Source organism: Filicampus tigris, chromosome 17 (assembly GCF_054856515.1).
Source record: "Filicampus tigris isolate MCC_2025a chromosome 17, RoL_Ftig_1.0, whole genome shotgun sequence".
NCBI classification, from domain to species: Eukaryota; Metazoa; Chordata; class Actinopteri; order Syngnathiformes; family Syngnathidae; genus Filicampus; species Filicampus tigris.
The window spans coordinates 3,947,964-4,069,859 of record NC_141233.1 but is presented as its reverse complement, the minus strand read 5'-3'; the positions used below and the strand labels follow the sequence as shown (position 1 = coordinate 4,069,859).

General features: G+C 40.0%; 8 protein-coding genes across 23 annotated transcripts in view; 2 read left to right on the top strand and 6 right to left on the bottom strand.

The window, feature by feature from the left end:
* Window positions 1-21,262: 21,262 nt before the first annotated feature.
* Window positions 21,263-37,917, bottom strand: wnt11 (wingless-type MMTV integration site family, member 11). Of its 2 annotated transcripts, XM_086013241.1 has the most exons (6): window positions 37,580-37,917; window positions 35,472-35,657; window positions 29,611-29,855; window positions 27,732-28,009; window positions 27,343-27,635; window positions 21,264-22,431 (listed from the first exon to the last, which is right to left on the bottom strand). In XM_086013241.1, exons 2-6 carry the CDS (start codon window positions 35,552-35,554, stop codon window positions 22,257-22,259), a joined length of 1,074 nt encoding a protein of 357 aa, XP_085869367.1. In that variant the 5' UTR covers window positions 35,555-35,657; window positions 37,580-37,917; the 3' UTR covers window positions 21,264-22,256. The 2 variants fall into 2 exon arrangements, with proteins under 2 accessions (XP_085869369.1, XP_085869367.1); XM_086013243.1 differs by lacking the exons at window positions 35,472-35,657; window positions 37,580-37,917 and adding an exon at window positions 34,560-34,733 and having other exon boundaries at window positions 21,263-22,431.
* An 8,129-nt stretch (window positions 37,918-46,046) lies between these two features.
* LOC147132941 (uncharacterized) lies at window positions 46,047-68,780 on the bottom strand. Its single transcript, XM_086057361.1, has 11 exons — window positions 68,374-68,780; window positions 65,381-65,501; window positions 64,440-64,535; window positions 64,320-64,353; window positions 61,921-63,719; window positions 61,788-61,818; window positions 54,638-56,406; window positions 54,007-54,052; window positions 52,055-53,859; window positions 50,667-50,703; window positions 46,047-48,226 (listed from the first exon to the last, which is right to left on the bottom strand). The coding sequence occupies exons 1-11, from the start codon at window positions 68,466-68,468 to the stop codon at window positions 46,680-46,682; spliced, it is 7,380 nt and encodes a 2,459-aa protein (XP_085913487.1). The 5' UTR covers window positions 68,469-68,780; the 3' UTR covers window positions 46,047-46,679.
* Window positions 68,781-70,671: 1,891 nt separating this feature from the next.
* Window positions 70,672-75,394, bottom strand: thap12a (THAP domain containing 12a). The gene is made up of 5 exons (XM_086057362.1): window positions 74,972-75,394; window positions 73,846-73,960; window positions 73,164-73,262; window positions 72,947-72,977; window positions 70,672-72,873 (listed from the first exon to the last, which is right to left on the bottom strand). The coding sequence occupies exons 1-5, from the start codon at window positions 75,055-75,057 to the stop codon at window positions 71,063-71,065; spliced, it is 2,142 nt and encodes a 713-aa protein (XP_085913488.1). The 5' UTR covers window positions 75,058-75,394; the 3' UTR covers window positions 70,672-71,062.
* Window positions 75,395-81,646: 6,252 nt separating this feature from the next.
* On the top strand, window positions 81,647-86,698 carry LOC147132939 (uncharacterized). Its single transcript, XM_086057364.1, has 7 exons — window positions 81,647-81,784; window positions 82,656-82,736; window positions 83,790-84,595; window positions 84,674-84,989; window positions 85,066-85,126; window positions 85,803-86,043; window positions 86,166-86,698. Exons 2-7 carry the CDS (start codon window positions 82,692-82,694, stop codon window positions 86,428-86,430), a joined length of 1,734 nt encoding a protein of 577 aa, XP_085913490.1. The 5' UTR covers window positions 81,647-81,784; window positions 82,656-82,691; the 3' UTR covers window positions 86,431-86,698.
* A 1,332-nt stretch (window positions 86,699-88,030) lies between these two features.
* stt3a (STT3 oligosaccharyltransferase complex catalytic subunit A) lies at window positions 88,031-96,472 on the bottom strand. 2 transcript variants are annotated; one of them, XM_086012986.1, is made up of 18 exons: window positions 96,405-96,472; window positions 95,644-95,764; window positions 95,509-95,569; window positions 95,278-95,399; window positions 95,037-95,182; window positions 94,697-94,787; window positions 94,497-94,603; window positions 93,626-93,790; window positions 93,248-93,428; window positions 92,999-93,154; window positions 92,396-92,487; window positions 92,156-92,311; window positions 91,078-91,266; window positions 90,805-90,921; window positions 90,633-90,735; window positions 89,662-89,850; window positions 89,374-89,489; window positions 88,031-88,413 (listed from the first exon to the last, which is right to left on the bottom strand). In XM_086012986.1, the coding sequence occupies exons 2-18, from the start codon at window positions 95,729-95,731 to the stop codon at window positions 88,375-88,377; spliced, it is 2,118 nt and encodes a 705-aa protein (XP_085869112.1). In that variant the 5' UTR covers window positions 95,732-95,764; window positions 96,405-96,472; the 3' UTR covers window positions 88,031-88,374. The 2 variants fall into 2 exon arrangements, with proteins under 2 accessions (XP_085869112.1, XP_085869113.1); XM_086012987.1 differs by lacking the exon at window positions 96,405-96,472 and adding an exon at window positions 95,881-96,368.
* Window positions 96,473-98,158: 1,686 nt separating this feature from the next.
* ei24 (EI24 autophagy associated transmembrane protein) lies at window positions 98,159-107,544 on the bottom strand. The gene is made up of 11 exons (XM_086012332.1): window positions 107,414-107,544; window positions 105,800-105,936; window positions 104,323-104,468; window positions 103,073-103,133; window positions 102,850-102,916; window positions 102,649-102,773; window positions 101,624-101,743; window positions 99,671-99,782; window positions 99,481-99,592; window positions 99,019-99,093; window positions 98,159-98,931 (listed from the first exon to the last, which is right to left on the bottom strand). Exons 2-11 carry the CDS (start codon window positions 105,839-105,841, stop codon window positions 98,769-98,771), a joined length of 1,023 nt encoding a protein of 340 aa, XP_085868458.1. The 5' UTR covers window positions 105,842-105,936; window positions 107,414-107,544; the 3' UTR covers window positions 98,159-98,768.
* Window positions 106,456-116,288, top strand: LOC147132936 (beta-galactosidase-1-like protein 2). Of its 5 annotated transcripts, XM_086012331.1 has the most exons (19): window positions 107,773-107,936; window positions 108,273-108,458; window positions 108,530-108,598; window positions 108,974-109,069; window positions 109,349-109,457; window positions 109,537-109,629; window positions 110,066-110,147; window positions 110,227-110,291; window positions 110,375-110,459; window positions 111,616-111,753; window positions 111,908-111,988; window positions 112,058-112,167; window positions 112,254-112,400; window positions 113,387-113,458; window positions 115,080-115,158; window positions 115,236-115,323; window positions 115,396-115,507; window positions 115,611-115,727; window positions 115,854-116,288. In XM_086012331.1, exons 1-19 carry the CDS (start codon window positions 107,779-107,781, stop codon window positions 115,938-115,940), a joined length of 1,974 nt encoding a protein of 657 aa, XP_085868457.1. In that variant the 5' UTR covers window positions 107,773-107,778; the 3' UTR covers window positions 115,941-116,288. The 5 variants fall into 5 exon arrangements, 3 of the variants coding, with proteins under 3 accessions (XP_085868455.1, XP_085868457.1, XP_085868456.1); XR_015081831.1 differs by lacking the exons at window positions 107,773-107,936; window positions 115,236-115,323 and adding an exon at window positions 106,456-106,657 and having other exon boundaries at window positions 115,854-115,886; XM_086012329.1 differs by lacking the exon at window positions 107,773-107,936 and adding an exon at window positions 106,457-106,657 and having other exon boundaries at window positions 115,236-115,507.
* A 559-nt stretch (window positions 116,289-116,847) lies between these two features.
* The window catches only part of b3gat1b (beta-1,3-glucuronyltransferase 1 (glucuronosyltransferase P) b), a 10,883-nt gene continuing 5,834 nt past the window's right edge, over window positions 116,848-121,896 (bottom strand). For 2 of the 10 annotated variants that reach the window (XR_015081837.1, XR_015081839.1), the window contains 3 exons: window positions 121,716-121,821; window positions 121,503-121,576; window positions 116,848-119,710 (listed from right to left, as the gene is read on the bottom strand). Coding sequence is in view for 3 of the 10 variants with exons in the window: in XM_086012336.1 (XP_085868462.1) it covers window positions 121,735-121,821 (87 nt within the window). In the remaining 7 variants the exon portion in view is untranslated. Of the gene's footprint in view, window positions 121,822-121,896 lie in introns of all 10 variants that reach the window. The other 8 variants (XR_015081835.1, XR_015081838.1, XR_015081833.1 and 5 more) reach the window with 5 other exon arrangements.

Genomic DNA, 121,896 nt, shown 5'->3' with positions numbered 1-121,896 from the left:
GACAGATGCTTACATTTTCAGTGCATCTTTGTTTTGTGAATGACGGCTTGCTGGCACGTTGCGCAGACTCTGATTAGAGGAAGTTATACAAATCACTGCTGACTGTCAGTTCTGGGTGTCCTGGCTTGCAAAAGCCAACAATTGTCTCAATAATATGTCAAACAATAGGTGAAAGCACAGGAAAGTTGAACAGATGGAAGCTCAACATATAGCATCTCATATCTGTCTCAGACTAAATAAACAAATTACTTTAAATACTCGTACGAGTTCATATTTGCACCGCTGCCACTCAAAATGACAGAAATGAAACTTTTTTTTTTTTAATACTGGAGTTGCAGTGACTTATATATAGTTATAGTTGTAGCTATAAACAGTCAGGTGAACTTAAAAGCTTTTCTTCTTGTAATTTATTATAAAGATATCATTGCAGCTGTTACCAGAAAACTAAAACAGATTGCCAACTCTGGAACCAAAGGATTTCTCTCAGGCGTCATCAACAGAGCAAAAGCGTTTACACACTGGATATACAGTAGGCCTCTACAGTAAGTCACTGTCACCAGGTCTCAGGGCGCCTCTGAAGCCATAGATCAGCGGTTGACATGACAAAGGAACAAATGACTTCCAGACATTCAGAGTATTCGTTCCAAAGTACACAGACCATCTGTAAGTTAATTTCCCATTTGTGGGCTATGAAAACATCTAACAACACAACTAGAATGGCACCTACACCTTATGTGTATTACAAAGTGGGTACCATGTGCCACACAAGGCAAATTTATTTCACTCTTTTGACTGTGGAGCAAGAAGACTCCAAACAGAGAGTGGAAATTATTATTATTATTATTAAGAGTTAATCCACCGGTTTTTATCCATCTCTGGGGGCAGCCATTTTGTCACTTCTGTCAACTAAAAATGACATCACAACTCTTCAGGGCTCAGATAACGACCAATCATGGCTGATCAGTTTTCTGAAGCTGAGACGTGATTGTTCGTTACCTGAGCCCTGAACATATGTGATGTCATTTTCAGTCGCCAGAGGTGACAAAATGGTCGCCCCCTGAGATGGCTAAAAACGGATGGATTTCTCATATTCCAAAAACGCACTATTACAGTTATTAATTATCAGAATGCCGTGTTTCAAATAGAGGGCCTGCATACAACATATTCTTGGAAAAAATATGTTTGGGTTGACTTCCGCTTTAATATTCAATATGTAACAGGCTTTGCTCTGATTGGATAGCTGCTCGCTAGCATTATTTATGATTTTGTCAGCCTTTTTTTCCAGTTCAGATAGGCAAAAATCTTTAATCCTTTGCGGCAAAGATGCCTAACTGTGTTTTTTGTGTTATTATCAAGTACAATTGTTGTTGTTAGTCAAATCATTCTGTGACTGCGAGGTATACAATAGAAATGGTCAGACAGGTACTATTTCAAGACTCAGCGACAGGATTCGATTCTAAATCAAAAATATCAGACGTTGAGCACCCATATGATCATCCAGGTGGAGGCGTTGGCCGTCCACCTGAAAATCGAATTCAACACAATCCTACAGGCCTTGTTACAAATGTTCAATAAATTAAAAGTCAGAGCATTTGAAACTTTAAATCAGACTTCTGTGGGCCAAAATATAATACATATTATAATACAAATGATTAGTCTATCACCAAAACGACCAAAGTTTGGCGGAAATAGGTTACAATATGTAGTCTGTGCGCACATTGACATTGGGGAACCTGTGACATGCATGTTTGACTCGTGTGAGCGTTACGTGACGTGCTGAAGTGTGATAGAATTTCCATTCCCCAGAATAGTGTGAAGTTTGGCCTAAGATTGACATTTTGAAATGTGACCCATACTGTGGGCGTAGCTGACATAATATTTGAAGATTTTGTTGCTAACTGTTTGGAGACCAGCACAACACACACTCAACAAAAACACACTAGTGGAAGAGGCCAACCTCCTGGTTCATCCTGAGCTCCACAGTTTTCGACATTATAGGAGACGGGCCTTCACCATAATCCCTCCGCTATGGAAAGGGAGAGAAAAGGACTGCTCAGGGAGCTTCTGTAAAGACAAGAAACTCCCCGCAGGGACAAGACTTCAATAAAACCTCTTTGTTCCCCCGTGAGTGCTACAGCTCAGGTCCCCATCAATGACTAGCTTTGGTTTTTCCAAATATCCCGTGGACACTTGCTCCACAAGCTCTTTGGTGGAGCTGTATAGACTGGCTTCAGAATGCATTCTCAGTCAAAATGTATTCTACGGAGGAATGCTCACTTGAAATAATCATCTTTCCTTCATTCTTTTCATGAACTTATATTTGTTGATTCCATTCCAATAAAACTTGGATTCAAACTCATCACATCTGTATTGAAATCTCAGTGCATGTTATTTTAAAGTTGTTGTTATCCTTTCGGCTTTTCCCCTCAGGGGTCGCCACAGCGAACCAAGTGCACGCACGATTCGCAATTGACATTTATTTTAAAAGACTGTCAGGAATTCAAGGGACTTTTAGCAATGACCTATTTGATGTTAAATTGACATTTGAATTAAACTGGTATAAAAATCGAGTATCAGAGTCATATTTTTTATTTATCTTTCAAGTAAAAATTTCCAACCAAATCAGCATTGATGGGGTTTGACCTCTTGCTGTGTTGTGTGCTAGGTGTGCTGTGAAGTTGACTTAATATTCATATTAAAAAAAATGCACTGCCAACATGGCAGGTTAAACATTGATACATAATGTACATTTTATAAATTGCTTTTCCTGGCACGTAGGCTCGAGCCAATCCTGGCTGACACTGGGTCGAGAGGCGGGGTACACACTGACAAGTCAAACACTGAAATGTATTTAATATTTGAGCTGCAAAGGCGTTCATTGATTATTGATGGATTTGACTATGAATATTACTACACTTACTTAAAAGCGCGCTTTGTTGAAAATGAACAAGTCATACTAAAAGTGTTGTGAACTGTTCAAATTTGGGATCGAGTTCTATTGTAACTTGCCGGTCACACAGAGTAAATGATACTTGTCAGCTAAAATATTGCTATAAAACAAGTCTGTACTGTGAATTCTGACTCTGTAAATTCCCGTCAAACAACACTGCTGCTGGTTTCATTTGGCCCACGTGGTAAAAATCATAAATTCTTTGCAGGTAGAAAGATTCAAACACTAAGGTAGTGTGTAATTAAAAATGACTTATTTTATTATCAATGTGAGTTTGAAGATGACTTTTTTTCATTCCTGAGGGATAAACATGATAGTGTTTATGCAAGACTATAAGTGGTCTGGGCTTGAACATGAACACGTTTCCAATCAGCACTTTTGTCTTTTGGAAGCACTTGTAAATCCTAGGAGGATTTTTATGTGCCGGCATGAATTATATCACTATTTGTTCTACTGTTAAATGTTGCGTGATTCTCTGTAATAAAACATCCGTGGTCAGTCAGGTAAATTAACCATGACAAGAGACTAAAGAATATGCTCATCGATATCATTTTCATGGAAATGACTTTTGTTAATGATTCTTCACATGACTGCGTTTACTTCTATTGGATACTTCAGCATAAGAGGCTGGCCAGGCCGACAAGAGAACAATGGAGCAGGTAAATATTTGATCCGTCTTTGGTCTCTGCTGTGTCTAGTTGTCAATATGAGTTGAGGCTGAGATGCACAAAATGGACTTGCGATGCTTAAACAGCTTGTGTGACTCACAGGAAGATTTGAATGGATCTATAAATGTTTACAATTCCTCTGTTAGAGGCATAGCAGCTTCTAGCCCGGTTTTAGGTTTGCTGAGGCTCTACTAAATTGAATCCCAGAACCCCTTAAATAAAGATGATATTATTCCATTTTTATGTATGTCATTTTAAAAGAAGGTAGAAAAGTGTACTAATCGTACAGTACTTGGATGAAATGTAATATTTTCACGACAAAACTACAGCACCCCATTTGCCTGAAAAATTGTTTGTTTCCCGATCAATTAAATATTTTGCAAGTTTTAACGTTAATTTACAGAACCGAAAGAGATTAACAACATTCATGTTTTTTGGGGTTTTTTTTTTGCAGATTTGTTATTATTTACCTTTTTGATGATTTAGGTGCAAAATTGTGATGGTCCAAAACACTGAACACACATTCTACCTAAGAATTCTCCTTTGACTATTATTCCAAAAAGGAAAAAAAATGTATACCATTTACATAATTAACACATACATACAAATATGTGTCCAAGAGGCGGGTACTCTCTCACAATTTTAACAATCCATCCATTATTGAAATTATTTAAATGCTTAAAAGCTCCAGCAATAAATATGTCTGAAGGTTTAACATGTTATTTACCTGAGATAATTATAAAAACACAATGTATTTTTTGTATTATTATTAAATGTATTATTTTTTTTCACAAACGTTTGTTACCAAAAGCCAGGAATGACCTCAATTCGGATAACCTCGTAACCCATTTCTTGGTAGCTTTAACTCATCAGTATGGTTAGTTTTTTGCCCAAAATGGATGAAAATCTTGCCCCAACATTCTGGGATCAAATCCTCAACCCAGTGCGCTCGGTATAAATAACCCAGCACTGGCTTGATCCTTTCGGACGCTGGGTTAGCTGCTTCACCTAATTTGGGTTACCCAGCAGTTAAAGAGCGTTCAGAGGAAGAACAATCCAATCCTAACCTGGAACCCGAAGTCTCTTTCTTCAACCCCCTACAAGGTTATTTTCATAATATAAGCCACCTAACTCAAATCAAATCATAATGAAGTGATTATCAGGTGGTATATGGGCAATTAAATTATAGCGTTTGGTACCACTGACAGTCTGCTTGCAGGCAGGAGTGCAACCACGAGGATTAGAGTCACTGTCATTAAGAGAAAGGGTAGAGGGGCGCACAGGAAATGCTTGCTGCCCCACGCGGGCAAGTCGGAGGCTTGTGCTGCACAAGCCGGGAATCGTCAGAAACAAGGAAAACGCAAGGTCAATAGAGCAGAGCGGAGAAAAGCCGAGGTCAAGCACAAAGAGGCGCCAACATATGGAGATACGTAAGAAAAACAAGAAAACACCATCATAAAAACTCATATCGCACTATATCAGTCCAAGTTGTTTTTATGATTGAACATATCAGGACTTTGATTTGTGAAGTAACGTTGTGCTCCTGGCTGGAGGGAATCAGCCAGAGGAGGCTGGAGCAAAGGTGCTCATAAATCATCTGGCCTGGCCGTGGCTGCTCTGACACATTGCTCAGGCATGTGGACAAGGAGGAAGTCCACTAGTTTGATTCTCTGGTATTTTACTCCTTGTAAGACCGAGCCGCTTTCTGCCTCATTGGGCTCCTTGAGCGGCAGCAGCGGCTCGGGAGGTGGTAATTGATTTTGGCAGGGGAGATTTTGCATACAGTTTGAGTAACATGGAAACGGAGCCCAGCTTCATGCTTGATATGGCCATTAAAAGGATCAGTGCCATTTCAATAGCAGAGAATGGAGAGATGGTCTCCAGGTCTGTTTTTGGCTGCATCTTTCATGTGATTTCATTTCTCATCTAAACAAAGCCAGGCCTGACAGGACACACAAGAGAGTTGAATATTATCTGTGGAGGAAAAACAGGTAGATTTCACAACCACTGTCGAGAAAGTCTTTGTGAAACTTAGCATTAATGAGCTATATTTGATTTGACATTATGCGGTGAACCCCCGCTACTGTCGCTGATTGCACTCCTGCTATGTCGCAGATATTGAAGTGATCCTTTTTTCCTTTTTGTGTACAGAACAGACAAGCCTGAATTTAGACTTGCACGCCTTCAGTGCAGTATCACATTATGGAAGTAGATGCAGCATATTTAGGAAAGAAGCTCAGAAGGTCCACTTCAGAGCTGCAGCCATTGATCCCACAGAGCAGAGAGAATGCCTGTGAATAATATTGTACTGTATGGTTTGGTCAAACCTTTTTATGTTTAAATATTACAATATAATGTTGCATTTTCATTTGCTGAATGGGGATGCTGCCATGTGTGATAAAGTAGCAATTTAAAGTGCTAATATCTAGCCTGGCTATGGCTTTGAATATTTTATGTTAGCGCTACGCAAGGGTAGTTTTGTACATATATGGTTTGGTTGAATATTTTTGTGGTTAATTATGCAATCTTTCATTCTATTTTGTTTTGTGTGTCAGTTTTGCAGTTATCTGCAACTGGGGATGACAATTGAACATCTTGAAGAAGCACTCTTTGAAGGACTAGACACACGCAAGCAGACTCACAGATGAAAGGCACATGCGTGCACACAAACTCTACGGTATGTAATACACTATGAGCCTGTTTTATTCATTTTATGCTTACACGCAGTTATTTTGTATTCAAATAGATTTGCAACGTGTTAAAAAGTAGGTCATTTTCAATTCTTATGTGTTTTTATTCAGTGTTTCGACATTGCAGATTTTCACCTATGTGCAAAATATTCCGTACATAAATGGGGATTCTCGAATTGATTTCAATGTGGAATGCTGTCAACTTTCTATCCGTCCATCCATTCATTATTTTCCACCACGTTCCATATCAAAGCCAGAGTCAATTCACTTTGACAAAAGGGTACACTATGGACACTATAAAATCGATCAACATCATAAATTGACTGTTGAGGATGTTTGCAACATTCTTAACGGCCATACAAGTGAGTACAGAAAAAGTCAGCCCATGGTTAAAATAATGATTAAAATCCTGCATAAACATGTTTTTAACATGAATGACAAGCGATGAGGGGGGATTGAGTTGAGTTGCAGATATATATTATAAGTACCGGTATTTCATTTTTTTTAAATTAACTGTCACAATTTTGAAGTCGGATTCATGTATCTTCTACCATCAGAGGCATCAATTCATTTGTAGTTGAGGCCTACATGCTTGCAAACCTCAGCAACTTCTCAGGCACATTAAACAGTTTAGCCAAAATTATTAAACAGAACAGATCAGATTACTTCTACCTCCATTATTTCATTAAGGGGCAAATTCCAAATCTATGTTTTTGGTCAAACTGCATTGCAAAAAACATTGAGTTAAATTTTGGTGGTACCATTGTATTTTTTGACATGACAAACCTGGATCTTGATAGGAATTCAGTGCCTCCCAAAAATGTACCTAAATATTCTCCTCTATGAAATCTCTGATTATCTGTCCCTTTCACCCTATTTTGTGTCAGTTACAAACAGACGTTCAACATGGATGGAAACAGGTAACAGAAAGTGCTTGTAACACAGACATTAAATAGTTCGTCTGGTCCAGGGCCAACAATGATTAAAGCAAAATGGCAAGCAGGGTCGCTCATGTGGGAACCATCTCGTGTGCCCCGTTCGTAGAGGGTCAAAGCTTCTCCCCTGAGTCAGGGACACAGGCAAAATGCTAACTTGCACTATACAACCCCAAACGACTGTCACAAGAGAAACTGTGACGTGATTCTTGCATCTCTGGTGTGTATGTGTTGTGTAGTCCAAACAAAATTGTTGTATATATAACAAATAAAAGCCTGTCATTTTACAAGGTGTGATAATTGCATTCTGAAATGGCAACAGATGACAAATTTAGTCAACTTTCACAGCTTTGTACCGAGAGTGACGAAGTGGAGTACTGAGTCCGAGCACGCATGGATAGAGAGCAGGATTTCAAAGTATTCTAATGCATTTCTAATGGTCTCCATCCCTCCATTCATCCACGCATCTGTTAAAGCTGCTTGAGTGGCGTGTGTGCGCTAACCTTGACCGCAGAAGGCCAATTGACAGAGTGTGCACAAGAGTGGCCGCGAGAAGCAAACACACTCAATTCTATAAGAATTTCCATTCTTTGAAACGCGCCTCATGCAAACACACCACCCAAAAGGACGCGGATTCCAAATCTGGCAAAACCTCCAGGTTACAGTAGATGGAAAGGAATATCTGGGAAATACAGCAAGGATGACAGATTCGGGATTCGCGCCACAGTCCTCATCAAAGAGACTTCAGAAAGCAAAAGCGAAATGTAGATGGACACACAGCTGCACCTAGTTGAGAAACTGAGTTGATTTAATCTGAGTTAAACTTGATCTAATTTAAAGCAAATCTGGCCCTTGTGTGATTGAAGTGCAGCACAACCTGAGAGAATGAAACTGATAAGGATAACGGACATTCTGGAAGCCTTAGGGCAAAATTCCCCTCTCCTGTTTTCCATAATGTTAAAATGTTAAGTTAGCAAACACTCTAAACCCATCGGTCTGAAGTTTGTTCAAAATATCTATAAATTGTATAAAATTTGTATGAATGGATAGAGTGAGGACAGTAATATTCTGATAGTAATTCTGGAAATAATGTTCTGATCAGTATTTTTTAATTCATTAAGGTACAAGGATTTGTGGCACAAGAAGGTTACTGCCGTACTTACTGTTTTTCATTTGATGGTTTTATATTTAAATTCACACATTTTTTTCTGTATCTTTTTATGACTCCATTGCTGTGTTAGTGGTTACGTTTCCATGGACAGAATGTGTTCAATCCGATCAGAGTTCGGATAAAAATTATGATCAGGTGCACTGTTTTTATGGACACTGAAAATATTGATCCGATTAGGACTTGTGTGTAGTTCATGCATCACACTTTTAATTACTTTGACGTGCGCAGATTGAGCAAATATAATACGGAATGGATTTGATCGGGCCATAATTGTCTGAATGTGGTGTGTACGTGTAGCATTTTTATTACGATAAGGCTTTCAATCCGAAATGTGCCCATGTAAACGTACCCATTGTTGGTTTGTGGTAGACCTGTGAGGGACAACTAGCGACCACACTCTGAGTGACCCCTTGATTAACTAGGACTACCAGGATTCTGAAACTATTAGAACTACAAGAGCGGTCATTTTGACAGATTGCCTAATCTCAAACTGTTGGACACAAATAAAAGAGCAACTTGTACTATATTTGTATAAAGTGTCTCACAAGTCATTCGCCACAAAAAACGACAGAGAGAAGTTTTTAGAACCGCAATGTAGTTACCAAATAAGATAGTGATTAGCTTCGCTTCAAGTTCTTCAGCTGTTTCTCATCTTATGGTCTTTGAGTCCGTTTTTACGTGATAGTGATCTCATGAAACAACAGTCACTGCCCAAGTACTGTTCTAATTGAAATCACGAATAAACCAAGAACACACGGAATACCCGTATGTTGTTTTTATCAGATAGCTTAAACCAAGGGTGCATCAGAAGGATACTTGTGAAGGCTTGGCTATGAAAAAATTCCAAGATGGGTGCTGGCAAGTGCTGCTCTCACCGAAATACGGCAGAGTCAGGAGGGAAGTTAACGATACACAGCCGTTCCAATTTACAAGAAGACTCACATTCTTAGGAAGAATGATCACGCGTATGTTCTTAGGAAGACCGTACTAGACGAAGAACCTTCTTCTTCTCCTCATTCACAGGCAGTCTGGAAGCCCATTGGTAGCATGCTGCCTCAAATCTGTGTAAGTCTCACAAAAAGACATCTGGGATAACTCGCGATTGTCGATGAAGATATGTGTGTGGTGTATTTTTTTGGACACTTGACGATATTTTGCTCGTCACGTTTGGGCTCTCTCACATTTTAAGAATTGGTTAAGATGTCAGAAATCAACTTGCTGTATCTCTCCTATGACTGTTCACAATTTGAATCTGTAACTTTAACGACCGGTAACTAACTTTATGACCTTGGAACTTATTCTGTTTCCTTTTTTTTTCTCTGTGGGAAAATGTGTTTCCAAGTGAGACGCTCTGACTGGCCATGGTCAAATGCCTCTGGCCCAGTGTCCAGCTCATAGCCAGTGATTGCTCAGCAGCAAGTAATTGTGCCACTCTGGCATGAAAGGACATCAGGAAATCCCCCCAACAAAACGCCCGTCACACTGGAATGTTGGCATTTCACTGGTACAGTACTTCGATCGCTCGGAGTAGTCAAGCTCGGGTGCCATGCGATGTGCCGAAGAATGCTAGATGGCGATGTGAAGTGAAGGGAAGAGAAGGCGTGGCAAGTCCATGATGTTATGACGTGGCAATGGGCCGCCAAGGTTACAGCACGCTTGCGGAGGGGACGAGGGGGTCAGCAGTCAGTGCGCTTGTGCTAATCCTCAGTTGGCAGGCCGAAGAGAAGTGCGAGGGCCTCCACGCTCAGGAGGCCGTCCATCACTGTAAAGTGCTCTGTGTCCTTGCTGTCAAATGCACTTAGGAAGTGAGGGGTGTTGCACATTTGCACGGCCATGCTTAAGTATGTGATAAGAGGCTTATAATGCAGAAGTCATGTTTCTTTCCAAGTTTCATCTAACAGAAGTGCAGTCATTTTGTACAAAATACATCATTCTTGGTGGAATACATGATTTTTACGGTTTAAACATGACGCAAGGAACACTTCACATAAATTCCTCATATAGGCCTGATAAGTTCTAGAATGGGTTTGTCATGAAAAGCTGTCGTCACAGATGTTATGCCTTAAACCAGGTATCTGCCACTGCAATCTATGTATGCTAATGGGCGCTGACAGCTCTGAATTGCGCTGCGCGAGGATCGAGACGCGAAATCTTGAGGGGATCCATTTGTGCTGGAATGCACAGCGATCAAACCTTCGAGGCACAGACTTTGGTTTCACCACAGAGGAAGGAGAAATGGAAGGAAAAGGCCCAGCAAGAGGAAATAGCAGGTCACACAACTTCATCTTCATTTACCAACGTCTGACACTCTGATCGGAGCAAGGGAGTGCAAACTGTAATTGTAAACGTAAGTCATGGCAAAAAATTTCCAGTGCACTGGACTCATTTGTCAGAGACTTGAGATTGTGTTCACATGTGAATGTTGTTTTATAGTCTTCAAAGATTTAAAAGGCCTCATGAGATATTAATAATACGTGCAAAAAAGGACATTAAATGTCTTGTTCCAAGCCAATTTGGTGGTTAAGGGGACTTTAACTCTTTATTTTATAGGACACTCGTTGAAATACTACATGGAAATTTTGTCTTACGTCTAGAAACAAATTACAGTGGGAGAGTAGAGTACTACATTACAACATCATTTTGTGACTTTATCTTTAATTCTAATAATATGTTCGTACAAACCACTGACATCATACTACACTTTAGTTCTATAGCTTTCATCATTATGATTGCTGATACTAACTGTTCAAAAAGTTGTCATATATTTGAAAAAAAAAAAAAAACTTTCTTTTGAGAAATCAGTGAATGTTAAAATTCCTATGTGAACCCAAACACAACTGCACACCAACACGTACAGTATAATTACAGGGGAAATTAGTATGATTATGAGGGAAATACAAGGCCAATTTTACATCAGCGCTACTGGGGGGCCACATAGAGGTGTGTGTATATATATATATATATATATATATATATATATATATATATATATATATATATATATATATACATATATATACATATATATACATACATGTGTTTTCCATGAAAAACGGGGGTCCCCCCAAAAAATTTTAAAAATCTTCGAACGGTTTGGATGTTCACTTAATCCGACCCCAATTTTTTTTTTTTTTTTAATTTAAATAAATTGAGGACCCGCTCACAGTATGAGCATAGGCCACATTCAGTTGCCTATCCCTGGTATAATAATAATTATGTAACATCATAAAATATTTGTTAAAGCGATTCTGGTTGATAATTGAAGGGTGGACTAACAAGGTGGCTTCGGTATGAGATTCTTTCTAAGAAACACATTCCAATACAAACACAAAACACATTTAACTGCTCATACCGATGATGGTGTTGAGTTGCTAAACTATTTCATTTTCTGTGAAACTTGTACTAAAGTGTGAACTTGACAAGATCCTCAACAGTAGACATTTTTATTGCCCAAGACAGAATGTTATACCACATACAGCATTTTGCTCCAAGCCAATGCAAATTCTCTTGCTGGTTGCAGGTTTCTTTTGTGGGTTAATACTTGGCTCACTCACACATACTGATGAATGCAAACGCACACACGGCTTCACAATACGAACCTGCCTAGCAAGACTGCTGCTGTCACTCTGCTGGGCCCCTCCACAAAATCACACAAGGCTCTGAAAGGACAAATGTTTGTTTCCCTCTGCAGAATTAATGAGGGCATCAGCTAGTTGCCGCCTCCCGCCCGAGCAACAGAATGTACCCCGCACTTTCTCTGCCTGGGCTTGAAAGTGAGGAGTAAATATTAGCAGTGGAGTATTTATAAAGAGCTGGAAATGTGCAACCCACACTGGGGCAATGAAAGGGGCAGCAGGGGTAATGAGGAGAAATGAGGAGAGAAAGGCTCCACAGGCAGAACAACTGCAATTTGTGTGCTAATTGCTTTAATGCGTCACACCTACTTGCTCCTTGTAATGGTCCTCTTGTTCTACACCTTCAAGTAAAGGTTGTTGTCACACAAATGGTGTCCATTACACATTCAGACACTCCATGGAAAATATCCATGCGCAAGACTATGCGCCACTTTTCCACCTATTGCAGAGCGTTAGACTTCTTCTGACATTTGATTAAATGGTCGAGAATTCCGACTGTGTTTCTCCAGATGCGGCATCCCTAGTTGGGCGTTTGTAGTTTGGGTAAATTTCCGCATTCTGCTTTTTCTCCATATAAAGATGACATTTCTTTTGTGTGCTGCCAGCAAATTCGATACAGTTTGACCACACTGAAATGGAGTTCCCTGAGTACAGTGGTTTGTGTGATGGAGTCTCTTAAATGTGTTCACTGTGGGGTTTATCATGTTTCAAGCAGCCCACGCAAGGAGTCGAAGAATGTTGAATTGCTGTTATCGGTGACAGAATAGATGAGCAAGATAAAAGCCAGAAGAAGAAGCAAATAATTTGTGGATCGGGTGATAATGACCATTTGCGGTGAGCTAGTCATTTTGTTCATTGTATCACTGTTTGTGTGATAATATATAAATAGTAATATTGTTTGGTTACGTATTGATGCGCCACTGGTGTGAAACCGGGTTGAATGTACCGCACGCGCTGTTCTATATTATAAAAGTCTGTTGCCCGGTTGGGATTAAGCATATAAAGTGTGTCCTCATGTGAAAATAGAACGAACTTAAACATGATGGCAGCGGTTGTGGACTCGGTCTGAAGTGTAGGTGCGTAGAAGTTTTCTCCCGGCGAAGAGTGCCGTTATCCACGTGTGAATATAGAACAAACTTAAACAGTTTGAGGCTCAACTTAATAATTAGAAAAGCAAAAGAAAGCAAGGCAAATGCATCTTAAAATGATCAATCCATAATTATTCAACAGTTTGGTTTCAAATGTTTTTCCTGATTATTAAGATGATATTATTAACTATATGATCAGACACTATCATAAGAGAATAGAATAACTACCGGTTCATCCTTTATATCTTTATCGATATATCCATTCATTTCAACATCGCTTATCCTCATTTGGTAGCCGTTCAAAATCACATGTGGCACATGAATATCATTCCCTGTTTAATTTTCAGTAGCTGTTTAAAAAAATGGTGTCCGTGCCACATACCGTAGATTTTGTTTGGATGTTATCAAAACAGAAGAAAAGGTTACTCATATACAGTATTGCCATTGCGCATGTCACCACTCAGATGATTCACAAATCCGTTTCCCCCTGCAAACAGTGCTAATCGCGTCTAATGACTTTGGGGTCTGCCCTTCCCATTTAGACCACTGCCAAATAAATTGTATTACCTCACTCAGGCTGAGAAATATGGAAACCATTAAACGGGATGGTGGGGGGAAGTATCAGTGCCTCTGGCTACCATTCAAAATCACTCTTATAACGTAGAGTCGACACAATTATAAAAAAAATAAAATTAGAAAGAAGTGGCTATATATTCACAGGCACATTTGTTTACACACGTCCTTTTTGGGGGTGAGGAATGACTCTGTTGTTGTGAGTTGTTACGAGAAAAATGATTCCGAACTTCATTTGGACAACTTCAGAGAACTTTTAATTAGATTGGGGGATTTGGGCTGTTAAAGACAACCCTCTATATGTCTGCAGCTGCGGCTGTGGAAGGAAGTGGAGAAACTATTTTAGCACTTGAGCATGAGCTTGTCAGCATGTTCCAGTGCTCAACCTGAATTGTCGGGGTTATCCAAATACTGAAACAAGGCTGAATAGCGATCACATGCGCACTAAAAGAAACAAGAGGAAATCAAATGAATCTCACATTCAACCTTGTGAGCAAATTGACAATGGGAACCAATTTTTTTATTAGCGATAAACAAGATCCAACATCTGTTCTTAATGGATCGATGTAGGTTACAGCAGCTTTTCAACAATAGCACATTTGTTGTCAAAAAATGGAATGCAAAAGGCTTGGTTGTCCACAAATCAAGCATAACCGTTAATTAAGACAGAGCACACCAAAGCTTGTGTTTCCCAATTTCGGTCCCATGAAGCTCGTAAAATGAATCCACTGGTTCTCAGATACATAAAAACTTCAATAAATGTAATTGCAACAAACATCTGTAACTCATAATACGATTGTAAATCTGAAGAAAACATGCAAAACCATGTAAAAATGTTATTACCGGTAACTGTTTTTCAAATGGGATATGAATTATATTAAATCTTTTGTAACATGACTTTTCTCAATAGTTTTCCTTTTTCTGCCACCATATTTTCTATGGGCTATTTTCAATCCATTCTTTTGTATGTGACAAATTCGGCAGCATATACAGGTAAGTCTACAGCCCAACCGATCAATGCTGGCAGATTTAATCAGCGGATATCAGAAATTATAAAATCTTGTGATTTTTAACAGTTTTTTTTACACATCAGAATATACAGTAACAACATAAGAGACAAAGATAATGACATTCAAATGACATTTTCCCACTCCCCCTCAAAAACAACAACAACAAAAAACCTGCTGATTTTTGTCCATTTTCTCTCTGTTGTAAAGTGAAACAAATACTAACGGACAAAGTAATGTCCAGCCATCCATTATCTATACCGCTTATCCTCACAAGGGTCGTTCGCGGGCGTGCTGGAGCCTATCCCAGCTGTCTTCGGGCAATAGGACAGAGTAATGTAAAACAGCCAATTGTTCTGCCTGTAATTCATATCTAAGTGTTGTTACAAGTGTTGTAAGGGACAAAACAAAACAGTTTTTATTCATTACATATTTTATTATTTTTATTAATCCATACCATATTTTTTTTTAATTAATTTGAACATTTTCCTGCCAAATATTGGAAAGGGCATCAGCCTAAAAAAAATTTTTTAAATCATATTGGTCGGGCTCTGGTTAAAACAAAAATCATTGACACCATATCCAGAGATGGAAAATTCAGGTCCAGAAAGTAGAAACCCTGCCACAGTTTGACTTGAGCCACAGGTGCTTCTAATCAAATGACCTCGTTTACCTGCTGGTTGAGTAGAAGCACCTGTGGCTAATGCCAGACTGTGGCAGGGTTTTTACTTTCTGGACCTGGATAGCTTAGTTTTGAGTTTTCTTCTGGCTTGAAATCACATTGAAAAGTGACAAATTACTTCTTATGCACATTTCATTATTTATATTTGACATTTTGGAAATTATTCAAAATGCGTTTTAAGGAAACTAAATAATATCTAGTGACACAATGTCAATAAGCCTTCCATAAAACTGTGTCATGATCACCATTCAACAGGTTAAAAACCGCTTGATGTCAAAATGTGTCCGGGTTATGAATGATTTTGGACTAAAATGAAGCTACTAACAGTTACAGTAAAGGAAAAACATTTTCACGCAGGGTGGTGAAAGGCAAAGGCAATCGCCCTGATGCCTTAAGTGATGTGCGGTCGCTGTTGGGGTGCAAGCTGCTCCATTTATCAAATCATGAGGCTCGATCGCAATGCAGCTCAGAGCATTTTTCACCATCTCACTGTCAGGCCCGTGAGAGTGGTGAAAATCCTCTGGGATATATTAGCACCAGATATGCTAGCTTTAGCAGCACACAAGTCCACTAACATATACTTACTTTAAATCCAGCGCCTTCCAAATACGTTCCTTAAGTTCTTTGGTTGCTTCCTTATCTCTTTGAATTACACGCTGATGTTGACATAGTTGAACTCAGCCAGACATTGCCTATGCCGTTACTCTCTGACTTTATCCTCTTTCAGTGTGTTAGCTGTTATTCTCGCTGGCTTTGTTAGCTCGTCCACTAAGGGAGCAAACCGTTGGCTTCCCCCCCACCATCCCCCTACTCCAGAAAAGATTTACTGTGATTACCCAGACCAGTGTTTACTTTTCCCAGCGTACTTAACTCTCTATTTCTTTTATTCAAATTAATTCAAGTCCACTCATTCTCTTCCTTGGCAATTTTCATCTTGATGATCCTTCATTGCGACCGTGTAAATAGATCACTGAATCTGGGAGAAGTAAAACGAAGTTTTGTCTGGAAAATGACTTATTTTTATTCAAAACATGTCATGTGATGTTGGTTTCCTTTAAGATAAAGTGTTTCTTCTTCAATAGATCGTGGACATCAAAAAACAATAAATGACTTCAGGTCAGTTTCACATAACAGGGTAAAGATACAGCATGGAAACTTGGATTGGATGAATTAGCTCATTTGTCTATATAAGGCAAATGTTTTAAGATGTCCACCATGCTGACATTAGGCTATAAATATTTTTCAATGTTATACAAAATACACAATCCAAGATGTAACACAAAACAACTAACAACACAAACAGTGCTAGCTAGCCCAGCATTTTAAAATTTTTGTTGCAGCAAAATGGTTAATAGCAGCAAAACTGTTGTCATTATATACCTTTGTTAAAAAGATCTGCAATGTTTTGAAATTAAATTACTCATCCTTTGATGATGCGGGTCTTAGGTGGAGAGAACACAAAAGTGGGAATATCAGAATGTTTTCAACATTTTCAACATAACATTTTAAACTGTTATATCCTGTAAGTCATGTGATAAATGTGCAGAGTGAGGATTTTATATCATGAGATGTTATCACAAGTTGATGTTATCATAAGAATTATAACAAAATAGCCAGAAAAACATGTCCATAAATGACAAAAATGTATCCACAAGCTGAAAATATTTTTCATGTACAAAGTACATAAGTTTAAAAGATCAGCATAAGAGCTGCAAGCACACCAAGTTAGTTAGTTTGCTGCAGATGACAAATGACGATAGACACGATAGTAGAAGAACGACACAATATAATCTTTTCTATCATCGTCCCAATATATATCGTCATATCGCCCAGCTCTATAGCTAGGTAATAAAGTAAAACATCAATGATTTTTCAAGATTTGAACCAAATCAAATCATTTTTAGTTTATGTGGACAAATGCATTTGAGATCTAATATTTATGATAAAATATCAAAAGGTAAATAATCTTGTGACACAAAATTCTTCAATTTCAATTTCAGCATTTTACCTGGTATAAACCAACTGACAAACTGAGTGAGTTTGGGAAAGCTGCATTAGAGTATAGTGTAGCTATTATTGAAAGAAATGTTGCTGTCTACAAATAGCAGAATAATTCTAATACCTTACATTCTTTCAACGGTAAGTGACCCAATTAGTTTCTATGTGCACTGTAAACTCCTGGAAGTGTCACATATTCTGTTCATTGGCCCACTGTTGGTTTGTTTAATGTTAGCTTTTTAGGAACGTGCATGCTTTGCATCATTTACTATCTCCCAGCAACACTCTTAAGAACACACACACACACACACATACCCACACACGCACACACACTCACAACTAAAACAAAAACAAAAAAGGCCTTCAACAGGACATACTGCCAGGGTCCTATTTAAAGGCTTGAGGGTGAGGGTGGGGGTGGGGGTCTACAAAAGTCCATTTACAGTACGGGTCAGTACATCTGAATGCCTTTACTACTCCAGCCAAATTCTTTGTCTCCCTCATTCAGAGCAAATTATCTCGAGCGCTCCCAGCACAAAGGCAATTGGTATTATATTGTCCAGGCTGACATTAACCCCTGATATTTTCACTGCTGTCCATTAACATACTTTTTACCTTCTCTATAACCAGGCAATTCCCACAGAACAAGAGGTCACACCGACTATGAAGAGATACTTAGGGACTGTCAAACAATGACATGTCGAAAGAAAATAAGTACAGCGGTGATTAATCCCAGTCCTTTTTACATTTTTACTTTGTTTTGTCTTCATTCTGGACAAAAATGCGCTTTACAACCCAGATGAGGGTTGGTCCATGCAGCTGTATTTTACCTGATCCCGGACTAAATGGCAGCCCATTCATGTCTCAGTGACTCAGACAGCTGCTCTTCCGCTCAGCTCCAGCGTTGTGTTGACAGACACAAAAATGAAGGAATGTGGACCAAATTAATGTTAACAACCAGGATTGTTATGTTTGCACAAGGAGTCCTCAACATGAAATATTGTGTGGACTGCGTTGGAGTGAGCTAGGGTTAGTCTGAGGTGAAATGAATAGTTGCACGGCTTAATGATAACAATGGTTGCTCAGAGGGTCACCTGACCAGGTTCTCTATAAAAACAGTTCCGCCCTAATCTTGATGGTGTGATGAAATGCACCGTGTGTCATATTTATCTTTTGGACCTGGTAGTGATAAATTGTGTTAGAATTTATTTGAATAGTGGCACAGGCAGAGATTTGGGCATCATCACAATTTTCTCCTGTTTGCCTTTGATGGTATCCATCTGTGGTGGCTTCACAAAATAATGCTTGCGGAGTTACAGTGAAATTTGGGTTGAATTTCTATGTGTGACAGCAGTGCTTAACTTTAAATCTCATGACAAGACTTTGTTTGGTTCAAGTTCTTACAGTATATTGGACTGTGCCTTAAAGTGGAAGTCAACCCGTGAAAAATCTTTACAATAATATGGTCTATGCGCCTTCACTAGTCTAACCACGGCATTCTGATTAATATTTGTGTAATATGAGTTATTAAGCAGCAAAATCCACACATTTTTAGCCATCTCGGCTGTGGCCATTTTGTCATTTCCGTCGAGTGAAAATGACATCATAGTTGCTCAGGGCTCAGGTAACGACCAATCATGGCTCACCTGTTTTCTGAAGCTGAACCGTGATTGGTTGAACAACTGTGATGTCATTTCCAGTCCACGGCAAGTGACAAAATGGCCGCCCCCTGATTTGATTAAAAACGGGTGGCTTTTGCTTATTGACTCATATTCCACAAACGCAATTGTAATCAGAATGCCGTTAATGTTTAGAAAATTTGGGGGTTGCCTTCCTCTTTCAAAGCTTTTGCACAGACAAACAGTGCGTAAACCTATTATCTCCATCTGTCACACAGAGGAATGCCAGTGACTCAAGAGATCTTAGTGCTGTTGACAGACAGGCCTGTGTGCAGACTCCTCAGACCCTCACTCACCTGCACACAATCAGATCCACCCCAACCCCCAAACTGGAATACCACAGTACACTGCGGCCTGTTTCTACTTTTGGAACACTGGTATCCATCCATCCATTTTCTATAGCACTTGTCTTCATTAGCATCTCGGGCGAGCTGGAGCCTATCTCAGCTGACCTTTGTCAAAAGACAGGATACAGCCTGGAATGACTGCCAGCTAATTTTAGGGCACATATAGACAAACAACCATGCACACTCAGATTCACAACGCACACACAGGGAGAACATGCAAATTCCACACAATAAAGCCAAAACGGAGATTTCAACCGTGAAGCTCAGAACTTGTTCATGTCGCACCCTTCCAGAAAGCCAATCGGTAAAATACAGGGGGCTCTTACTTTACAATCAAGTTGTGTGTCTTTTTTACACAAGTCGGAATGTGTTGCGGTCTATCACTAACCTTAAAGGGGAGTCAAACCAAACATTTTCTTTATATCAGTATGTTCTATGCAGGGCCACTAGCCGAAACATGGCATTCTGATTAATATTGCGTTTGTGGAATATGAGCCGTAAAATCCATCTGTTTTTGTCCATTTCAAGGGGCGGCCATTTTGTCACTACTATCGATTTAAGATGACATCACAGATGCTCGGGGTTCAGATAACGACCAATCATGGTTCAGCTTCAGAAAACAAGTGAGCCGTGATTGGTTGCTGCCTAAGCAACTGTGATGTCCTTTTCAGTGGACAGAAAGTGACAAAATGGCCGCCCCTTGAGATGGCTAAAACAGGTGGATTTTGCTGCTTAACTCATATTCCACAAACACAATATTAATCTGAATGCCATGTTGGATTAGTGAAGGCGCATAAAACATATTATTGCAAAGATTTTTGGGGGGTTGACTTCCCCGTTAAATCATAATGATGGTCAATATCCGTATGAAAACACTTATACACCTTAAATATAAAACAAATGAAAAAGAGTCAGTACAGCAATAATGACCTTAAGCGTGCGTTGTTGTGCCGATATGTAATCGTTGAGTTATGCTGGTAACAAAGAAATGAAACAAAACGTCTGTTCTCACATCAGTCTTTGGAGGATGTCTTAGTATTTGAAGTTGTTTTTGAGGTTTTGTGTGTTCGACATGCCGTGGTCAAGAAGTGTTCAACTCCAGTGGGTGACTGACGTGCACTGTTGAGGACGCAACATGTGGCCTCACAGTATGGAGCACCATCTTTCACGGTTATTTATGTCAGTGTAATATCATGAGAACCACTTCAAGTAACACAAGGCTGGTCAGAGGGTAACTTGTGCTGCACACAAAAACCACACCATCTTGCCTCTGACAAGCCAACCCACTGCTTTTGTTTCTCAGATTAATCATATTTCTTTTGGACTTGACATGTGGATGTTGTGGGTCTGCTTTTCAAAACGAGACCCTATGTTTGTGATGAAAAACACTGCGTGTTCCCTGCGGAAGTTTTTTTTTTTTTTTTTCAAGGTCGAATTTCCAAGTAAACATTTCTATTACAGTACTCTTCCATTGGAGGGATTCATCATAATAATTTTAAGCACATTTTTCGCAGCAAATTGCTTTGAAAACCGTATACTGTAGTTTGATTCTAAACTAAATAATAAATATACATAGTCGTTTTTTTTAACTGAAAATGTCAGGTCACCAAACTTTGCTTTTACGTTGCATTTTTGCTGGACTTATATATCTTGCATCACTTCTTGCATCAGCTGTACCCTGTTTAAAAGTCATGACTTTAAAACACTGACCAGTTGCTTTTATTCATTCATGTTTATTTACTCTTTTCAAGTTATTTATACAGTATGAGCTATTAATTTCTGTCATGTGAGATCTGGAGTTGGATTTTATTCTTCTCATGTTTATATGTACAGAATGACACACATTATTCTTCGCTTCTAATCAACATGTTCAATTGCCTTAACTACTACGATAATTATTCATTATTATTATTATTCAAATTCAGGATGCAGAAGACCAGAAAAAATATGAACGGTCAAGTCCTCAACACGTTTACTTCTTTGCGTAAGTGTCCTTCTACTGACCCTGACACGTTTATCCAGACAGACATTTTTGTAAATACCACTGTGAGTGTAAATTACACTTCATTGCAATTCATCGCTAAATGGAGCAAAAAAGGACAGAATCGTTAGTTGATAATATGAAATTCATGGCAAAAGTCATTTCATAATTTTATAAATACTTATCTTTATTTCGGTATACAAAATAAGAGTATGTACATCCACACAAAAGTGGTTTACAATATCCACGAGTTCATAATGCTCTTAAAAATAGAATATATTTTTAACTGACTGTATGTCGAAATGTAAAGGATGATGAATCTGCAAGCCTTTTATCCTTTTTCTTTCTAGTCCACAGGGATAAAGTCATGTCGAAGATACACACAGGACAACGTGCGGGTCCAATGTCCAAAATGATCCGTGTTTGAAAAAGTACTTTACGTTCCCTTTGTTTGCTTTTCCTCTCGTGTCCATTGATACAGAAGGAAAAAGTATCAACTGTAGCTAAAAAAAAAAAAAGTCCCACAAGTCCACAGATCTCATCCGTCTCCTCCAGCTTTAAAATCCAACTTTATTACTTTTTATTAGAGCTATAATAAAATAGACTTTCCTCATCCACATTGGGGGAATTCATGGTCATTAACAATAAAAAAGAATTACCCAGGAGGACGGCGGTCTTCACATAAACTGTCGTCACTTTCCACGTCCGGTAGAAACCCAACCGACAGTTTGGAAAATGGATACTAAAGTGATAATGACACTTCATGGTGAAATACACATGCTAAAGCTGAAGACAAAAGTTTGCCTTCTGGGTATTGTAGTGCTTTGGTTCATCTGTGGCTTGCTGACGGACTCATTTGCAGACGTATCGCTCCACAATCCGCTCACACTTCTTGCAGGTGACATAGCAGCACCAGTGATACTTGCAGTGGCAGCGTTCCACGAGCTTCTCCGTGTACGGGTTGTAGCCGCGGCCGCAGCACATCAAGTCACAGCTGTCACTGCCAGCTGAGGTTTTGTTGCACTGCCTGTAATTAGCATAAATAAAGTTAGAAGATTGAGTGAGCAACCTTGTTTGAAAGACAACCTGTTTCCAGTTTGGTTTCCCGCAAGCGGACAATTAAGGTAATGGCTTCATTCTAAACATTTCATCCGGCCGCCTGTACAAACTCAGAGCCTGTGAAGAGCCCACAATGGCCCTTTAAATATTCTTGACCGAGCGATGCGCCCTCATTTTTCTCCCATTTTCCTTTGTCGCATGTTCTTGGACGCCGGATGCCTCGAATGCTTTCGGGAGCCACTGGACTTTTGAATAGGCAGTGAATAGCCCCGCCATAAATCACACTGAATACACAGGCCTGCCCCTTCTCTTAAGTTTGCCCTTTCCACATTATGGCTCCATTTTTATGACGGCAAAGTGTTAATGAGCAGCATGACGAGAGGGGCGCTTAAGTAAATGGTGGCAGCAGGAGTGTAGAAGGAGAGTGAAAGGTAGGTTTATTACATTGTTGGGAGCTGGGAGATAAGAACACCCACACGTTCTTTGTTTATTTTTGAACCAAGGTCTCATTATAACACATCTGAACTGAAGGTGGATCATTACAACAGGACTGTGAGATCTACAGTGTGAGAACGTTTCTGAACATCAGTGGTTTTTTTTGTTTTTTTTTTACTCAACTCAGGCTTCAATTCTAATCACTGACCAAGATTTATGACACAGTAGTTAGCGGAAACTAGCAAAAACACTAAAATTGAAATTGTAAAAAAGAACATTTTCGTTAACGAAATAAAATAAAAATGAAAATGCTTTTTAAAAAACGCAAACTCAGTGAAACTATTTTTTTTTCGTTAACAAAACTAAGAATACCTAACTACAATTATAGCGAAAATGTGACGTAATCTAACAGCAGCCAAGAAAAAAAGCAGCCCAAAGTGCGACACTAAATAATAGTACCACACATTACAAATCTATCTATCTATCTATCTATCTATCTATCTATCTATCTATCTATCTATCTGTCTATCTATCTGTCTATCTATCTATACATCCATTGATCCATCCCTCCTCGCATCTAACTTTAGAAACAGTATTAGACACTGCACCCATTGTACTTCAGTCTGTTGACTGTTATATAGTAACCGTATTTGTTTTGTGGATGGTTGTTTTTATAATGTTTTTAAATTTATATTTTTGTTTAGTTTTTACGACATAGCATGTTCCATGAATTTTAAAAAATCTTAACACACAAGAAATCCACAAAATAAAAAAAAATAAAACTAACACTAAAACTAATCAAAGCTCAACTAAAATAAGGCATTTTTGAAAAAAAAAATGCAAATGAACAAACCCTCTCTGAAAACGAATTAAAAGTAATACATTTAAAAAACAAAGCTCAAAACAAAATAACTCACCATAAAGAAAATTCCCAACCTATTATAACCCTGTCACTGATGCGTACCATAATAAATTCACCCTCCTATTTCCCACCATCAAAACACAAACGACGTAAAGAGTTTCTATTGCTTAGAGGTCTTGTGAATGTCAGGGCTAACAATGTAGACAGTAGGTCAATTCAAGTGCCAAGACTGATAAAGCCTCTGCTTCAAGTGGCCACCAGTGAGTGACAAATCAGTGGTGATACACCACAAGGCAAAATATTCAAAGTTTCCCTTTACCGATGCCCTGAGTGTTTCCTCTCATGGCCCGCGAACCCGAGTGCCTCGTGATTTGGCGAAAGCATTAATGTTACATACTCATGTGGCTGCTAAGATATCAAGCAGCAGAAATTGCATCCAGTGAGTGTCCTTGACATGAAACATGGCTGCTGTTTATCTGTAAAGGGGCTGAAAGATGTCTGAGGACGTTCATATGATGTATGACGTTCAGGATTTTAAACATCATTCACTGTGCTATGACTGGATAGCGACCTGTCTAGAGTGTACCCCACCTGTTACCCCAAAGCCATCTGGGATACACTAATCTCAACTATGACCCTTATGAAGACAAGCGGCAGAAAATGAATGGATAGATGATGTGCTGTGTCGATGCCCGCGTGAAGTATTGGCCCCAACAGAGCAGAATGCTATTTTAACCTACTGGACTTTATGTAACAAGTTGATAGAATGTTTTTGATTGACTTGCAACAAAGTCAGCTATGAATAAAAATGTTATTTTACTGAAAATGTTGTGTCCTCATGAATTATGGGGAGCAATGTCCATCTTGGTTTTGTACTTATATGACAATGAATTATGCTAAAAATGTTTTAGTTAAATAGGAAATCAACCTCAAAATGTTCTTTTCAAGAATATGTTCTATGCTGCCCCACTAGTCTAAACACAGCATTCTGATTAATATTGCGTTTGTGGAATAAGAGGTAATCCACCTGTTTTTTCCGTTTTCTGTCGACTGAAAATGACATCACAGTTGCTCAGGGCTCAAGTAACGACCAATCACCGCTCGCCTGTTTTCTGAGGTTGAGTCCTGATTGGTCTTTACCTGAGCCCTCAGTATATATGATGTCATTTTCAGTCGATAGAAAGAGGCAAAATGGCTGCCGCCTGATATGGATAAAAGCGGGTGGATTTTACTGATTGATTTGACTGATTGTCTTTATACTACTTGTGAAGAAAATTTCGGGGTTGAGTTTCTCTTTAAAATATCAGATCTGTAGGTTTTATAATGGCAAAGGTTTGATCCTGTGGAATACTTTAATATTATTTCCATTCCTTGTTTTAGGGGGCATTCATTTGAAATTTAAACATGAAACCTGTAACAGCCTCTAATGAATTGTCTAACTTCCCAGCATCCATTGTATTAGTTATGCGAGTGCTGAGTCAAGCGTTCAAATATTTTTGGTGAATACTGAGAGCCAACAATATAACAATTCAATTACAGTCTTTAAATGTTTAAAACAAAGTAAACAGGACAGAGTTGGACACATTGGCAATGGTGTCCCAGGGTTACAGTCTTTCATTTATTTCCTCTGTATTTTGTCTTATGGACAACATTTCTCAGCATTCACAAGCAATTTAAAGTAGGATGGTTGAGTAGGATGAAACATAATCTGTGGAAACAGCTTTTTATAGTTGTGGAAAAACTCCTGCAAGTGCACTTGTTATTCTCAAAATGTGCGTCCGGTGTCACGCAATTCAAAACAGATAAATAGAGTCTGTGATAAGGCATGTCCTTCTCCAAACTACGTTTCAGAAAAACTGTGAAATTCAATCAGTCTCAAAGATAATGTTGCATATTTTCCCTATGATACTGCTTAGCCAGATCTCAGCATGAGTAAGACCCTCAGACAAAACGACTCCTTGCTCTCTGCTAAATTCTCACACACCACGAGTGCCACACACAGTCCTGAGTTGGAGTGAGCAAAACGGTGTCGGCTAACCTTTATCTAGGGGAAACCTTTAAACGCTTCCAAATCGGTGCGCGCCCCTTCACTTGAAAACTGCTTGAGTTCTCCCGGGCCCAAGAATAAGAGCATTAGTCAGTGTTTCAGATAAAAGCACAAGCACCCCAGTCACAGTGGCCTTCTTCAGCAACACATGCTCAGACAAGCCACAGACAGAGTACTCAGGTTGTTATCACCCAGCCCGCTAACTAAACTGTGCCACCGGGCAGGACATCACTTTCCTAAAGTCAACATCCTGGATGAGTTGACAGTCAGGATTGGTCATTTCCTATTTGCTGCTGTGTGGGTTTGCCATTGTTCTATTCTACTGCATTAAAGAGCCGCGTTAAGCCACGTTTTCACACAGCGGCACAGTTCCGTTCACACACACTATTTAACTCACTTTTTGACCACTGTTTCAGTTCAGTTTGAGATGGTGCAGAATGATTGGTTAACCCTGTGCTTGCCTTTCCCCTTCGTGTTGGCAAGATAAAGCTACGTAAATAGCACGATATCATAGCTGCCAGACAGCATCTAATTCGCAAATATAATGAGAATCATTCAAGAAGCGGGGCATTGCTGTACGCAATCATTATCCGTAAATCTAAATCTTGTAAATTCCTGTAAATTGCTAGTACAATTGCTACCCCAACAAATATTCACAAAAAAGTTAGTTTGGAATTTTGTGGCCGTTTGCAATGTAAGCTCTAACAAATGCATAATGGACAACATTCACCTTTTCAATGGGGTGGCCAGAGTGACAAAACGACTTACTACAGGGTGGCCGTAAGATGAGACACAAATACACGTACACTTGTGCGCATGCACACACACGCACACACACACACACACAAAGTCATCCTTTATCACACAATACAGTCAGGGTTTCATGAAATAAACAGCACGCATACACAGAATCTTGCCCAGCACACTCGTAACACAAGTAGCAACAAATCCAAGTAAAAAGCAACATTTTGCTAACCTAGATAAAAACGCTGATAAATATTCAATATCCCTTTTCCAGGAAAAACTGGGAGGGGGTTAATAAATTAATTAAAATTGGAAAAAAATCTGCAACTATGTTATTTTGCGGGTGCCAAACCGCAAGTATGCCAGGGTCCAATGTATCTCATATTCTACTTTTACTACTACTATTACTACAGCTATCATTTGTTGCCAGGCAGGGTCAAAGTAAAAAATGTCTGCCTAGGGGCCTTCATAATTTGTTCTGCAGGCACACTAAAACAAAATAAATGTCAATGAAACTGTGGCTTCAACTAAACAAATTTGGAGTTGGTGTCACCAGGGGCATCTAGCGGGCATACGGCAATGTCAGCCTATTCAGACCCGTTGATTAGATAGTCAGAAAGCGTCCCAACCAAAGCTAATTAGTCACTCCAAAATGGCTGAAGAGGAGAAGAAATAGATTTGTGGCAGATTTACTGTCAAGGCCATTTTCAACACACATGGATCTTGTTTCAAAATCAGATTTTCCTTCTATAGCAGCAAACTCAGTTCAGTATTGTGAAAAGCATTCTCACCTGTCCTGCGTGCCAATTGAACCCTGTTTGTCATTCTTGGTACAGAAGTCTGGGGAACTCTGCAGGTAGACCAGCTCATTCTCCCTCACGGGCCTGATGTCAATGTCTTTGGGCACCAATTGCTTGCGCGTCCCCATGGGTCTGTGAACCACCTTCGTAGCCGACAAGTACTTAGTCTTCAGGTCCATGGCGATCTCTCTCAGGTCCTGAAGGCCTCTCCAGCAGGTCCTTATGGAGCAGGAGCCGGATACGCCATGACATTTGCACTTCATCACAACTCCCTCCCTTAATACCTGTCAACAGAGGACATGCGATTAAAAATGAAAAGACAACTAACCAAGAGATGAAAAACGGACTCATTTTCTTCGTCGTGACTACATCTTGCTTACCTGTCTCCCGACTTCACTGTTGTGCAGGTGCATTAGTTTGTTGGCATGAGAGCCTGCACGTTTCATCTTCATGGGAGCATCTGCAAACTTGGAACCCATGATCAACCCGTAGTGCAGGTTGTCAGCGCAGCCCCCCCAGCGATAACCCGGCTCTGGGATCTCGGCCGGCATGGGACCGCACGAGCACAGACGCAAATCTCCGGAGGTGCACGCCCTTGCAATGGTGTGGCTAATGGTGGCGGCAGAAAGGGCATAGACAAACGCAGACTCCCTGGTTCCTGGGGAATGAGATCACAAACAACACTTAACAGGCTGAAAATAAAATGACCAGTAGCAGACTTTGCTCTTTAACTGTAGACATAGACTCTTCTGCTCAATTAGTCAATGTGATCAATAATTAGTGCTGTCAAACAATTAAAAAATTTAAACTAATTAATCGCACAATGTTTCATAATTAATCGCGATTAATTGTATTTTTTTAGTACAATTTTTTACGGAGCTTGGAACCGTTATTTACTTGAGTAAAATCTTGGAATTAATGTGGAAAAAAATAAAAGTATATTTCCATTCAAAGACTGTTCTAATAGCTTTCTTTGATCCTTGATTACGATTCTTTTCCTGTAAAATACAACAGTTGAACGATACACCGAAGACATACAAACTAATATGTTATTTGAATTTGGCAGTACAAAATGTGCTAATTATTTCGGATTTCTCCAATGAGCCGTCAAGCAACTTTTTTAAAGTAAAACTACGTAAAGGTCCGCCTTTGCGACAGTGACTCTCCTCTAAGTTTGGCTGCACCGTGAGCAGAGGTCAGCTGCTACAGGAAGTAAATGAAACTGAGTTAACTGAGTTGATTTTTTTTTAGTGCGTTATCAAATTTAAATTAATCTCCATAGTTAATGCTTTAATTTTGACAGCCCTAGTTGATACCGTATTTTCCGGACTATACATTGCTCCGGAGTACAAGTCGCACCAGCCATAAAATGCATAATACAGAAGTAAAAAACATATATAAGTCGCACTGCAGTATAAGTCGTATGCAGCCTTAGAACACCCTCCTATGGTTGTTTGGTGTAATGTTTGCTGACCTTGAAAAGGAAGTAAAGGGATACGATATAATGTGTTAATTTCACACATAAATCGCTCCAGAGTATAAATACCACCCCCCCCCCCCCCCCCCCACCCGGCCAAACTATGAAAAATAAATACATTTGACTAAACCACATCTTAATTACAGACCTTCACTGCATAGTAACCATTTCAGGTTCAAATATTCCCCAAAATAAAACATAGACTAGGCAAAATATGTACTTAAACTAAATAATCAAGGAATGACAAAAACATAAGTTCAACAAACATTAATCATTATTTTAAAATCCTGCGACATTTTTGAACCAGCAAACTCATTGTTAAACGTTACAGTTTAGGACAAAGTTTGCCCGGGGGCCACATCGGGCCCACCCACAGTCTCTGACCGGCCCTGACAGTGACCATGAAGTCAAAGTGAAATGTAAAATATGTGGTGCTTTTATTTTGAAAGTTCTGCTTTTTATGTGCACGTCTGGATGCTAATATAAGTGAGCTAGCGAACAAGAGCTACGACTTGTGTCTTAGCAACACTTTTGCTATATATACTTTTTCGACCCCTCTAGCAACTATTTTTCCAAAAAAGAGACAATCAAAACTGACAACAGTGGTCCTAATGCTAGCAAAATTCTACAATATATATATATATATATATATATATATATATATATATAGATACATAATATAATACCACAGCGAGTCACATGATTTGTTTGTCAAAGTTTTTACGCCACACAACCCACCCATTTTTTTCATCCAGTAAATATTGTAAATGTATTGGCTATACCTCGGTCAAGGTCTGGACGATACTTGGAGGAATCGATGGAAATTTCGATGGAGGAGCAGTTCCAGCGCATGTCAGCAAAGGTCTTTTGACAGGTTTTCTTGACTTCACGGGCTGCTTGGATGATGGTTTGCATGAGTTCCATGTTGCTGCGACACAGCTGAGCTTGGGAGGACACCAGGCCAGGCAACAGCTTACAGTGTTGGGTCTGGTTGATGTGTAAGGTCTTGGGCGTGTGTGATATTGCTCTGCCGAGGGAAGAAAGGCAAAATAGAGATCATACACAGAAGTCACTACAAGTCGTAATTGTAGTAGTGATGGTTGCCTAGGTGTTTGTGTGTGGGGTTTTTTCACGCTTGTGAATAGATGAATAGTTCTTGTCATATCTAGTGTAAATGTAAAAATTGAAAAAAGTATTTCTTGATTAAGATGTCAAATTATAGTTATTTAGCTCAAATACAAGCACTGCATTATTAATTGTACTTATCACTATTGAATGAATAATCATATAGACAAATCAAAATGATTTACTCTTTTTTTACTCGTTTGTAATCACTTGTTTTATGTCATTTAGCTACTTAAGCGGAGGAATAAAAGCTACATAACGTTATGTGGGAAGTGTTCCATGTAGGGAAATTTGAATATAGAGTTGAATTAAAATGGAAAATGTCCGTTTCAGGGGATACTTTTAAGGTGACATCCATCACCGGAATAGAACCATTTTATCACTGAGAAAATCCCTGAAGAAAATTAGTAGCAGATCCATAGAACACATTTGACACATTCTTGGCTCTTAAGCTTTTTTTCTTACAGTGCAGAACTGGCTATGAGTTATTCCCCAAAATATTTTTGCAAAATAATTCAATCTCCAGCCCAGCTAGATCCTATCCAGCATATGCTCCTCACCATTACTATTTTTCACCATGGGAGGTTTTGTCTTCTTTGGCCTCGGTCCAGTGTTGATGGTCTATTTCAATGCTATTAAAAGAACATATTGGACTATATTAAACCATATTTAGGTTTAATGTGTTTACAGAGAAACCTCAGGCAGGGGAGGCTACCTCACGTCTATGCTTGTAAGAAACATGCAGTGGTGCAGGCAACGGTGCCTGTTTCACATTAGTGTCTGTGGGGGCACTGGGCTATACCCAGTGATAAGCTGTGACAGCACGGCGCTCATGGTCACTCACAGGTGTTTATAATCAAATCTTCTTTGGCATCATATCATCAGACTCGACGCTTGGATTTAGCATGGCGCACGTGCTTAAATCCTATTTTGATATGTAGTGATGGCTATTTTTGTCTTTAGCGTGACCGCAACAAACCTGTCAAGGCAAATGGCCCCCCACCCCCCCCCCCCATGAGACTTGATCCAGCTCAAGGTTTTATTCCGTCAGCGAAATTCTTCATGTGGTCAGTAAGATGCTTCACATGATAAGTGCCTTGATAAAACGTTTGTTGTAAATTTGTACAATGCACCATAATAGAAATTTGCTTCTGTGTTGCTTTGAGTTCTACTTGTGATTATTACCTATGTTGAGGTTTGAATGATCTAAATCTATATGAATGGCTTTATATTAGCCAACAGGTTAACCAAAAACCAAAATGGGAATTACAGATGGCATAATCAGTTAAAAGTCTCAGTCAGCGGGCCCTGATCTGAGCATGGGATCAGCTGGAGAAGATCAGCTCCATAGGCAGGGCCAGCCAGGGAGGAGACCAGCCCACATTATGTTTAGATTTTGAAGACAGTATAAACGTGAGGGCTGCATGTTAGACCGAGCCCCTTTTCTGCCCTCGCCCCGTCTTCGGTGAGAGCATTTGCGAGGATGGAAAAGCTGCCTAGATCTGATTATTGTATGATTCCTGACCTTCACAGATGGAAAAGAAAACTGACGAGAAAATTCAATCGATTTGTGTGAGTCTTTATTTACATTGGATACCTTCTTGAAAGATAAAACGAACACGCATTGAGTAAGTAGTTGTTTTGTAAATTGCTAATTGGACATATGGACTCGAGACCTACTAATCATTCCAACAGGTTCACAGTTTGTTTCCTCTCATGTTTGTTTGTGCAAATTATGTGTGGAAAGAATTTTTTTTTAAATGTTAAATTCTCGATAGAGTTACGCTCAATTGACTGATTACCGTAAATAAAACTGATTGGAATCCACCTCTCGGATTAGTTTTTAAAATTATTATTACTCTTTTAAATAGAAATCCACTCAGTAGTCTACTGATCTGACATTTATAAAGGGCCCAAAAAAATCTTAATTTGGATCAACATCAACATTTCAAAAATGAATTAAGTGAAAATGCCACGTATAAAATAAAGACATATTTCTTGGATCTTTTATGGGATCCTCCTTGTCTCGTGCACCACTAACGTTTGTCAGAAATCACATGTGAGGGGTAGTCATAGCATAATCTGGCCAATTAAATCTGAAACTAAATGAACATGACCTCTGTCAAAAGTATGCCCGTAGAGTTAGGGTACAGTTAAATGACAACAACCCATTTTGAATTCTGTTCACACAACCTGCAAAAAAGATGTTGTTGTATGAAGGAAATTCCATAGACTTGTACTACGTACGCATGCTAGTCCCGTAGCTGGCCACGGCGCAAGAAACATCGCCCACATGCACACAACTGCTTGTCATTCAAGAAACCATCTCTTGAATACCCTCTGTCAGTGTACCTGTGCGGTGTGGACAAACGCCACACAAAGTTTTATTTATGTACAGTATATTGTTTTCAGCATTTTGACAAACAGTAACACTGTCGTCCATCCATCCATCTATTGTGTTGTGGTTATCCTGTTCAAGGGTCACGGCAAAAAGCTTGAGTCTTTCCAGCTGACCTTGCGCAAAAGGCAGATTTCACCCTGGCTGGTTTGCCTGTCATTCACACATGCGCCGAAAACGCTTTTGTAATGTGAAGAAATTGTTAAAGTGACACCATTTGTGAGAGTACATTCGACTGAATAATTCAAGATAGTTTTTATGTTGACTGTAACATGATGAAAGTCGAGTCGAAGGTGATAAAACGATGATGTCATTGTTGTTTTGTCGCAGTACCCAGAGCCGCCCCTCGCTACACGCAGAACATGCACTGTGTGTAGAGCCCCATCCTCTGTGGGGGCCCGATTTAGTGCCAGGTGATACATTATGACATGCGACATCTGACCAATGCGAGGGAATGTTTCGACATATACTTTACATGTCCTCCAAAATGTCGTCAGCCTCCCTGGCCACAAAACTGTTTCAGGCCATGAAAGATGCCCGTTGCCCCCCCGCTATCCTTTGCATGTCATGCTCCGATATGTGCTTGACAGTTCGCCCCAAAATTATGTATTTAATTTCTCTGTAGCACTGTTTCACTTGGGATTGTATTGTATTTGAGGGTATATTTTTTTTCACTTTTGTAATGGATGGATTTCCACATGCTTGTAGCATAGTTACAGCCCTATGGCATACCGGTAAAAGTGTTACCGTAATTAAACGACACAAGTGTGGTAATGTTGATGCTTATAATATAAGGTTCTTGTTATCACACAGTTGCTGCACGCACATTATTGGACAGAATATTGTGTTGACAAATATGGAATTTCACTTTGCACCACTTCCCTCGTACATCGCCACCATTCTTGTGGTCCTGCTGGTTTGAATACTTTAACAACAACGATGATTAAATAGCCAAATCTAGCGACAGCCAAAGATAGATATAGCCAAAGATACCAAGGCTAATCACCATTGTGGGTATTTTCATCCACAACCCGCTTTTTTTCATTCTCCTGGACTTCTGCACCTATATGAAGACTGTGTCGCCTTGTTGGCCGGACATTTTGCTGCTTAACAGAGCGTTTTAGTCTGGTGACAGCAGCGCACAGGCAAATTGAAAGTCCTCTGTAATTGGGAAATTGGAAGACAAATTGCCAAACAGATGATTAGTGAATAGTCAAGCTCTAAATGGCATTGTGAAGTAGTTAAATTGACATTTCGACAAATTGGCCATAGGGCTCTACAGTGGGGGGATGGGACCGGCGGGCCGGCGAATAGCGAAAGCCCACAAATAATTAATGCCCATTCAATTAAATATATATATATATATTTCATAACGCACTAAAAAATTAACTCATTTAACTCAGTGTTAGAGAGGTTCTGATTTGGAGGAGGCTGATTTGATATTAACATGTTCTTTACATTTGTGTTATTTGTATATTATAGTTGCGTCATTGTGCCTAACTCTCGCGAGAAGTGCAATACGGGCCGGGAGACGTATACTTCTTTGTTGCCGTTCAGTTATTAGTCTGTATCACGCATTGTTTGAGGACGTGTTGTTGATGTCGTAGTGTTGGTGTATTTTACATTGAAAAGGAATAAATTAAACTGAAAACTGAAACCACATCCCTCCTTGTGTTCTGGCTGACACCCGGGAGCGAAAAGAGCACATTACGTTCGAGCCACGTCGCCTATTACAGTCAATAAGAAGCTATCAAACACTCAGTTTTATTTACTTCCTGTAGCAGCTGACCTCTGCTCACTGTGCAGCCAAACTCAGAGGAGAGTCACTGTCACAAAGACGGACTTTTACGTAGTTTTGCTTTAAACAGTTGCTTGACGGCTCATTGGAGAAATCAAAAATAATGTGCACACTTTGCACAGCCAAATTCAAATACCATATTAGTTGTACGTCTTTGGTGTATCGTTCAACTGTTGTATTTTACAGGAAAATAATCATATTTAAGGATTAAAGGAAGCTTTTTCCACATGAATTCCAAGATTTTACTCAAGTAAATAACGGTTCCAAGCTTCGCAAAAAATTGTAGTTGAAAAATACGCTTTCGTCGTTTTTATGAATGACGTCCGATGACGTCCAGCACAAATATCCGCAGAGCTCGCATATCTATCTGCCTGCACTTTGAACAAATTCACCAAAATCGCTTTACCTACCTTGCGCCAAAGGTTAGTCATTGTCTGAGGAGGCATAATTTGGATCTGCTTTTAGCTACCGATTTATCACATGTACCGGGCGGATGTCAACGGATTACACCCTTGCTATGACGGAATGCTCATCAAAGCGCATTGCGGTCTGCCAGATTCCCAAAGCGAGTCAGAACAAAATCAGGACACGCCCTAATTTTGCATGCACCGTCTCCGAAAACAAAGCCTACAGTTTAACTGACCCTTATTTGTTACCGAACAAATCTCGAGCTTTTTCGCCTACGCCATCTATGTGGACAGAGATTTGATGATCAGTTTAAAGAGCTGCCATGAAAAAGGGGCTGCGAGGCGGGGGCCCGTTCATCGCTGCTTTCGGCTCTAATTCTTGGTCATATTGTTGACTTTTACTGCACTGTATGCAGCGAAAACTACAGATTTACATTCAGTTCTCTGTTCTCATCACACACGCAGCCTCACAAGAATATGCAAAACAAGACCACAAATCTTCAGACTTCTCTTCCTTACCATCTCCATCTTTGCTTTGCTAAAGTTATAACTGTTATTATTACACACCGCGGTAAATTTAATCGGATAGCTTAGAAGTTAACCTCGCTGTCTCTGTTTACTGAAGCCGCATCAAAGTTATTAAAGAGGTTTCCGTTCATAGCCAGAGGAACTGCCCGTTAATCTTCTATCCTTTCATGCCATACACGTGGACTGATCACACAAGCTTTCCCCTCATGAGGAGCAACTTCAAGAATGTCGGGGCCCACTTCAAAGCTGCCACAGGGGCTTCACTCCATAAAACATCACAACATGCATAAAAGCGTCACACGCCGTTGTGTAATTTCATGACGTCACGTGAACTGATGGACTGAAGAATCGGCGTAAATTGGGGAAATTGGGGAAATGGATACTTACAGCCATTTGATGCCAGAGCAGACCTGAGACAGCAGCAGAGCAGCAAGCACAGCGAGAGGCAGGATGTGAGAGCACCTCCTCATGGTTGGACAGTGGTTCGCCAAGCACAAAAATACTAAAGGGTTGGTTTGAGCTTCTTGACCTCACAGCTCCACCGTCCACCGCCAAGGCCTTTTCGAGTAAACCCTGTTGTCAGAACAACACAGTATATCAGTGCCGTTAGCATCAATTTCGTTCAGGTTGAATGTCCCGAAGCATTTTAGAGCGGCGATTTTTAAATTATGGAACAGGAAGCCTCTCGTCAGACAATGCAAGAAATCCAATTTCCTTGCCGACCACAATTTCTCTCTTGACCACATTTATACAAAAAATGTAGGATCTAATTAAAAACATAATCTGATGGAAATAACCTCCAATAAATTAAAACCTATGACGCAAAGAAACCTAATGAGTATAACTTGAGACGTGGACTAGACATTTAACCAACTCGTTTTCTGGAGCTTGTTTTTGTCATGTTTTCTGATCTCATCTCGCATGGGAACTAAAATGTACCGCATGCGTTTAGGTTTTTATTTATTTATTTATTTATTTTTATTGAGTTGGGAGTTACAAATTGGATAAAATTTCATATAGTCAACTATTCATATGTAATGCACTAAATGTTGGGGGAAAAAAACAAAGGCAATTATTAAATGCCTTAAATCTCAAATGGAGTGAATGCATTTCCATTCAGATGTTAATTTTGGGGAAACCCAGTATGTAACAAGGCATGTTTGGTTTTTGTTTCTTGTTGAGTCCCTGAAGGGGATATCCAACTTTGCATTGTTTCATTGGATACAACACGAACAAGCGCATGTTTGCTCTCAGGGAGAGGTGTTGAAGTGACCTTCTTAAGGGCACCTTGGCAGTGCTCTGAAGCTGACACTGCCCCAGCAACCAATCCCAATTTTATACTCGGTTCAAAGTGGGTAATCTACTCCTGTACTTTACGAGGTGGGTGTTTATCCACATGGTGGTTGTCAACCTACCACTTTACAGTCACTGAGCCAGGTTCATACATTGAGCTACTGCTGCACAAATATACATAGTAAAGCAGTCTAACTATTGTTTGTAGAGTCGTAATATAACTTTAAAAAAAAAGATTGTTGAATGTTTTTCTTTGTTAGTATTCCATGAATGAATATGTTATAATCCAAAGGGAGTCGGTGCGCCAGTCTCCTCCTTTATTTGCTCACATCTTCTCAGTCTGCGTTTCATCTTGGTGTTACTGCCACTTCGCTAAACATGTAAAAACATTTAAACCGTAGTGGGAGCAGCCCACGTGAGCTCAGTAATCCGCAGCCCGTGGACAGCAGCAGCATCTGATAGCACAGTGAGTTGCCGATAAGCGATCTTTTTGAAGTGCGCTTAAGTGAGCGCATTATAACGCACAGGTAGGAGATTATATGGCCTTAATGCTGATCGGCAGGAACGCATACGAAATTGCGGTCAAATCGTTCATACGATTATTGAGACAAGTTAATGCCTGCGCGACTATTAAGCGTTAAAACCACAATAGAAATACATAAATACGTACATTTGTATATGTAGCGTTGTATTATAGATACTGCAGGTTAGAAATGCATGTTTTGGGGTGAGACCGTATGTAAAGTAGATTAACAGGGTTCATTCAAATTCAATCAGATCGCATCTCCATTTTCGCCAACAGGATGTTCTCGATGACTGCAATCAACAACTTGGTGTCCCATTCCAAATGAAGCGATCAATTGTAAAGTATTCAAATTTGAGTTAGCAAACGATATTTTTTTAATGCAGATTCCCAATTTTTGAAAGTTGAACGTTTTTACTTGAGCAAGACGTTGCGCTTTGATATTTCAATAAGCTTTTTATATTAAAAACCTATATATTAAATAAATTGGCCAATGTTGAACACATACAATTAAGCATTGTGGTAAAAATACTGGTTTAAAAATACTGCCTTAAAAATAATATTACTCTTTCAGTTTGTTACAAGTTTTACCCACATTTCGAATTTAACATCAAGTTCTTTGGTCACACAACATTATCCGGCAATATTCTCACATCTTATCAATTAGTTTACAACTCACCCTTTTTGCCGCGGCAATCCGCTTTGCACGTTAAATCAAAAATATTGTAAGAAATCACAAGCCAGCAGGTCCGAATATCCTAGGAGAGAAATGAAAGGCGTCTGTCTCACTTCTTTCTTTCTTTCTTTTTTCTTAGCCAGATGCGTCCAAAAAATCCAACATGGGAAGTAAGAATAACTCCGGACAGGTACGCATGGTGTGTGTTCCAGAGCGTTGAGCGCGTGTGCGTACAAGAGTGTGTGTGTGTGTGTGTGTGTGTGGGAGAGAGAGAGAGGGAGAGAGAGAGAGAGAGAGAGAGAGAGAGGCGGTCAGAGAGCGCAACCAAAGTTTGGGCTGGATCAGAGCAAGTGAGCCTGAGAAGGCACACTCGGCTCTAAAGTACCCCAGCCCACTTTGATGTGGCTGGTGATGTCACACCTATATTAGCATAACAAAGCGCGCCGCCGCGACCTGACAGGAGCGCGCCCATGTGCTTGCAGTAAACAATTCAATACTATTACATTCTTACGGAGGCTGAAGTATTCACACCCTGCACTTAAGCAGAAGTACGGATACTTGAGTTGAAATATGTCAATAAAAGTGGAAGCAAAAAGTAAACATATTTTACTGTGAATTATACGCAATCCTGTAGCACACTTGTTTCGATATTTCAATACCTAACAAAAAAATCCCATTAATCCTTTCCAGCCCCCAATAAACATCACCACCAATAAAAATAGCTCTGTATTGCAAAATATAAATATAATAAATAAAAACATATCTGCTCATATATATATATATATATATATATATATATATATATATATATATATATATATATATATATATATATAATTGCAAAAATGTAATATGTTCATATTACATAATATCGTCGCTGTCCTGTGAAAAACATTTTTTTCAGTTTTTTTAAGTTTTACGCTAAAGGTGTTTCCGCGTTACAGATATACATATTTTTCACAGGACAGTGACGATATTTTTGTTCATGGTTATCCAACTGCCAGAATCTGATTCAGAGAGTAACAACTTGTAAGTCAAAGATTCTACTTTATGCATTTTTTTTAGAGTTAACTGACTAACTTTTTCTAACACCAGAAGTTTGTGGATTTTAGGATTTAGCTATCAATTTACTCAATCAATTTACAAAGACATCAACATTAGTTGGCTTCACCTCTCTCTACTTACTTTAAGTTGTGTTGTCATCTGCGGGCATTGAAAAAAGCATGCTTGCTCATGCTTTGTGTATTATTTATAAAACATTTTTTATTCTGGTCTCCTACGTGAATGTTTTTAGATGGTGCAAGTATACTGTGGTATCTTGTGGCTGTTGAGTGTAGAGTGAGGACAGATTATACATTTTTCAAAATACTCCACTATACTCCAAGTGTCAATACTGTATATTGTTTTGCTTGCATTTTCCCCCTTCAGTAATACACAAATGTCACATACAGTGTACGGCAATAACCACAAAGAAACCAAAAATAATGCACATTTAAAGCTGTAATGTGTATGTTGAAGTAATAATTCAAATTGAATATCCTGGTACGGAATGCAACAATTACTATTAATTCCCCAAATCTCGCCAAAACAAATTTTATGTATTTGCATGGATGCAATTTACTGGCCACAATATGCTTTAAAGGACCGTCAATTAAATCCATCTAATGTTGCATTGTTTTTCCTTCATCAATGTGAACCACACTCAAGTTTGGGATACGTTGCAGAGCCAGCTGTGGGAACCCAATGTCTGCGTTTCCTGAGAATATTCTGCACCTCAAGTGCTTCGGCAGAGGCAGAAGTGAGCTGTTGTCCAGACCTTGACCTTCCAGCTGCTAGAGCTAACATGCTTGGCCTCAGGTTGTGCTGCATATCAGGTGTTGCTGGGCTTTTCTTTTGTAGCCGACGCACTTACAGACCTCAGGAATGCAGCAACAATCCTGCTTCCATCAAAAACATTACAATGAGGTTTTTTTTTTTTTTTTACCTATGACAACCTATTATATTCAGCCCTGATCAGAATAAGTACTATCACGCAGTGCGTTAAATGACAGGGCAAATCAAAACTCAGCAGTATATTTATTGTAAAGGTATTGTGTAGGTGTACCTAATGTTGTGGCCACTGAGTGTATGTTTCATATTGTGGTTCCACTCAGATGTGTTTTAGATCGCAGTCAACTGTGAATGGGCACAGATTGTTACATGTGTGGGTGTTGCGGAGCTTCCAGCAGGACCGGGCCCGCTTTCAGAAAGACTTTTTACACTCAGCCTCTTCATTCCTGAACTGAGGTCAACACCCAAAGCCTTTGATTTTTTCTTTCTCCACACCTCTCACCTTCTGAATAACACAGGGGATGACACTTTCGGGGAGACATAGGGTAAGCGTCACGTTAAGAGTTCATGATTGTGAAACCACTCGTCATTTCAGAACTTAATCAGAGCAGAGGGAGTGTTTGTCATAGAGACGGTTGTCAAGCAAAGGTGATATATTTAAATAAATAATACGCAATTGTTTCAACTAGATGATGTGTTTTGACCATAAAATATGTCATTTGATAAATAAAGGATTTTCTATGACTACAGCAAATCAGCAGTATTCCGAAAGAAGATACAGCTAATAGCAAGAACAAAAAGATAATGCTAGAAGAAGCATTTCTTTATTTTTATTTTAGTAGATCCCCAACTAACACTGTATCCAAACCACCCAACTGGGAGACAGACTGAGTAACTATCCAGTAGATTTGCCACCGATTTAATGCATCAGCAATTGTGTACAGGCTTTTTGAAATTGTATTTGCAGAAAAAAAAAATTGTGGTTCAGATTCAAAAACAGAACATTTTATCACACAAATTTTAGCACTCGGTACACTGCCTTTAAATATCAAATTTGAGCACTATGATGACGTCATAACTATTTTTATTCTCTTTCTAAGTTTCCAACTCATTAGGCTAGTGAAACTTTTTCTTCCCCATCACTCTGTTTTCTAAACAGCTTATCATCATTAGGGTCGCGGGTTAGCTGCTGCCTTTTCCAGCTAATTTGTGATTAGAGTCAATCGTAGGGAACGTATGGACAAACATTCACACTAACGTTCACACTTAAGGACAATTTTGAGTTGAAGAAAAGCAAACCTCACAAGGCCCTCCTGATTGTTGTCATAATGCAGTAGGAAAAAAAACATTAAGTCGTAGGTCACCGTGAAATTTTACCTGGTTAACGACAGTGACAGATTCAGATCAGACGTGAAAATCCCATTTCACTCCAGTGTCTGCTGTGCCGTAGAAAAAAAACGTCTTTCCAATCTGTGCCCCGTAGGACATGACTAGTCCTACATCTTTTGTACCCCCATTTGGTTATAACCCCTCCTCTCTATTGTGCTTTGAGGACAAAGCCCTTTCAAGTGGCAGATGGGTGGCACTTTTGAACATGTCATGTGGTCTTTCAGGAGTGCTATGAGCCTGCAGAACAGACAAGACCAGGGAAGACTCTGGGGGTCGTTTGGAAAATACTACAAGATGTTTAAGAAATAATTTGCATTGTGGCATTTGTATTTGTTTAATCAACTCAGCAATTCCATGAACTCAAATGATCTTTCCGATAAATATCAATCCGGTTTCTGACCTCATATTACATAAACAGCTGAATCATATAAGATTGAACTCTGACACAGAAAAGGTATCAGTTCTAGTTTAATCTCGGTGCATCGTTTGATACAGTAGAACATTATATACCGTTGGAGAGGTTGGAAACTTGGCTAGGACTAAATGGAACAGTCCTAAAAGGTTTCATGTTCTACTTGGATGAATTATTGAGTTATTTAATACATATATAAATCTTATATCTTATATAAATGTTATAAATCTGATCAACTGGCCATGACATGTGGGGTGCCTCTAGGGTCAGTCCTTGGACCCTTTTTTTTTCAGCATGTATATGATAACCTTGGCTCACATTCTTCAGAATTGCCAATGTTAGCTATCATGGCAATGCAGATTATACACAGCTATACAGTATGTATCAATGTATCCAAGTAACAGCCGTTCAATTAAGATGTTGTGTCACTGTCTAAAAATTAATAACTAGATCAACCAAAGATTTCCTTTGACTAAACCAAAACAAAACTGAGGTAATTTTTTTGGGCAATAAAGAAAATAGTTTCATGTTAGTAAACACTTAGAGCCTTATATTTGTGCTGAACGCAAGTCTGGTGCAAAGCACGGTCTAACTATGCACATAGGTTTTTTCTTTTCTTTTGGTATTTTGCTGGGCTTTGCACAGGTAGAATTGGCCGTAACGGGGCGTTTGCACGCCATTGTGGAATGGAAGTAGTCTTTTCCCGGCCAATCCGAGTTGCATCCCTCATTTGCATCAAAATCAGGGCATTCCGAACGCAGTACGCCCGAGTACGCCATGCTTCACGTTCGGAAACAGAAACAGACTCGCTGGGGTCCATGCATGACATTGGCAGCCGGTAAACTAGATCTCTCCTTGCGGATGGTGTAGCGGCCGACTACTAGTCGGCCCTTCTTGTGGCATGGGCAAGTGACCGCCTTGCAGTGGCCGAGCCAGAACGTGGCTAATGGGTGTGCCTAGAAAAATCACGGTGGGCCTGAACATTTCTCTCATTGAGCACAGTCCGCCTGTCCCTGTCTCTGGATCAGAGATGAAACATTAGCATAATAGCTCTCCTCCTTGGATGGCAACAAGAACGGGTTTCCCTCATTTCCTGAGGCAATAAACATCTCGTGATGATAAACTAACCCTAATCCTAGCATAACGACCCGCCATCTGATTGCTGATGAACTTGAGTGTCGCGAGGTAAAGCGCGATCACGTGAATTTACATTTTTTTGTTTAGTAAGCTATATTCAATTCTTAATCAACAAAATAAAAAATGCAACGAAACACAAATTAAAAAATAATGTAATAATAATTAAAAAATATATTTTCATGTTCATGAATCGCAATGGGTGGGCAGTCTGTCAGTTTGGGTGGGCCTGCGCACACCCAGGCCCCCCCATTGCTCTGCCCCTGCCGCCTTCCACCCCCAGTAATGCGCCTGTGTGTGACCACCCCTACCCCCCCGCAATAGTGATGGGGGTGCTATAAAAACATTTTTAAGATGATTTTAATTTGTTCAGTGAATTGATTTCTACAATGATTCAGAGGGATCGTCCTATGCTGGTGTCATATTTATGAAAGAAGTCCGGTGACGTCCACCACACACGTCCGCAGAGAGCTGCATTTGTCTGCCTGTGCCTTGCATGCATGATGTGCTATAATGATTTAATAACCGATTCTATTCAACACTAGGACTACCAGGATTTTTAAACGATTCATGCGAACTAAAAAAGCAGTCATTTTGACAATACCCTCTGACAAGGACGTCATCGACTAAAATGATTCTACACTCTCTGCTCAAGTGTCTAATAAAGGTATTCTGTTTATTAAAAGTCTGTTGTATCCTTTAAAAAAAACTTTCCCTTGTGTAGACACATACTGTACATGGTTTCCCTCCAATATGTGAATTATCGCATATTGAGATATTATTTGTACTGTTGGCAATGTATCACAAACAAATTGCTTTTGGTTAGACTACTGTGAGACCAAAGGTCCTCTCGGTCAACATGAGACGAATTGCAGTGCTATAAATGAACGTACAGTATATTACCGATCTCTCACTCTCTCTGACGCCAACTTATGTTAGACATTTGCACAGCAGAATAAAACCTGAGAAGTAAATTGCGACACATAACACAATGTAAAAACCAGATACTCAAGACCAAAAGTGCCAGCACAGTCTCACACTTGTCCTTCATGTTTGACATCATACCATTGTCTGAACGAGCGTTGCTGAAGAGTCGAAGGGCCTAAGGAGTTTCAGTAAAACTTGCGAGAATGTGCTTGTGTGTTGGTACTGATTTCACCCAAGTCTGGAATGTTTGATTTAGTTGCAGAGGTCTTTGTAAATGCACCAGAGCTGCGGATAAATCACAAGGACAGCCAGCATGATCTCGACAAATATGAGTTTGCTTTAAACAATTCATTAGATCATTTCTGTCCATACATCTGCTTCTGATGATAAATATACCACTGTCTTCATTGCGGTTGGAAGATGAGCACCAGAGCATCCTTTGATGAGTACAAAAGGACCTAACGACATGCCCATTAGGGTTGGAGGAAATTTAACAGCATCAATCATCTCCGTAGGATGGTTTTGCACAAATGACAGCAAGGCCATGTGCCTTGTAGGTATGACATAGGCTACAGTATTTATTGTGCTAATTACTCATTGAAAACGCAGTAAAATAATCTAAATTGTGTTCAATTACAAAATAAAAGCTATTCTGCAAGTCTAACATGATGCTACTGAATAATTCAAGCCAAACTTTTGGCTTGTGATACTGAGAAAACTGGCCTGTAGGCCTCCTCTTATTTTCCCTCTGAAAGGAAACCTTGAAATAAAATCCATTTAAGCCATCTATGTCCTTACTCACCCCGCCCCCACGAATAGTTCAATCCTGAATGTACATGGACATGATTAAAGAGTACCACAGGTTTTGCAACAGTACAGAATCTTGACTTCCAACGGGAAACCTTCTGCATGGGTCAATCATGTCAACGCTTAGACATTATTGTACAAGGTGCTGTGCTCCATCACTACCCCTGACATTTCAAATCTTCACAAAACCCATTTATACATCCCAAGAGCCATCAAATAAAACTGCATTTTTTTGGGGGGGGTGGGGGGGGGTTTAGTGCCCATTACAGAAGTGTCCAGGGGTCAGCAATGGCCTCGTAGGCTGGATTGGCTCCAACGAAGCCTGTGAACAGTGGGAGCAGGCGACCCACAGCGGAGGCAGATCCGTTTGCTCAGCAACTGAGCGAGGGCACAGAGATGCTCCTTTCACACCGAGTTGAGCACCGACAATCAGGGCTTTGTTTGGGAGGCATCCGCTATTACAGCTCACGCGAGGAATATGTGCATCTCTAACTGCACTCCATGGGTTATCGGTGTTCAGGCTCGTTTGATATTCGTAGAAGCATAACATTTTTATTCAGCAGGATATAACTGCTAAAACAAGTGAATGCCAGCTTATTTTGTAGTCATCCATATAATGTAGGTTATTGGCGTATTTAATTTGGAAGCACATTAGGCATTCCAATAAATGCTCTATAAAATCTGGGCTGTGTTATCATTGGTCAGAATAACAAATACCGTGATAAAAAATGATAGTAAACATAGGCTCGTCATGCACAACAGGGACATCTGCATTCTGATATGATCCAATACACAGCTGTATCAAAATTACAGTAAAGCATTTCAGATGAATTTCAAATATTTTGGTCAGCACGATAGGCGCAAATTGCATTTCATTATTGTGCAAGGCAGTTGTACACAACTGCATATAACCACATCAGAACATGTTATACACAATTCAGTGCAAGGAACTGCCTTCCGAATGTCACCCACTGAAGATTCCACCTGTATGTAATTTAGTCTCGGCATGAATCCACCTGTTCTGTGAAGGCCTTTTTTGACTGGCCCGGTCAAAATCCGAACCTCAATCCTCTGAGCATCCTGTGGCAAGATTTGAAAATTGACAGGCGCTCTCCATCCCATTTGCCTGAACTTGAGCTATCTTGCAGAGAAGAATGGGCAAAAATGCCAGTGACTAGATGCGTAAAACTGATCGGCAGACCACAAAAGACGTGGCTGTAATTGCAACGAAAGTTTTGACACAGGAGATCTGAATCCAACAGATTTGTATTTGCTTAAATTTTTTAAATCATTGTGTATCATTTGCATCCCACTTTACAATGATGTGCTACTTTGTGTTGGTGAAGCACATGGAATCTCAACTAACATTTAAGCTTGTGGTTGTAAGGAGGCAAAATGGGAAAAAGTAAATGGGGTATAAATAATTATTCAAGACACTGCATAAAAATAGCCTGTCATCCGAACTAATCAGTACTCTATTATCTTTGATATAGCTGTGGCGTTGGACATTACATTGTGACTGTGTACATGAAGTATCTCTCCAGTGAGGGAGGGTCACTCGATTTCAATTTAGTTAAAATTCTGCCAGGGCTTGGACCACATTGGAATCCTGAGCAAATAATTGACCTGCTCCAACAGAAAAACTTTGGAAAACACTTGCGCTGAGAAATCACATATTAACTAAACCACAATGGTAACACTGAAGCCAAAGAGCATGATTTGCATAACTGGTATGAGCTGATCAACTTAACATTCCAACACTGCAGGGGCCACGAAGACAAGAAGCGAAAACAAATTTGGGTGTGTTTGATTAAGTCAAACTAAGACATGAATATCTTTCAACTTCGGAAAGCAACTGACATGTTTTATGAACTTGCTTTGACCTTTCCTGAAGGGTGAAATAATGCAACTAGTCTTACAGTGCCACCTTGTGTCTCAAGCACGATATGGTCTTCAAGACAAACAACAAAATTGATCTTTTTGGACACTTTTATTACTTTTTTGACAAATATATATGCTTTTCCTATCAAGGAGACATTCTTTAAAAGCTAGGTTTACAGCAAATACAGTTTTGCAATGTGACATAAAACATGGGAAATCAACTAAACATGATGTAACCATTTCAATGCGTGCATAAGTAAAGGAAAAGTGTGACAATTAATTATAAAATAACTCGTAAAAAGTGATACTGTTGACCGTCTGGTAATTTCTGGTAATGAGAAAACTACTGTAGTTGTTTCAAATGCCAATGGGACAATTTACATAATAGGAAATATTTGTTTTGCATCAAGGCACACAAGCATTGATAATTGTCAATGGATCATTGCTTTTTTTAAACCTCCCCCCACACGCGCGCGCGCGCACGCACGCACGCACAGACACACACGCACACACACCTTATGTTGGTCCCATTGGACAGTACAACTGTACAAACTAGAGGAAAAATCAAATATATCAAAACAATTGGTTAACAGACTATCAACAAAAGGAGAATCCATGAAATCAAGAATATACACAGAAATGTTGATTTCAGAACTCAAGAGTTCAATTGTTCTTGAGTATGGTGGCAGCACCACCGATCAATGACGGGAAGACCTGCAGCTATCACAGAGGATGTAGCTCAGCGAGCGAGCGGTTTTCCTGCTGTATAAACTCTTGTAAGCTTCTCTTTCCCTGCTTGAAGTTACTCTCCCTTCTTGAAAATGGCAAAATCACCTGGAGTCGCAGAAGAGTCTCAATATTAGTAAAACTTCGTATCTGTGACGTCTTTAGTGTGTCAAGTACAGTGGTCGGAAGATAGCCCGCCAGGGGGTCCAACCACTTCTCCTTCCATGACTTCATCTCGTCTTGAAGCGAGGCCTCATCTGGCAAGTCTTCCTTGTACTGGCGCAGCACAAGAGCGCTGAGTGTGCTGGTTTCAACTTTGGACATTGCGTAAGGCACAATCTCCAGGCACCGAAAGGTATCCATCACCTTTTCAGTGAAGAGGTTGTCAATTTCTGATATCAAGTGCTGGACAAATGTCATACTTAGTGCATTTTTGTAAAACTCGCTCAGAGGTTCAAGGAGAACTGAATGCAACAATGGGATGTGGAGTTGAGATGCAAGCGTGACAGCTTCCTCAAACCATGCCTTGTGATGAGTGTCAATATCGCTCATCAAATTCCTGAGAGAAGCATTGAGATCTGGCAAACTATTGACGGCTAGTAACATGTCTAAGGGCTTGCCCTGAAGAGACTGGCTTAGCTTTTTACTTTGGCGCAAGACATGTCTCAGCACCACCAGTGAAAGAATGAACTCAAAGTTTCTGATGGAATCAAAGAACTGCGCTGCTTGCTGCTGGTCTGATACACTTCCCTGATGTTTGAGCTCACTTAGGCAAAGCAAGACAGCTTCGATAATCTCTACCATCACCTCGTGCATGTCGTGACTCTTCTCCCAAGTCTTCATCAGCATGTCCCTCAGCTCATTCCCCTTTCCTTCGTTGTTCTGAAATACGTGGAGGATCATTTCCTCCAGTTTGTTCTGCCGTTCCGCATCCTGTGTAAGCCAATGTAATATTTGATCAATCTGTACCGTTCTATCCGCTGCTTCTTCAGATGGAGAGGACTTTGCCAGCCACATGTTGAGGGACAAACCATAGCTGACTGTTCTTACTGCCTGAGGGTATTTGTTGGCCATTGCTGAGCTCACGGCTCTCATCTGAGTTCCAACCTTACCGACACTCAGCAAGGCCTGCCCTCTACAATATGCCATGTTCAACCCCCATTTTTCAGAGAGTGTGGTCTCAATCGCCTCTAAGAGGACAGCAGAGTCTTCAATGAATGGGATGAAAGCCAGCGTTTCTTCACACTGGATATCCTCTTTGTTTAAGTACCTGATGCACAGTGGGACATAAACCTCACCATCAATATCAACAGTCTGTTCGGTGATAATTGTGAAGAACTGAGAATCCCAGAGTTCTTTGATAATTTCTTCACGCAACAGTGGCTCATAGAAAGATACTGGCTGTCTTGGTCCTTGAATTGTTTTCACGACCACTTCAGTTTCAGTAGATGTCTCCTCTCCACCTGCAAGCTTCTCAGATGCCTCGCTGGTAGCATTGGGTACTGTTGGTGACTCCTGGTTTGACAACTCTTCTGTGTCACCTCCTGTTGAAAAATGCAAAAATATTTAGTGATATAATACACAGAACACCAACACTCACAAAAAGCATTTACTTTTATTAGACAAGGCAAGTTTATTTGTATAGCACATTTCATCAGAGTGAAAAAAACGGGTGGATTTCTCATATTCCACAAACGCAATATTAATTAGAATGCCGTGTTTGGACTAGTGGGCCTGCATAGAACATATTCTGGGGAAAAAATGTTTGGGTTAACTTCCCCTTTAAGCAGTAAAATCCAGCTATTTTTGTACATCTCAGGGGTCGGCCATTTTGCCACTTGCTGTCGACTGAAAATGACATCACAGTTGCTCAGGGCACAGCTAACGACCAATCATGGCTCAGCTTCAGAAAACAAGTGAGCTGTGATTGGTCATTACCTGAGCAACTGTGACGTCATTTTCAGTCGAAAGAAGTGACAAAATGGCCGCGCCCCGAGATGGCTAAAAACAGGTGGATTTTGCAGCTCAACTCGTATTCCACAAACGCAGTATTAATCAGAATGTCATGTTTAGACTAGTGAAGGCGCATAGAGCATATTGTTGCGAAGAATTTCTTTGGGTAGACTTCCCCTTCAAGGCTTCCTCCATTCTCCTCATGCCATTACCTGTAAATAAGTCTGCCAAAAATCGCATTAAATCACTCCGCCAACACATCTCCAATTGGAGGCGTTTGTCTGAATTCACAGCAAAAACGCTCTTGAATATCTTTTTTTTTTTTTTTAAGTGGTGCCCAACCCTCACCACATATGCAATGAATGAGTTTGCCACTGCTGCGCTGCACTTAGCAGGACAAAAAGGGTGATACTATGGATGTTCCGATCAGGGTTTTATGACACCGATATTGATACCGATCATTGGCCGATACCAATTCTGATCACATGGAATATCTGTATATTTTTCCATTTATTTATGGTGACTGCTATTATGCAATATTATCTGAAAAAAAGCAGCCGTATTATTGCCGTGATTTTGACAAAAATCTATATATATTTTCAAAAGCATGAAAAAATACAAAACCGTTGCTGGCACAATACAACAATTACTCAGTCATAAAGGTAACTGAAAAACTTATATTTGCCAGCTTTTAGTAACACAATTTTTAACAGATCAAAATAATCAGCAGTCTCAACAGACTTTATTATGCAGAAAGTCAAATAAATAACATGCCACCTAAACATTGCATGGTTCAGAATGTAATCAAAGTAGGAAAAATATTCACATAAAATAACAGTTCCTAAATTGAAACGACGCATGAAGGAACTTGGTTTATTGCCTTGCGCATAGACTATCTTGTGCATTTGTCAACGAGAAAAAAGTCACTGTTAATCTTTTCGTGAATTCTAAAATGATATAGTGGGTCTGTTGCCCACAAGTGATCTACTATGCATCTCCCTGTGGCAATAATGCCACTTATACTGCACTGTGACAGTAACGCATCATGCATAACAAGCTGCAGCGTGCGTGCCATACACCCCAAACTCGGTAGCCCAATTATTACTGGTCATAGATTTCACCATGTTCCGCGCATACTCCCAATACCACGTGTATTTGGTCTTTTGGAATATGCCTCATTTCGAACACTGTCATTAAAGCAGTACGCGAGCGAAAAAGTCCATTGACACAGGACTGACATCCAATCTCCATTTAATACTTGTAAAACTTAAACAGGATAACACGCATTCTTTTTGGAGACTTTCGATGCAACAATACACTCTCTGGTGGAGCTCAGGCAGGCTACGTCTGAAGTATTTGCGAGGCTCGAAGTGGGCAAGCAGACGGCGGAATCCGGTGTCTTCCACCACCGAGAATGGTTGGTCATCAAGTCCGATCAATTTAATTATTTTCCTGGTTATTTGCGTTGCCTTTTGCGGTGATACGGATTTGAGTTGGTCAGCATGGGCTGCGTTAGCTGCCGTTTCATTGTTGCTGCTGTGTCCACCTATACTTTATTCAATGCAGTGAGCCTCGTAAACTCACCATAGTCTTCCAATTGCTTGTTCTTCAAATGTCGGATTAAGTTGGTTGCGTTGAAACTTTTGGCCATGCTCCCCCCGCAAGGTACCTTTTCATGGCATATATTACAAGACACCGACGCAACACTGCACACAGGCTGGTCTCTCATGGCTGCGGATGATCGGATTTTTTGATAGATAATAAAAGGCTTTGATCGAATATTCCGATCACGTAATTTTTCACGAAAATCGGCCGATCATCATCGGTGCCCGATCGATCGGAGCATCCCCGATACTCAGTGAAGTGTGTCATTCTCGAAGTGTTGAATATGTAAAGGAACTTGAGATAACCTCTGTTGCGAATTGGCACAAAATAATTAGCATTGAATTAAATAGTATATATATGTTACTAGACACAAAATTGGATGCACAGAAATAATTCAGATTCACAAGATCAGATAAATGTACTTACCCCTGTAAAGGTTTAGGCCTCGTAAAGTTTCCATCACCTATAAAAAGTAGAATATTTGTCATGTAATACTGATGGTGCTTTGACTTTGAAAGTGCTTTGACTATTCTAAAACATGAAATTTCCGTGCTGAGCAAATGTATTTGACCACCACCTAATGTAGGTTTATGACACAGTTGCCCTAAATCAGGTATCAGTCAACTTATGTGGGGGCCACTGGAGATAGTCTGTGTGTGCCTGGGCTGCATCAAGTATTCTACAACGAAGGGATTCAAGTATTAAAAAAAAAAAAGTGTGACTAATCCACTCTTCGCCATCTTTATTAATAACGCGAACAAGATGGGTGACTCGATCATCTTTCTCAACGTTTTCTGTGCATTTAAGACTTATCGGATGCCGCTGTGCTCAACAAGAAAAAAAAAAAACATCATCTCCTGTTTTTCTAATTGGCTTTTCTCATCACCAACCTCTCTTCACGGCAGCTTTTTAAAAAGAGATGACTGGGAGATAAGATATGTTTTCCGTCTACTTGGTGTCTCTAATTATGTTTCGCTGAAAGCTGTTACGAGCCTGAGCTATGGTAACCAATTAAGTGATTTAAAAAAAAAAACATCGAGGGCAATGACGACACGGCAAAAACGGTGGGAGCCACACTACCATTAAACTGATCTGTCGAGTATGAATCCGCAAAAAAAAAAAAAAAAAAAAAAAAAAGGGAGTTTGAGACTCCATAAATTAACAACAGTGGTAAAAGATTTTTATAAATATGCACTTGTACTAGGCATGGGCTGATTACCAGTTTGACATCTAGCCATTGCTTCAAAAAGTCAAGATTTCAATATCCGCTAAAGCTTGGTTCTTGCTAGATGCGTCCGCGAGGTGCACACGGGGGTGGATGCTGTTTTCATGTACCCAAGGATTTTGGAAAAAAATAAATAAATACATTTTTCAGCTATAATTTTAAAACGCCGATACCGTGATGTTTTTGCTCTTGGTTAGTGTCAGAATCTATCCTATCAGCCTCTTCCTAACTATTATATTTAAACACTTTAATTGTATTTAAAAATATATGAACAATCCATACATTTTCAAATGTACTGCTTTACAGAAAAACTGATCCCCACCCTTCCCCAGTAAAAAACATTTTAATCAGATGTTGAATTTATGATTCATTAATTTCTGACTTCTCAGAGTAGGTCAGTGACCCATCTTAAAATTTGGCAAATTTGAAATTAATCATTCCTGTTCAAAATGGGAAAATGATGAGGCTGCACTGTAAAAGAAATAATCTGTAATCAAGCAATTTATGATGCTGGTTGGTCTGTGAGACAAAAAGGAAAAGGTGGCATGACAGATTTGTTCAGCAGTGTGCGTGGAGTAACTTCACTTACCTGTGAAAGACATGGACTGCTCTCTGGATCAACCTCAATACACTTGGCAATAACTTCGGGCAGCCTCTGCAGTGTTGTGTTGTGTGAGAGGAGCATCACACGAGCTGTCCTGTTACCTTTGCATACAGTGTTCCTTAAAATATCCCTCATTGAATTCAAAGTGGACTTCATTAGGTCACATTCAATGCTGACACTGGGCAGCACCGCTACTAGCCGAAGCAGTAAAATAATCGTTGGGTGGTTCTTACACTCAGGATGAACTAATGTTTCAGCAATGGATGTTGGAGGAGAAACATCCTGGTCTTTGTCTCTCCAGACTGCAGCCCACGCACTGATGTCTTGGTCAAGTGTTTCCGGTTCTGGAAGATCTGACAGGTAGAAGTTAAAAGGTTTGTCTGTGGATTCTGGAAGAATGGGCTGCGGATTGCAGGATGGCAGTAGAGACAAGATGGATAGAGCCTTCAAGTGGCTGTCTGAAAAGCTGTACTTCATTTCATCAATGAGACTTTTGAGGAGGGGGATACTCAGAGTTTCCCGGTAGTATATCTCTGGAGAATCGTAGCTGCTGGCCTCCTCAGAGAAACAGATTTGATGAGGGGCTACCTTGGTAGCTAACCGGTATGCCTGTTCAAACCATGTGGAGTGTACCGTGTTGACATTTTCCAACATTTTGTTGAGAGTCTCTATGATTGCAGGGATCTTTTCCAATTCACAAAGAATATCAGCAGGGTTTCCGCAGCGGAAGACAGTGCTACAGTTACGGATAGGAGCACAAGCATTCTTCAGGATCACAAGGGTGACAATGAAATCCACATTCTTCAGAGCAGCGGAGAGAACTTGAGCATGCATTGACGTGGCACCTCTGGCATTTGAACAGACGGCATCGAGGCAACTGAGAATGCCCTCCAATGTGTCTGCCAGTATGTCAAAGAAGTCTTCTCTCTTCTTCCATCTTGAACAGCATGTCTCTGGAATTTCCTCCAAGGCCTCCCTTGGCATGTTCAACAATCCATCGACAGCTTGTGCCAACTCTTCTTCGAGACAAGGAGATTCAGCAAAGAATAGTAGCAAATCTTCCGTGATATCCAGCATTTTTGCCACAGAAGGGCAAGGCACGCTGCCTACCAGCCAATGGGCCAAGCCACAGGACTCACTTGGTGTTACAACACACATTGGATAGCTCTGGAGGATGTCCAAAGACATTTTCTTCAGGCTTTGGTAACCCGAGCCCAGGTGCATGAATGCTTGTCCTCGACAGTGTGCCATCGGTAAGCCCCAGGATTCTGTGAGAATGTTTGCAAGCTTACTTGCTTGCGTATCAACGTCACAGTTTGTGTCGAATGGCAAGTAACCCATCAGCTCTACTTTTGGAGCAGATTCTCGGACATACCTGACAAAAACAGGTAGGTGAGTCTCATCAGCGATCTTTACAGGTTTGTCTGTGATAAGTGAGAAGAATGGAGATTCCTGTATCTCATTCAGTATCACATCTCTGATTCCCTCTATGAGTAATGTGACAATTTCAGCTTCACTCATGGACAGAGCACATTTGTTCTCCTTCCTGAACCAGTGGCACATGTTGAGCTCCTGGATGAAATTCTCCTTTTCCTCTTCAGAGAGGTCAGTGATACTGCTATTTTTTTTCCCAAGGATTGCAGCCAGTCTGAATATTGTCACCAGACTTTGACGGTTGTCTCCAATTTGTCCATTTTCATCAACTGGCTTCATGAGTTGGGGTTCCTCCTTCAAGTCAGGACACTGCAGAATTTCAAGCGCATCACCTTCCACCTTGATAGATGTGGCCACTACATGTCAAACAAAAACAGTAAAAAAACAACAACAAAAAAACAAACAAAAAAAAAACACATTTTAAAAAAAGTACATATAGGATGACGGGCCTATCAATTTCATTGCAAATTCCTATCAGTTGATAAAAAAAAAAAATGCCATACCTTCCATATTGTCAGCGTTTCTGATTAAACTTTTGGCTTCTTTATCCTGTGGAAACACAAGTATTCATCACACGTATTTAGAAGTCATCTATTCAAATGTCAAAGCATGCGTCAATGCTTGAACCTCAGTTTTCATTTGAAAAAATGTATTTATTTTTATCCAGAGGGCAGGAATGCTTCTTTGTGTGACATCACATGCTGTAAATGAACCGATAAGGGTCTTCAATTGAGTTATAGTGAATCTTTATGATTTCAGTTACATGAATTACAATTTCAAGTTTGCTATTCATTTTCAAGTAAGGTAAAAGAGTTAATCTTATATAAGGGTACTATAGAGAATGTGGATGAACCAGTTTACAGTTTATAATGTTGAAAATATTTTAAAATGTTGCAATGTTTTCAGGGCAGATCTGTAATTTACATTTACTTTAGTGGTAATGATCAGAGGTGTGTGTGTGTGTGTTTGGGGGGGGGGTCCAGTTATGTCATTGCTATGGAACAATAAATGTTCTACTATTGGTCTAAAATAATTGTGAAATAAAACATTCATACCATTTTGTCATTACTGGAGTACCTGCTTGAGGAATAAACTGCATCACAATGTAAAAGTCAATTTAACAAAAGCACTCACCAAACAGATACCCTCCAGGGCTTGTGGGGTAACCTTCAAACACTGGCTCACCATGCGGTCAAGGTCTCTGCTGAAATCTGTGCCGACCTGTAGCACAGCCAAGCACAGGGAGCGGTCTTTGGGATTTGTATTCCTCAGGTAGTCTTGGAACTTCTTGTGGCGCATTACAACTCCACAGTCCTCAAGGGCTGTGCTGGGGAGCACAGACATAATCCGAAGGAGTGCATTGATGTTGCCAAAGTACTGCATGAGTGGCAGACGCAGTGTTTGAAATATTGAATTTGGGATGGTCACTGAGGCAACTTTAGTCTTCCATGTTACTCTCCAACAGCAGAGTTCAGTGAAGAAGTTGTCAGCATCAGGAAGATCACTGCTGTAGAGAGGCGGCTTGGATTTTAAGCTCTCAAACATGTAACTCACTGTAACCAATCCTGGAACCAGGGAGAGGAAATTAAGAGCTTCTTTGTGATCCTCTGAAAAATGATCCTTGACGGCATTGATGAGGTTATCTACTAGGGGCACACTTAAGCTGTCTTTATAAAAACCTACTGGCTTTATTAGGCTGTCCCTTGGCAAAGAGTTCTCAGGCATTTCTATCGGCACTTTTAGACTTTGCGCAATTGCACTGGCTTCATCAAACCAATTCTGGTGGAATACTTTCAAATTTGTTTTTATTCTGGTCAAAGTAGCCACAATGCCAGTGATTTGACATAGCTGGAATGCTGCATTGAAATGATCTCTCTGAAGACCCGCACTCAGCTCTCTGGTAAAAGAAGAGGTATTCTTTAAGATAACCATAGCAATAATGAAATCAAATTGCATTAGTTTGTTTAAGAGTACCCCAGCTTGTTCAGATACATAATTTTTCCACCTCTGTGGGTTGCTTTTAACTTTTTCCAGACACTCAACAAGGGGCTCCAGCATCTGCACAAACACCTCATAGGAATCGTGCATTTCTTGCCAAAGGGAACAGTACGTCCCCTGCAATTCCTGGACCTTTTCGTAGCTCTCCCGAAGACCATAGGCAATTACATGGTCAAGCTGTTTTTCGAGAGCAGTTCTGCTGCCAAAAAACATGACCACCTCTTCAAATGTATCCAGGGCTCTTTTAACGACAGGTACTGGGATAGATTTTGACCACCATGTGTTGAATGAGTAGCAAGAGCAATGTGTGCTGATGGCAAGGGGATACTTCTCCTGGACTTTGCAAGCAAAAGCTTTTAGTTTGTAAGAAACATCACCAGAACCAAGGTATGCCTGACCTCTGCAGTTATTCAAATCAAGACGCCACTCTTCTGTTACAATTTCTAAGAGGCGACGCACCATAGCGTCACAATCCAGATCTGCTTCTAGGAATCCCATCAACTCCAGTCGCATAACATCGAAACTGTCCACAAACCTCAGAAAGAGTGGAAGATAGTCCTTTGCCCCGATCTTTACGACCCGATCGATGAACAATGAAAAGAACGAACTCCCGGCTTCCGTGAGAATACCTTCTCTGACTGCATCTTCACACACAGTGAGTACTTCTTTCATTTCAGACTTTGTGACATAGTCAACTTCTCCATCCTGAGCAGGAGAAAACTCGCTTTGTTGCCAGCTTTGGCTGTTGTACGCGGCAGTCACTGTGGCTTGTAGAGCCGACTTCAAAGCTTCTCTGTCCGTCTCAGCACACTTCATCTCTACAAGACTCTCTGCATCCATCTCCATGTTTATTAGCTGTAATTCATCTTCAGTGTCTTTTTCAGCATGATTTCCTTGGCCTGCCACTATAAGAAGAGATAATTCATGATTAAACATGTTAAACATGAACACATTGGGACAAATATAAATGATGCCGATACTGTACGACTATATTCGTACAAGGAGCGAGGGAATGCTCCAATACAAACGCCGCCACAGCAACTTCATTTAGATATACTTTAAAGTAAAAACTGTTAACCGACTGCAAATTATGCTCTGCAAAATGGATAATGAATCAGCTTTCCAGAGCACCGTGGCCGCCTCTCCTCCAGCTTATTCAGCCATGCTCCCGTCATGAAGCCACTATAGCAGTGTCGGCGTCATAGAGAGGCTGAGGCAACCCTAATGAGTTACTGTGCTTGTCCCACCTGGTACTGGCCCTGGCAGTGGACTGTTGTTGTGCCAAACCTTATATCATTTAATATAGAGTGTAAATCAACTTATTTCAGCCACCAACACCAATATAACAATAAAAGAGCATAGGGCAGGGCGACATGACTGAAAAGTCTATCAAGTGTTTCATATTGGTCGATATCGATATTGATTTTTTGACCCAAAGAAAAATGAATTAGCTGCTTCTTCTTCATTGGCTTAAATGATTTTTTGTTGGTTTAGCGGCTTCTCTTAGTTGGTTTAACTGCTTCTTCTTCGTGGTTGGAGGCAGCTGCGGGCTACAGACAGCACACACAATGCTGCGATCGAGTTTTTTTTTTTTTTCTTCCTATCAAACGTTTTATCGAAAGGATTTTCTATTGATATCGATCAAATGTAAATCGCGATACATATTGACATTGAATTATCGCCCAGCCCTAAAAGACAATTTTAAAAAAATTACATTAAAAACAACTGTGTTGATCATATGCAGATAGTCACATCACGTCCTGTCAAAGTAACATACAAGCGTCTGATGTTCATGCCAAGTGTTATGCTGCGATCAGACCAAATGCAAACTGGGCATTTCTGGCGGTGCGTTTGCATTATGTAGTCATTGGACTTTGCGTGGTCAGGTGCGGTTGCGTTCTGGGCGATGCGGATGAAGCGAAAATTTAGCTTCTTTGCCCATTTCGCCAGGGTTTGCAAATGTGGACTTTCTGTGGCGTCGCCGACAGCCAATGGGTGTCGAGCATGTACTTACTATACATCACAGGCAGCTTCAAATACCGTCTGTGTGATTGTGTCACATCACGGACGCGTTCTGTTGACATTAGAAGTCATATTTGTTTTTGTATGAGTACATAAAAAGATCGGATTGAACAAAAAATATGAATTGCGCATCACGCCCTGCAGTGCGGACGTAGCCTTAGATCCGTATATCTGACCGCGAGAAATTGCTGCCGGGATTAAAACTACATGTACATGTAGATCATTCTGCATCTCGCCCTAATTTCCGCGGACTGCTTGGATTTCCGCAGAGGGCTTTGAAATCCGCAGTAAATTCCGCGATCGCGTAATTGAGGATTCCTGGGGGAATAAATAATTTGGGGATGTGAGGGGACATTCCTCCATCTCCTCATTTGATGGAGTCGAGTAGTAAATATGACGTCACGTTATGCCATGTGTAGCAAATTAACTGTCTGCAAGGATGAACTACTAGTCTCACCACAAACGTCCACTTAATGCTTCATGTAAATGCATGCTTGCACGCAGTGCACGTTTGTTTTTTGATGAAGTATAGGTCGGATGCGTCCGGAATGAGCATTAATACTGCAGATGCATCGGTTACATATTCACATATAAAAGAGGACGTCCGCTGATAGTGTAGTAGTGTGTGCGGGCAGCGTGGGATCGATTCCCGCTCAGTGACAGTGTCTATGTGTGCCCTGCGACTGGCTGGCGACCAGTTCGGGGTGTAGTCTGCCTTCGCCCATTGACGGCTGGGATAGGCTCCAGCAACTCCCCGCGACCCTATATTGGATAAGCGGTTTGGAAGATGACATGACATGACATATAAAAGAGGAGCCCCACACATTGCACAAGTGTGCAGTGGAATTCTGCCGCATTACTCGGCAGTTCTAAGACGGTGATTTGCTAGAGCAGTGTTTTGCAAACTTTTTTGAGTCAAGGCACATTTATTTCATTGAAAAAAAATCCCGCGGCACACCACCAGCTAAAATTGTGAAAAACAACAATATAAGTGTTATATTGTTTATATAACATTGAAGGATGACGTTATATTATAACGTCTTGAATAGGAATTAAATAAAGAAAAAAGTATGTGCCCTGCGACTGGCTGGCGACCAGTTCGGGGTGTACTCTGCCTTCGCCCATTGACGGCTGGGATAGGCTCCAGCAACTCCCCGCGACCCTATATAGGATAAGCGGTTTGGAAGATGACATGACATGACAAGAAAAAAGTATTTTATAGTGTTTCATATTGATAGTGTGAAACATGGGCCTGTTTGGATAAACATGCATCACTAATTCGCTTGTCTCTAAACAAAGACAAATTAGCTCGTCCTACTGGTATGGACGAGTACTACAATGTAGTAACTACATGACTACACGCTGCTGGTACAGGTACCCGGTGGTTGGAGACCCCTGGTCCAGGAGGCCGATAACCGATATTTGAAGCCAATATTAATACGCAGGGAAAAAAAAGGAAAAAAATTGACGTCAAATGTTATAATAATAAAAACAGCTTTTGACAGTTTATATGTCTTTAAGCATGTTTATTAAACAGCTTTTGTGATTATCAATATGCTAACATTTTTAGATCTTAGAAAATGGACAACTTAGTTTTAAAATTCTAACAAAAAGTACAGGGAGCTACGAGGCTCGGCAGCATGTCTAATAAAGTTAAATGAAAACATACAATTAAATATCTCCTTTGAGTTTACAACAGTAATAGTTTCCCCCAAATTCAATATACTGTAATACAAATGTTCATCTTTCACGTATCACTTATTATCTTTGTTTTAAAGTTCTAAAACAAAAAAGCGCATCCTCAAATCAGCAACTGGCTAGCGGCGAAATCCCACCAACGCGACTGTCTTCTCTCCCTTTCTTTTGCGTTTTTTTCATTTATTCTTGCGTGTCTCATATACAACTGCGATCTTCGTTATACTGGCTTTCTGTGGCAGAAAGTCGCGGCACAGGCACAGCGATTATTGACTTTCACTTACAGTGCTTTCCTATGAATTTCTGCACCAGCTTTAACCCATTAAGGACTAAAGCGCCTGGCTCAACAGCTCCCCAAAACCTAAGGTCGCCTTTGGAATTACCCTTGAAAACTTGAAGTTCTACCAGAAATTCAACACTTACAAAATGATTAATATCTCAGCCCCTGTAGCAGACAGAAACATAATTCCAAAAGAATTAGACATTTGGCTTTTGCACAGGCAGAATTTATTATTATTTACTGTTTCAATCGAAGATGTAAAAATAACGTGTCAGTGCAAGAGAAAGCACTATTTTAATTTTTTTTTTTTTTAATCCAGTGGTAATTACCATCCTCTAGTCTGTTACAAAGACGTCAATGTCATCATTGTCCAACCATATCACATCACGTTCGACTGGTTCCACTGGTCGTGCGCATCGTCTATATATAGCACTGCCGTTACTTATCAGAGCTCCCGACGATCGACGGCGTCCGCCATTAGCCTGCCTATGGCTCGAAAAAAATTCCACAACATCCTCGCGGTCTCGCGACACCGTCACGTGTATATTCTGATGCATTAAATTGGTTAAGAGATGGAGAATTGGATTAGAAAAAGACACAGACGTATCCGCTCTCTCGGCTTTAAAGGTAGAATGAACAGCGCTCCCGGCTCTAGTGGTAGAAATGTGGTTATGCGCTCCTGTCCTTAATGGGTTAATGTGGCTTACAAACACAGACACATGCACTGACATGCATTCACTCACTTATTATTCCCTATCAATGTTATCAGCAACCTTATTTCAAGTGGTTAAGCCGTTCTCGAGAGTCATGGGGTTGATGCAGCAAATTGGTGGCTAGTTGGGAGTTAGACTGCGAGCTAACTACTAGCGGGGGGGCGCAGCTTTATTTACATAGCACATTTAATACACAAGGTAATTTGATGTGTTTCACACAAAACTAAAATTGCTGTAAATTCAAGTGATTAAAACCACAGGCTTGTATAGAGAGAGTGAGCAGAGCTGTTGTTTCACTTGTGTTTATATAACGCTAACTGGCTTATACTAACGTTACAAGTACAAGTAGTTGTGAGTTGTAGAGGAGATTTATGACAATTTTGCTGAAGTCTGTAGCCTTAGCTTACCTTCGCTCAAAGGACGGTTTGCAATATTTTCTGCTCTCCCGGTGCGCGAGTCTTGAGATGCAATGCTTTGCTCAACTCTTGCTGCAACAATCAGCTCTGCTGATTGGCTGCTACCTACTGCATGAGCACCCAATCAGATGGTGCTGTGGGTGGGTCAATCCCGGAGAGAGTCACAGCCATAGGGGACAGCAGACAGGCGTGCGCTGCCACTATCAGAGCCAAAATAACTCTGTTTTTAATTTATCAAATATCGTCTGTCAAATCAATAAAAATGGCCGATGTCGATAATTGCCAAAATGCTAAATACCGGCCCCGATAATCGATCTATCTCTAGAGAATATCGAACATCCTGTCAAGTTTAATGTGCTCGCATAAAGTAATGTTATGCTGATGGCGTCATTAGTTATGTTTCGCCAACGTTTACGTGCTTTGACAATGGTACAGTGTATTTCTTTGCTCAACTCAGCGAAGGTTTTCTGAGAGTGTATGTTTACTTGGATTTTCTTTAGCGTGGTTGTGGAGTCACAATTTTAATCGAAATCCATACGGTGCGTGGTGGAACAGATTTGTAGGTGAATTGCTCTTCAGGGCGAGCGTTTTGGCACATCTAACAATGTTATTCTGACCTATGCCAGTCTTGTCAACCCGGATCATTTCCAGATTAGAGACGTGGACTTGCTATTAAATTACCGGTATGTTGCTGGGACGGGACACTCCTCCACATTTAAATAATGTGTTGTTTTTCCTCGGCTGCTATCACAGAGTCACGTGACCGAATTCTACACGCTGATTCGCAGAATGTGGATTTCATCACTTTCCCCTTCATTGCAGCCATCAATGGTTTCGTTCGTCTTTACTTTGAGACAATATAAATACTCGATAATGTAAAATTGCACATCGTAAAAGCAACGTTGACGTTATATCGACGATGATATACAATATATCGCCCAACCCTACCGCACACTAATAGAAATAGGGCAAATATAAGTTGATTCTGTGGCTGGAACAAATTGAATGCATTTCCACCTAACAGGTATCATTACCTTGTTTCATTTGGATTGATGGACAGAGTCACGGAAAGTATTGAATTAGTAAATCGAGGTTCCACTGTATAGAGTGCCATTAATACTGAACAGCAACAATGAAAACATCTGCATAAATCATCTCACCTTTAGAAGGCTTATCTTTAATTTCTTCATCCTGTAAAACACGCAAAAATCGTTACAGTTATTAAAAATATTGTGTCATTGGTCACAAGACTACTTAAAAAAAAAAAAAGAAAAGAAAAAAAGATCAACTCACGGTCTGTAACATCTGCAGTATGTCTGGATGCTTCTGGACATATGATTCCACCATTTGCTCAACATTGAAATGTACGTCTTGGTTGACATATACATATGCCGAGCTGCACTGTCTTTGGTCCTCCGGAGTGTCTTTCAGGTAGGCGTAGCATCGTTCCAGTACCATGTGGTATTGCCCATAAACATCTGCCTCTGCATTTACACATGGCACAGTGCCCAACACCCTCAACAAGCTCTGCACATTTGGGTAAAAGCCGATGTCGGGTATTTTTAGTGTGGCAAACACTGTGGTTGGCAGAATCCTGCGCTTGCTTGCATGCCTCCATTTCACTTCCCAACAACCAAGCTCTTCATAGAATGTGTCAGGCCTTGCAAGGTTGTTCAAATTGGCGTCTGCTACTTTGTCACGGCGAATGCTGAAATTGTGGTCAGCCATGTAGGACGGCACTAAAGAGAGCCATCTCAGAATCCTCACCATCTCTGTACTGAAAATTCGCTTGACCTCTGCAACAAGATACTGCAAGATGGGCCGTGCTAAAGTTTCTCTGTAAAAGTCTTCGAGCGGGGTGTCATTTGAATCTCCGTGGTCAGGCTCAGGTTTAATGACTTCAACGCCGAGCTTCTTGGCTCGACTGACTGCATCCGAAAACCATTTTCTGTTGAATATGGCAATGTCCTGTTGGTATTTGTTTACCAGCTTTAAGGCATTTGAAATGGTGTACTGCAACGTACTGCTCATGCTAATGATTCCCCTGAGACTGGAGTTGAGTATGCTCACACAGCAGAGGGTGTTCTTGAGAACAACTAATGTCATGATGAAATTGAAGTTCTTCAGAACTGGCTTGAGTTTGGCCATCTGTTCAGCTGCATCTTCATCCACCTTTGAAATCATTTCATTGATGCAGTTCAGGAAAGGCTCCAAGATATCCAACATGGTTTGGAAGGCATCGGTGCTACACTGCCAATTCACACTGATGACTGCCTTGATTCTATCCACTTCCCCTTTTATGTGGCCATATGTCATCTGAATTTTTCCTTCCAATCTTTTGTATAGCTCAGGTGTGTTCCTGAGTAATGAGGCCACTTCTTCGACAGTGTCTACGATAGTTTGAATTGTTGGCACTGGCATGCAGCGAATAATCCATATGTTAAAAGCATATGGGTCACTTGGTGATAAAACCACTTGCGGGAATTCCAGTAAAATTTTGCACGTGAGGTCTCGCATCGGCTGACACATGCGTCCACTCACTAGATATGAGAGTCCTCTGCAATGCTCCATCCGTAACCCCCACTTATTCCTTAACTCGGATATGAGATGGTTAAAAAGGCTGTCCGCATCCAAATCGCAAGGCAAGAAACCGACAAGGTGTTTTTGTGGGAACCCAGCCTCTGTGACAGATCGAATGAAAATGGGGATCTGCTCCTTTCCCTCAATACTGGTCACATTTTGGAGCAGAATAGAGAAGAATCGGGCATGTCTCAGGGTGTTCTGGATCTCCTCTCGCATTAGGCTCTCGCTAAACTGTAGGATTTCCTTCTTATCAATTTTCTCGACACAGATTTTCTTCAGAGAATGCTGATCCCTTGCTGCACCAGTCGACTCATCTGTGTTGATGTTGCCACCATTGATGCTGAATCCAGTCAGTGCCAGAATTTCCTTGAAATAGGCCTTAAGAGTCTCTTTGGCTTTGAAGCTGCCGGCATTCTCTTGAGCTTGGTTCTCTCCCTGTTCGGGTGTTGCGATGTCATCACCAGAAACCTCTTTTGTCGCCTCAGTCACTTTTGGTGCTGCTATGATTTCTAATGGAAAAGAGCACACCACTGAGTAAAGATGATTCTTTTTAAAATATTGCTGACAAAGGTTAATATATTCTACATAAATCTTGGTTGAAATAACAGTGCTGTTGAAATCTGTTAATAAATCCTTTCTTGATATACACTCTCCTCCTTAAGTATTGGAGGCCAATTCTTTTACTAGCAAATTTGGGTTTGACATCAAACGATGAATGAGATCACAGATCAACAGCTCAACTTGAATTTCCACATAATGTACTTACAATATATCTGATAGATGTAGAGGTTTATGGAACATTATTTGAAACAAAGATACAATGTCAACAACAACAAAAAATAGTTAGGGAAAAATTGATTAGAAATTGGAACTGAAAATATTGATGAACCAAAGATTGGTAATATTAAGTCTGATGCACAAAGTTAATACTCTCCCATCTCCTCACTATGTGTTAAGGCTAATTAACGCTCCACAATACATGCATACAGAATAACATTTTAATCGTCCAATTAGCCGATTGTCAGAATCGATACACACCTAAAAACATCAATATTGGTCGGGTTCTAGTAATGATTTAAATATTTTGTGTTACATGCATTGAATTTTACCTTTTGTCTTCTTCACAGTGGGTTCCTCTTCCACCTACATTAGTAATAATCATTACATTTATTATTCAAACATTTGAGTGAAAATTTGAAGAGACATTTGTCAGATGGTGATACACTTACAGGGTCTCCGGCACGTTTCCTGTTACACGATTCATTATTGGTGGGTACAGCAAAGTCAAATATTGTTGGAAGAGCATCGTCGTTCAAGAGACTTTTCTGGAAATGAAGAAAAACAACTTGGATTTTTGTTTTGACTTTAAAATGGATTCTTTTCTAAAACATGAAACTTTTTATTAATTGAATAAAAACAATTCACATATTTCAGACAAAATATTTTTCATTGGAGCGAAAAAGTGACAATATTTAACACTGATCAGGGGCTTAAGATGGCCAAAAGTTCATTTTGGGATTTGGGCCAAAATTCTTTTGATCAGGATGTTGTGATGACACAGGAAACAAACATGACCAGTGCACGCTTGACTGGATAAAGGGGCATGAATTGGGATTAGCCTCATGTTGCTGACTATAGCGAGTCCAACAGCTGCTCGATAAATAGACTGACTAGGCAAGGAACAAGGACAGCGATACAAAGTGATGCTTCATCGCCATATTATTAAATTAAAAAATACAAAAACTGCAGTTGCACTTGCGTTTATATAGTGACATTTACCATTAGTGTGAAGGGATTCAATTTATACCATGATGTGAATTTTAGGCCATTTACAACACCACTAAGTGGAGCCACTGAACATTTAACAAACGCAAGAGCTTAGTGCTCATTTATTTTAGTTTATAATTTGCAGTAGTTCAAACTGGAGTCAAAAGGAGTCAATTTCTTATGCACCTCCCACAGCCCCCACTCCTGCCCCCAATCATGAAGGGAGGTCAAAATAATACAACACCAACTACAATAGAAATGCCAGTTTGACACATAAAACAACAACATAGGAAATAAACCATTGCTAAACAATTATGAAAATGTGTATTTTAAAAAAAAAAAAAAAGCATAATATGCAAGATGACTGTGTAAAATATAAACAAAAAATGTTAGTTTTATTTACCTGATTAGTTATCAAAGAGGGTTCAAAATGTTTTGCACAAACTTTGTAGAGTTTATGCAGCTCCTCTGGAGGTTGTGATGCCAAATCCTGCCGACAACAGTTCGTCAGCCATTTTTGGCAGCTAAAAATAGAGGGAAAACACAGTCAGAAATCTCTGTCCTTTTTCACTTTGGGTTAGGGTTCATTTTTCCTTTTTTGTAAATGTCAGATTTATTGTTACAAGGCGGACGTGTATTTCATACTTCCAAACTACCGAGTGAACGCAACTCATAAAGTAGTTCCAATTTCCCATCTAAATGGCTACTCATCTGATTGTATTGTAAACTTAATATTTTATTGATCCAAATTTCTGTATTTGTAAATATATGCTCCTTCACTACTTTCACATCAAGTTAGCTCTTTTCTCCAATGACTTTCACCACAATGGCTATTACAATACGTCACTATTCTCTGAAAAACACTTCCTATTTTGTAATTTCTAAAATGAATATATATACATATATATTCATAAATATACAAATATATATATATATTACTCAGTGGTGTGCTCTTTTCCATTAGAAATAAATAAATAAATTATATATATATATATATATATATTGCTTAGATATAGATATTTTGTAGCACTTTTTACAACAATCACTATTTTTTCTTCTCTGTTTAACTTGTTGGGGTGCAACTTTTCAAAAAAATACAAAAAAAAACAAAAAAACAAACAGCATTAAATGCCACAATTTCCGACGAGGGAAAATGAGCCACAAAATCAGTTCAGTATGATTATTACCTCAGCTGCAAAATACCCCCAAAAAGTTGACCTTATTTACAGTCGGTGCATCTTGTGTCACTTTGCAAATATTCTCTTCACTCTCCAGATCGTGCTTGTTGCTTTTCTTGCCATATGTTAGCTGCCGCTGTATATGGTTTTTCCTTCATATCGACTTGTATTAATGTCATTTTTCCTGTCTTGATTGACAATCATTATAATCCTCTCCACAGTTCACACATTTTGTCTTTATATGCACACTGACCATACATTATGCTCACCTCCAGATATCACACACACACACACGTGTCTTTCTTTGCATTAAGCTGCATTTATTGATCCAAAGAGAACTGTTTTATAAAATTCAATTAATATAGAAGTAGTACATTTTTTCCCCACCCAAAGTCCCACATCTTCAATCACCTCAAACTTACAATGCAACCACTGCTTATGTCATCTTAAGGTTTATCCAGTCTCGCATCTAATAGGATTTTACAAATCACTCCTATTACTGCTTAGCTATTCCATTTTTCAAATTCAATTACATGACATTTGCACATTTTCTAAAGTTTCAAAGCTTTGTCACACTGCTCCTCATTCTTACACACGTTGAACAATTTTCCAGCTCTCAGTACTTTGGCTTTCACAATGTCTCCAAGTTTCCCATGTATATATTTTGACATCCCCACCAGAAGTGTATTTTTTATGTTGTCATATTCATTGAACTATATAATCACTTTAATTCCTCCATCGTCCATTATCCTTCACACAAGTCTTTCCAATTCACTTCTTTGTCCTGTATCGCTTTCCATTTCCCTCTACACTTCATCCTAAACTTCCAAATCTTTACCTACCCTTTCATTAAGTTCCTCCTCTTTATACTCAGATACCAAACCCTGCAGTGGTATGCAAACGGGGATGGGCACACCCGCATGCTGCACTTCGGGTGTGGATGGCTTGAGATTGGGTGAGCATGAATTCAAACTTATAGAGAAAATCAACCCAAACATTTTTTTTTTACAAGAACATGTGCTATGCAGGCCCACTCGTTGAAACAATGTAAAATGATTAATATTAATCAGGGGTGTCCAGCTCCGGTCCTAATGGGCCGCTTTCCTGCCTGTTTTCCAGCTCTCCTTGCTGCAACACACCTGATTTAAATGATCAGCTCACCAACAAGCTCTGAAGAAGCTTGATAACGATCATGATCTTTTGAAACAGGCATGTTGCAGCTGGGATAGGCAGGCAGGACATCGGCCCTTGAGGACAGAGTTTGGACACCCCTGATGAAAAATTATGAGTTAAGCATCAAAATCCACCCGTTTTTAGCCATCTGAGGGGGCAGCCATTTTGTCACTTCTGTCAAATGAAAATGACATCACAGACCTTCAGGGCTCAGATAACGACCAATCAAGGCTCACCTGTTTTCTGAAGCTGAGCTATGATTGGTCGTTATCTGAGCCCTGAGGATGTGTGATATCATTTTCAGTCGACAGAAGTGACAAATTGCCCCCAGATGGCTAAAAATGGGTGGATTTTGTTGCCTAACAATATTACTCAGAATGCTGTGTTTCAACGAGTGGGCCTGCATCGAACATATTCTTTAAAAATATGTTTGGGTTGACTTCCGCTTTAAGTTTGATGATGCAACTAAATTAATAGAGAATTTTAGGCTTCAACTCTGTACTAAAAGTTATCTCATTAGATACTCGCTGAGTCATTATGTGATTGCCAAATGAAAAAAAAACAACAGAATTGCGCTGTTCAAAGTAGACTGAAATGCAATACGATTTAATTGTTTATGAAGTCGTGAATGCTTTTCCGACGAAAAAAGGGAAAACTGGGTGGCTTTTTTTGTAATGAGTTCAACTAGTCTCACTACGTTACCGCGCTGAGCCGGTAGGCGTCGTTTACAAATTGGGCTTTGCAATTTGCAGAACAAAAAGTTTTCAACTACGCTCTTTTCATTTTATCAAAACGTCGAACACTTAATAATAACACCACGACCACCGCTGCAGTTAATTTCCCATTCAGAACGAATGCGTTTACTTTATTTTACCGTGACTTCTTTTAGGAGTGTGGTGAGTCTGCGCCATTTTCAACCGAGTTGTGTCACTGTTAGCCAACATGATGTTGAGCGAACGACAATGCTAAAGGCAGATAGCTAACATATTTCAATTGCACGCACGGTGCCTCGCGTACGTCCCACATTACCATGGAAAAGCCTTACCGCTCCGGATCCAAGGGAAAGCTGAAAAGTGGGATGCTGCTATCGGGCCCCTCTTGCTGGTAGTCACAGTTGGCTGCAGCACAGGAGTTTGTCATTTTGGAAAGCAATGTAGCTTGCTAACTAGCCAGTTAGCTAGCTTAGCTGGATAGTCCACTTGGAGCGAAACCAGCACAAGAGTCTACGGACTCATGCCGCAGCAAAACGTCCACCAGCAACAGTATAATTGAACACTATTCTAGTTTAAATTATTTTAACGGACTAAGACTCGACTAGTTCCATTCTTAAAAAGTTGATGCTGCGTGGTGTTCCAAGAGTCGCCGAGAGCGTGATATAAACCAGGAACTCGACACTGCAGTGAAACATGTTGTCCAGCAGAGGGCAGAATAGGCTTCATTGGCTGGATTATCCCGTCTGTGAGATGCAGCGACGCCAAACTGGCTTGTCCCCCATTTTATCAGATTGTCGCGGGCGTCGGGCCCGAATCTCCTGTTTCAATTTGATACATTTTATATTTTTCCCACAAATGTAAACTATTAGTCAATCTACACTTGTGGATGTTTATTTTATTTTATTTTTTTCAAACAAATTACACTTACAGAACAAATTTGTACTTTTTTTTTTTTAATTAGAGAGGCAAGTAAACATTTCTTGATGGTTTTTGTGCTGATTCCAAATCTGCACATCAGGTTATCATATTAATAATACTCTCATAATGATAATATATGTAAAGTAATACATTAATTCATATTTATGAATCGAGTCATCTGTTCAGCAACAGGTGGACTTTAAATAGCTGTAAATTACAAAGCAGCAATAAAATCCATACTGCACAAGCTTGTATAGAACAAACTTTAAAAAAATGAAAATATCTCAAAAACCTGATGTGCTACAAAAAAGGTAAAGGTATATTTGAAGTCAGTGTCAAAAACACCATTTTGGGCAGTCCTTCTCAAATAGTGGGGTGTGGGGGTTGTAACCCCAGGGATCATGTTTGTTTTCAGTTTTTGCCATAAAAGAATAAATTGTAATTGCATATCCACTACAGTAGGTGGCAGTGTTGTTGGCAGAGTGTGCACAGGGAGTTTTAGCTCTGGCATGGGTCACCACTCTGGAGCCCGCAGGTAGCCCTCTAAGACCACGAGTAGCCAGCCTGTTACTCGCCGGTGACTTGACATTATGATTTTATAGGAATTGCATAAAGTTTAGAAATTTGAAAATGTGAACACTAGCAGAGCTTTATATAAAAAATATTGTTGTCTATTAATATGTATCTCTTTCCTAATTATTGTTATAAATCTTTAACATGCTCATTCTCTTCATATAAATTAGTATCATTCATTATTAATAACATTAAAAGTAATCTGAGCAAACCTATTTCAGAGGTGTGTATCAAAGCAGAAGTCAACCCAAACACTTTTTTTTTTCAAGATTATGTTCTATGCAGGCCCACTGGTGGAAAAAATGTATTCTGATTAATATTGCGTTTGTGGAATATGAGTTAAGCAGCAAAATCCACCCATTTTTAGCCATCTCACGGGGCGGCCATTTTGCCACTTGTTGTCAACTGAAAATGACATCATAGTTGCTTGTGGCTCAGATAACGACCAACGATCATGGCTCAGCTTCAGAAAACAGGTGAGCCGTGATTCGTTATTACCTGAGCAGCTGTGATGTCATTTTCAGTTGACAGAAGTTACAAAATAGCCGCCCCCTGAGATGGATAAAAATGGGTGGATTTTGCTGCTTAGTTTGTATTCTACAAACACAATATTAATCAGAATGCCATGTTTAGACTAGTGAAGATGCATAGAACATTCATTCATTCATTCATTCATTATCCCTACCGCTTATCCTCACAAGGGTCGTGGGCGTGCTGGAGCCTATCCCAGCTGTCTTCGGGCAGTAGGCGGGGGACACCCTGAATTGGTTGCCAGCCAATCGCAGGGCACACAAAGACAAACACCCGCACTCACAATCACACCTAGGGGCAATTTAGAGAGTCCAATCAACTTACCATGCATGTTTTTGGAATGTGGGAGAAAACCGGAGAAAACACACGCAGGCACGGGGAGAACATGCAAACTCCACACAGGGAGCCCGGAGCCGGGATCGAACCCACGACCTCTGAACTGTGAGGCGGATGTGCTAACCAGTCGACCTGCATAGAACATATTGTTGCAAATATTTTTGGGGAGTTGACTTCTCCTTTAAAAGTTCTGATAATCTTGTTGTCCTCTATCTACTAAAAGCCTACACTAGAAAGTATTGCATAGCTAAGACTGATCCAGAGTCATAAGATATAAAAAAGAAATTTTATTAAAGAATGTATAGTTGTCACAACATGAAATAAACCACACACAATTATTACACAATTATGTATTGTGGATAACTGATAGTCACAGTAGTCATTTTGAATAATTGTAATCTTGAATGACATTTACAAGGTGCTTGTCTTCCTAACAGACAACATGATAATATAAAACATTTGGCAAATGTATTATTTCAAAATTTTGGGGGGGATTCTATGTTAATTTGAACGAGTTTAGGTTTCATCTGTAAAAAAAAGAGAGAGAATGAAAACCTAAACATATGAAAATTCATGAATCTGAGCACCTGGAGGACTAGAACATATGGAAATAATTTCATTTAGCGCCATTCCCTAAAAACAAATCCGTTTGTTAACAGAAAACTACGAGGTATCATCGCCGCCGGGGTATGTCTTTATGTAGAGTTCAACCATTGAATCCAAATCATATCCCACATCATTGTTTATGTTCAGAAGAGCCAGGCCCTTTGACTTAGCTGCATCAGGGGTGTTTTGCATGTACATCTTGAAGCGCTTGTACGCTACATCACAACTGGTATCAAGAGCCAAAGTAGGCACGACGCCCAATAGTCTCAGGACCGCTAGCATGTTTGGGAAGAACTTCACGTCAGCCTGCTGCAGCGTTTCCTGCAGACTGGTGAGCAGCACTTCTCCTTTGCCTTTTTTATTCCATTTAACCCACCAACAATGCAGCTCAGCGGCGAGGGAACCTGGATTAGGAATGTCATTTTTAAACACTAACATGTTTTCTTCTTCAGGCTGGCCAGCCTTGTTCAGTTCTACTACAAAAGGGACCAGTGACAAACATTTTAGTGCTTTGAGGTGCTCATCACTGAAGAGTTCAGTAACTTCTTTGAGCGTATGGTTCACCACAGGGAGCGAAAGGTGCTCCTTGTAGTAATTCTCAGGCTGAAGACTTCCCACGTCTGACTGATGCTTCCTCAAGTGCGACCGAGGAAGTTGTACCGGAATCTCCATCGTGGCGGAGAGGTTAACCGCCTCTTCGGTCCAGAACTCATGGTATACGTCAATATTGTCTGAAACTTCCTTCAGAGAGTGCAACACGGCTTTTACGGTGCCAGCAGCAAAATACACATCTGTTGCTTCCCCTTCAATGTTCTTCCCAAATGCCCTTAAAAGGACCATGGTGTTTTTCAGCACAATCAAGGCCATAATGAACTCAAAGTCAGATAGAGCTTTTGAGATCTCCAAGGCATTATATGTGATCTGGTCGCTCCATCGCAAGTCTTCGTTGTCATGAACGCTGTCCACGCAAAGCAACAAAGCCTCAAGAAGCTCCAGGGTCACCTCGAAAGCATCGTGTCTTCTGGTCCAACTGGTGCAGCAAGTCTCTTTCAGTTCTTTGACCTTCTCTTCTTTGTCTGGATAAATAACTGAAATGGCGTGCTCCAACTCCAGACGCAGTAAAGGGGATTGCTTGAAGAAAGACTCGATTTTTTTCAAGGTACTCATGACGAGCTGAACCCCTGACAAAGCCATGCCATTGGCTAGTGTTATGTTCAAGGCTTGAGTGGGTCGAACTGTGAGCATGGCCAAGGGATACTTCTCACTTACTTTGGCGGCAAATGCTTTTATTTTAGCAAAGTAGGTTCCAGAGCACGAGTGGGCTTGGCCTCTACACTGCTCCATGTTCAAGCCCCATCCATCGATCATTTCAGACAGCAGTTTCTCCGCCAAAACATCGGCATCGCCATCAAAAGACAAGAAGCCCACAAACCTCTCACGCTGGTAGTTGGAGTCATCCACATAGCGCAGGAACACAGGGAGGTAGCACTCATCTAAAATCTTCACCACATCATCAGTAATAAGTGAGAAGAAGCCATTTTCTTTCACTTCCTCCATCACCTTATTTCGGATGCATCTCTCGCACACTCCAATCAGCTGTTTAAGCTGAAGTGATGAAGAGCCCTCTCTACTTGCTTCATACTTCTTCATGCCCTCATCTCCACAACTCATGCGATACTCCAGCAACGCCTCAAAGTTGTTTAATCCGACAGAGTCCTGTTTAATACTACTGGACCTGCTCACAGGAATGTTTTGCTCTCCTAACAATACAAGCGCTTCAAATAAAGACCTGAGATAGTCTTTGTATGTGTCTTCCTTAGTAGTGTTATTTTCCTCCTCGTCCACTTCAGTTTGAGAGGTTTTAATTTCTGCAAGGGTGAAAAGAGTGGAAAGCCATGCATTAAGATTGTATTTTATGATAAATTGCAAATTTCTACTTACTTTTTTTTCCCTTGGACGTTGTGTCTTCATCCTTGAAAGTAAAAAATAAAATACATGTTACACATACAGTAAACCACTATTCAAAGGGGATAGGCACAGAGCCCTGTCATGTACTGAGAAACCAAGATTTCCATTTCTTCAGAGATTCTACTTAACATTTGTGGTTCCACTGTATTGTGTAATTAAAGTCTTTGTTGTTGTCGTCGTTTATACACACCGTCTCATTACTGCGCTTTACTTGTGTATTTTGAAGTTTTCTGGGATCATCAAAGATAGTTGGTATGGTGTCATTCGTTATCGCTGTAACTGGTTCACTCTGTAAAACAAAGCCACATTAAAACGGTATGCGCAAACTGTAGTGATTCAATATGATGGAGGCAGCACCTAAAAAATAGAAAATTAATCTGATATTTATTATTTAGGGATGTCACAATATCACAAATGTCACGATACGATAATACCATGATATGAACCTCACGATACTATAATTATCACGATATTGTGGGGAGGTTGGTGATATATCAAACGCTCACGATACTGTATAAAAGCTCACGGTATTGTAAAAAAAATTAAAAGAGCTCATATTAAAAAAAAAAAACATCACAATATTTTGTTTTTGTACATAACAGCATTCAAAAAGAAATAGGCTTGGCCTATCATCTTGTTGGCGATTAGCATCCGTCTTAAACATAGGTAGCATCAAATTAAACTGCACTAATAAACTAACCACCAGAGGGTGCTGGAACTCGACAAATGGGAAACAACTTGGGCTTCTAAACAGATTTGCTGCTAATAATATCGTGACATGACGACGGCGATATATTGTGGCAATCTTAATATCGCAATATCACGGTATTGACGATATTGTGACATCCTTAAATTTTCATCACATGACTTACACTATCATCAGGACTTTCAAAATGCTTTGCACAAAGTCGGTAGTATCTGAAGAGATGCTCTGGTGATTTGTCTAGTAGGTCTTCCCGCTGGCATTTATCCACCCATATTTTACACCTGAAACATGAAGTCATAAATTAAAAAAAAGTACAGATTAACCCTATGTGCTCCATGCTAGCCATTAGTGTCCACCTCACTTCCTACTTTTAACCATTTTAGCATAGTTAATGCATATGTAATGAAACGTCCTTTTTTGTCTGATTTTGTCATTTCCAACTTTCCTTTCATATTCTTTAAATACATCAATCATATATTGTTTACTCTGTACATCAAATTGTACATTTTGGCTCTGTCATGGCTGCTTTTAGAGAATTGAAATGTGACTTTTATTTTTATTCCTTGTCATTTACTGGGTTGAATCATACAATTTGGGTAAAATTTTATTTATTTTTTTAGATTTACTGTATATGCTTTGTATTAGATGTTTTGGACAAGGGAGTAATTTAATTTTTTACCGAAAGCGACATTAATGGCTTACACTTCTTACAGCATTCGGAGAAAATTAATGGCACGGTTTTTAGTAAAAAATGTAGCTCCATCCTGCTGACCTGGGAGAAGAACTGTTTTAATTTACTGTAGAGAGTTGAAGCTCCATCTGCTGGATGTACAAAGACTGTACTGTTAACGATATAAGAAAAGTGGTATTACATTTCAATATTTAATTCTTGTGGTTGTTTTCCAACAAAATTGTGCAAACTGAAATTTGAAGTGTTAAAATGGACGATTTTTTTAGATTAATGGCGAGAATTGAGCTTAGTTAATATTGTTGATTCAGTAAACGATGTAATAAATATTTTTCAAATATTTGATATGACAAAATATGTCTGTGCGTGGCCATTTAAAAGCTATAAATTTAGTAATAATCGTTGTTTTACGTTTACTGATGAACACAACAGCTTTGGGTAAGCACAATTTGATATAATGCTCAGTCTGATTTGGTTTCTTGACATTACAATGCCAAAACAAAACCGACACCAATGGGACGATGAAACTTTTTAAAGGGGGTATAAAGTAGCGCCATTAGACATTTTCACTGAGAAACCAGTATTCGCGTTAAACAGGGCTTACCTTTCTGCATCAAGCGGAAACCTGAAGAGTGAATACGAGTCCGATTTTAAACCAGTACAGTTAGGAGCAGCGCACTGATTCTGCATTGTCGTGTAATTTGCCTTAATAATGGTTAGTGATGTGAACGAATAGGTTCTGAAGGTAGCAAGTACTGCTAACTAACTGTAGCTCTCAATTGTTTTGGAGACTAGAAATGGGTGGACTTCCGATACTGTATTTCAAAATAAAACCCATAGCCTTTGAGTTATATACTGAACTGTAATGGGATATCAAATGCACCCAGGTTTGATGTTAATTGTTATTAAAGTGTTGAACACGTTCGTGGTGTATCTTTACTATTGTTTGATGAAAAAACACAGTCCTAAACCTCTATCCTCGCTTGGTCTGCGACCTATGGACGAGATTGTCGGGGACTTCAAAATGGCGACTAAATCTGCACGCCCCCTACCAGCCGGGTTTTCCTACACACATTCATGTAACATATTCCACAGACTGTTGAACGTCAGCATGTGCAGTACATGTGTGATAAAACATGTTTATTGGCGATAGAAAGACAAAGCGCAACGTCTCTAGTGTGAGTGCACAAGCCGACTGCCTGTGTCTGCGTTGGTAAGCAACGGTTCAAGCCTGCAGTGCTCTTCGCTTCATTTCCTGCTTATCCTGTAGAAGAAAAGAAAATCAATGAAAAGCACGAAACATTTGACGAAAATGGAACATGATTTAATATCATCATTTTAAGTCTCTATTTCCTGTTTTATTTTACTCTTCACATGCAGTGAACCTCCAGCAGATGGTGCTAGTGAGGCCCTGCCTCACTTGGCGCCCCTGACTGCACGTCCCCGCTACCTAATGTACTTTTATATCGAATTTAGTGGCTTTAATAAATCTTAAGTGTACAGTTATATAACTACATCTCTGACGTTCACCCGAAAAAACAAGGCATTTAGAAATCGGCTGAGAATTTGGGAGAGTTGAGCAAGCCACAAACAAGCAACCCTGACTCAAAATGGCCGCCCTGGGACGACGTTACTTCCCATTGGCTCACAGCACGCATCGGTGTTTATATTTTGTTTTCCTACCAATAGGTGGCGAAAATGTACCATTTCGTTGTATGTCAACCGGTAAAATCTTCACAAGAAGAAAAGGAAGACAAACGAAAACTACTATAGTGTAATCTGCACACGACAACCATGCACGGTTTAATTTTTTTCCAGAAAGTGAAAACTTACTTGGAATTAGGAGCGTTTGATTCCACTTGTGGAAAAGTTGAGAAATGGAGCATTCGGCGCTCTGCAAATAATTTCATCTTGAAAGGTAACGGGGTTTAATTTAAAGGGGCGGGAGGGAGCATGATGCTAAAGAATAACACAGATAACCTTCTCATGCATATACATCTACAGCATTCAACAATTCATCAACCTCACATAATCCTTACTGTTTAATGTTCGTGTTTTCTTTGAAAAAATAAAAATCTACACAGATGGCAGACTGTTCTACACTGGGCCAAAACAGATGTTTATGCGGCTGGTTGTAATGGGTGAGGAAGAAAAGAGAGCAGTTTTGCATGAATGCCATAACCAGAAGGGCAACGGAAGCCACAGTGGTGTTCGACGCACTATAGACCGTGTGGTGGCTGGCTACTACTGGAATACCATTAAGCAGGATGTGGCTGACTGGGTAAGACAAGGTTTGGCGTATAGACCAAATACTTGCTCTTTTTATTAAAATATAAACTAACCCTAAACTATCACTGAAATGTGAAAGTAAAATTCACTCTCGTTTCAGGTCAGGGGTTGTCACATGTGCCAGTTGAATTACTCACTTAAAAAAGTGGCACCAGTGCCACATCCCATCAAGGTAATGTTGATCAAAAATGTCTACCAAAAGTGCACGATAATAAATACTGCAATCTAGACTTATGAGGTGGTATACCGGTGATGAATTATTAAATTTATATTCACAGGTGGAAGAAAACTGGAGTGTGGTTGCGATGGACCTGATTGGCCCAATAAAGGAGACTGCCAGAAAAAATACATATATTCTTATGTTAACCGATTTGTTCAGCCACTTTGTTGTTGCTGAACCACTTAGGTCAAAGTCTGCTGTGGAGGTTTCAGCAGCACTTGTGTCAAAATGTTATTTATTTGGCATGGCCGACAAAGTAATATCTGACCAAGGCGGGAAATTTGTGAATGAGGTATGACTAATGCAGTATCAGAGCACAAAATCTTCACCACAATATCATGCACACATACGTTTTTCTTTTCAGTTAATACTTTGTTGCATTGCTCTTCTTATACTTGTTGACAGTTCAATAAAGAGATCTTCGCACTCCTGAATATAAAACATGCTGTGTCAAGCGCCTACCATCCCCAAAATAATGAGCAGGTAAATATGGATGTAATTTTTCACACGTCTCATTGCATTACATAAGAAATGTATGTTATAAATTATACACACAAATCTGCAATTCATATTGTCACTCTGCAGGATAAACATACAATTCAAAATATTAAAGGTGCTCTCCTACGGTATGTCGATGAGCACCACAATGACTGGGATGTTCACCTGCAAGCCGCAGTGTATGGCATAAATACTACCAAGCAGGTACTGTGTTCTTATTTAAATTTCAAATTCAGAACATCAACCCAACACATGGTCCAGCAGTCACTCGTCATCTTGAGGAATGTCTCATTGTTTCTTGCTGTCAACTTTTTGAAGTAGAGCTCCACAAGGAACAGCCCATTTTTCATCTTCTTTCATCGTCGTCACCTCCTTCCTGAGGTTCTGAAGACTTGTCCCATGGGTGACCAGTATCAGGTTGGGGACCAAGAGGAACACCTGGAAGCGAGGATTAAGTCTATTACAGACCTCAACGCAAAGGTTGTGAGGCACACGTGGATGTATGTGTTTGTGTTTAATGTGACTTCATTTGGTTCTTTGTTTGGTAGGTTCTTGGAAACATAGAAAGAGCCCTGCAGCAGCAAAAAAAAAGTTCTGCATCGCGCAAGAGGAAGCAATGCAGCATTAAACAAGGGGATGAGCTTCTCCTGTCCGCAGATACAAAGAGGCAGAAAATGCAACCAGGCTTGATGTCCCTCCATAAAGGTCCATGTAGGGTCATCAACCTGTGTGCCGAAGGAGTGGCCACCGTAAAAAAGGAGATTTGCACCTTGCGGATGGTCAATGTGAATCGTCTTCGGATACAATCGCCTGATAGACAAAATTGTAAGTGTTGCTTCAGTATGTTCTTACTGGTGTTTATTACAGCAGAGCTATAAAAATGTTGGTGTAACCTTTTTATGTACAATTGAATAGTAATTGTCCAGAACATCAAAATAAGGTGCTTCAACATTTATGCACAGTGTTAGCACAAGCATGCATAGTATGAGCTCACAATTGTTTATCAGAATCTAAATTATTTACTGTAATCTAATGATTCATAATGTAATTTAATGGTCCAAATGTATGTGTCCAGGTACATTGAGGAGGAGTTGTGAGCTGGGTGACCATTCATATGCTCTTTCTGGTCCAAAGCAGGAACATCCATATGATCTCTCCACTCAAATGTGCGAACAGAACTCGGGCCCTCTTCAAGATGACCTTGTAAGAATTGTAAGATTGAGGTTAAATGCATTGTGTGCATCATTTCATAACATGAAGAATTTGTATTCCTTTTAGCGTAACCAAGTCCTCGATAGAAATCGAACATCCGCAGAGCTGGTAGACAAAGAGGGCAAAAGCTGCCACACAAGAGAGGACTGCAGTGGCATTGGTTGGAGCAAATGTTTGGAGTCTAATGTGAGTGTGTTTTGTATGGGGTGAGGTGGGGGGGCCATGGCGGGGTGCAATGCACACTCAGTGGATTGCGTTTTACATTTATCTGTAAGCGACTTGTCTATGCTTTTAATTCCAGATTGGAAATACCTGTCACAAGAACAACGAAGAGGCTGCAAACAGACATGTACGCGTACCTGTATGAAACATGTACCCCCTTTTACTTGTAGCAATTCAGTTCATCACATTTCACTAACTCTTGACAATGTTGGCATCATTTTTAAAATATTCATTCCATTGTACAAATGGTGGTGTTATTTAATACATAACTTGAGGTCCAAATATATCGTTTTATTTCCAGCCTGGAGTGGGCAGCAAGCTGATGCAGACCACTACCTCATCTGTGTTGTCATTTTAAAAATTTCAGAATAATTTTAATCAAAATGTTAGGGTAGTTGTCATTTATACCCTCAAATCAGTCCATGGCAGACACCTAATTGTGAGAGTTTTCTTTGAATTGTCAGACAAATCACAAGCTGAATCAAAGTGGGGCTATGGATGGAATAAACAGCAGCAGACCTTGAAGTATGTACTCCCTATGCATTCTTGTAATATTGTAAGTAAATGTTTACATCTTAAATGGAGCAGAGCTGAACTGTGCTTGTTTGATACTTTCATTTCAACAGGATATTCCTTGGGAAACCTCTTGCAGTTCCTGTGGTATTTTCATGCTGATAGTAAGGCTTGTTGTACGGTATTTCACAAAGATTTCATTCACTCGGAATGTTAATGTTACAATTTTTTTTTTTCATTTCACCTCTGCCCCATTGCTATTCATCGAGGTACTGATAGTTTGCTCCATTTTACAAAGAATAAGAAACATTACGTACCCCCTCCCCCATGGATTTACCTTTTTCTTTCTCAGAGTGATGCTAACAAAATAGATGGTGGTGCGTTCGGCTTATGGGGCAGTTTCAGAATGAGGGGTATGTATAGCATCACAGGAAATGTTATCTTAACTTTGTGAGGACACTTGTGTCTAAATGATCTAATGTTTTTTCTTGTTTGTTTGTTTTTTCAAAGGCATGGCAGAGGTTTGCTTACTGGACTAATGAGGCATCCTGTTTGCTGAGGGGGGAGCTTGAGCCTGTCTTCTGGTTTTCAAAATACCTCTACCAAACCACAGCCAGGTACAATATGACTGCAACTAATGGAAATTGAATACCATATTTCCTGGTTTAACAATTCTCAGTCATTTCACATAATTAGTTTATGCATGTATCCTCAAACAAACAGTTGCTAATCTCTGGTTGAGCATATGGTATTAAAAAGAATCATAATGAAAATAAAATGACTCCCCCTGGGTGATATTTCATTTCTTCCTTGAACAGGAGCCAGTGGACCACATAATGGCTGCACTTAGCTGGCTGCGTTTCAATGCAAGGTTGCTGAGAGGGAAGGTGGCTGAGATGACCATCCTGTCGATGGATAAAATGAAACGTCAGGAGGGTCTGAAAATTAAGACCAGGCAGAATTCGTATCAGCCTTGAATAATATCGTAACTTTGGGTGTGATCATTGACGGTGAAAGTACTCCATTGTGTCAAAGTATTGATTATCATGGTCAAATAAACGGCATAATAGCTCAATCAAAATTCTGCTTGAGTTAAATTATGAAAAGAATTAGTTTGAATATACTTAAGATCCTAAAGTACCCTCTTCTCATTGGCCCCTCTTTTAATAGAGTGTTTCTTTTATTTGGATGTATTTATTTCATGTTTTTTTAGTTTGATTGTTTATTCATTCAGGGGGGAAAAAATCACATTTAATGGTATACAGTATATGAATGTGTAATGCTGACACTTGTGCCTGTTTATATGTAAAGATGACTCATGATATACACATCAATAAAAAATATGAAACAGAAGTATCAAACAGTACAAATGCAAGTACTGCATTTCCAATGCTATACACAAGCATGTCTTGTTCCAGTTGAAAGGATAGTGAGACATTCTGGTTTTGTTCTCTAAAGAACATTGTGTGGCCAGGGAAAAAAAAGTTTAGAATGCGCACACGCAGGCAGAAGGCACCACCTACTAGAGCTGTGAGAAGTGTGAACCTGAGAATTTGGCATCAATTGATACGAAGCCAGTATCGCCGATAACAATACTATGTGCTTTAACCTGAATAACTATCAATTCCAAATTTGAACACTCAATAAAATACATTTGCATCAACATTGGGAGACTTACAAGACAATTAATATAACAATTTCATTCAGTTCTGCATCACCACCATTTAAACATTGACCCAAATGAATATGAAATAAATGGTACAGGTTCAGGTTGGACTATCATTTGACCTAACGCGTTAAACGTGTGTGCACTAGTGTGTCTCTGGTTTAGGGTTTTAAAAATATCGTTTAGAATTAGGGGCAAAGACGAAACTTATTTTTTTTTTTACCCCCAAACCTTACTGAGAATACTGTAACTATATACTGTACATGAACATTACAAAATACAAGAATGCACAGTCCACAACAAAAGGAAATTGGGGGAAAGGGTCTCAAGGTTATTTCCTTAAATAGTCTTCGAGTGGTCTGGTCAAATATTACTGCTTTAATCCATTGACAAAAATTAAGGAGTCAAAAAAATAAAGTTAAAATTAGAAATACATATCCTCAGTAAATTCCAACTACGTTGTTTTAGCTTCTGCCCTTAAATAACGACATGTTTATTCATCAACCTCTAGTTGTGTATATTTGAAGGCGGAACAGTATTTGTGACCGGTAATCGTGGAATGATACTTAGTTTCAAAATAATTCAAACAGAGCGTTCCCTCCACCTCGTGCCTTGTTTTGACATATCCTATTGGTTGATTTGACGCCCTCGTGAGAGCGCCCTAACCAATAAGACTGCAAGCAGCGGCAACTCAAATGATACATTTCAGGTCCAGTGGCCGGTTGTGCTGCTTCATAGTTCACACTTTTGTATCACTACCGAGCTCTTGCAGTTGACAACACACGTTCAACCGAAGGGTGAGTTGTTTTAAATATAACGACTTGTGTAATTTAAGCGAGGATATGCGCCGCTTCGTTTGACAATTTAAAAGCAAACTGGAAAGCAAGAGCCAAAGTTGCTGCAGAAATGTTTCCTAACAAGGTCGAGGAACGGCTAATACCCGAGCAAAAGAGTTTCGCAAAATTTAGCACAAATACTTGAAACCATTGCTTTCGTGAATAGGATGACACCGATAATGTATGGTGAAAGAAGTTTTTTTTTTTTTAATTAGAAGTTTTTATGAAAAAAAAAACCTGTCCCGACTTTTCATGTCACTACCGAAACGCAAAGCCACACCCCCAGAAATTTCACCAGTAAGAGACATTACCTTCATGTTCATCACTGGGCACATGGCGATTAATTAGTTTGCAGCATTATTAAGTTATGTTCCCTTCAAAGTCTGAAAATCAGCCTGTGGTTTTAAGGACCGCCACTACCGAACACATCATTTCGGCAATAAAATGAGCACTTTTGATTTTAATGCTAAATGTACTGTTTTCTATGTCTGTAAAAATGCTCAAAACTGACTGGTAGCCACGTTGTGCCTAGCATTGTTGAGTATAGTCAACAACTATCATAAAACGTCACTACCGAAACTGTCACTGCCGAAACGTTTCGGTAGTGGATATACGATGGATTCGGTAGTGACAATATGATGTTTATTTTTGAATAAAGTACGTTTTAAATAATATAATACATATGTCATACATAGATCTTTCAGATTTTAACTATATTATATATATGTAGTATTGTCATACTATTTAATTGTAACTGATGTGTTCAGTTTGATGTACTCAGTGGATTTTATGATTATGGTCATTATTTGAAGGTCTTAATCTCACGTTTTAGGACAAACGAGTGAAAGATCTCGATTGCGGCTGCACCATGAGCAACACTGCTGTTTCAAGAAAAACTCCAGCCAACAAGATAGTAAGTTCCATTGTCATTTTCTTTAGAGAAGCATTTAAAGAGGGTATATTCTGGAAAAGTGTTTTTTTTTTTTTTTTTTTTTAATTGCTTGTATACATATTTATAAATACGATTGACCTATATATAAAAATGTTTGTGAAAGCAAGCCGTTCTGATTCACTGTAAAAGCCCCTTTAAATAAAACTCTCCCAGACCCCAGACAGTTTCTCCACACATGATGATCCATGCGGCGCTAGCACAAATCTGCATAGTAGTAACAAGCGTAACTGGCAACTCGGTGTTGAAATGTTGTCTCAAGAACAGGAAAATATGTGTTTTCGTAGGATAAATACAGTAGTTATCTGAATCTAATGGTGTGAAAACAATACTGTAATCAAGCATGGCTTTGCCCTTATAACCAAAATGGCAAGTGTGAGTTTTTCAGCGGATAACAGAGGATATGTCCCAAAGAAATAGGTGAATTTGCAAATGCCAAACTGTGAATATGCGGGCTTCACCTTACTTAAGAATGCAAGTTGTTTTATTCTTTCTGTCAGTGTAAACTTAGCAGAGGCGGGCATTTTACTAAATTTTGCTGGTCCTTCATTCGTCATCCTTCAGAAGCCTGAGTACCCATCGGCCATTTTTCGTGACGAACTGGGTTGTAATCGTCAGTTAGTCCGTCAGTCCATCCCTCCCGACCCCAACAGAAAAACGGGTGTCCGTCAGTCTCTCACTGACGCGGTTAGTGACGATTACTCTGACGGACAAAAATCCACTTGTGTCATTTTAAAAAAGAGTGCCATCATTCGGCAATTGTCAACAAAACGGGCGTCTGTCAGTGATGGTGACGTAATGTCCACCTCTGAGACTTAGCCATGTCAGTTATGTGTCATTTGAAATATTCATATAAATAGATATAGGCGTTAAATTGGAATTGGGAACTTGGATCTGCAGCACCAAGCCAGCCTATAACATCTGGAAAACGGTTGTAAGTTGTGGAAGAGAAACTGTCTGCTTTTGAGCTTCAGAGTTTTCAGAATTACTCTAAAGGTTTTTGAATTATTGTTTCAGGGAAACAAGGAGAATGCTAAGCCCGGTGATGGAGTCAAGTCTTTCATCAGAAGAGACTTTTCAAAATCAACATCAGCTGTCTCTGTCCAATGTAAAACCAATAGAAAACAGGAGATCCTTGTAAGAAATGTTGCCAGTAAAATCACCTCCAAAATACAAGACACAAAGTCGACGTCTTGTGAGGTTCTGAAAAAAGGCAAGTCCACACAGAAAAATGGCAATGGAGGTGCTGTCTGTGAAGTCAAACAACCACAAGCGATTACCCAGGCCATTCTTACTGAACAGAAAGTGAAAAATGGAAAAGTCGTTCCAGATAGCACAAGGGCACCAGCTGCGGTGGCTTTATCTAAAGTCGCCCCGGGCATGTACAAAGGTAAGATTGTGGAGTCAAAAATTGGATCCATTTGGAAGTCAAGTGCGACGGCTCGAGGTACGGACTCCAAACCAGTAGCACCTAAAACAGAAAGCCAAAAGGTTGTGAATTTGACAAGAAGCAGGTCAAAGTCTGTTGCTGATGTCCCTGGACGCAGCCTCCACAAACCTGCCCCGCTGAGGTCTAAATCGCTGTTGGATGAACGTGCGCAAGCGTCCAAACCTGCAGCCAGCGGTCGTCTTCCAGGGCCTCGCTCTGCTCGCCCTCCGAACTCCTCAGCTGTCCCGGCAACATTAAGAACCACAAGCTCCAGAAACACGACAGTGGCAGCCACCAAGCCAAAGATTGCCGTAACTGATAAGAAAGCTAAGAAGCCTCCTGTAACAAGCACCCTCAGCCAGTACAGATGTACGGAAACTACAGAGGAAAGAAGGTGAACATCTTATTCTAAAGTCCTGCTTGCTTTGCCAATGGGGCATGCTCAATTCTTTCTTTTCCTTCCTCCCTGAAGGGCAAAATTAGCTGTGTGGCTGGCTTCCAAGGGCAAGACTCTCAAGAGACCCGCCATGACAAGCACCCGAGCAGAAACAAAAATATCCGCAAATGTCAACCCTAAAGCCGGTGTGAAGACCCAGGCTCATGTTAAGGGAGCGCAGGATGAGGCAAACCCAGAACCAGAGCGCAGTCTGGGCCAACGCAAACCTGACCCCACCCAGGAAGCTCCCGTAACTGTGCCGACGCAAACTCCAGTCATAATGAACACGAGTTTCGACCTTCTGGAAAACACTGATTCGGATTCGCCTGTTGCGCAGGATGGATTTGAAGATGTAAGGGGATTCAACTAGTACCACTGAACTGGTTTGTTTGGTTTAACACTTACACGTGTCTTTATGGTGTTGTTAGGTTGTTCTGAACCTGTGTGATGTTCTGGAAGCCATGGAGAGACCTTCAAAATGCCAGGGTGGTGAGTTCAGTTTCAAATTTAGTACACATTTTAAAGGGCCAACACGGTTTATTCCAGAACATTTTTCATATTTAAAATAAAAAAAAAAACTTTTATAGTACAGGGGGTCCTCGGTTTATAATGGTCAAGACATAACAGCTGTTCACAATTTGTGTAAAATGCAAAATAATGGCAGGTCCACTATAGCCAATCAGTCGGTGGAAAGATTAACACATTGCAAGAACATTTTTCTAGATGAATTATTATAATCCAAATCTGCCCTCCTTTTTTTTCTTTATCACATCGGATTTTTATAATATAACTAATATACTTACGAATTAAGGGCTAGGTTCAGCAACAGGTGGAAATTTTTTCTGAAATGTCATAGCTGTAAATTACAACGCATGGTAAAACTCTTATTGCCAAAGTGTTTAGAGGTCAAATTTAAAAACGAAAGAATCTCAAAAACCTGATGTGCTATGACAAACGTAAAGACATTTTTTTTAAATTAAATGGCACCTAAAGCCATCTCTGATTTTAAATTAGCTGTTGACCAGTGTAATGTACCATGTAATCTGTCTATCCCAAGTGTGCGCCACTTTCCTTTATCACAAGTTAAATTTCTGGATCTGAAGGGATCTTAGGTACGATATGTCATTTTATGATGATTTGGATAACTGGCCATTTTTGTTCCCAGAACTCCCACAGAGCACGGAAATGTGCAACATTGCCAAAGAGGGGGAAGGAGCTACGGAGGGTGGATGTGAGAAGGATGTGTCTAAGAATGAAGATAACAAGGAAATGTTGAAGGATGAAAGTGAAAAGGTGCTGATAAATGAAGAAGTTCAATGTGATGATGCTGACGTGGAGGGCGTGCCACAGATGGATCATGCCTACGTCGTGAAATACAATGTCAAAACAACGCCGTATTTACAAAGGTAAAGCTGTCGGCTTTAATCTCCAATCATGAAAACATTGCGTTGTAATGTAAAAGTGCTTCACCTTTTTAAAGCAAACTCAACCCAAGATGTCCAAACTTTCTTACTTTCGTATGTTGCAGTGTGAAGAAAACAATCGAAGGTGAGAACCAAACAAGCGCGTCAAGACGGAAAAGAAACATCAAAGATCTGAAGTTTCTGACGCCGGTGCGCCGCTCCTGTCGCATCGAGCGCAAATCTACACATATGGCCTCGACCGTGCTCGATCATGACCCGTGTGTGTCGTCACTGGCCGAGCTGGTTAAGATGGATGACAGTCTCAATGCTTATGTCTATAGAAAAAATTCGGCTCTTATGGAGGATCTGCCCGACCAGGTCAAACTGTGATGATGCACATAATTTGTCTGTACTGGTACACTACATTGTTTTATTTTTTAAAAAATGTTATATTATTTTGGGACCGAAACTAAAAAAGGTGTCCACCTTTTTCTGTCAACTAATTTTAATCTGTCTAGTGAATTGTAATTGCTTTGGTGTAATGTTAACATGTTTGCCTTTCCACTTTTAAATTCTGAATGTACTGACTTTTACTTATATTCTAATAACTATAGTAACTCACTACAATAAAGGCAATTTTGTCTGACCATTTAACAAAGGTTTCATTCATATTTTTTGTGTGTATATCACTTGTCCATTTCAGAGTATGGGAAAACGGGCCTATCCCAGCTCAAGATAACTAGTGAGAACCTACATACAATGGTCGATGAAATAACGTGGAAGTGACAGCATCAATACAAAAAATGTTTACTATTAAATGGAAAAACTAGTTTTTTGACAAAGACCACCATTAATGTAATATTTTATTGCTCAGCCCATTTCTGTAACTGTCAATGACCCTTGCAGATTTCAAGAAGGCATCGTGATGTTCTGGTGCTGCTTTGCTAAATCCAGCAAGGCTGTCTTAAAAATTTGCAAGATGCAATGAAATCTCATGACTATCATGGCATTCTCTATCAAAATGTGCTGCCTAGTTCCCGACAGCTTGGGATCAGCTGCAGGTTATGCTTATTAACACAGGAAATCATTCATAATAAAGTGTTACTAAAACACAATATATTGTGCGCTTCAAGTTCTCCCCCCCTTTTCAGCCATTTTGCTAACTTATAGTGGATATAAAAAGTACACACTCAAATGCCAGATTGTTATATTAAAAGACACCAAGCTAATCCTTCCTAAATGTTGTCAACCATTGATGTACTGTAAACTCGTACAACTCCATTGAGGGGGATAGGAATATTTTAGAGAGAAGTAAAAATAACTTATCTAATGTGGTTGCAGAAATGTACACACCCTCATAACTGGAGACGTGGCTGTTTTCAGAATTAACCAATCACATAATGAAAATCACCCATTGAAAGTGTCTGATTAACCCCTAACGAAGTTCCACTTTTCCACATTTCATTTTAGCAGAAGTTTGAACTTAGGTTACAGGTCACAATGATGGTTGAAAAAGTTTAGAAATAAATTTTGGTCCCCCAAAATGTTTTATATATCATAAAACCTTGCATTTATAAAGGGGTGTGTAGACTTAAATACACCGTATGATAGTTGCCACACAGAAAAAGCAGACCTATCTGCATATTGTGTATACGCAACTCCCCACACTTGATATTAGTGTATAATTCTAGATGTTTTCCGGACAAACAATCTCAAAAAATGTATAAAATAGTGTGAAGAAAAGTAGTACTGTAGTCTCCATTGCTAGTGCCATTTAAAAGTTTGCCATTCTTGTTGTGATTGATCTGCAATGGATGTTCTGTTGAGGGACAAAATATCTGTCCAGTCACATCTCTCTTTTTAAATTTACATCAGTATCACCATTTTCCATTTGGGATAACAAATTACCTTTGATGACTGACTGCAGAGATTTTACTGTCATAGTGAGAAAAACACATTTTCATCACACAGAAAAAATAAAGCACACTAATTTTTCCCACGTTTAATCCTGCTTTATTTGACCACATTGTACAAAATCAAAAAGGTGCTCCAATGAACACTTCTGTCTTTTGGCCACTTTGTCAAATTAGGCTTCCCAACATCAGACTGGGCAATCTCCTCCCTTGGATTCCTTATGAGATATTTTATTATAACAATTAAAAAAAAAAAAAAAAAAAAAGATTCTCACATACACACCCACACAAATCTCTTAGCAATTTTCTTCCCCAAAACAAACCGTATAAAAAAAGTATTGTTGATCAGCTCATCCGCTGACCACAGGGGAAGGTGTTCAGTGCTGTGCGCCAACAGGGTGTTTCATTGTCTTCAGGGGGTCTATGTTCTTGAAAGACCCCGGTTGTCCAGATCTTTAACCTACAAGTTAGAATGAATAATAAAGTCAGAATAAATAATCATGGAAAAGACAGTTGTTGGGGACTCAAACAATATGCGGAACATACTGTACATAAATTCAAACGTAGCACCAAGTAGTCTTGAATTTTCATTGTACTGTATTTGCCTATTTTAAGTGAATTGCTTGAGCCATCCATTTTTATTCAGTAAAAGGAACAATAAAATGCATGGTCTAATTCAGGGATGCCCAAACTTCAGCCGGAGGTGCATTTGCGGCCTGTGACACTTATGTCCAATTTTTTTTCATTTTTCTTATTTTTACGTGAATGGTGTTTCCACGTTATAGACATTGCAATAAGGTGAATTTTTTTTTTTTAAATTCACAGGACAGCGACAATATACTATTTTGTATTTTATATTAACAATGGACACAGGCTACATTGGAAGAGAAGGGGGATAAATGTTGTCATCCCTCACTTCCTTGTTTTCCACCAATCACATCATTCAGCAAGACATGCCTCAGAATCACATTTTTTTGCTCCATGTCATAGGTCATTTCAGTAGAGATTTTTGTTGTTTTGGTTTGGAAGTATGTCTATGGCATCAGAGTTTGACTATCAACACTTTTTTTAACCACATTAAAATTCAGTGTACAATTAACAGTTTCAAAAATTCAGGTCAGTGTCCAATTCAGCTTGAAATTGAAAATTAAGTGGAAAGTATTCATTGTAAAATTCAACATGCACTGTGAAATATTCAGGAGCCTAAAATTCAACATTCAGCTTGGAAGTGAATTGCTGCTGTATGTACTTTCAACCAGCAGAGGATGCTAACAGACTATAACATGATCCATAAGCCTTAATGAGGAATGGGGGAAAACAGTATTTTTCTTACAGATGTCAATTTTAACCTCAATGTGTCAACTAAATGCCTTTGCCACTTTGGATGTAAAGAGGGAAAAAGCAGTGAGGAGAGTCTTACCTTATATATCCTAACAAGCCAGTGTTCTGTGGTGTAGGCCTCTTCCAACACATCCAGTTCAAAGTCTTTGTTACCAATTTCAGCGTTTCTCACTCTGTCATAACCTGGTGGGCGCTCTGCAAAGATTAGAATTACACTTCAATGTACACAAGTGAGCAGTGTGGCATTTAAAAAAAACACCAAAGAGACATGCACATACACATTTAATTTGCTTGGGGTCAAGTCACTTGAATGTACCCCAGTTTCAGATGTGGACAAACTGAGAACACTTGACTAAGAGTTACTCACTGGCCTCGGTGTAGACCTGGCCGAAGCGGTAGTAGCACATCTTATACATGAGGCAGTTGAGCAGCACGGGCGAGCCTTCGCGGTCTACTCGGAACTCCCCTGTGGGCGTGTAGTAATCGTGTTCCTTGATGTGCTTCCCCGTGTCAGTGCTGCCGCCGATGCGGACCATCCACAGAAACTTGTTGATATCTGCGTGAACGCAATTGTACATGATAGAGGAATTATTTCTTGGTACTTTTGTGTTTCTAAGACAAGCAATCAGTTACAAATCAAACATTTCTAGCAGAGGGGACCCCGCAAATTCGTGCTTCAGCGTTCGCAAATTCACCTAGTTGCTGATTTTTTATTTTATTAGATTTTTTTAAACCGTTAAGACCTAAAGTGCAGGGTGAAACATGTCTCAAAAACCTAAGGCTGAATTTATCACAATGCTGTTTTTTTCATGGCAAAATAATGTCAACAGTATGAATGGTATTTATTTTATTGTAGCTTCTCTTTATAATTCAGACAATGAACGGTTGCCATCGGTGATAACCACACAAACAAAAGCCATCAAACTAGCTTTTCGCTCAGCCAAACGTCCGCATACACATTCAATCACAAATCAAACCTCAGCCATTGTTAGATTTGTGAGTGACAGTCAGCAGCAGAGGGTAGATAAGATGGCGGCTGCTTTGGCACACAATAGTTATGCCAAACTAGGACTAAGCATGGCATCAAAACCAGTGGAATCTGTAACAGCAGCTCAGTGGAAAATCACTTTCCATTCAGTCTACCACGAGGGAAAATGCATACTGTATATACACATATAATCTCGTCGCCGTCCTGTGAAAAACACTAATGTCCAATTTTGGAATTTTTAAAAAATTTTCACATTAATGCAATGTAACGCAGAAACACCATTCACATAAAAACACGATAAATTAAAAAAAAAAAAAAAATGAAAGCGACGATATGCACGTTTGACTTACCATCTGAGGAATAACCCGTAAGTCCTCCGAAGATGACGAGGACATAACTGACATCAAGCTCCCTCATAATCTCATAGGCTCTCTCCTCCGTGGATGCCATGGCCTAAAGTAGACGACGCCTGTCAGAGAGATTCTCCAAAGCATAGCACCGCTTTCTGGTTACTGTGCTCACCTGGCCAACTCTGGAGATGTGCGTGTTGTTCCACGTGTTGTTGTCCACTAGAATAGTTCGATTTGCCATGGCAGTTATCTGATAGCCATAATCCCACCATGACATGACTTTGGAATCCTGAAATAAGAACATTTGTATAACCACGCAAGTCTTTATATCATCTATACAATTCACACCTATGCTCTATAAGGGCATGAGCTCACAACTGCACAATTTTGCACAGTCTATTTTCTCTGGAGCCCTACTGCATGTATATTTTTGTATATGCCTGACCTCCGGGGTGTTGTGGCGAAGCCAGTAGTAGGCCTCTCTGAAGTCATCAAAGATGATGCGGCTGCCATCCCCTCCACGAGCCGACAGGACAATTGAGGGAGACGAGTAGGCTTCGCTTGTCACCCAAGTAGAGTGGAAGGTGTATGTGATCAGGAAGAAGGCCATGACCAGAATCATCCCAGAGGCAACCTATGAAAGACAGCAACACAGATATTTATTTTGATGATCCTGTGTGCTCAAAGTGGCATCTTGATAGAACCCAATTGTGTCAATTTATCCATTAATTATCAACATCACTAAGCCTAGGCAGGATCAGATGACATTTTGGAGTCACCCTGGACTGATCGACAGCCAAACAAATCACTGGGATAACACATTGAGACAATCATCAACTTCCTTGAGTCACCAATTGACCGAACAATATATCCAGGGACGGTGGAGGAGAGTCGGCGGAGAAGAAGTCCCAGCTATGCGGCGAAACTTGCTGCAAGAAAACCAATGGGCCACTGTGCTGTCATTTTTTCAATTTGGTCAACTGATCTTACAGATTTGTGGTCACCAAGGGCAACTTGGCAGCGTGGGTTCAGTTCCAAGTCAGGGACAGCATACATGCGAATGGTTGTCTGTCTCTGTGCCGCGTGATTGACAAGTGATTAGTGGTTATGAGAAAAAATTTTTTTTTTAAAAGTGAACAGACGTTCTATGATCAAAATTTGCTGTTGTTGTAATCCTCTATAACATTACACAGTACAAAAAACCAACATTACCGTAGTTAGTTGTTAAACCTTCAAATCAAAAAAATACATTTTAAGTCAGTCAAACTGGAAAAAAAAACAGCTATGATGAGCTACAGGACACAATCATATTGCATACTTAATAGCGGCACATTCGCTGTTGAATTTTATTGCGCCAATGCTTTAAACACATACAGAGTGGTCATTAGCGGCACTGCATGTTTTCGTGACTGTTCGTTCTGAAGGCAGCCTTTCTTTTTAACTGAGGGATGATTGCATCTGAAGATTATATGACGAGTTGGCAACATCCACATCTCTACTCTAGCATCAATCAAACCACCTACTTCATTTTTTATGGGGTATGTGGAGTCCTGCTGCTTCTTGCTCTTTTTGTCTGACCGGCTGACATCCAGATTCTTCATGTAGGTTGTCAGCACCTGGGACACGCCGATGCCAGACAGGATGCACATGACAGGGGCCAACACCAACATCAGACGAACCTGGCGGGAGAAGAGACGTGGTTGACTTTCACACTGGAAACTAAAGCGGGTGAAGTCATTCAGATGAGCTAATCCAGGATTTACCATGACAGCTGAGAAGTACATGCTGGTCACACCATACATGATGATGAAGATCCTTGCATCCGACAAGTTGTTGAAACAGTAGTAAAGACCAACTGTGTTGAAAGGAGGGCAAATGTCAGTAAAACAAACGAGTGCTGTTATGCCTGAGAGTATGAAAACATACATGTAAAGTACATGTAATACACCAATCAGACAGAATATTATGGCCTCTTTTGGTATAAACTGGATGCTCTACAAAATCTGGATTAATCACAAATCTATATTATTGGTCAGTCCACAAGTATGGGTGTTATTTTTTTAAATTACTGATTAATTTCAAGATTTGAAAGTTATGCACTAGTTACGTAGACATTACGCACATTTCTTTGGTAGAAAATCGATTTCTAGTTATGTACATGTTTCATTAGGCGAACCGAGCCCAGAATGGATGAGCGGACGGATCAGTGCTGGACTTCTCGCGCTATTTATCATTATTGGCTCTGTGCGTAACTCATTCAACTACAGATTTTGATTTAGGTATAAATTTGGGCGCCATATGGACAGAACACATTGTAAATCCCTCGGTTTCCCCCGTGTACATGAGTGAGTGCTGAGTACACTAACCTGGGAACATAAACACCAGCAGCTGAAGGTCAAAATAGTAGGAGGACCACGTTGTGGGCTGGTGCTCAGAGACCGAGGCGATAATAGGGATGTTGTTTTTGGCATAGGAGGGGTCCAGCAGAGAGTAGAACCGACCGGTCCATGGAGATATCTTTCCTGGGGGCAGGACAATACAGTACAGGACATTTACTGTTGTGATTCAGGTCCCTCAACTGCTTCACCTCAACCCACTACTGCTTTTGGACCTACCTGTTAGCATGAGAACAGCACCCACGGACAGCAGGAGAAATCCCACCAGGGAGATGACGCTCTTAAAGAGCACCTCGAACTGTTGAGCGTTGAGTTTGCTGCGTAGATAGTCCACAAAGGCATGAATCTGGCACAAGCCAAACACACCAAAGGCTGCCATGTGCTCTGAGGACTGCACCGGCTAGCATCGGGGAGAGGACAGAAATATTGTATTTGACTGGGCCCTTCAGATTTGTACAGTACTACTAGCAACATTAGACTGAATTACATTAGAATATTAGATAAACAGGTTCCTAGATAGGATCTCATTGAGCTGTGCGGGTGCACCTAATGAAGTGTGCAGTGAAATAACCATAATGTAGAAGCGTTACACCCTACCTGGAAACCAACAAAGGAGATCTGCATGGACAAGATGGTGCCCAGGCAGTAGACTGTGCAGTATGCTACATAGATGCGGTGAGAGAACCGTCCAGTGAGCATCAGAACCAGGACGTGGAGGGGGATAAGGTTGATCAGGAACACATAGCCACCCCAGGAGGATACCTACACACACGGTGGATAGTTGGATGGTGAAAATACAAAATGCACATAAACACCATATCAGGACAACGAATATCTGAAATGAATCATTTTTTCCCTCTATATGAATTGTAAATACATTGCAGATGTGCAAATGCAACAGATTTCCTCAAATTCTTGGAAGCTGCACATCAGAACAACACCAGATATTGAATAGATCTTTCCTGCAAGGTTCTAATTCAATGAGAAAACAACAATAGAGACGTCATGGATTATATGAATATCCAAAGCGGATTTATTGTGACAAATGACACATTTTTTTCCATTCTTCAAAAAACATACACAAAACGTCCTTATTACTCAGCTTAATTTCCTTCACTGGATGAATATGACTGACCGTCTCTCTTATATAGTGATTATATCAAGGGGTTCCCCCTGAACACACCAGAAGATTTCAAGTTAGGTGACGTAACTTAAGAAAAATGAACCAAAAAAAACCACTGCTAAGGCAACTTTAGCTTTATTGAAGGCTAAATGGAGATCTTTAGTTCCGATGGTGAGCGCAGAGACGAACGAGCCTGGGCAAGCAGAGAGTAGGCTCCAGTCCAGCAGTTTTTTTTTTAAGAAATGCTGATATTAAACATATATTACATGTGTTATGTTATCCAAAACAAGTTGATATTTTGCAAAAACACCTTACAATTACTGTTGTCAAAATGCATCTGCTCACCATATAGAAGTAGGCCAGAGCACAAATAGAGGACCAGTACACGGATCCTGTTTTCACAGCCTTGATCCACATGTAGTAAGTCAACAACATGCAGAATATGGCAATACCTAAGTAGGGCAGACAGGATGAAAAACATTTTGTTATGAGTGTTTTTTTTTTTTTTTCAACATTTAAAAATAGACATGTGTGCAATGGTTTACCTTCATTGTCATAGGAGCCAGCAACAGAACGGGAAATGTAACCAGGTACCACAGCAATCATGGCTGCAGCCAAGAGCCCAGCACCAGCATCCTAAACAAAAAGTGACAATTGAGTGACAGTGTATTATTAGCACTATAAAATAAAACCATGCAGTGTATTATTAGCACTATAAAATAAAACCATGTGCTATACATATCACAGCGCTAAAGCATGATCTAACCCTTAAAATGCTTTGTCCTAATTAAGACCGTGAGAGAGCTGCAGCCTGCCCGAGCTGAAAAAAAAAAAAAAAAAAAAAAACATTCACACTGACACCTTCTATGATTAATTAGAATTTACCTTCAACTCCTTGGTGAAGTGATAAGTCACAATGGCTGTGAAGGAGGAGAACAAGGGAGCCAGAAAAACGCAAACATTGCGGATATCAATGGTGATGTGGAAAAAATGCAAGACGTGGTACAAGGCAGCTGAGGTGATCATCAGTCCTGGTTGGGGAGAAAATATGAGTTAACTAGGTAGTTTTTTTTTTAATTGTCAAGATAAAAATGGCATTCATGTTGAGCATTTTTTTCATTCCTACCAGGATAAATGGTGCCACCGATGATCCTCCCAAGTGGATACCATGCTCTGTCATCAAACCAGTTATGAAAGTTATAAAATCCTTCTTCTGCCAGGAAGCGGGTGGTGCGGTAGTTGAAATACCTGAAGGTGACACACAAGTATAATATAACAAGAATGAGGGTACAGATTTTTTTGGGGGTTGTTTTTTTTGGTCATTTAAATTCAGCAAAACTCTTGAGTAAGTACTTACGGATCAAACTCATGGATGACACTTTCAAACCTCAAGACGGAAAACAGTCTGGTGGAGAACGCTGAAGAGAAGCAATAATTATTCAGGAACAATGCCATTGTTCACATGTTAATTGCATGTACTGAAGACACTCACAGAGGATCGCAGCCATAGAAAGGATGAGCAGCTTCAGCAACGTGTCCTGCTTCTCGTAGGACAAACGCAGGAAGCCCAATTTTGTCATTGTGGCGAGGTTGGGGACAGCTCACCTCACAAACTGATGAGCGGACAAACAATGTGTAGTCAGGTAGAAATATTCGAATTCATTTCAAAAGTAGAAAATAAATGCCATTCTTCCACCAGTTGAGAGTCCAACCAGATAAGGCCACGCACTATTTGGTGGCGTCAGAAAACTAGGAAGCGCCTCTTGTCACGTTCTGCAGAGATTTGATGCTTTGCCATTGAAACTCCACATTCGCGTACATTAAAACAGACGAAGACAAATAAAATAAAATAATATAAAACGCAACCTGTGACGTAAACGATGATTCTATCTATGGCTATTTTACAGGCGACACCATTCAAGAGAGCTGTTATGACTACAGTTAACACATTCTTCCACGATCACGTAGTAAGTCAGCTAAATAAAAGGCCTGGAAATGCAACAAAACAAAATGTGAATCAAGTCCCTACACTATGTTGGAGTGCTTGATCTTGTAATTCTACCTTGCAGGAGTCTAAATTGCTAGCAAGGCTAAGCTCCTCGTTTATTTTCTGTACAGCCCAGCCCTACAACTCTTACAAGTGATGTTATAACTGGGGATGAATAGCAAAACGACAGAATGACCTAACTAAATGCGTGCTATTTTGCGAAGAAAAAGATATTCCATTATTAATTTTCATTTAGCTACACTTACCAACTCCGCTCCCGTGAACTCATATGAGGTAAAGACAACCGAACGCCCTAGCCCCGCCTGATTCTCGCCATAGTACATCCTTATTGGTTGAGCGTCAGTCAACCGTGATCATGTATTGATCTGATTGGTTTGTTTAGCTGTTGCTCAAATTTGCTTCCCCGCCTGGCCGCTTTAGTATAGTGACGTGTCCTTACTAAAGCAACGTTTTTGTCTCCTCCTACTGTTAAAACACAAAGTACTTAAAAGAATGAAGTAAACTGTACAGGACAGTACTTGAACATTTGCTAAAAACATGTTAAACTAAGTGGCTCACTGCTTTCAGGATAAATTATTTTTCGAATAAACTAATTTAACCCATTACAGTAGGCGTCTCAAACTCGCCACCCGGGGGCCATTTGGATTATTTTTTTTGCAGTACCCCACTTGCCTTCAAAGCTTAATGTTGGTGCGGCCCCCAGGGTTTTTGTCTTGTCATTGCTCTGAGCGTTCTGTTATCCATGCAGTAGCCCACACAGGTTGAAATTGAAACGCCTGGTCTACAAGTTATCTTTAAAAAATGACGGTGGATATACAGCTAATACCACAAATGTTTTTTTTTTTTAATCGTGATTACTTTAGCTACAAAAACAAAACAACAAAAATTGTAAGTGAACACAGCATAGAGGGACATCCTTGTGCGGTTCTGTACAAACAGCACTATGTGAGATAGCAGGCTTCAACGTCTTAAAAAAGGGTGGGTTCTAATAATTTATAAAAATAATTTATACAAAACCATGAGCATGTATTGTATAATTCTGCAAGCAGACACTTGGGATTTTAATACACTATCACTAAGAAATACTGATTAATTCTATTGAAATTAGATGGATTTCCATTACAAAACCTCACTCACAATCAGTGTGCACAAACACTGTCTATGCCCTTAATAGTTATGTACGTCTGTTCTAAATTAAGGCCCCGCAACAACCTATTGAATGCAAGGTGCTGGAGGGGTTCATTATACTGTATGTTGGTTGGGCATTCAGTACGTATTTAAAAAAAATAGTTTGACTAAGTATAGTTGGAAGCCCATTTTTTTCCATCTATGTAATCGTCTATCTATTTTCGCAGTGAGGCTTCAATGTCCGCGGTGAGGCATCAGTTTCCCATTGGCCGCCGCCGAGGTCCTCAAAAGTCCATAAAGGTCCAAAAAGGAGACACATTTAGTCCGACCGCCATGAGGCTTCTGTTTCCCACAGCCGTGGTCCTCAAAGGTGGGGAGTGGAGTGCTCATGGTAGTTTGTCGAAGTTTGTTGGTAGTCGGAAACGCTAACGGAAGCCCGTTTAAAATGATAGGCGTACCGGTCTATAGGTGATTACTATTTGGTCCGGCCGGGCAAAATGGCAGATGGACGGATGGTGGAAGGGTACCCCGGCTGTAAGCGCTACACAAATTTTTAGTAAAATGCCCAGCTCTGTTTAGACAAGTGAAGGTGCATAGAACATAGTATTGCAAAGATTTTTTTCGGGTTGACTTCTCCTTTAATATACACAGTAATGATAAATTAGTTAAGGGAAAATATACTTGCGTCGTCAGATCAATAGAAATCTTACAGTGTGCAGGTCAAAGTTTAAAGTGTTGTCAATACGTTTTAGCAACTCAACATGAAATAACACACATGCTTGCAGCTTGCCATGGTCATTCCCATTGATCACTAAGTACAATTATAATGACAAACAGTTTTTGGGTCATTTTTTCAATGAGCAAATCTCTCCAGAGTGTGAGGACCATTTTAATTTGGGGTAAATCAGGAACCAGTCATCAGCAAACCACAAGTGACACTGTTTTTGGTTTGTAGTAGGTCCCCAAACCATTTCAGCTCCCACACATCAATTCAAGTTTTAAAAAGTCCACCGGAGTTTGAAAAAAACAAAATCTCCAATGACTTTAACATTAAATTTCCTGGAACCTCCGGGACACCATAACCTGACAGTAACAGGAACATATGAAACTTGCACCATCAAACAAACACATACCGCAACTGGTAAAACAACCTGGTTGCTTAAAAGCAAACAACTTCCTTCAAACTCGACATATTTATTGTGCTGTAATTTCTTAAAGGAGAGTCACTCAAATGGCACATATTACAAAATAAGTGGAAAAAAAAAAAAACGACAAAATAATTTTTGGGGTGAATTATGTGTTTCGTTCGAGTGTGAGGCACAGGGCATCTATATGTCACACTGACATTGTGGACAAATGAATATTAATAAAAGAGCCAGAGATTAGATTGAAAAGATGTAAACCCAGTGCTGCAAAACACATCCTTCGAGAAATCTTTGTCACATTAAGCGAGGATCCTTCATACATCATCACCATCATCATCACTGAGTGGGCAGAAGTTTTTGTCGGACTGGGGAGGTGTGAGGGGATGTGAGCCTGTCTGAGGATGTTGATGATGTCATCGAGGACTGCAGGTGGACTGTCTTGTGGAAAAGCTTGTTGCTTATCAACACCACCAGCGAGAAGAGACGCAGCTGAAAATGGCTAAAAATTGGGAAATACAATATGACTCAGCAAGGGGAACGACATACGATTAACCAACTAAAAACTGCTGTTTTCTTTATCACTTACTACAGGTTTGTTGGTGTCTTGGCCTCATTCGCGCTGATGATGAAGAGAGGAAAGAGGATGGAGAACAAGCAGCCACTAGGTAGAACAAAACAGTAGATGAAAAGAGTTTCAATTTTAATGCATTCCTTAGTTACTGTATTAGTACCCAGAGGGCAATTCTTTGAGCCAAGTTTGTAAATTATATTTGTATAATAATCAGCAGGCTTCGAGTTTCTTCAATCTTTATAAGTGAGCTCGATTATGCAGTCTTAGTCTCATTGATTTGACAGTTTGACTGTTTGATAGCTTGCTGTATCTCATACCGATGCAAAATGCTGCCGTTGCATGCAAGGCATCGTGGATCGTTCGGGTTATTTAACACCCAGGTAAGAAAACAACTTATCATGTTAACAGACTTTGCACCAGACAAAGCATGATCACTCCAGAGATGGAAAATGATGCAAAGTGGAAATGAGGCCTTACCTGATGATATATGATGAAGGCAAGGCTGTCAACAAAGCCATGGGCAAACCAAAGCCAAAGTAATAGGGCCAGTTCCTCTCAATATTGGACAGCCGTTGGTGCATCTCGATGCCTTTAACGTCAATTTGTTTCAGTTTGACATACGTTACATATGCGTTATGCGTGTGACGAAAGAACTGGGATATCTCACCGTGGTTGAACCAGCGATACTCAAAACAGTACAGTGAATAGAGCAGAGACATGTGCAATAGGCTGATCAGCTGTCCAATGGCATCGATGGGAAAGAGGCTCACAATCATACCCTAGAGGACACACATACACAGTGACACTCAGTCTGACAGAACTCACCTTTCTGCATGTGTGTTTCAGTTTATAAATACATTTTTGGAAAGTAGAAACACAACCTTGATCAGTGAAACAAAATAAATTCACATAATAATTCACTATTAATAAATACTATCCATATATATCGGGATAGACACCTGATCAATGGTAATAGAAATTGTGCTCGACCTCAGCATTCTGCGTGCTGTATGACAGTGTGACGTTAGATTTGTACCACGATTACAAGCGCCTAAGAGGACATTTTGAGCACAAAAGTGTTTTTGAATGCTCAAGAACCATTTTTGTGAACCTTCTTCGATGAACCAGTGAAGATGTGCCAAACCACCGAAGAAGTGACCACACGGGCGGGGCATGTGTGTGGCATATGTACGTACGCTGACTGTAGCTTAACCTTAACTTCTTTAAAAGAACTGAGCAGTAGAAGTAAAATGCTTGCTAGCTCCGGTGTTAGCCAGCTCCAACCCTCTCAGTGTTACAGTGTTACACAGGCAAGTAAAAAAAATACCCTACTATGACATAATCCATCCATCCATCCATTATCTATACCGCTTGTCCTCACAAGGGTTGCGGGCGTGCTGGAGCCTATCCCAGCTGTCATCGGGCAGCAGGCAGGGGACACCCCGAACTGGTTGCCAGCCAATCGCAGGGCACACAGAGACAAACACACACACACACACACACACTCACAACCACACCTAGGGGCAATTTAGAGTGTCCAATCAACTTACCATGCATGCAATAGTATGTTTTTTGAATGTGGGAGGAATACTGGAGTACCCGGAGAAAACCCACACAGGCATGGGGAGAACATGCAAACCCCACACAGGAAGGCCGGGGCCGGAATCGAACCCACGACCTCTGAACTGTGAGGCCGACGTGCTAAGCAGTCGACCACCGTGCCGCCTACTATGACATAATGAGCAAAGATGAAATAACGCAAAGAAGGATGGTCAACTAATGCACGCACTCACAAGAGTGTTAGCTCGCTACGCTTACATTGTATGAACAACGAATGAAGGTTAATGTACTGTAATTGCATCAACGATACTGCTTTGGAGTAGTGTCTTCCATAAATAAACATTTACAGCGAAGACTTACTACCATCCATTTTTTGCCTCTTGGTAGCTATGCTTTATTATTTTGTGTGGGTGTGTGTATGGTTTCTGTAGAACACGAAATACAAATACCAATAAAATAAACATGAGCAGTTGCATGTAAATGTCTCCATACAAGGAGTGTAGGTGGTCCTAATCATACATCTTCAAATAGTACAGTTAACCTCATTGTATATAAATGGCCTACAATAATTGAACACCTAATATTGAGGCACTTACTTGCTAATGCACGCACACATTTGGTGAATCAGGTCAATTTGTGGACTAACTCAAATGTGTTACGTTCCTCTTCATCTGTCGATTAGCATGGGTCTTAAACATAGGTGGCAACAAATTAAACTGCACTAATAAACTAACCACCAGATGGTGCTGGAACTGCACGAATGGGAAACAACTTGGGCTTTTAATTCACACTGCCAAACATTTTTAGAAACCTCTTTTACCCTACGTAATAAATTTCTGGGATTGAATGGCTGGACTGTGAAAAGACAAGTACATTCGTCAATGGCAGTTAAACAGACTTGCGGCTATTATTTTCGTGACATGCCGAACGACGATATACCGCGGCAATTTTAATATTGCGATATCACGATATTGCCGATATTGTGACATCCCTACTACCATGTGAAACATTTTTCAGCCATATCGCCCATCCCTACAAACCATATATTCAATGTGCAAACCTGAATGAGGAAGAGTGCCTGGAGGAGGAGGTTGAAGAGCATGTCTGCGATGATCTTGCTCACACTTGGGAATGGCTGCGCTTTACAGCCGGACACTTCGAATGCTAAGTCAGCTATATCCTGCAACAAGTACACAACTATCAAGACACAATCAAGGTATGCACCTTATGTTCGATGCAACCATAAACTCTGAACTTATTTGGCCCGATGTGATAAAGTAATTCCCCCCTTGTTAAATCATGAGTTTAAGCAGTTTTTGGAATTAACAAATTACTTACACATTTGGACAAAATTGTTGGTATCCCTCTATTAGTGAAAGAGAAACCCACATTGGTCAGAGACATAACGTGAATCTGACAAAAGTAATAAACACAAATGTAAAGAAAATCAACCAATGAAATTCCAACATTGATTTTGAATTTTGGTTCAACAAAATCGTTTAGAAGAAAAACTCACGAAACAGGCCTGGACAAAAATGATAGTGTGTGTATTATATACATAGTTCAATTATATAAAATTATATAGTTCAACCAAGGTCTAATTAGAATCACAGATGTCTAATAATGTATAACTAGTAGTGGCTGGTCTATTTAAAGGGTGTAGAATCATTTTTGTCCAGACCTGTTTCATGTGTTACTTTATTAAAATAATTCTGTTAAACCATCATTCAAAAAAGCAATTTCTGATTTTCACTGTTTAATTTTCACAACATTTTTGTATGTTACTGCTTTTGTCAGACTCAAGTTATTTTTGAGACAACTGTGTAATTCTTTCATTGACAGAGGGGTACAAACACGTTGGTTCATGTGTGCATAAATATATACCAATGGGATTGGGACCGTGTGGCAGACTTGTGGGTTTTTTTTTTTCTTATGCAGATAAAATATTTTTTCAGTGAAATGAAAACGAAAAGTGCAACCCACTTTGTCTACCTTAGAGGTTTGGAATACAGGACAAGTGGCAATTAAGAAAAATATTGGAACATTAATCAATTTCACTACATCATAATAATATAAGGGACCAACCTGAAACCAGATTGCGTTGACAATCTTGCTGAGGACAAACAGTGGGAGAACCCAGAGAGCACTGAAGACAGACGTCAGGATGAACTCTAACCATGACCAGACAGTGCCATGGAGCGAGGGGTCACCTGAAGCAAAGAAAAATTATTTCCCAACTGGATAATCCATCAGTAAATCCTTTACAGCTTCATATACAGTACGTACCGATAATCTTTGCAGAAAGAGTCTGGAGTAGTGGGATAAACACCCGGTAGAAGAGAAAAAGACTGAGCTATACAAAAAGTGAGACAAGATTCAAATATTGCTCGAACATTTTGAGTGAAGAACTTCTGTTCAATTCTCAAGGGTGTCATGAATGATTAAACACGGTCATCACAGATATGATTGTCTTGGAAAAGACAAGAGAAAAGTAGGTTGACCCTCTTACCCAGAAGACTCCTCCATTCCAGGCACAGCACTGAAAGATCCTGCTGGCTACTTTAGGGTCACTAAAAAAAAATGAAAAAATTAAAATCACTGCTGTGGAACCTCAAATTACAAACTTTATTGGCTCCGTGAGCCCGTTTCTAACGAGAAATGTTCAGAAATTGAGGTAATATTTTCAAAAATCGATTTAAACTGCTTAAATATGCGTTAATGTAAAAAATAAAAGAATCGATTTGCAACGCCATGTTAACCATAGCTGCTGTCTCATGTCTCTACTGTAGACAAACTGCATGTCTCATGTCTCTACTGTAAGTTTAAAAGTTTAAAAAAAAATCTAATCAAAATCGGTAATAGGGCTGGGCCAATAATTCGATATCGATATGTATCGCGATTGACACGTGATAGATACCAATAGAAAATGCCTTCGATAAAACGTTCGATAGAAAAAAAAAGAAAAAGGAAAACAAACCCGATCGCAGCATGGTGCGTGATGTAGGCAGCGCACTCCAAACGCCTCCAAACATGAAGAAGAAGCGTTTAAATCAAAGAAGCAGCAGCTTTTAAACCAACGAGGAAGAAGCATTTAAACCAACAAGAAGAAGCTGTTAACTCACCGGAGCATGCTCACGGGCCCAGCAGCCATGCGCTATGCTCGCGGGCCCGGCGTCCACGCACTTTGCTCGCGGGCCCGGCGGCCGCGCGCTATGCTTGCGGGCCCGGCGGCAGTGCGCTATGCTCGCGTACAGCGAGCGAGCGCCGTAACTTTGCTCAAATAAATGACCACTCGACCAAGTACAACTCTTACAATTAAATTATATTATGCATGATAACCACATTAAAAACCCGTGGATGAAGCCATGGTGTACAAGTAGGAAAATTATTGTCTTTGACATGCTCGCAGTAGTTAGCCTTATCCGACACCGGCATCGCACTCAAGGTAAAATCAAGCAAGTAAAATATGAATGGACTATGGCAATAATGAGTCCGCTAAAAAGATAAAGTAGTCCTAAGACGGTTGGTCAACGATGATGTATGCACTGCGAGAGAGTATTCGTTCACTTACATTGGATGAACACTGAATGCAGGCGTGAATATGTGTCAACAATAGGATCCCTGTATCATATCATATACCCCCACCTCACCCCATTCCTATTTGGGAACTTTTTTTAATGAATGTTATTCATGGGATTTTACATTAATTGTATGGGTTTGGACTGCCATCTTTAGAAACAACATAATTGTTAGACATACTTTTCCGGTTTGCGCTCCTCACTTTGAGCTCGTCTCCGTGCCAAAGCCCCGCTGACCCTTCTCCGCCGCTGCTCCTCCCTTTTCTGCTGAATACGGGCATCCAACTTGAAGATGGTTCCGATCCCCAATATGGAATCCTTGATCCCCTGCAAGGTCCCAAGTAAAAAATATAGTATAAGTTCTTGACTTTATACTCTATTTAAAAAAACAAAGTTTTGTACAGAAAAAAGGCATGTCTCATTGATGACAGTTTTCAGCCTGATGTTTGAACTCAAAAATCTGTGCCTAACAATTTCAGGTCTATATTTGTGATTCAAGGTAAAGTAATCTAAGGCTAGGTTCACACCACAGGTCTTAATGCTCAATTCAGTTTTTTTTTGTGTAAGCGTTCATATTACATTATAAAAGCGACCTCGGTCTTGTCTGCTATATGAACACATGCGTCGACAATGTGGCCCGCATGCGCAGAAGGAGGGACGACATCACTCTCGACGTTGTGTTTCGCGGAAGTAAATGTGGTCCAGCGTGTCGGGGCATTTATATCGTGAAGTGATTAGGTAGGAGGTAGAAATACAGTGCAGTATTTGGGCGAAATGATGAGGAGAGGCTTTTCTCATCACGAGGCGATGCTTTAATATTTCATTTCATGGAGACATCACTAACGATGAAATGAATCGATCTGAGCAGTGGTTGAATTACTACAATGGTCATAAATGTCCACTTTATGCTTCATGTTTCAAGTGGGATTAAATTAAAGTAAAATATAAAGTCAATAGTGTTACTGAAAACAACTTTGCAGATTCGATCCGCTGCTGCCAGCAGTTTCCCTCTGCTTGCGCGGAGCACATTTTGGGCCCCGGATGAATGTCAATGATGAATGTCAATGTGGGATATATGCAGCCTGGCCGTTCAGACCGCGGACGCATTGGAAAAGATCGGATATGTATCCGATCTTTTAGGACCACATATGAAAGCGACCCAGTTCGCATTTGAAAAAATCGGAATTGAGCCGTTCAGACTGTCATAAAAAAATATGACATAGGTCGCATATGGGTGCGAAAAAATCCGATCTGGGTCGCATTTGCCTGCGGTGTGAACCTAGCGTAAGTGCTATCACAGCCTCCACAAAAGTCTTTTTGAGGACAAACACATCACGAAGTTTAAAAACGTGTGGTTGATATCAAAATGTAGGTGGACGGCTGGCATAATGATTCATGACATTAGGAATGGGAGAGTAGAGTGCCGATAACAGTATCGGGCCGATACCAGCCTTATTTCAAGGTATAGAGAACTTACGGAGGCTGACGATACCGGTCACCGAAACCAGTCACTGGCACCCTCTTGTAGCCGTTCTAATACAAGGTATCAAGTATCCCCCCTCCCCAAATCCCTGCCTAGCTACCCCAGCTCCTGAATGGATGTCTGAAAACTACACCCTTGTGCCACGTGCTCTGGGTACATGTGTGATGCTGCTGACCGTCGCAACATTGCGGAGGAAGGCCCTGACACTGTCTGTCATCTCTGTACCAGCTGCAGATCCATCAACTGCAGAAGGAATGGGGACGGTTGACCTGGTGGTCAGATCACATGGCAGGAAGATGATCACCCAGTAACCTGCCATAACCCAGACAAAGTACAACAGATCAGGGAAGTGATTTGTGGCAGATCTACAGAAGACAGAAGAATGTGGGACTAGGTATACAGATATATTATGATTTTTATTTTTTTTCAAGTTATTTAATGTTAGTGTTACCCTATGTATTGTTCACCTATTGGATGGCAATGCACATTTAAGGTTGCATCTGATTGGTCAAACTCAGATAAAAGCATACAATTCCATATGAAATGTATTGCACGTCTTTGCCATACACATATTGCATGGACCATTATGGTGATGATCACATTTTTTCGATATATTGTGCAGCCCTAGTAGTTTACCATTCAAAATTGAAATTGTTGTGGTGATAACATCCATCCATCCATTATCTATACCGCTTGTCCTCACAAGGGTTGCGAGCGTGCTGGAGCCTATCCCAGCTGTCATCGGGTAGCAGGCAGGGGACACCCCGAACTGGTTGCCAGCCAATCGCAGGCCACACAGAAAAAAACAAACACACACACTCACAACAACACCTAGGGGCAATTTAGAGTGTCCAATCAACTTACCATGCATGTTTTTGGAATGTGGGAGGAAACCGAAGTACCCGGAGAAGACCCACGCAGGCACGGGGAGAGCATGCAAACCCCACACAGGAAGGCCGGGACCGGCATTGATCCCACAGCCTCTGAACTGTGAGGTGGACGAGCTAACCAGTCAACCACCGTGCCGCCCGTGGTAATAACAGTTAACTTGAAATAAGTTGGATCATTCAATGTACTAAAACTGCAGTTTTTGCTGACAAGCAATAGATAGATAGATAGGTTGGTAGGTAGGTAGGTAGGTAGGTAGATAGATAGATAGATAGATAGGTAGATAGATAGATAGATAGATAGATAGATAGGTAGATAGGTAGATAGATAGATAGATAGATAGATAGATAGATAGATAGATGGATAGATTTGTTCTGTTTACTTAGATTTTTCTCCATTAAAGAACACGAAAGAGCAAGAATAAAGCCGCTTTCAAACGTGTAAACACTCTATACAGAACAGTACAAGCTAACACATAAATAATAATAATAATCGAATTTGCGTTGTTACATTTCGGTGGGATAAACACACACAGGGGTCGAATTAAATATGAAACCTGAGAATTTGTAACATAACATTTTTGTATTTGTATTCTTCCCTACGATCAACTGTTTCAAGTAGGCGTTAGCATGCTGTCTCGGGGTTAGCCAACGTTAAGGATAAACGTTTATTTTTTTTGCCTGCTGCAAAGAGCCACGGTAGTATGGTACGTCAACGTTTGTATTTAAATGTTGGCCGGAATTTTATGTCTGGTCTCACAATTTGTCGGCACCCAGCTAGCGTGTTTGTTTATGCTAAAGTAATGTTAAACACCTAGAACAACTCTTGTGATAACGGACAAAAAGAGACAACACTTAATTGCGCGAGGAAAGAGCTCAGTCATTGGCAGAATGCTCCTTACCTCATGCGTCAAGCAATTGGACAAATGAACGTTTATTGTTTCTCTTCCCCCCTGTATATGGCAGCACCAACAACAACAACAACGAAACTGAATAGACGATCAAGGGCCGAGGGAAAACACATTGCGCAAGCTCCAACGCTAAAGGATCCTGGGAAATGTAGTTATTATCACTCTTTCAACGTAGTTTGGGTTGTTATAATGTCCTTATTTTTAATGTAAAAATTAACCAATAGTGCGAGCCGATTTTACAAAAAAGACGATGATTATACTCGACAACGATCATCTTATATAGTTAAATAAAATAAGTCACATCCTTGTATAAGATCACTCCCCCAAGGCGGTGCTCTGTCACAGCTTTAAGCATCATGCGTTCATTTTCCCAGAGATACAGTTCAAGCTCAATTGAAGGAGTGTTCCGCGCATCTTCATCTATGGTTGTCTTCAGGATAAGAAATGCGCACAAAAGAAAATGTGCGCTCATTTGTCTTTCTGTTGCTGTTGTCATCACTTACAGATACCTCGGGTAAGTTTTGTGCTGACCAACTTGTGTATTTATTGGGAGTTACTTGGAGGTTATGAGAAGTTCAAATTACCTTTAACAAGCACGTTTATTTGTAAGAACTGCAATAAACTAAGTGCATTTTAGAATATGTTCACTCATATTGTAGACTCGTTATAGTATTTTCCCTATTGGTAAAATAGTTAGGTTTGTGTAATTTATACATTCATTTATCTCAAGCCAAACATGTTCATGCATATTGTGCACAAAGTCTGCACTTTCCTATTCAGCATATCATGTCAATTCAAGCACAGCTCTGTTATGTGACTACATACAATATGAATTGCAATTCTTCCTCAGCTTGCCAAAAGGGGGACAGAGAATAAGCAGGAAAGTCGGACTGAGTGCCAACTCATCCCAGTTCACCTTGGAGGGTGAGCCCTTCCGTATCCTTGGAGGATCCATCCACTATTTTCGCGTTCCCAGGGCCTACTGGAGGGACCGCCTGATGAAAATGAAAGCCTGTGGCATCAACACTCTCACCACGTAGGGATGTTTTTGGACAATATCTCTCAATCCCAGCACAATGCTAACTAGGGCTTAATGTGCCAATGCAGATACGTTCCGTGGAGTCTTCATCAGCCACAGAGAGAGGTCTTCAACTTCCGTACACAGCTGGATTTAGAGTGAGACTACTTGACCTGACAACATATTGTTTGGGGATAACCATGTCAGATGACATGCACCAAATGCAAATATGTGCTGTGTACTTGCAAATCAAGTGATTCACAGCAACTCTTTCGTTACATGCACAATGGGAGTACTCAGGTTCCACTCCCTCACCATCTATGCCCCAGTGCATTGAGTAGAAGCATCCGCCCTGACAACAACAGCATCTCCACAACAAGAGCAATTTCTCAAGCAATTAAAAACACAGCAGTGGCACATGTGAAGCATGTCACACCACAGCCTGCTCCTGTTGTTGATATGAGCATCAGTCAGTGTGAAGACTTTGTTTTTGCCTTCATGCTGCTTACTGAATGTCTTCTCTTCGATTTCAGAGCGTATATCAATCTTGCAGCTGAATTGGGTTTGTGGGTAATCTTGCGTCCAGGGCCCTACATCTCCTCTGAGCTGGACCTAGGGGGAATTCCAAGGTCAGACGCTGAAGACATCAGGTTCTTGTGTAGTGAAATGTAGACATCCTTCCATAAAAATGATTGTTACGCTATTGGCGCACAAAAGGCGCTTGATGCGGAACACAACCCATTCTGTATTGAATTCAAGTTGGGTGCAAATGTTACGTCTCATTGTCAGGGGAAGACTCTGACCCAATGAGTGACGCTTTGTCCAGAATGGCCTTGTGCACTGTGGCCTTGTTGTTCATCTAGATTTGTGGATTTTGTTGACCAAGCATCTTTTCTGCTTCTTTGTAGCTGGCTTCTCCAAGATGGCGACATGAGAGTGAGAACAACATACCCTGGATTCACTGAAGCGGTCAACGTTTTTTTTGACAAACTTATTCCAAAAGTCGTTCCCTTGCAGGTGGCCTTGCAGTCTATTGAGTCTGATTTTAGATCGGGCTTGATTCTGTTGTTGTAATAAATGTTCTTGTGTTTTTCAGTTTAAGAAAGGTGGTCCCATCATTGCTGTCCAGGTTGAGAATGAATATGGGTCTTTTGCTAAGGATGATACTTACATGCCTTTCATTAAAGAGGTAATATGACACTAAAAACTAACGCAAACACCAGAGCTGGGCATTCCGCCTACTTGACGGACCGGTCCAATTATCCGTCTATGACGGACGCCCATTTTGTAGGCGATAAACGGGAGACTTTAAAAAACTAGCTCATTTTTTTTCGTCCATGTGATTGTTTATTTTGTGCCTTTGCATAATGTTCTTTTAAAAAAATCATTATTATAAATGTTTACCAATATACATCTTTGCTGTAAAAATCGAACAAAAAGGAAGCTCCCAGGGTCATTAGCATGTCTACAAAACCTTTTTATTTATATACTTAGTGCAGCGGGACGTAAAAGTGGAACATCTTTATAAGTATAGCAGTCTTTTATTCATACTCAACAAAATGCTAGGTGAATATATTACTTTTATAAAGCTATACAGTATTTTGATTGTGGTGACTTTTTGAAAGGCTTTGCAGTCCAGAGGGATCAATGAGCTCCTATTCACGTCAGACAACCACAACACATTAAAGTCGGGGGGTGTAGATGGAGGTAAAGTATTTATCATCAATACTCTACACAAACTCTCGCACGTAGACTCGCATACGCTTTAACTTCTGCTGTCTTGTAGTCTTGAGGTCATTGAAAATGCAGAAACTAAATCAGAGAGACATTCATGATCTTAACATTATCCAGGTAGGTGTCATTTCCACATCATTGCTCACACTGTCTCCGAAGGATATCGAATGACACACTATGGCTTCTTTTCTGATCATCAGCCGAACAGACCAACTATGGTTATGGATTACTGGACGGGCTGGTATGATGTGTGGGGTGACCTCCACCACGTGCTCCCCCCAGAGGGTATGTTATGTCAATTTATTGAAACTCACACTTTCTATACCATTCTACTTTCTTTTTTGTTTCTGCATGTTAATACACTATATTGCTTCAGGTGGAATCCTTGTATCACCAAAACCATAATTTTTCAGGAAACTAAAAGAAAAAAAATGTCATGTTTGTTGAACCATTAACATTGTATGGGCAGCATGTCTCATGAGATAGAGTGTTCGTTTCCCAACCCAAAGGTTGTGGGGTTTGACCTACAGCCCTTGTGACCATGTCAAAGTGTCTTTGAGCAAGATAGTGAATCCCCAGTTTCTCCTGATGCTGCGTTGTCAATAGCTCAATGAGGAGAAAGTGTTGAAGCGCTTTGAGTAGTAGTACCTTGAAGGTAGAAAGGCGTTATTCAACTGAAAGCCCATTTACCATCAAACAGAATATGCCATTTTCAACACTTTAGATTCGTCAATAATTTGTAAAAATAACAGACCCATGTGGTGAAGGACCATTAGTATCGATTTGGGAAAAAATATTACATTTACTAAATAGTATCGATTTGTGAAGAAATATTAAATTGACTAAATATGGACGTAGGAGGTTCCAGCACCACAGTGATATGATTCATCATAAACCATATAATGGATAAAGATGTAGGAGAAATACCTCTATGCCAAGACTGTTAAAAATATATAATCCGACATGAATTTGAGGGATTATAATCAGTAAAATAAAATATATAAATAATAAATATGCATAACAAAATATGTCTGTAAACATATACCAGTATATACAAAGTGTGTATATATATATATATATATATATATATATATATATATATATATATATATATATATATATATATATATATATATATTTTTTTTTTTTTTATCTTTTATTTATTTTTTTCTAATACAATTCATTAGGTCTAACTACAGTATTTCGATGTACACTGGTACAGTATTGTTTAGTTTCTTCCTCATCTGACAATGCAATGACACTTTTCTGGTATGTAAATTTAAATGCAAATGTTCAAATATAGGTCAAGCTCTTTTGAATGAGCTCCAGACAAAACGGGTCGAAGTGTATTATGGGAATGGTCATAGCAATTGAATCAAATCTACTTGAGTATTTTATATGATGGCTGTGATTGCTGTTAATATTTCAAATTCTTTCTCAGATATGGTGTCCACTGTTAGAGAGATTCTGAAGCGAGGGATGTCTGTAAACCTGTACATGTTCCACGGAGGCTCCAGTTTTGGTTTCATTAGCGGAGGGCTGGCTAAACCTTCCTACAGAGCATTGGTCCCCAGCTACGGTAGGTGTCTCAGTGTCATACACATAGTCTAAAAGAAACTAAAGTTGTCTGTCATGCAAATGCAATGTATAACTTTCAGGTCAGCACTGAAGGGGTTTGCATTCTGCACTTAGAATAAGAAGGAGACAGGGCATAATTTTCTAATATTTTGCAGATTATGACGCGCCCTTGTCAGAAGCTGGAGAGTACACTCAGAAGTATCATCTCCTCAGAGATCTGTTCTCTCAATTCAACAGTAAGCTGAACAATAAATGTACTGCAGATGTGGATGGAGCACAATATAGTGACTTGATTATCGCTCTAGGAGATGAAGGCTTCCCTGACCTGCCCGTGCTTCAAAATAAGGAAGCGTATGAACCAGCTATCATGTACCAGCACTTGTCCTTATGGGATGCTTTGAGCTTTACTGAGGGAGTATGTTTTTAAACGTAAGATTGCCTGTTAACATTTGAGAAGCAGACAGTTGCTTTTCTGTCAAGCCTTGATTGTTACCTCCACAGCCATTCAAGTCAGACACGCCGGTTAGCATGGAGAAACTACCAATGAACAACAGGAATGGACAGTCCCATGGATACACACTGTATGAGACAACAATCACCAGTGGAGGCTTATTGACGTCAGGAGACAATGTTAAAGACCGTGCCCTTGTGAGTTGTAACTACTTTCCATCCATCCATCCAGCCACCTAAAATGTGGGCATTCCTTGTGAAATCTGTGTTTCTTCGCCTTTCTCTGGTGGACTTAAACCCAAACCCAAACATATTTATATTGCGTTTGTGGAATATGAGAAATCCACAGGTTTTAACTAGCTCAGGGGGCGGCCATTTTGTCACTTCTGTCGACTGAGGATGACATCGAAGTTGCTCAGAGCTCACATAACGACCAATCATGGCTCAGCTTCAGGAAAAAGGTGAGCCGTGATTGGTCGTTATCTGAGCCCTGAGCAACTTCGATGTCATCTTCAGTCGACAGAAGCGACAAAATGGCCGCCCCCTGAGATGGCTAAAAGTGGATGCAATATTAATCAGAATGCCGTATTTCAACTAGTGGGCCTGCGTAGAACATATTCTGGAAAAAAATATGTTTGGGTTGACTTCTACTTTAAGTAAACATCTTTCCTCTTATGCGCTCCGGTGGCTATAGTAAGTCCAGTGCCCCATGAAGGTGAAACATGAGATTGCACTTGAAGTTTGGATTCAGTTACTGCCACAGGGTTTAAGCAACTTCTAGAAATCTATCAAATGTGTGTAGAGAGGTTGATGAATAAATATCTTATTGAGCTGATCAAAAGTGCTCGGTGGGTCAGCTATTTATTGGAAAAGAATATCAGCGCCAGTAAACTTATTTTCACCTACAACTGCAAGGAGCAATTCCATTTCAAATAAAATTAAACAGACGGTATTAAAAGACAAGCCTTTGGAGTTCTTTTAAAAGCACAGGCCTCCCACTATTATAATTTCAGTCACCATATTGACATAACTATTTAGAGATGACCTTCCTTCTAATCCATTTTTTCCTTCTGTTTTATGCATAACATACTGTAGATGTTGTTGACAAAATGACTGTGATGTTTTGTAACCCTTGACCCAAATTTTTGAATGATCTAATTTAAGGTGTTTGGTTTCTTTCACAGGTTTTTGTAAACAAAAGTTACATTGGGCTTTTCAAGCGCAAGAATTTGGAACTGGCTGTTCCAGATGGCAAGGTATGAGATTACAATAGACTAGTGACCAATATATTTTCATTGCATTGTGTAGCAGGATGGATCCTGATGTGTCCCTGATAAACTCAGCAAATAACCATAAATGATACTGTATGCACCTGGACAATGTTGTTGAAGAAAAACCCACAATGGCCACCAAACTAACTTGAAACTCACAAAAGTAATAATCACAAAAAATAACTACTACAAAGTTTGGACTCTGAAAAAAAAAAAAAGAAAACAGTTTAAACTCCTGCGGCTTAAAGGGGAAGTCAACCCAAACATATATTTTTTTCAAGAATATGTTCTATGCAAGTCCACTAGTTGAAACAAAGCATTCTGATAAATATTGAGTTTGTGGATTAGGAATTAATCCTCCCATTTTTAGCCATCTCTGGGGGCAGCCATTTTATCACTTCTGTCAACTGAAAATTACATCACAACTACTCAGGGCTCAGGTAACGACCATTCACGGCCGACCTGTTTTCTGAAGCTGAGCCGTGATTGGTCGTTACGCGAGCCCTGAGCAGTTGTGATATCATTTTCAGTCGACAGAAGTGACAAAATGGCCGCCCCCTGAGATGGCTAAAAAGGGGTGGATTTTGCTGCTTAACTCATATTCAATAAACACAATATTAATCAGAATGCCATGTTTCGATTAGTGGGCCTGCTGGGAACATATTATTGAAAAAAATGTGTTTGGGTTAATTAACGCTTTAAATTAAGATTTATTTTTCCGATCGCAGACGCATCCTCATCTATTTTTAGCATCTCTTTAACTCACCAAAATCCCGTTTACTACTCATGAATGTTTTGGTGAAGCGTTAACCGTCACTTTTTCTCATCAAATCCGTACACATTGAAGCATTCAGATTAGTATTCAGATCAGCTTGATGTCATAGCTTCATCATCATGCCAAATACACAACATTAATGACATAGTCATTAAAAAATGGAAAAATCTGGCCACATGAGCAGAGAAACTGCTCCAGCAGAATCCGGAAGGGAAAGATGCCTTCTACAGAGTGTACATTTTAGCTTTGTTCAATAGGATTTAGATCAGGGTTATTCGGAATAGTCTAACATTCTTGGGTATTTTTTTTTTTTTTGCTGTGTGTGTTTTGGATTGTTATACTGTTGGAGGAACCATGACCTGCAGCTGAGACAGAGTTTTCTTCCACTGGGAACCATGAGGGGCCTTAGCCATCATTTAAAAAGCGTGAGCAAATTGTTCAGTAGTAAGCCAACTTTGACAAGCAAATTATCACACTCATGCATTCAACTTCTCAACGTAGTTGCCATAGATGAGCACTCATTACTCAGTGGCAGTGAATAAGTGCAGTTTGAAGGTCCTAGGGAGTAATGATTTTCAGCATTTGAGTCCCACTCTGTTGACTGACTACTTAATCCTAAACAGTAACTCCAAAGCCTGTTTTATTTCCTCGGACAGTAATGTGATGTCATCCGCAAAATCGAGGTCGGTCAGGACCACAATTGTTCATAAAAAATGCTATAAAAAAACTCATGACATTAGTCTTTTTGTTTGAAGTAAGTTAAGTGAACATTGTGGGTTTTTCTTCTTTTTTTTGACACAAGTATGACCAAATGATCAAAACCCATCACAGGGACAGCGGACTTTAAGTTTACTGGTGGAAAACTGTGGACGAGTTCACCGGGGAAGGGATCTTGACAAACAACATAAAGGTGATTGCTCGACAATTTGTAAGATGTTGTGATGCCGACGCTAATGTACAGGCCAATTTTAATGTGCGTTCTTGCAGGTCTTGTAGGGGACATTTTACTAAACAATATTCCACTACGGGAGTTCACAATATACAGCCTGGAAATGAAGCCCAGATTTATTTATAAGTTTGTACACTATAATAGAACAATTTATTCATTTTGTGCTACAGTTTTCTTGAATGAAATATCTTGCTTTAGTCTCTATCAGGCTCCTTGGAAAACGCTTCCGGAAACTCCCACTTTCCCTTCTTTTTTCATGGGACAGCTCTTTGTATATGGCTATCCCAGTGATACATTTGTGAAACTGCCAGTGAGTGCAATGTTTTTACACCGTTTATGCATTTCTAGGTCTTTGGATAATAAATACAGTACGTGCAGGGATTAGCAATGAGCAATTATCGTTTGGTTGACAGGGTTGGGATAAAGGTGTTGTGTTTATCAATGGGATAAACTTGGGACGCTACTGGTCCATCGGACCCCAGCAGACTCTTTACCTTCCTGGTCCATTTCTCAACAGGGGATTCAACCAGGTTTGTATGAGTAATTTGTTACTGACCTTGAGGTAAGAGCATAATAATTTTACTTTAATCAATTTCACTGATGTCTGTGATCAGATTTTACTCTATGATCTGTTAAGTTCTTGTTGTGATCATTAGATCATTGTGTTTGAGGAGCAAGAAGGTGACTACAAGGTCAACTTTGAGGACACGGCAGATCTTGGCATGGCAGCTGACATTCAGTGACTCTCACCCTACCCTATGTACTGTATGCTGTATGATTTATTTGTTATAATTGTTTAAGTGATGTATTTTTTTTAATGGGGTTTAATTAAAAAACGGGCAATACAGCACACAAACCTAAGAAATTTGTTGCAGCCATTAAATGTTATTGTTATTTGTTAATTAATAGTCACACAAAAAAATCCAAAAGGGTGGGAATAACATATAACATTGTAATTTTCCTCAATTTTTTCATGGAATCAAGCACACATTTTTTGTAAGGTGGAGTTGGCAGTTTAAAAACAAAACAAAGCACTTTTTGACATGTTACAACTGTCCGTATGACCTGACAATAAAATATTATTAAAATGATCTTTTGCAAAATCATCCCTCGCCAGGCCTTAAAGGCCCAATGTGTAGAATTTAGTACCATCTAGTGGTGAAATAATAGAATGCAATAACCTATGTTTCAAGCGCATGCATTTTGAAGCACGCGCACTAGGGTACCACCGAGAGACCACACTTCGCAAGCCTACCATACAATTCTTTAGCAGATGCAGGCAATATTTCATCACAAATGACTTCTAGTATTGCCTCAAGTGACAAAGTGCATTGCATTTTTTTATACATACTGTAGTCATGACAGTGAGGAACTGCGTTTGCAAAGTTTGTCTCCTTCGGGTACCCATTGGAGAAAGATGGCGGCGAGATATGGCAGCCTCCAGTAGGGGAGGCGCGTCCTATGTAATATAATTAGAGATTACTTCACCTACGATTATATGAAAAAAATGTACATTGATGTTAGAGAGTATATATTTTTTTGCATATTACTGAAATTATTAGTAGGTGTTCTGTTTACTTCTAACTCTTATACCTTACTTGTAAATTTTACAGTCATGACAACCAGAAACACTGAATCAGCATTCAGAAAGAGCTTAACCTTCACAGCTTTATTGTTCAAAAGAATTACAAATACAATGGAATAAAATTTTTCTCCAAAACACATTATGAAGTTCCTCATCATATCTTTTAAACTTCATTGACATCATCGACATTGTAAGATGAGATGCTAGTCATCTCTTTCAGAGAAAAAAAAAAGATAAAAGTTTGCACTTTTCAAATGTGTTGTAATCTGAGCTACAAAGTCCTCAGTAAATCATCGCGACTTCCTTTCTTTATAGACCAACTTATGAATGAGTAGGACATGTTTCTGTAGTGAAATACTGGTCTGTGGCCAGACCAAAAGCAGATATTAGCTTGTATTCCATCCATCCATCCATTATCTGTACCGCTTCTCCTCACAAGGGTCGCGGGGCGTGCTGGAGCCTATCCCAGCTGTCTTTGGGCAGTAGGCGGGGGACACCCTGAACTGGTTGCCAGCCAATCGCAGGGCTTAGCTTGTATTTAATTGACTAAAACATTTATACGACTGATACTGACCGTTAATGTGTATATTTTAACACCAGCATTGCCCATGTCTCTGCACATTTACACTACAAATCAAACAGGCACTATAACTCTTGCCTTCAGTAACATCTTAACAGGTCAACTATTGCAGGTGTACTCTATTACAATAGATGTCTTTACTTGATCATCTGACTCGGGTACAAAAACAAGAATTAACTCTCCCCCTGAGTCACAACCGAGATAGTAGCAAAGCTTTTAAAAATAATCTATGCAATTATTATTATCTAATAATCTACTTTGTTAAATAGATGGTTGTTTCATTTGAATAAATATAGCATCTCCATGATTTCCAATTGAAGCACCACAGTTCCATGGTTTTTTTAGGTTCAAAATAGACTGGAATCCTGTAAATTTATGATTTTAAATTACGTGAATGAACGTAAATGGTAAAATAAATACACAAATGAATGAATTTCACATCACAAGTTCTATGTCTAAACCCTGATAACCTTTCTGAATGCATGCATATTCAATATTCTAAGTGTACAGGTGATTTGAATGCACTAAAGTGTACTAGAAGAAGCTACTGGGATCCTTTCAGTTGAAACAAAAGATTGTTTCCCCAAAATGGTCAAATACATGAACAATTTTCTAAAAAAAATTCCAGAGAGAAAATCCCCATTCAGTAAAGAAGAATTCACTTCAACCCTTAAATATTGATGGTTAATGACTAATGCAAAAACAAACTTTCTTGAATTACAAAAAAAATGTGCAAAAGTGCTCCTTCTATTAAGTTCATCACATCGCATCACATGGTACCATAATAGTATAACTGCATTTGTATCCTTTGACTTGAGGTTCCCCATTTACTTTATATAGTATATTATGTTATATTGCTTTTCAAATGTATTGGTCAAGTGAGATTGAAATGCTTCAATTATTTATATTCACAGTCTGGATGTTAGTATGTAATATCATTGCAAATCAGTGGGTTATGAAATCTTCCCTTTCTGGTCAGTCATCCATGTAGTAATAATTAGACTTGTGTAACAACACATTCCCTTTGTGATTAATGTGTGAATTTCTCATTGAATCTGACAAGAATGGATGAATGAACCCGTTTCACAGATGAACACAGGATTGTTACAATATTTTGGGTGTGCCTATAAACACAAGATAGGCAGCAGCATATTGGCAAAGCAGAGGCTTTTTAAAGATCATTAGTTGGCTAGTTTACAATTTGAACCCCCTGTGGACACGCTTCAAATGCGCAAGTAGTACTTAGCCAACGTGCGTGTGCTTACTTGCATTGCGAGCCCCGGGCTGGATTTGTCGTATTGTATAATTATTTGGGACCAACGGCTAGCCAGAAGTCGTAGTCAAGTTACTTATTTATTTTCCACACGTCCCCTCCTTCCCGGCCTTCAAAATAAAAGCATTCCAGCAAACCCCTATACACAGCAAGTTTGCTATGTCATATTTCCGGAAGTAGTGAACGCCAGAAGAAGTGCATGAATTCCACCATAATGTGCTCGCGTCATGCTTGAGTGCTGCTGCATAATACACTCGTGGACACAAGTTGTTTTGCATTTAATGCATTTAATTTTATTGCGAAAACGATCTGGAAGGTGGCAGCTAAGGGGGAACGTGGGTGAGCAGCTTGCTTATGCCCGGAGAGGAGGCGGGTGGGGGAAATGCCACATTCCCTATAACAGCAGTTGTCGCTAGCGCCGACGAGGGAGTAGAAAGAAGCCTAAAAAACAGCCTTTCACCGATTAGGCTGAGATGAATTTTGGCCACCTCGCGAGCACGTCCCACGCCCGATAGCGGGCCGGACTAAAATACACCTCCGGCCATGCTTAGTTAAGCCATTTTTTAAAATTTGTAAAATGGATGAATGGAAACTATAAGAGTGTAAACTTTGCTCGTTTCTTAAAACACAAAAGGAACACAAACACGTAAGTGTAATTGATCAACTCGTGCAGGTACACATTAAAGGATGTGTGGTTAGTCCATATCTGAAGCCTACAACAGTTCCTCGAGTAGTGAAACTCCTCCTGGATGGCCAGAAAGCTTTACTGTGGCTTCCAGCAGAGAGGGCAGGCGAAGCACTGACAAATCCCTCCAGCAGATCATGTGTATATGCCTTTCACCCAAACTAGCAGATTCCACCCCAGGTACCAGGGTTGACTTCTCAGACCATATGCTGGTGCAGTTCTTGGATGACAAAGGCATTGACGCAATTGACTGGTCCGCCCATTTCTCTGACCTGAATCTATCGAGTACTTTTGGAACATCATGTTGCAATCACAGGGTCTGCGAGAGATGGATGATGCCCTAAACAAGGTCTTGGAAGAGATGCCCGAGGAGACCGTCCGCCATCTCACCTGTGGGAAATTCATAGAAATTAGGCGAGTCTCTGATCTCATTTTAACCGATTCTGAAAGTGAGTTTTAGCCCACAAGTCAATACATTAATGATACGTTTCATTTATCATTTGTATATTTTGTTCTCAGGAGGGCTCATTTTCAGCCCTGGGTGGTTTCATGGCTCAGACCAGCCCACTTAAAGGGGCTCTGTCGGCCCATTTTAAGGTATTGATGAGGAAACAGAGCAATTTTGTAGTTCGATAAATATCTGGTGTTCCCATCTTTGTGTCTCGTGCTTGTATTGACAAAACAGCGTGCCACCACTTACTATTTAGCAGACTGATGCTAATTTCACGATCGCCACATGGCAGATACATTCAAGAACGTGATATAAAACATTCGTAACAAAATAAAGTGGTGAAAGCAGACAGATTATGGCTAATCCTAACATTGTGTTGGCATGCACGTGAATTAAACGGACACAATTTACTGGCCAATGACACACCGACGAATGAACTCACAGCAGTGTGCACATGATAACTTCAGACGTCACATCGCAAATTACATGAAATAAAACCATGCAAGAGCATCAAACAAATGCATACAAATTAGTTAATGGTTAAGACACTTAAATAAAAAAAAAAGATAACACGTTTTTTATTGAAGAATAAATCACTGTTTGGCCTTTTGTATAGTTGTTATTGTGTCATTGACGCTTCATAAGGGGCTCTTAGAGAAGTGGCATTCCGAGCATACTTTGCTGCAGTTATAATTATTTTTTATTGTTATTAGTTGGGGCGGCACGGTGGTAGACTGGTTAGTACGTCCGCCTCACAGTTCAGAGGTCGTGGATTCGATGCCGGCTGCGGCCTCCCTGTGTGGAGTTTGCATGTTCTCCCTGTGCCTGCGTGGGTTTTCTCCGGGTACTCCGGTTTACTCCCACATTCCAAAAACATGCATGGTAAGTTGATTGGACTGTCTAAATTGCCCCTAGGTGTGATTGTGAGTGCGGATGTTTGTCTCTGTGTGCCCTGCGATTGGCTGGCAACCAATTCAGGGTGTCCCCCGCCTACTGCCCGACGACAGCTGGATTGTGAGGATAAGCGGTATCGATAATGGATGGATATTATGTATGAATAATAATAAACAAGTAATTGTTCTTTGTAAATCCGTGCATGGTTTAGTTGTGTACACTGGGACAGGGGAGCATGTGTATTCGGGGCAGTAGCCGCTCAGTGCAGTACAAGTGAGGGAGCCCCACATTGCAGTCTGTCAGGCAAACAAGGACCCCCTTTATTCATCTGTGTCATCTGCTTTAGAACAAAGGACAACTATTTATTGCAGATTGGCCGTCTGTGCAGAGAGGGCTCTTTATGTACTTGCTGTGCCATCTCTTCCTGCACTCTAAATCGCCATACAAGATTTCTCTTAGTTCGTCTCAGACCTCGTAGGTCAGCACATTAAGGCAAATCCTTCCAGCGTAGTAGTAGTTTTGATGCACCGATGCTTTGGCCATTGCTTTCAGAGCTCTGATGTTGGTTTTAAGTCCATGAATGGCCTCACGGAGAAGTGCCTCCCCTGAAACAACAGTTTTACTTTTGTACCGGGACATGCTGAACAAACGCTTGTTCGTAACCATCCAGAAATAATGTCATCTTAATTCCAATAGTTACTAAATGTTATTGTGATGTTAGTACCATTGGTTTTGATTTGTTTTGCATGTCCATAAAAACGTTTGTGTACCTTAATTTACAAAGTGTTGAAATACAGTATTTGAAAGGATTTTTTTTAATGATAACCCTTGACTTACCATTATTACTTACCATCAGCAGGGAAATACAGAAGGAGTTCACACTGGCCAAGAGTACTAACTGATGTAGCACCCTATTGGTTTGGAGTAGAAAAAAAGCCCTGATTTATTTAGATTTGACCTGTACATGGAATACAGTATTTAAACATGAAAGTCAATATATATTTTTTAATCATCAGTGCATACAGTAGATAAATAAACGTTACTAATTACCTTTTTTGGGTAGTGGATGTCATACCTCAACATTCGAGTCTGTAAACCCTTTCTTTCCCTCATTTATTAGTAAAGGCTTTTCTGTACGGGTGTGCCACACTAATACCTGCAAAAAAGAAGAGAAATGGATATTTAGAAAAACATTATGACGGACAACACTTTCAACACAGCATTTACACGC

Excerpts from the sequence above, each read along its gene's own strand:
- wnt11 (XM_086013241.1), bottom strand. The coding sequence starts at position 35,554 with ATGAGGAGGTGCTCTCACATCCTGCCTCTCGCTGTGCTTGCTGCTCTG. Across the intron at positions 29,856-35,471 it reads TGCTCTGGCATCAAATGGCT|AGCAATATCACACACGCCCA; the intron begins GTAAGTATCCAT and ends TTCCCTCGGCAG. Across the intron at positions 28,010-29,610 it reads TCGTCCAGACCTTGACCGAG|GAACCAGGGAGTCTGCGTTT; the intron begins GTATAGCCAATA and ends CTCATTCCCCAG.
- LOC147132941 (XM_086057361.1), bottom strand. The coding sequence starts at position 68,468 with ATGACAAACTCCTGTGCTGCAGCCAACTGTGACTACCAGCAAGAGGGG. Across the intron at positions 64,354-64,439 it reads GGAAACGTGCCGGAGACCCT|GTGGAAGAGGAACCCACTGT; the intron begins GTAAGTGTATCA and ends TTACTAATGTAG. Across the intron at positions 61,819-61,920 it reads TACTGCAGATGTTACAGACC|GATGAAGAAATTAAAGATAA; the intron begins GTGAGTTGATCT and ends CGTGTTTTACAG.
- thap12a (XM_086057362.1), bottom strand. The coding sequence starts at position 75,057 with ATGCAGAATCAGTGCGCTGCTCCTAACTGTACTGGTTTAAAATCGGAC. Across the intron at positions 72,978-73,163 it reads TAAAGCGCAGTAATGAGACG|GATGAAGACACAACGTCCAA; the intron begins GTGTGTATAAAC and ends TTTACTTTCAAG. Across the intron at positions 72,874-72,946 it reads AACGTCCAAGGGAAAAAAAA|AAATTAAAACCTCTCAAACT; the intron begins GTAAGTAGAAAT and ends TCACCCTTGCAG.
- LOC147132939 (XM_086057364.1), top strand. The coding sequence starts at position 82,692 with ATGAGCAACACTGCTGTTTCAAGAAAAACTCCAGCCAACAAGATA. Across the intron at positions 84,596-84,673 it reads GAAACTACAGAGGAAAGAAG|GGCAAAATTAGCTGTGTGGC; the intron begins GTGAACATCTTA and ends TCCTCCCTGAAG. Across the intron at positions 85,127-85,802 it reads ACCTTCAAAATGCCAGGGTG|AACTCCCACAGAGCACGGAA; the intron begins GTGAGTTCAGTT and ends TTTTGTTCCCAG.
- stt3a (XM_086012986.1), bottom strand. The coding sequence starts at position 95,731 with ATGACAAAATTGGGCTTCCTGCGTTTGTCCTACGAGAAGCAGGACACG. Across the intron at positions 92,312-92,395 it reads TGTACTTCTCAGCTGTCATG|GTTCGTCTGATGTTGGTGTT; the intron begins GTAAATCCTGGA and ends TTCTCCCGCCAG. Across the intron at positions 88,414-89,373 it reads GGCTTGTTAGGATATATAAG|GTTAAAGATCTGGACAACCG; the intron begins GTAAGACTCTCC and ends TCTAACTTGTAG.
- ei24 (XM_086012332.1), bottom strand. The coding sequence starts at position 105,841 with ATGACAGACAGTGTCAGGGCCTTCCTCCGCAATGTTGCGACG. Across the intron at positions 102,917-103,072 it reads GGAATGGAGGAGTCTTCTGG|CTCAGTCTTTTTCTCTTCTA; the intron begins GTAAGAGGGTCA and ends CTTTTTGTATAG. Across the intron at positions 102,774-102,849 it reads TCTTTCTGCAAAGATTATCG|GTGACCCCTCGCTCCATGGC; the intron begins GTACGTACTGTA and ends TCTTTGCTTCAG.
- LOC147132936 (XM_086012329.1), top strand. The coding sequence starts at position 106,494 with ATGTTTTTGGAATGTGGGAGGAAACCGAAGTACCCGGAGAAGACCCAC. Across the intron at positions 110,292-110,374 it reads ATGATCTTAACATTATCCAG|CCGAACAGACCAACTATGGT; the intron begins GTAGGTGTCATT and ends TCTGATCATCAG. Across the intron at positions 110,460-111,615 it reads CCACGTGCTCCCCCCAGAGG|ATATGGTGTCCACTGTTAGA; the intron begins GTATGTTATGTC and ends ATTCTTTCTCAG.